The 144179-nt window shown below is 35.4% G+C and overlaps 2 protein-coding genes across 3 annotated transcripts; one reads left to right on the top strand and one right to left on the bottom strand.

The window, feature by feature from the left end:
- Positions 1-62032: 62032 nt before the first annotated feature.
- Positions 62033-108153, top strand: LOC149426952 (proteasome-associated protein ECM29 homolog). Its single transcript, XM_089634295.1, has 34 exons — positions 62033-62104; positions 62560-62678; positions 66535-66663; positions 66948-67066; positions 67262-67393; positions 67510-67627; positions 68741-68880; positions 71305-71473; positions 72351-72436; positions 73212-73324; positions 74873-75037; positions 77706-77877; positions 78346-78462; positions 79107-79395; positions 80598-80775; positions 94626-95012; positions 95658-96016; positions 96765-96986; positions 97169-97283; positions 97517-97700; positions 99587-99705; positions 99855-100024; positions 100367-100473; positions 100612-100741; positions 100869-100990; positions 101085-101307; positions 102980-103234; positions 103867-104056; positions 104360-104660; positions 105441-105630; positions 106081-106225; positions 106393-106587; positions 107372-107443; positions 107891-108153. Exons 1-34 carry the CDS (start codon positions 62056-62058, stop codon positions 108019-108021), a joined length of 5712 nt encoding a protein of 1903 aa, XP_089490421.1. The 5' UTR covers positions 62033-62055; the 3' UTR covers positions 108022-108153.
- Positions 108154-108293: 140 nt separating this feature from the next.
- LOC149426951 (LMBR1 domain-containing protein 2 homolog) lies at positions 108294-139206 on the bottom strand. Of its 2 annotated transcripts, none has more exons than XM_089634307.1 (9): positions 138889-139206; positions 136971-137164; positions 135812-136190; positions 130510-130861; positions 126261-126442; positions 117538-117777; positions 115885-116086; positions 115556-115642; positions 108294-112473 (listed from the first exon to the last, which is right to left on the bottom strand). In XM_089634307.1, the coding sequence occupies exons 1-9, from the start codon at positions 139060-139062 to the stop codon at positions 112280-112282; spliced, it is 2004 nt and encodes a 667-aa protein (XP_089490433.1). In that variant the 5' UTR covers positions 139063-139206; the 3' UTR covers positions 108294-112279. The 2 variants fall into 2 exon arrangements, with proteins under 2 accessions (XP_089490433.1, XP_089490441.1); XM_089634315.1 differs by having other exon boundaries at positions 108294-112410.
- Between the last annotated feature and the right edge of the window lie 4973 nt (positions 139207-144179).

Here is a 144179-nt window from a genome sequence, read left to right as displayed (position 1 = left end):
TTAAATCGTGTGGGAAGATGCGTGCGTGTGCAAATCAGTAGTGCCTGCCCGCTCTCTAAATGCACGCGGCCGGCCGACCCGTGAGGGAGGGTTCTGTCAGAACCCAATGACCAATCAAAAAACGTTTAAGTCTCTCATAGTTTTAATCGTTTTTAAGTGACAAGTTATTATATCTACGTATAATTATTAATAATAAAACTCATATATATAAATATATATTCAGAATCCGCGTTAGTTGATCTATACATGTGTGAATATTTTAAATTCCTAATTATATTTATAGTTACTGTGATATTTTTAAACGGCTCATAATATTTATAGCAAGGAGTGGAAGATACAATCAGTATTTCTCTGGAGGGATATTGCTTAAAAACGCTAAAGCTAGCTTTACCAAGAAGATCTGCATATTTTTGTGTTCGTGCAACACACAATAATGCTGTAAAGCTGTACAACTGTACATATGCCCAGGAAAGAATGGAAATTATTTATGAGAAATACGTGAGAGAAAAATGTTCATTTTCCACACATAAATTCGTTTTGTTCATATTTTTTTTATAGGAATTACCTATCCTACTTCTTTTCTTTGGGCATGCTTAGCTACCTAGTACCAAATGATGAAAAAGGATGCAGTCCATTATTTCATGAGATTAATTCAGATCATTGTTTTCTACATTTATTCACGCTTGTATGCAGTTCACCCGAGTTCATCCCAGTCATAATAATTATTTTTCATCAAAAAACGCAATATCTAAAAATCTATATTTTTTTTTATGAAAAACAGATTTCTCCTTGTGTGTTTTACTTCAATGTCTGTATATTAGATCTTGCGAAACGCGCAATTTTCCAAACAAGACACAATCATTGGTTTTAGTTTTATTTGTCAAATACAACGCCCACCGTCTGCGACAAGATGTTTATCCAGTCTTTTCTTGATATTCTTAAAAGTAATGCGCTCAAGACATTGTACGTAATTTGATAAATAATAACCAGCGCCATTATTTATGTTCATTAATTCTTTCTTGTCTGAATTAATTTCCTAATTTGGATTAATAACATTTTCAATGTTTGATGGTAAGTATTAAATGGTTAGAAAACATGTTTCATGTTTCTTCACTAAAGATCGTTTAAAAAGAACTAAAGTTTTAAGGAATTATGTCATAAAATGGGTCAAGACGCCGTATTGTTTGCTTCATTAAAATTGTTCAATTTATTATTATTTGTTAAAAAAAAAATTAAATAAAAAACAATCTTTGTGATTGGTTATTTTTAACTTTGGAGGAAAATATTAAAATATATATATTATTTATGAATTCACTAATGAACTATATATAAACGCACGCGTATTCAAATGCGTTGTGTCAAAATTTCAAAGCAATCGGAAGAACTTTCGGAGATTTTGAGAACAAACGAACATTTACATTTTAATTTATATAGATTACTAGCTGACCCGGCAAACGTTGTTCTGCCATGCAAATTATTTATAGTGAATATTTTAGTTGTTAAATAAAAAATAACGAATGTATTGTAAGTATGTGGGGATGGGATCTATGGCAGAAAGATGAATGGAGCACTGAAGACGATGACCGCCGACAAAAACAATTTATATTTTTTATCCTAAAGTAGGAAAATGAAATAAAGAAAATCAATAATAATTTCGAAGAGAAATTGAGTGTACAATATTTTTTGTCAGTCCTTCTTTAGCTAACACAAATAAACTCGATGGTTTGCCCACGCGAGAACATGCCAATTATAATTATACATGTGAAAAACATGGTGTGCCGAAATTTAAGCAAAAAAAATTGATTTCGTTCAGCTCGTTCCTCTTGAGATTGAGATTTACCCAATTACGACATGCTCACACGCACATTTTCGGTATCTTGTTGGATTTGTATGTCTGTTCTTTCTGCTCTACTATTTTGCATGTTTTTGTTCGACGGCCCAAAATGTCGCGACGCTTCTCGTGAATGACTTGCGCATGTGTGGATGAATGTTCGATGAGGCAAACGCAGCGCCATCTGTTATTCGACAACGTAAATAATTTCGTACTGTTTGAAATATGAACGACGGTAAAAAAATTTCATACATAAATACTAAAATCACGATTAAAAAATGGTAGGGTGGGGGGAGGAGAATGAAAATTTAAGGTTATAGATATTTATTGATACTGAATAATAAAAAAATACAAAAAATATTATTTGTCAAAAAAAGCGGAAACAAAACCTATTCTCATACTTAAAAATTATACATAAAAAAATTCATAAAAATCGGTCGAGCCGTTTCGGAGGAGTGCGACCACAAACACCAGATTTATATATATATATATAGATAGAGATAGATTTTTATTAAATAACTAACCATAACGCCGTTTTCCCGCCAATCAACTCAGTCTCGGCACACCCTCTATTCAAATTCATATATTGTCTCGTACATACTTTTCCATTATTCCGACTCTTGACGTGGCCCGACTAAAGTATATAATAATAATATATGGATGATTTGTATAGCGCCGTTTTGGTGAAAAATCACCTCAAGGGCGCTGTACAAATATATAATACATTTCTACAATGATCTTTGTTATTACTAACTATATATGGAGATAATATATGTTTGTAATTTATATATACAAATAAATTCAAAAATAAATAAAAATATGCAGTACCATACTTACCTGGTAGGTCACTTAAGATCAACACTTAATTAATATTAACTGATTGTTTATTAGCGAAATTTAGATACAGGATTTGGGACTTAATTGGAAAATTGAAAATAATTGCACTTTCTCTCAGGAATGGTATATTTAATTTAAGGGTATGACAGCTTAAAAATGTAAGTTTTTAGTTTAGTCCTGAATTCTGTTGAACTTGTTATGGATCTTAGTTCCGGAGGAAGTTTATTCCAAGCCTTCGGCCCAGATGCTCCGAAAGCGCAATCACCAAACTTAGTATTTGGCTTGCGCTTAGGTTCCAGCAGTCTGCCTGCAGCTGATGATATTGCTGATCTAAGAGTTGACTGCCTCAGACCAGTTTGTACGGGACGTGTCGCCTGCACAAGAAAAAACTGTAAAACTGTAAAAAGCACCGGCACACATTTACCTTTGTCCTTTGTAATGATTCAAATAAAGCACTTGAGGTATTTCATTTGAGCCGTTACAGAGTTTCATAAAAATGCGGTTAATATCGACTCTTGTAATATGCTTGCATCAACGAATGCGTGTTGAAAAAGAAGATATATTCGACATTTGTAATTTGCATATTGAAAAGAACGCCTTTATAAACGCGGTTGGTTTTTATTGCGGGTAAAACTCCTTGTATTCATCCAAGGTCAGTCAGTAACGGCTCTGTGACATCGGGGCCAGTGAGCAGGAGCGCACGCTGGAGGGAAGGCTCTCCGGGACTGGCTGGCAGGCGGGCTGGCTCAGTCGGCAACGTTCAATCCCCTCGATCCAGGGAATATCGACTCTTGTATGTTTGCATAAATGAATGCGTCTTGAGAAAGGCGATATATTCGACATTAGTAATTTGCATATTGAAAAGAACGCCTTTATAAAAGCGGTTGGTTTTTATTGCGGGTAAAACTCCTTGTATCCCTCCAGGCTCAGTCTGCGACATCGGGGCCTTGAGCAGCGGCGAGCTCGAGGAAGCCCGGCGGGCGCCGCGACGTTGGGGCGTCGCGACATCGGGGCCAGCTCAGTAGCGAACAGTAGATCCCCTCTCCAAGGTTGGCTAGCAGACAGGTGCAGTAGACACAGACAGTGGAACTGGAGCGGGAAGGGGGAACCGGATTGAAATCAAACACAGCGAGTTATTTCCGAGGTAGCAAAACGCGTGATGGCGGAGCGAGCAGCCGTAGATGTTGCTCGGTCCAGGGTTTGTAGCGGAATGGTGAAGGGACCGGTTTTTGCGGTGTCTTTATAAGATTCTATATGACCGCGCCACCGACCCTTGATTGTATTATGAAATTCCCGTAACGAGCTTGCTTTTTTTTGCTATGAAGCTCGCCACGTTTGTAGGATTAAATCTGTTTATTTCAGAAATATAGGAATATTTTATAATATTAGACATTGTCTACCGCTGTCGTTTTTCCAAAACCACGTCGTCGCAATATTCTTTATTTGGTTATAATAAGACATATTCTACAAGATAAGTGGTCAAATCTCTGTACCATTTTCAGAGTTTCGCTGAGTACATAATTATCTTACGTGTAACATATTTTATTTCTATTCTAGCTTATTTAATTAACATGTAAGTATCTTTGTACAAAACTATTTAATTAACATTGTTTCCTATTATTACAGGAAGGGCTTGCAAATTCTAGTATTTTTTCTAAATCTCTCATTTCCTGTTGAAGAAATGAGCATTTGCTTCGCGAGAGCGAGATAGTTGCTTGCGTTAAGGCGAGACAACTGCTCTTCCAATTGTTGTGATAAAATTTACCGCTAAACGGCAGGGCAGGTTTTTAAACATGAGTTACCTATATGTAGGGCAGGTTTATCAACATTAGTTTTATGGAAGGTTTTTACAAAGTTTTCGACAGTGGTAAATATGATGGCATTTTGTTGTGTTTTTTTATGATTGATGTACATTTTATATTGATGATGCTGATGACTTTCGATACACCAGTGTTTTCCGGGAAGCCAAACAAATCACAACACCATCTAATCTAGCACGATTTTTAATGGAGTCTTTCAGGGCACTTGAGCCAGTGAAGGTGTTCTGAAATGTACGAATATTTAGAAACCCCAGTTATGAGCAGTGCTGCTGCATTAAACACTGATTGAAGTTTGACAAATTGATATTTTGGAAGGCTGGCATAAATGCCGTTGCAGTTATCGAGACGTGAGACTACGTAAGAGTTGATAAGTAGTTTTGTTGCTTCTGTAGGAAGGTTTCTTCGGACAGACTTGAGTTTTCTTAGGTAAAAAGAATCAGGGCTTACAGTCCTATTTATTTGACTTTTAAACGAAAAGTCCGAATTTAAATTGACACCGAGAAGTTTGACAGTGGTTTTTGGAATGATATTGCTGCCGAAAGAAATAGGTGAATCGTCTATGAAATTTTGACGTTTGTTTGTGGCCGCCCAGAGAAACTTAACTGTTTCTAAATATTTAGAAGGATTTAGCTTCAGCTTTTTTGAGGACATCCAACGAGTTATTACTTCTAGACATTCAGCTACGGATCTTGAGACTATTGAGCGCAGCAGTGAGACAAGACACCAAATGACTCGATTATTTTGGCGACATCATTTGTAAAAAGGATGAAGAGAAGTGGACCCGAAACGGATTTCTGGGGTACCCCTTAATAAAGTGTTGCTAAGTTAGACAATTTATTTCCAACCCTCACGGCTTGTAAGCGATTAGATAAATAGGATACCAGCCAATTTTTGATGTCGGAATTCAAACCAAATATTTCCTCTAATCTCTTAATGAGGAACTCGTGATCAATCGTGTCAAACGCTGCACTCACGTCTAGGAGTGAGATAAGTGAAAACATACCTGACTCTAATTTTTTCAGTATTGGTGTAACTATAGCTGTAGTTCAGGAAAGTCACCCGTGTTGAGTGATTTATTAAAAACGTAAACTAGAAATGGAGCTAAAACGATAGAACATTGTTTTAATGGAAGATGCTCTGAGGAACTAGCGTCATTGATCCCTTCGGCACCAGTGCGTAGTCAGGATACACGCCAAACGCGCGCCCAACATTTGTACACAGTTGACACTTGTCACATGAGAACGGGTCGCTTCTACGATTCGTTCTTAAGTTCAACAGCTCGGCTGTGGAACGAACTGCCGGCCTCTGTGTTTCCTCCCTCCTACAACATGGGACTCTTCAAGACCCATGTTCACTCCTTCCTCTCCACAAAAAGACCCTCCACACAGCATCCCCAAAGATGACATAGGCCCTGAGGGAAATTATTTTCCTCAGGACCTCCTGTGTAGAGTTAATATAAAAAAAATAATAATAATAACCATGTCGGTATAAGATCAAGACTATACTGATTATTAGGCAAGCTTGAAATTATTTTTTGTACTACTTCCGGCATTGTGGGTTTGAAGGAAGACAAAAATCCTTTAAAATTAACAGTGAATATTGGAGGAGGGGCGTGATACGTGGAAGCATGAATGGATTCAATTTTTTCCCGAAAAAAAATAGAGAAGGTATCTGGGGTAATGTATATCTTCGTTGGAACAGTGATTTCGGAAATCACTGTCTTTATTGAGTTCCAGAGACGTCGCGGGTTGGTTCGCTCAGAGTTAATCTTTTATTTCCAATACTCTGATCCTTTGGAATTTATTTTACTCGTATACTGTTTTTGAGCAAGGATGCACTCGTCTCTTGTAGTTACAGAAGAGTTTTTCTGTAGGATCTCTCTAATTTCCGCATAAGTCTCTTCTGGTTTCGGCATTCATCGTCAAACCTGCCGTCAGCCTTTCGAACTGTTCATGTTTTTGATGTTGTGTAGACATATGTAATTACTAAAAATATCTAACTGTATCTTATTGTACTGTGTATGTCTTAACAAATAAATAAATAAAATATTTATTCAACAAGCATGAAAGTGTTTTATTATATGTCTTGACAAGTTAAGTACGGGTCTTTGTTTCCTAAACAATGGGTGTACATAATAGAGAGGTCTGTAACTCTTCCAGAAAATCACTAAAGCTAAATTTACGCCATTCCCTCGATACAATTGTTCAACAGCGATCGGCTGTCAAATCTTTGTATTGCTCCTGAATATTAATGTAATAACACAAGATAAATGATATAATTTCTCCAAACCACAGGTGTTATTAAGTTCTATTCGGTGTTATTTTAACTCGTGTTAAATTAAAGTTGTAGCTTAAAGTTAAAAATCCGTATAAAAGGAAAAAAAACAATCGCATTATTGACAACTAGGTGAATCGATGTGGTACTTTAGGCGGGTTAAAATCAATACCATGATCACTTTACCGATCATGGTGTTAATCTGTGATCAGTAGATCACTGTTCTTTGAATTTAGTACATCTAATGTACCACCAGCATCGTGAGTTGGGACGTCGACCCATTGGCGGCATCCAAAGCTGGCTATTAGATCTAAGAATTTAATGGTGTTTGGTGATTTCACGCGCTTTAGACGAATATTAATGTCGCCTGTAATAATGAGTGCGTCGGAGAGTCCGACTAAAAGTTCCAAAAAATGTGAAAACTCATTATAAAATTCGACAGAGATTGGTTTCGATCCGGGCCTATAAAGTATGCACAACATGAACGACGTTCCCGAAGAAGAAACCCTGCATCCAATATACTCAAACGTTTTAAATGTATCAAGAGCTACTTTGTTAAGCAGTAATCCTTGTCGGGCTATTATCGCGACACCCCCGTGATTCACGTGTGAGATATCGTTTGATGGTTTCTCCCCACTAGGTCGGACTTCTTCGAGCACCACATACTCTAAAGCTCGGAGTCTCTTAATTGAGTACGAATCACTGTTCTCGTGACAAGTTTCTGTGACGGTAAGGATATACAGTTTTTGGTCTCTGAAAACATCGTCCACCATCTCTAATTTGTTGTTAAGGGATCGCGCATTCCAGGATCCAATTGCAAGCTGTCTGCTCCCATAGTTGGCATGTCGTTCTAATCTAATTTTATTTAAGTTGTTGTGGAATTTATAAGAATCGCGGGGGGCTCTAGACTTTAGGTAATTCTGTTCGTCCATTAGTGTGACTACTTGAATACTTTGTACTGACGGAGACTTATTATTATCATTCTATTGTTATTATTAATAATTGTTGGAACGTATTGTTCCTTCCTGCATAAATATTTTGTTTTTTGTCCATCGCGACACCCCCTGTATCTAAATTTCACATTCAGATCACGGACTTGATTGTAGAAGGTTTCTTTTGCAGCCACTAAAGGGTTCAACACACTGTCACTTTGAAAACTTAGGAGTGTTGCCCGATCACATATAGTAGGAGTGTTAACAGTTTGTGATGCATCACAATTACTTTCAGATGCACAATTCATGCTTTTTACTATAACGTCCAGCATGGCAACCGCGAAATCTAATTTTACGGGAAGTAGTATTATTATCGCGTCCAAGGTCATACAGTGATATTTTTGCAGCTTATATAGGGTCCATAAAAACACTTTCACTACTTTTGAGACGGAGTAGTGTCGCCATGTCTGTACAGGCGGATAATATATTTATATATACTGGACTATACTTACCTGGGAGGTCACTTGAGATTATCACTGTTCATTGTTTATTAGAGAAATTTATATACAGCTCGCACGCAGAGGACATAATTGGAAATGCTATTACTAACTCTGGTATTTATTTTATTAAATAAAAGCGTGTTTAGAAGAGGAAAATCAACTCTTATAGTGGTACAAAAGTACAAAGATTTGATCAAGTGAATCAAATATTCGAGTCAGAACACTAATTTAGGTCCAGCTAATGAATATCCACGGATTTCTTAAAATTCTAACAAAACAATCGTGAAATATCAATCACATTATTTTTATAAGACTGCATGTATAAAAAATATATTCGGATTTCTTAAAATTGCAAACAATGACAATATGCCTGACAGATGGCAAAAGGTTCGAGTCTCACCTACGTTTGCTTCGAGAAAGTTCTTCACTTCTCCAAAGGATGCCACATGCCCCCATAGATCCCAAAGACCCCGCCTGTCTAAGGTATCTCAATCACACAACCAATTAGTGTGATCAGAACTGACGCGGTCTTGAGGAACGTTCCCGAGAGTTCCTGACAGAAATGGCTGGCTTTCTTCAGTCAGTCATCACTGTCAGGACATGGTTTCGGGAACGCAACTCAAGCTTTCGTGTCTATCCGGGGTCCCTTTTCGATATAAAGACCCTGGCGGAAATGCAACCAACGTGCTCCTTTTCCGGGGGAAAAGGAGAACGTTGCTTGCACTGGGCATCGCTGTCCATCTATTGCAGGCGGCAGGTATATTGAGAGACATGTACTTTGCCTGTTGGAGAAGTAAAGAAGCTCTAGGCCGCGGCTCTACACCGAGCCCGACCTCCGAGAAGCCGGATTATAAAGGACGCCACGCCTCCAGTCGAAGAGTTCGTCAAAAGAGTCGTACTTATGTAATCGGACAGGTAACGAATCCCGACCTATCCACTTTGACACTTAAAAAAACATTTTTAATATTATTTTACTTATATTCAAATTTCACCTTCTTATTCTTCGACGAAATAAAAAAATACACTGTATTTAATTTTAATGAACATTTTTTCGCATAATGCGTTTGTTTTGTTTATTGCAGAGTTGGTGGATTGTTGTCATGGTTAAGTTTTATTGAAAAATATTTTTGCAAGGCGTACATTCATAGTGGAATATATTATACTCCAAATATTTTAGTATAAAATAGAGCGCCCTCTATTTTTGCCGTCAATGGGTTTTTATTAAATATTATGTATATATTTGATCGATATCATATTGATTTATTGGAAAAACGAAAATCATTCAACGGATTGACGTAGGTTAACTTACTTTTGCATAATTATTATGTATGTATATAAAATAAGAACATTTTATAGATTTTATAGATCAGTTGTATCAATAGGATATTTGGTTGCATAGATCTCCCAAATTAAGTTCGACCGTAATTTCACAGATGGCAGTGTGGCGTTAGCAAATTATAATAATATTATTACTTGAGATGTTTACGGCCAGTGTATTTATTATATTTTTACTGATTATTATTATTATAATACGGCCAGTATGACTAATTTATTTTTGGGATATTGTGCCGTATTGCGCTACTTCCTTTTTAGCCAACGTTTCGGAGAGCATTGCAGTGTCCATTAGCAGGCAGATATGTGCATCATCACATTTATCTGCCCTGATGTTGAACATGTTGTCCGAAACGTAGGCTAGAGAAGCAATACGGCATAAATCACTAAGATAATATAATGGTTTGAATGAAGGAATGATTTGAGGTAAAAATAAAGGGTTCATTTGATCGTGCCATGTTTTCTCGGGCTTCCCCGACTTCTGCCATTTACATTTGCGTTACAATTCCCCCTTGAAATAAAATTATTTTTTTATTGTTTTTAAATATATATTTCCTCCAGATTTTAATATTTTTCAGTGAAATAATGGTAATATTTCGGATGTTCGCTGTTTGAATTTGGGTAGCTAAACTATAGCATTCATCAGTGTTAGTTATCCAAGGATCAAAACTTGCATTCCAATATTTTAATCAGTTGGTTGTATTCAATGGGTTCATTCGCCCACCAACTTTGGCCGGTACAAACAGACGGGCCAGATAATCAAGCCATTGAGCCAAACGATACCAAAGCCCTCGATCCGAATCAATTCTGTGCCTCATGTCAAATGAACTCACGACTCTGAAAGGACTCTCCACATAGCCCCACAGTGAAACGCATTCAGCTCTCCACTGCTGCATAGGTGAATTCTCTGTACAGTTCCACGTCGCACCGATAACCACGAGAAAAGGTTGCAAATGAACGGATCAATATTTACGTAGGTAATACCGAAAAAAGCTCGCATTTTATTTTTACCAAAGGCAGAATGAATTAGACTATTGTAGAATGAAAGAAATTCCAGAGTATTGACTATAAGAAGTAAAACCATAGATTTTCCTGCCAAATATTTAAAGCTCTAAAAAATTATGAGAAGATTAAAAAATAATGCATATGGAAATGTAATAAAATAGAGATGAAAATATTGATTGGAATTGAGATGAAGGGAGAAATTAATGCGAAAATTAGGAGAAAACACGTGACAATTAACATGGGTGGAAGAAAAAGACCATAAAGATTGGGCACTTTCAACAAGTCTACATATATTTTTTTAAATGAGAATACCTCACAAGAGACCCAACTGCTCCCAACCGTCTGGAGCCAGTGAGACTTTTGCATCCTCAATTAGGGTATGTTGTGAGTCTGAAGAGAGTAGGGAGGGGAATAAGATGGCGAAGAGGAAGATGTCTATTCAGATCTGGTCACCAAACACGGCTAAAGATATTTCAAGCAACGTTTCAATTCTGAATGGTGGTCTTAAACAAGGGCGATACTGAGAGTATCTTCAACTATTTTCCAAGAATACTATATATATTTTTATTTATTTATATGTATAAATTATCACATATAATGCTGTTTTTATTTATACTACACTTCCATTAAAAACATTTGCTTGTGGATGGAAGAGGAGTGTACATTTGCGAAAAAATAGTATAACTTGGTTACAGTAAAAAATAATTAAGAAATTAAAAACAATACAAATTGTTGTATTTGGAAAGAAAAAAAATATTATGGAGGATAAATAGAGTATCGTAGAATAATTTGTGAGATTTTTAAGTGAAACTAGCAGAAGCAGTTTTTTTGTTAATGATTTCCCTAAAATATTTTTTTATAAAGTTCAATTTTTTTTATCATTAATGCGTCTGATTTCTTCTGGTAATTTATTAAAGAAATGTTTTCCTTGGTGGGGATAGTGGTGCTGGGCAAAAGAAGTGTGTAGTTTAGGGTATGCACATGTATATTTAAATATATATTTAACTCTGGTTCGATTTTCAGTTATGAATGAGTATTTATCTTTTTCTTTTATAATTTTAATAATTTAATTTTTCATAGTGTTTAAATGTAGGAACTTTGAATTTTTCGAATACGCGTTCAGTGGGGAAGTCTGGAGTTTTTTTGAGTATTACTTTTATTATGAGTTTTTGACATAGACATATGAATATTAGTAGACCTGCCCTAAGTGATTAAAAGCGTATTATCCCCACTCCCCATACCGGTTCCATTGAGCCGGCTGGGCTCGCATATGGCCTCAAATGAAATTTGAAAACGTGACGTCATCATTCTTGTGCGAACTATGGTTGAGGCATCATCGGTTCATTTTACGAAATAACACGGCAAAATGTTGACTTGTACTATGAAAACTTGTAAAAATAGATGTGAAAAAGAGAATAAACCCAATTGTCGTATTACATTCCATATATAAGCATTATTTTACTTTATTTTAAGCATATTCACATCGTATAATATGAATCAGTTGTTACTATCGCATCGAGAAACGTCTGGACGCGAAACACAAAGCTGGTTGGTTGCTGGGAAGTAAATTATGAACATTTATAAAAGTGTCTTAACTAAATACTCTGAAACTAATTACGACTCTGCAAACAGAAGAAATTTACTTTGCCGAATTTGGACTTCGCAAATTAGTTCATAACGTGGCGAGTAATTTGCGCTCCCATGTAAAAATGTCTATTCATTTAAAAGCAGATTTTACTTTTAAGAACTAAATGGTGATATTATAATGCGAGATGCCTATTTACTGTCAGATTGATTTATTGACGAATCACAGTCAGCTTAACCCCCTTCGTTCTTCAACAGTTGATTTTACCCCTTGCCATTATCTTCTCGTCTATTAATTCCTATGTCTGTGGTTTTTGAACATATTATTTTAAATAAATAAATTGTGAAATGATACAGATTCGTCCCATAACATTTACTTGCGCACGACGGGATGTGAACGCGCGACCTTCCGATTGCTAGTCAAGAGCCTTACCCCTCGACGACGGAGGACGTCAGAGATTTAGCCCTATTTGGCTTTTAAATGAAATTTATGTAAGTAGTACATTGCGTTAACTATTTGTTGTACAAAGTGACAATGGTAGAGAAAGTAGGTATATGGTATTGATGTATAAAGAAAATACATTTTTTTTACTTGTGTTATTTTCACAATTAATCCATTTAAGGCGATGCCATACGTAGTAATGCAAAATCATGTGTTTTTGGTTTGAAAATTTGGTCGCCTGGAAATGTTTCAGATGCTTTAATTAAATACTGCGAGTAGAATACATCTTGGCCTTTGAAATAATCGAATATTTTTAAGATAAGTCTTTTTGTAAGCCCAGAAAAAATAATGTAAAGGCCTATGAAAACTGCTTTAAAGTTCAAAATCTCCTACTTACGATCCCATTTTCGGTTATGATTTTATTGTTTAATGTGGCAAATTAAGTTATTTATAAAATGATCGAATAAAAATTAAATATTTATGCCTGAACATCCACAAAATGCACTTTTTGGCCATGTTGTTTTCTTGCATAAATCAAAACAGGCGGATGGTGTTAAGCGGGAATTTAAACCTTATCGCCATCTACGTGAGGGTTGTTATTGATAGCGGCTCAATTTAAAATATTACACGACGTAGTGCATCGCCTTAAATAATATTTTTTTAGGAAATGTATTTCTTTTAAATTTTGAGTTTTGCCTCGTTCCACGTTGTCGATAAAGCAGTGCTTCACAGAATGCCAACATCAAAACTGACCAATGACGTGTAAGAAACAACAGAACGCAAACCAAGATGGCGATATTGCGTCACATTTTTACATGGCCAAAATAACCAAAATAATATAGATCGTTGGAATAAATCATAAAAGGAAATTGACTCAATAAACTTAAATGTCGTTTTTTGTTTTTTACAGATTGTTTGTTGGTAAAATGTGTGTTAGTTAGTTTGTTGTTGTGATGGAAAACTGATTTTGAAAACACTGTTTTTAGAGAGCAACATAAGTATTTTATTAATCAATCAATTAAAAGGAATTGAAGTATAATATTATATATACATAGTATATTTGCAGCAAGTACCAGAGTGGTAGATACTTTCAGTATCTACCCTTTCAGTGTCCCTGCTTGAAATGGCTTTAGCCGTGTTTGGTGACCAGATCTGATTAGCCAGATACTTCCCCATTTCTATTTAGTTGTTTTGGTGGCTAGATCTGAATTTCCAGGTAGTTATATGACATCAACACACCTTTAAAATATAAATTCATTCAAAGTAATGAAATAAAAACTTGGTTAAAAAGTTACATATGTAGCCTATTTAACCTAGTTTTTGTTTCATCACTTTTTATAGGTGTGTTTCAATTGTCATGTTGATGAGTTATCCGGTCACCAATTATAACTATCTATACCCCTACCTGTAATGTTATAAAAATAAATTGTACAAATTAAATTAAATAAATAAATACTTGTGAGAAGAAAGACTTGTAGGACGATCGAAAATGGACGATCTCTGCCTGGGACTATCATATTATATAAAATGGTAAGATTTCAGTACAGCCTGGAACAAAATGTTTGGGTAGGTATTTAGTGAATATCATCTTTATCTTCACCGGCTGTGAAGATCTTTTTTATGATAATTCCATTATTTCGTCAGATGAGCCATAATCATCTTCTTCATCACCATTAATTCAAAAATATCGATATTTCTACACTCAGTTTTCTGAAATCACGAATCCTTTGACTAATTCTGCTATTTTTACTCATTTACATTCTCATTTGCACAATAATTATTGATGCCAAGTACTCGATGATAATTTGGACTAATTCTCTCATTACTAAATATTTGAAATCATGGACGATTTGACTACTGCGGCTATTTCTCATCCGTATTTACATTTACACATTAACTGACAATAATTTGTCACAGTTTACTCACAATTCATCATTAAACCCAGTTTTAGTTCAGAGAAACTCAAATACGGGTAACAGGAAACCAGTAACTGGTGACTGGTAACTGGTTAATAGTTACCGGGGACCGGTAACCGGTTACTGCCCTATACAAGCCAATAATAGGATAACCAAAGCGTGTGATGATAATTGAAAGGATTAATTGCGCGGATTATATCGAAGCGGGGCTCGGCGGCCCTAATTACGCCGTACAGGTAAATAGGCAGTATCGCCAAATACTACGCCGAAGTGATAGCGGTAGGGGCTTATGCTGGCGGATCCCAGCCACGGTTACACTACGGCATCTACATAATTGGTTAATAATACCTGATTAGTATTGGCATCCCAAGTCCTCTCCTGCCTGGATAGTGTTTTGTTATTGAATAATAACGAAACTACATAGTTTTTAACTGTCGAGATAAAAGATACAAAATGCATTAAAAAACATATAACACGAACTGAAAAACAATAGAAATGACAGAAGCAAATCGCACCTGAAAACTACCTTCTACTGGATATAATAAGCATTTGAAATATACCAATTTGAACGTATACAAATTTTACCCGAGAGTATCCCACCCGTCAACTGGCAGTCCTATCGAGAATGTGCAGTGCATGGCGATCGGTTTGTCGGTACACAAAGATCGACTACCGCGCCTGATTATGCCCTGAAGAAAAAGTTGATGAACATACAGGGTGTATCGGCATTAACCCGACAAACTTTAACCAGCTATTCCTTAGCACATTTGGAGTAAAAATGTTATGGGCACTTTGCTGTCCGGTAGCATTTTTTTTCAATTAAAAACAAAAAAATTTAAAATTTCCACACTACATCACTGTCATTGGTATTGCGTTTCGTGTTCAACAGCTGTTATAAGCAAGTATGTCAAAAAGCGTCTTCGCTCTTTCGCACACACTAAATAATAATAGTTAAAAATGAGACGAATGGTGCCGTGCCATTTCGTTGTGATTGTAAGTGTGCGCCAATATAGGTACACACGTGCATTATTCAACGGAATTCGAATAAAATATTTGCCAGATGGGTTTTCAAACTCTGACAAAGGATAAAACAGTGGTGACATGTGGTGAAAATATGAATAGTAAATTTTTTATTAAAAAAAAACGTTACCGGACAGCAAAGTGCACGTAAGATTTTTTACTCCAAATATGCTAAGGAATAGCTGGTTAAAGTTTGTCGGGTACGTGCCGATACACCCTGTATAGACTTCAGTTAGACTCCGATATAAGTTATAACATTTATTAGACCGAGTACCTACTGCATTACTATTTATACTATGTCACCTATTTGTTTTAATCTGTTCTCCCAGGTCAACCTCAAGATTGATTATCCCACAATGACAAATAGCCCAAGATAATTAGATAACGTTAATATAAGTTGATAAGTTTATGATGGAATCCATGATTTCCGTAACATCTTAAGATTTTATTTAGTTGCATTGCAGATACGATGATGGTATGGCTATATGAACAAAATTAGTTCTCATGGAAAAAATATAATTATGTATGATTTCTAAGTAATGTTCCATAAATTACAATATTTTATTGGAAATCAATGATTTTGCATTATAAAGCGAAATAAAACACAATTGCTGAGTCCCGGTTGAAAATTTTACTGTGTTTATTTGAAAAGAGACAAATATGTATTGGAATTCCTAATATTATCATCATGGGAAGTAACAAATGTTGCAATGATGGAAGACTCAGCCAGAAGGACAACCGCGTAAGAATTTCGAAATTTCATTTTACATTACAAAACAAGGCTAAAGTCAATTCAATCAAATATTGGTTCCTTAATTTGTATACGTATGATAAACTTCCCATGCTAAATCTTTCGCTTGAAGGCGGCTTTACAAACTCACTTTATTATTGGATAAACTTGTCAAATTAATTCAAAAGTATCTTTTAAGTTAAAGTAGTGTACAAATCAAATGATTGCAGGTTTTTGGTAAAACGTCAATATTAGTGGGTGGAAATTGGGAATGGGTGGAGGTTGTTTGCCATTTGGGAGTCTGCCCGGTCATAAAATAAGCCGCCGTATTATTTAAGTATGTAGGTATATTATATCTGTATGTAATATAATATCACGTTCATCCGGTGGGGGAGGTTGGGGAGGCATAATTCCACGGAAGACGCTGTTGGTTTTTAATCCTGACATTTTTATTGTTCTTTAAAGTATTATCCCGTTAAACTACAACTAAGCAATTTATTAACAGTATGTACTTGTTCAATTACAATGTAAATTTGTATACATTATATTATTAATAATTATAAATACACACAATATTGTTAGTACGAGTATTTATAAGATATCCAGATTATTATTATTGGCACACATAATCTAAAATAAAACTATCTACATGCTAATGAATAACAACTCTTGTTTGATGACTAGTATTCTACTTATGAGACATGTTTTCAGCATATTAAAATATAATTTAAAAAAAATTATGTTACTTGGCAACATGTTAAACATTTTAGGCACGTTATATTTTAGGGTTTGCTGTCCGTATTTATATTTTGGAACAAGCATCCCTTCATTCTTTGTCAACCTAGTGTTGGATTCATGTTCCAATTTAGTTTTATATTCAGAGTCAGATTTATGCTAAATTAATATTTTTTTCCCATAGTAAAGCCTGCACAGTGAAGATATTTAAGTTTCGATACAACAATAAAATGTTACATAAAAATGAACGCATAAAAAATGTAAAAAAAACTAATCGATATTTCCTCTGTCTGTATGGTTGCTGGAGGTATGGAGATAAATTTCGCATTAGAAACTGATGGGAAGTAGCAGCTTCCTATAGGTGTTCAAGACTTCTAAAGAACGTTGGGTCGAAAATTAACAAAGATTATAAAGAAAACTGTCGTCAATTTGCATAAAACCTTGACCCCGAGATGCCAATGAATCTGATTGGACCTTTAAGAAAGAGATTCGAACTTTGAAAATGTTAGATTAATTACTAAGGAAAAAATTGATTTATTTCTTGGTTTCACAAATAAATCTTATTTTAAACTAGCTCTACCCTGCCACAAATTGCTTTGGCTTAGTCGCTCTGTGCAGTTAGAGAAACAATAGCGCGTGTTGCTTTTGCGTCCAACAAATGGCGCTGTTTTTTTTTTTAAAGCATATTTTCACTTTCCACAGGTGACATCTAAATAATATAAAAACACACGCGTATTCAAATGCGACGTTTTGTCAAAATTGCAAAGCAATCGGTGAAGAAATTTTTGAGATTTAAGATTTTGAACAAACGAATATTAACATTTTTGTTTATTTAGATGGATAGCTGTCAATGTCGATTCCATAAAATGAATCTATATGAAGTTTTAATCATTCATTTTCAGCACAATGTACTCGTTTTCACGAAGAAAAGTCAAAGCGGAAGTAGGGTAAAAATTATCTTACTTCATATTACTTCTTACGTCAATTGTAAGGAAACGTATGTCCAAATGTATGAAAGAGACAAACCGAATTGAATGAGACAGCATGATAGTGGATATTGAAATAAAAACGTTTGACTGTTGCGTTTTCTCGTATTGCTACTCTATTCCTGATGTGTGGCATATTCCTAAACCATAAATTATAACAGGTAAAGTTGACCTTCACCTACACTTCGTAAATTTAAGAATTTTTGACATTGGAAGGATGAAAGTAGACTGATTACCATCCCTGTAGAAATGAGGTCCCTGAGGCGTATGCACGGTAAAATCAGGTATGATCGTGTGAGAAATTTGATAGTTTATTAAAAAAAATGTAAGGCTAATGTAAGCGTAATGAGTAATAATAAGAAAGGGATGCTTAGATAGTTTGGGCATGAAGAGCAAGTGGACGAAGCAAAGAGTGTGAGGAGAATATATGATGCGAATGTGAATGGTAGATGAAGTCGGGGATGCCCGAAGAAGACATGGCACGATCAAGTGAACCAAATACTTGAGTCATGTCGAGAGTTAGAATCATAGTAGTAGTATTTTTGTGCCAAGACTGAATTGTTTGGTGATCCGTCCTCGCTGCCTGCCCCTACTGGGAAACGGTGTGATTGTTAGTTAGTTAGTTGAAAGTAAGGTTTGTCTTAGTCCTCCCCAATAGGGTAGTTTAATTAGTTAGTTAAAAAGTAAGGTTTGACTTAGTCCTCCTCAACAGAGTAGTTTAGTTAAAAAGCATTGTTTGTCTTAGTCCTCTCCAATAGGGTAGTTTAATTAGTTAGTTAAAAAGTAAGGATTGACTTAGTCCTCCTCAACAGAGTAGTTTAGTTAAAAAGTATGGTTAGTCTTAGTTCTTCCCAATAGGGTAGTTGAATTAGTTAGTAAAAAGGGAAAGGTTTGTATTAGTCCTCCTCAATATGGTAGTTTAGTTTGTTATCTCAGTCCTCTTCAATATGGTATCCTGTGCCGAGAAGAACTAGGTGTGGATAAGTGCATCCACTACCTTCTAGAATCCTTTAAGAAAGGAGGTGTGGGGAAGGGCGGCAAGCCAACATTAACATGGCGACCAAAATGGTGACGCTTTGATGAAATTATGAACATGGTGTTTTTATTTCATTTTCCTAAACGTTCCAGGCGGGCGGGGCGGGTCGAAGTGATACGATAATTCCATATTATTATTTAATTAGACGATGCGACGCGCAACGGTACAAAGAGCTCTATAATATCTCTTTTGAATAATTCAAGAAAATTATAAGGTAAATAATAAATAAGGAAGCTTTTTATTTGTGGTAATAGACCTGAAGGGAAAATGTACATTTCATTTTTTTTCTTGTTTAAAATTAAAAGCCTTCTATACGACCTTTGTAGTTTATCGGTTTTCTATAATCTATTGAACGGTACATAATTTAGGTATAATAATGATGATGGTAAATTAACAGTTAGATAAATAGATCCATAGATATAGAATAAACAGTTAGATAAATAGATCCATAGATATAGAATTAAAAGTTAGATAAATAGATCCATAGATATATAATTAACAGTCAGATAAATAGATCCATAGATATAGAATTAACAGTTAGATAAATAGATCCATAGATAACGATTATTTAATAGTTGGATAAAACAAAAAATATTAATATTGAAATTCGTTGCTTATTCTTTATATTTATTATATATTTGCAAAATAATTTTTCAGATCAGTGTCTATATAAAAAGATATGACCGGATAAATCATCACAATGATAATTCATCACATCTTTAAAAAGTTATATAAAGTCATGGAAAGTGATGAAACAACAACTTTATTAACTGGGTCAAGTAGGTTAGGTTAAAAAAAAAATTTCATCGTTTCTAATGACTTTATATCACTTTTTAAAAGTGTGTTGAATTGTCACTGTGTTGAGTTATCATGGAACCATCACTCATATTTACTCAAAAGCCTTAACACTAAAACTAAAATCCGATATGGCAGCGTAAATTATCCGATACTAGAGTGTGATTGATTTTCTCGAGAACCGTTCCTTAAAAGTTAACAAAGGGTTCTATTTGAAATGTGGTGATTTGCATTCTCCGCTCAACTTCTGTCCTCCCTCCGTTCTTGCCGACGATACATCCACACAGGGAAGGAAGGACCTCTTCCTATCAGCAATCTCCAATAGTATACTCCTTAAAGTTTCTCGGCGACCCCATTAGTTATTGCTTAAAAGAGCGAACAAATAGGCTGTCAAATTTTCCGATATATTTTACTTTTATTGACGGTTAAAATATGGTTAAAATAAAATATACTTTATAAAGGAGATTTAAATGTGTAGTTTATGCACTTATGTAAGCGATAGCTATCCGTCAGTTAGTCCCTATCTGTGCTTTAAGCTAAGTTGTAAAAATATTACCGTGACAGGCTTATCACAGCGAATTTTATGATCAGAATTGGTATTCGTGACCACTAATTTGACAAGTGTAATCATCGACATGTTCAATTTATCGATGCGTGTAACATTTTTGATAGTGATTTATTTATATGAAAATAATGACGTGCATTGTTCGTTTATTGCACAACGATGTTCACTTGGGGGATTTTTTGTTGTTGTTATTTTTTACATTAACTCGACGCAGGAGGCCCTGAGGAAAATATTTTTTCTCGGGGCTTATTTCATCTCTGAGGATGCTGTGTGGAAGGTCTTTTTGAGGAAAGAAAGGAGTGAGCATGAGTCTTGAAGAGACCCATGTTTTAGGAGGAATGAAACACAAAGGCCGGCAAATCGTTTCACAGCCGATCTCTTGAACTCAAGAACGAGTCCTAAAAACGACTCGTGCTCAAGTGACAAAATTGAGTTTTTTTTTTAAATGTTTTTTTTTAATGTTTTTTACGCCTTTTCCTTGGTGCTCGTCATTACTCTACTGTACCCTACTTCGAATACTTCCAGGTGTTGATGGAGCAAAGGAAGGGGGGTTGGAAGGTAGGTTCCTGTGCTATTCAGATCTAGTTAAGAAATATAACGAGCCTTAGCCTTTCAAGCAACTAATCGAATGTGCATTTACCCGAGTAAAATAAACCAAACTAATTTATAAAATTTTATTAGCTCTAGTTCTAACAATACACTTAACACTGTTCCTTGGATATTGAAAAAATATATATATGAAAAAAGTATACGGCGTATATAAACATCCACTCTCCAAACATGGAGGTATGAGCATATGGACAATGACGTCTCAATTTTCACCCACAAATTGAATAGCACCCTTGAAGGTTGTGTGAAGGTTTATCGAACATTTACAAGGCGACGGCAATGCATAGACGTAGGGTTTAGGTGTACAGGGCACATGTCCGGCGGTGTTTACTGCGGGTCCACCGGGTGAAGGGTTTATGGTCCGCCCGGCCTCACCTCTCTATCACAACTCCACCTCCAGTGGAGTAATGTCACCCACCCACGAACAATCTTTCCACTCTGCCGTGGACTGAACGAACAATGCGTGCGAAAGCAAATATAATTTTGAGAAAAAGTAAATAAACATTTAGTTCGAAATGCTTTTCTTTGTTAGCAAAAATCAATTTCGCTTTCCGAGGTTAGTAATTTTCTGATACCTGGAATAAATATAAACACTTTTTTATTTTATTTATAGAAGTACCCGACTAGTTTCAACAGCATTTTTTTGTCATCGGAGAGTTTTTTTTAAAGTAAATCTTTTATTGTTGTGTGGTTTGGTATGAAATGAAACCAACCAAATTGATTAATTATTGTCATTGAATTGGGTATTTTTTTTATATTTGATACAAACACCAAGAGACAAGATGTGGGGTAGTACCAAAGATATTAGAAGAACGAGATATGCTATGTTGGCCGCCGGACCGTAGCCGGAGTACTACCTAATTAGGGTACTTTGAACGGTATCGGGACGTGTACGTACAGAAATCTGTTCTATGTATTAGTGCGGATACCTTAGCGTAAGCGAAGGTTTGCAGTAGTATTGGTGAACAAAACCGGCGACACTCGGCAAAACAATTCCACACAGTATGAACTGCTCATAGCACATCTCGTTCTTCTAATATCTTTAGGTAGTACGTAGTAAGATAGGAAAATGACGAAAAAAGAAGAAAAAGTTATAGACACTAATTCCGTAATTCTGATCTGTTTCGTCTCTGGGTCATATTGATGACAAAATACATGTTTTATTTTTTGATTCATTACAAAAACATCTTTACTATCCAAAGTCAGTGGTGTGACACATCATACCGTGAAAATTAAATATAAATATGGGGAAAATAATAGAAACATAAACTAGGGCAACTGGTTATTCAAATCTCCGATTTCTAAAATATCGTAAAAGATGATTTCAGGTGGTTTTTGCATAAAACAACATTTTTAAATGTGTGTTATTTTTAAAGAATATGTATTTATTATGTATTATCTTTACACACGAGTTTTAGACTCTTGTAAAGGTAAACATGTTAATTTTTATTGAAATATGTTCTTACTATGTAAATTTAAACATTATACTGTATTTTATAAAATAAATAAAAAAAATTAAAAAAAAAAAAAAATATTCATATTGTTGTGTTGGATCCTCAATCTCAAACATTCAAAATTAAAAAAATGAAGAAATTAATATGACGCAAGTCATTAAGTAACATTTAAAATTAGAAAATACCTCTTACGTGCAGAGCCATTCTCATTAGAAATGTGTTAAATGAGATAAATTATTCTTATTAGAATGGTGTTTAGAAAAATTATTCTTATTATAAGCAGAAAATCAATATTTACATTGTATATCAAAAATTATAAAAATGGAGATAAAATATTAGGCATATACAAATATTTCTGGTAAGCCATGATATTCGTTTCTTAAATATTCCACTATCGCAAGTAATTCGGCTTTCTTTTCAATTTATAAAACATTCATTCTTGTAGATTTATCTATGTTTAAATTCATTATATAATTGTTTCCCTATCCTTCCTTCCAAACGTTAATTGTTTAAAAGGCTTCTATTTCAGAAACTGTTTCCTTCGTAATTCGAATATTACCTGGATCACGTGAATCTATTTTCAGCTATACAGTTTTTGAAATATTACGTTTTTAGTATTGATAATGGAATCAATAACTGTGCAATGTCAAAGAAATTAGTAATATTCATTCAATTAAAGAATGGTTGATTAGTGTTAGCACTAGCAAAGGTTACAATATCTATAAACAGTATAACAAGAGCAATAGCAGAGGTTCAATAGAAGCAACAGCATAAGAGAAAAGTGACAGTTAACAATGGTTAACACGATTGTAAATAAATGAAGCGTTTAATTATAATTAGCACGGTCGATATTTCTCGGCCTAAGCTGTAACTACGTTTTAAACAGAATGTATTTTGCATCGTTGTAGGAATATTGTGGCGTACACAAGACCATTTTCAGATATATATTTTTGTTTTCTACGGATATTACTCCTGACTATACCCATCTATATATGTCTTGGGCATGACAAATTACCAATCCTTAGAGACAAGTACAGGTATTTCTCTGATTAAATATTTCCATCTTTAACTAAACGGTTACATATCTAACATTTAATCTAAGATTCTTGCTCAAATAAATTTATTTTGACCTGAGTTTCACTCTCGAGGATGTCACCATAACCCCCCTTTACTGTAGAGCCAGCCGCACCAATTTGTTAATGAACTCACCAGTGGGGAGAGCCACGTACTTCCTAAAGGCAGTTTATCAAAATATCGATATATTTTCAGGTTTTATAACGCATTTACAAGGTTTTTGGCACAGCAAATACATTACTTAAACGGTCAAATTATAACGACTTAGACTTATGTTAGAAAATATTTTAAAAATTGATTAAATAAATAAATTTAACACCGTTTTACGAAAAAATATTATGATAATAAGCACCATTGTGAAATCTGTCCACGCCTCAATTAAAAGTTACTGGGTTAAGAACTTGTGACCTTCGACTAATCTTTAGCCGATATTAATTTTGGATATTGCATAGTACCTACTGATATCTAGACTGTAGAAAAAAAAATAATTAGGCAAAAATTCCATTTGGAAAACGCTGCTTTTAAAATTATTTGAGAAGGTGAAAGAATTCCCAGAAATAATTATAGCAAAGCTGCGCAAATGTTGGAGAAATCAAATTTTCTCTTTAGATTTTTAGGGGCCTAACATAAAGAATGTCAGCCGGTGAAAATTACAAGTAATTAACAACTGTGAAAAACATAGAATGGAACAACCTTAAATTTTTTATTTTGATATTTATTACATTAACAATAACAACAAAAAAATTCAGGGTCCATGATTTATGGATGTTGAAAAATTGTTTTAATCAATTATATTATTGAATTGTGATATAACTACAACATATTTACCATTAGTCCACAAATTTGTTTGGATTAAAAACATATAACTAGATTGCATATTGTTGCAGAGAAACAAACCAATGATCAATAAATTATGTGTGTGTGTTTTTAATGTATGTTTGTATATATTGTGCCAGCAAGTTTTTAATTCTTTACTATTTTTAAAACAAACCTTACAAAATAATCATACGTTTTATAACTCTTCCGGAAAAAATATTTTTCTGTTATTGCCTATTATTTTTATTTCATTATTACATATTATTTTTGTGAAAAACATAAGATTTTTCAAATAATTTTTGCTGTTTTCCAAGGATAAAAAGTTTAAGGGTTTTCCGTTCAGTTCATTTTGCCACTCAAGTAGCTAAGCCTGAAAAAATTTAATTTTATAAATTGGAACTGATAAGTATTAAATCCCATCACACACGCGATAAAGTAGGCACCAAAATAATTTTAGTAATTAATAATTCTTTATTTGCAATGTTAATTTGTTTTGTTTAAATGTTTGAAAGATGCTTGAAAGATGTCGTACTTTTCAAGTTTACTAATACTTGGAAGGTAAATTTCCCGCAGAAAAATATTAATTTCATAAATACTTCCAGCTTCATAAATCCTACACTTTTATATCAATCTTAGGCCCGGACGTTGATTTAATTTCCCTTAACATTTCATAAATGAGGGTTTTTTCCTTTTACCTTCTGAGTGCTACAAAGAATTAAATGTTCTTACTTTATAGAATTTTTACTAAAAACTTTTCATTATACTTGAAAGAGGGATTAAAATTATCGACTCTAGTTCAGCACAGAAGCCGTTTACATATTATGATATCGATCAAATTCTCATCCCGTCAACTTCGCGGCCAAGGCAATCAAATTATCAAGGTCGCATCTCAAGCATCCCTTAAATAAGTTGCGGGGTGGGAAATGAGTGAAATACCTACAAAATTGAAGGTTATACATCTAGATTCCATTTCCATTCAGATTTCATCAGATAAAATCTATTAGTGAAATTCTGTTTTTTATAATTTTACTTCTTCCACAGTTAATTAAAGGTTTTTTGTATGTTTCACAAATACAAAAGAATAGATTATTTTTTAGAAATGATTTGAACTTTAAATGTGCACAGTGGTCAAATTTCAGAGAAAATTGGACATTGATAAAAAAATATGAAAACAGTTTATTTTGTAGAAACTTTTAAATTCTTAAGTTTCTTTATTTCAATAGTTAAATATTACCTTAAATATTATTTTCAGTAAAAAGTTTTGCTGTTATGTGTGATTGTTATTTGTAATTGTCACGCCTAAAAATGATTATAAATTTGAACTTTTTTTTCATATAAAAAGTATTTCAAATATAATTATTATAAATAATGTACATATTTTCTTTATGTAAAAATATTTACATTATTTGGCTTTCAGTCATGCCAATTTTTGGGCACTGAAAAATTGGAAGTGATTGTGAAGAATTCACACATGCCATAAATACTTACCTATAGCTGATATAATGAGGTGCGCCCTTGAGGTGATTTTTCACAAAAACGGCGCTATACAAATTATCCAATTATTATTATTAATTATTATAATATTTGAATCAAAAATGCTTTACTTTAAATTGCAAGCTGATTTTTCGAGAATTCACGGGTTCTGCCCTAGTATAAGATATTACACAAAGTGATGAAGCTATAAACATTTTTTCGTACGTATACGTACGTTTCAGTTAAATATGGGAAAGCATAACACAAAAGGAGTTTTATCCCGAACAAAATTACGACACCAAGGAAAATGCTTAACGGATTGGAGAAGGTACTACTGAAATACACAAATAAAATTAGATTTTTGGTATAAGTTTTCTACAGAACATAATTGTACAGTGTCAGTTTAAATAATTTTATATATCTACATATATATGTAGGTATATGCTATACATATATGCGCAGTCGAAAAACTTGAATTTAGCAAATTTAATTTGGAGTATAAGATGTTGATTAATTTTGGTTTCCGGTGACATGTTTTTATTTTTACCGAAATGCATTTTTTACACCAAATAGGTAAGCTAAGGAATTTCTGGTGAAAGTAAAGTAAGCGTTTCATTTGTAAAAATATTATATTTTTATACTGTTCCGCATGTGGAACTTATAATTTTGATATCAAAATAACAATGTAAATTTGTACCTATTAACTTCCACCTATGTATTGTAAGTTCTTCCCTTCCCACAGTGAGTTTCCCACTTTCATTGGCTCCTATCAAAAGTGAATCCTGTCAAGATGTATTTGGTTAATAAATATACATTTATTAACCAAAAAAAGGAATTGTGATGAGAAAAAGTGACATTCAATATTAAATTGTATGTGGGCTCGCACGCAAAACCGACTCGTACAGTGATCGCGGAGACATGATATCTATGGCAACAATCTGACATGTAAAATAATAATAAGTTAGTGTTTATAATATTAGTGTTTTATTATATATTTTTTTGTAACACACAGATATAATGATATCCTCTCTGGGATCTCCCGTGCTGAGGATTTCATTTACATATTATGTATAATTTATCAAAAGTGTCTACCAAATAAATATACATTTGTTAACCAAAAAAGGATTTTTGATTTATAATTCTCTTTTAATTAATTTTCTAATTACCATCTGATGGAATATTGCTTATTCGTTTTCATAAACATCCACGAAGAAAACAAGTTTTAATTAACGTATTACGTAATTACTCAATTAGCATCAAGTGGAGTGTAACGGAGTTTTACATTTTTCCTCACTTTCAAATTTTCTTTCAGCGGCTCCGAGAGTTTTCACGTGAATCATAAAAGTTTATCCGTTAGATACCTTCTAGGTAGGTACCTACTTGTATTTTTCAGTACCGGTATGAAGTTTGATATTTCATATGTTTGATATGAATTGATTGATTCGTTTGAACTAATTATAGGTTAATGAATATTATTAAAATGAGCGCGAGTCTTCCCGTTCATCTTCATACAAAACTTAAAATCGGATTTTTAGGCCAAAATACTCGACCGAACACCCAGTACAGAAATCTGTTGCTTTATTTGTTTGTGTTTTAAATTGGACAATATAGGCCATTAAAGAATTCAACTTTCACGATTTTAGAGGCAACTTTGACAAATTTTTGTGAGTTAATGAGAATTATTAAAAAAAAATACCAACCTGCTATTTAATTACATAGATAAATTAAAAAATAAAACATCGCAAAAAATACGTTTTTTGTCGGAATTTAAAATTTGTATATGATTGTATAATTTGTAAATTTGTGTTTCGACGTAGATTTTTACTAGATTTTTGCTACACCCTTTGACTAAAAAGATAATTTTTTAATTTGGTCGGGTATTTTGGCCGCAAATCCAACTATAAGTTTTGTATGAAAAAGGCCGCGCAACTGTTCCCCTTAAGATATTTAGTTTTTTACCAGTCAAACACGATACCTGTTTGTAAGATCGATTCATATTGAAAAACGACAAGCCCAACCAGCGACACTTCCATTTGAATCTGTTAGTTTGAATCACGTCGATTATTTCGAAGAACTCTCGATAGAATCACCTAAACTCGACGAAACGGCGCATAGTTATATTATTTATTTCTCACTAACTGACATGTGCCCGGTGTTACTCGGGGTTATGAATGGTTTGGAGTAAAGTTTTGAGATTGTGAATTCTAGTGTACCTGAAAACTGGGTCTATTTTTAAGGTGGAAATAATATTATTCTAAAGAATATAAAAAGTTTTTGTTTAACTTGATCGTGCGATGTCTTCCTCGGGCGTTCCGACTTCCACTATTAAAAAATTACATTATATATCGACTTTTATTCGTCTCCATATCTCATTCCAGTGCAGAGATAATGCGAAGTCTTTACCGGGCGTCCCCAACTTTTTCTACCATCCAAACAACCTTCTAAACACTCTTGGCAATAATAAAAACAAACTTTGAAGTTTTCAGCGAAATCGGTTCAGTAGTTTTTAGTCTATAGGGGACAAACAAACAAACAAACAAACAAACATTTTTATATATACATATGTGATAATGTTATCATCGGCAAAAACAATCATAAATTATTCGAGCAAGGGTAGCTGGTAACCGCTCTGATTGTATCGACGTTAAATTGACAGGTGTAAACTTGGTATAGATAAGCATTATCATAAATTATTATCATCGAAACACAGATAAAGGCATGCCGCAGAAAGGGTCCATTGTCACCTCTCTCTCTCTTTCTTGTAAACTGTGATAGTGATTATAAAAGAGAGGAATAGTAAAAGCGAGGTTGCAACTGAACTTTCAGCGGCAGGATCGTAAGTATGGCACCATAGAAATGCCTTGTGCTCGTGTTTCGTGATACAAATATAAGCTCAATTTAAACCTATGTTTCCATACAAAATTTGTTTCACCATGATTACGAAAGTGAAATGGGATGGCAATATACAATTTCATGGCAATTTTAAGCGAGACAAAACGAGAGCAAAATTATCTTAAGCCAAAAAGTACTAAGTCAGTGACACATTTGTTTCCATTCAAATTTATACGGAAGGTAATTCTAGTTTTCTTCTTCATTTGTATGGGACGGTCTTAACACTAATCTGAAAGCTCTATGTTCAACATATTAATTTTTTTTAAATGTTCGTGTCCGTTATTATTATTTAAATATTAAAGTTTCGAATCAATTTCATTCGAAATTCAAAAGAAGTATAACTGCACTCCAATTCAATGTATCAGTTTAATTTCATAAATTAAAATTACATCGGGTTTTCCTGATTTTCCGAATTGTAGGGGAAATTTCAATGCGCACTTCAACGTAATGTAGCAGATTTCGTTTGTAAAAATGTATATCTGCAAATAAAGAGTACTAACTTCGTACGTACAGTTGATCAGTAGCAAGGGTAGGTGCAGACCGGCACCTATTTCCCTTTAAAACATGCCTATTCACTTTTCCAAAATCAGGAGACGGAAAATCTTTTCCAAAATCACGAAAAAAAAATAAAATTGAAAATAGGAAACACGGAGAAAATTTGTATTGCCGATTTATTAAAAATCTCCTCATATTATTGGTATTACGGTTAAAAACGGGACTGCAGGCCGCGTCCTGATAAACTTTTAGTGAACTGGTAATAATATCGGAACAATGGTTGATCACCTGCCTTTGTCTTAATAATGTATAGTGACGAATTGTGAAAATGAATTTTTGTGAACACGTATTCCGACATCGTTACAATACATTAGTATTTTACTAAAAGTTTATCAGAAAACCTACCGATTCATTCGTGAACGGCATGCAAATTGATTACTGTTTTATCAAGTATACATACCCAAAGATTTTTCAATAAATTTCAACACTCTAATATTCGAGTATCAAAAACATCTTCATTTTAAGCGAAGTCAGCATTCCAACTGTTATATCAGTTATTAAAAAAATCTAACTAAATTGAAAGGACGGATAAAAGGAGTCGTAAAATCAATTTTTAAAACGTGATCCAAATACTAACTGCTTACTTACGTGTCGCTAAGGTCTGGGGGAGGATTTTTCGGCTATATAGACTTGCAATATCTCGGTATACTTCCCCACCCTTCGCCCCTATATCCCGCACCTACCCTGACACGATTCTGAGTGGCAAAGTCCGTATAAAGGCGTACCGCTGATAGCTCCGTCGTAAAACCCCCCAGCTTCTCATAATAAACGCGTGTATCAGAAAGAGAGGTCACTGCGGAGCTCTCAGCAGCAGGACTATAGCCATATATTGATAAAAGCATATTTTGTGAGCATCGCGTCGCCGACGATCAACGGGTAATGCATCAATGTATTTCAAAGGGTTCCAAGAGGGACTTATACCATAAGCTGAGATTTGTAGATTTAGGGTTTTTAAAAATTGCTTTGCCTTTTTGAATTGTCGATTTATTATGGCTTTGACGAAAAAATAATCCACTAAGAATTTTTCGAGAATGTGGGTACTGAAAAATTAAAAAAAAATAGGTAAACGATATTTTTGTATGGAGGTATTATGGCTTGAGTGGAAAAGCAAAAAAAGTAACATTGCAAAATCATGTTCAAATATTGTAATATAATTCATTTAAATATTGCGATTTCTTCTAAATTTAAGAGTATTTTCTCTGCTTAAGAGTTTTTTACGGTAAACTGAGTCAAACGAGTATATTGCTGAGATAGGGTTATAAAACAGTATATATATTTGATAAACTAATAATAAACGTTGTAATACAGTAGGAATGTACAAAAATAACTGATTCTAAAACCTTAATATAATACTATTTTTAATGTTTCCAATTAGCTTTTCAAACAAATATTTTCGGCTGAACAAGTAAACTATATACGAGTATGTACATAAAATACATCAATTTCTTGAAGTACTCAGATTTTTTAATTTTCTATTCCACATGTTAATTAATGTACGAATGAATAAATACAAATTAAATTATGTGTATCTCAATTACCGATGTAGGTATTAATTGATTCTGAGTCTTTGATAAGTAACCTAAGCACCCAGTGAGGCTCACATTACCAAAAAAAAATTTATATAAAAATTATTTTAAAGTGTCAATCAAAAAATAAATAACATTTAAAAAAACGCGTAAAAACAATGTTTTTTTACCACCATAAACCCAGGAACCAACCAACCTACCAACCCAGGAACAACCCTACCAACCTCGCCAAATGCCGATTGGGTAGGACCGACAATTATTTCGTACATTCATTGCTGTAATGTAATCCGATTTTAGAGAAATGCGTACATGACCACTATGTGTAAGTACATGATTGAAATAATGCATTGTCATCAACAACAAATCTATCTGCCGAGTTTCAGCTCGATCGGATGTCGGGAAGTGGAATAATTTCTGCTTCCAAGATTTGCATTCATTCATTGCCGAAAACAAAGATGAAATTCAAATAGATTTAATTAAATATAATAATAGGATACTATTATAAATTTCCGCTAATTTTAGAAGAATGGTTACTATTACCCATCTACATTATACCTACCAAGATTCGACATACGTCCCATTGAAATGCTTTATGATGATGTACATACGAACTCTGCCTGGGACTACTATAGTAACAGTAGAGTATAAAACAGATCTATATTTGTGCTTGAAAATAGAATCCTTGGGAAGCTCAAGACGAACGCGGAGACTCCCTCACAACCAATAAGTACGTTCTTCACATTCCCACCAAATCTCCACTTGTTATCTTTATCTTTCCTACACAATCTCCTCACTTATGCACCATCTATTTACAGCAAAAAAAAACATCATCACTTAATAAACGGGAGTTATCAATTAGGGAGGTATTACTTAATGTAACTATGCCCACATAATGGTTTAGTTATTTTCTTTCTCATAATTTATTATTCATACTATCCATATTGTAATTGTTAGTATGGTTACCCTATGCTTGTGTCTGATAAGCCAGTACTTTAGTTTACAGAAGAACATTATTGTTGCCGACTTAATATGAAAGTACTGCCCAATGTTTCTTTTGTTATCATTTTTGTTTTATCTTTCGTACATTTGTTACTAAGACTTTGTTTATTTTTGCTACCGGTCTCGACACAACCGTGTCATTAACTTTTATTTTGTGGGCTTAAATTTTATTTTATTACTATATTAAGTTTACTTATATGTATTTTTTTAACTGATGTTATTGTAAAGCTGCACATTTTGACACAGGAATGCCCTAGTGAGATGAGCAGATTATTTTTTTATGTTAAAAACTATTTTTTTAAATAATTTAATAAATAACAGCTTGGAACATATATTATATACTTACCCTTATGCAGATTATTTGAAATAACATACTGTTGTACACTGTCACTGGACGCTTGTGATATCGTCACCGGTGACCGGATAAATCATCAAAATGATAATTCATCACATCTTTAAAAAGTTATATAAAGTCATGGAAAGTGATGAAACAAAAACTTTATTAACTGGGTTAAGTAGGTTAGGTTAGGTTAAAAAAAATCATCATTTTTAATGACTTTATATCACTTTTTAAAGGTGTGTTGAATAGTCACTGTGTTGAGTTAGCATGGAACCGTAGCAGCGGCTATAAATACCCTTTTAAAATCCCGTTTTAGAAGTCAAATTGCACTGATAGGTATTAACAAAGGATAAATTTCGCCGTAAAAAGGTAAGCAAGTTATTCGGTTTACAATAAATGACACATTATAATTTCAATGTTCAGTCTATAAAATATTTCTTTTCAACACACGAAACATACGAGTTCTTAAATATCCTTATAATCGTATAAGGTTATTAAGAACTCTATTATTGTGAGGCAGAAGGAGGCATTACAGAAAACTAGTTTGCCATTATTATTTGTAACTTTATCATTAACAAATCTGGCATCCAAAAATATTATCAGAACAGAAATACCACATTAACAAATTCAATACTTGATCTAACCTTGATAAATAAATTACAACCATACAAAAGATCTTAGAACGTGGTGAGATGGTTCTAATTGTCCATGCGTTGGTATAAGATTAAGCTTTCAAGGTATCCGTACATCTTTTCTACTTCGCGTCACCTGTCATCAGATACTGTCGTTTATTTCCCTAAAACTGATTTCCGGACCTTTTCTTGCATTTATGGAATGCATAGCCGAGCGTTGCCGACATCACACATAACAAAGAGTCTTTTTTGTTTATGTTAAGGGACATTGAACTTTTTAAACCGTGAGATGATTCTAGCAATCAATCATTCCTTTATTCATCCGAAACTATCTCTGATTGGTCGTCATATGTGTACGCCAAATCCCACAAAATACGCCTTCCTTCTGATTGCAGTTTTCTGTAGTTAGTCCGATAATCTTCATTAGATGTCGCTGGTATCCTGTTTTCTTCTATATTTGTTATTGTGTTAATAATTTTATTTTTTCAGGTGTGGTTTTTTTCCGGGTTTGAAAACTTGGGAAAGTTCAAATCATCACAGTGGACACATCCAGATGGAGTGCAACAGCATGCACTCGTCCATTGAACGCAGGTTGAGAATTGGGATATTTTTTCTCATGTCGCATGTCGGCGCAGACGCCTGCAAATCAGCTCGAATTACACCGAAACCTTATGAAGTGGAATATCTTCGGCATATTTTTTTAAAGACTATTCTGGAGTGCAATTATTAAGGTCTATTCATCCCGGATCGAAAGTAGATGACCCGACCGTCACTAATGTGAAAGCCTTTAAGTATGAGAGTAGTGGGGAAGTATTTTTAAACGAAATTATTTATGATGTCCATATAATCAGTTAAAACCACTTTACACGGAGCAGAGGTAAATTAAAAAGGAAAATTTCAATAATCTGCAGCAGCTGAAAAGTGTGATTCGCCATGATTATCATTTATTTTAAGTTACCTTAAAGAATTAATAGTGTGGTGAATTTCTAATGTTATTTGGATTCTAACTAATTTTATACTGTTTAATTTATTATTTAAGTGTAATCTTTTTTTTTAAATTTTAGTAAAACAACCTTGAAAAACTGTTTAAATGACAGATATGTTATTATCCCGAGTTATTAAATCTGTACAACAAAACCTGGCAAGTCCACCCAAGATTCTTAAAAAGTTATGTAAAAACTTCTTAAGACTTTTATTAAGCAAAATTAAGAATAATTTTTATATTTTCACACTTGCATAATGTCGGTAATACCACAAGCTTGCAAAACAAATGTAATTTGTATTTTTAGTTTTCAAAATTCGTTTTTGGTGTTTTTTTTGTTCTCCTGGACATTTTTCAAAAACAGACTTCCGAAATCTTAATAGTAAGGTGATAGCAGCTCTCACAATACCCAAATCTCAGACGATCTGAAAAGTCTCTACCCAGCAATAATTATGTGATAGATAATCTACCATTTGAATTTGGGAGCCACCTCTGGGCTGGAGCCCCAAAATACAGATAAACTTGATAATATGCGCAGAAGGGCGATCCGTCTGATTGGTTTTTCCTCCTTCTTAAAGTTCGGGCCTCTTTAAGACTCTTTAAAACTGGTAAATAAATTCTTCCTTCAGCCCCTACCTCAACCCGCCTCACAACGCACCCCAACCGGGTGGTGATATAGTTCTCATATCTTTACATTTTACAGGGGTGCTCTTGTGAGGAGTCTCACAAAAATAAATTTAAGTAGAAAATAAATGATGTTTAAATCATTTGAATGATAAGTGATTCGTAGCAAAGTGTAGTCAAACATAATCTAATATCTCAAATAACATAATAATGAATATTGTAGATTAGAGATACCTTAAATCCGTTATCCATCAATCTGTTTTACGAGTCGAGCGAACCGTGACGCTACTGTCACCAACACCATTCACCCCTAATCATTCGCCAATATAAACTTCTAACGGCACTAATAATCGCAATTAATCGCGATACTATTTATGGCACCAAAAGCGATTCTCACTCAACAGCAGTAGAAAACGGATGACTCATATCTGTCAAATTGTTGAAAACATAATATAATAGCTTTTCTATGTCATTTCACATCTTTGAAACTCCTTTGGTCTTCAGTTTAATTTTATCCCTTATAAAATCTGTTCTATTTAAAATAAGATTCCCAAAGTGGCTTCGAAGACCTTTAGTGAAAGGAACTCCTGGCCCATTTTTTATTTTATTTTTATCAATAATGACCTTCTTACTTAAATACCAGTATATATTTATTTTCGTAGTTAGTTTTAATAATTAAAATCATTGTCAAAGTCAACTGAATTTTGTTCCGGGGATCATTTTGCCAGTACAATAGTTTAATGCACGTGCTCTAATAAATTTTAGCTATATTTAACTTAAATTGCATTTAAAATTTGTTTTCACTATGGTGATTCAAGTGCATATTTTATTTTTAAATTACATAATAGTTTCTAGAATTTATTCCTTTGTGGTAACTTTTATGTTAGAATTATTATTATCAGTAATGATAATATCATATTTACATAATATTATGTAAACAGATTACTATTTAAATATTATTGTGTTTGGATTTTGACACTAACCTTAAAATATTATTTTAAAATAATAATACACCTATCACCACCGATTAATTGTACACCAATGCCTATCACTTTTTGTAAATAAATTTAAATGAAAAAAATAATGCCAAATTTCTAAGATATCATTTATTATAGGCGACTAAATAATGTTTCAATTCCATCAACACTGAAACAACAACAATGCAATATTTGAAATACAAACATTTTCATCGGTTCAAATGTGGGGTTTGTAGACCATATATATATTATTCACGTAGACTGGTTGTGATGTCAGACTCAGCAGATTCGGTCATACCAACCAAACGGTGTTTTTTTTATTTTTATTTTATTTTTTTTTTCTTTTTTATTGTTTTTATTTTAGTAATTTGTACATTTAAGTTTACAAATGACTAATTAATTATTACATACAAATATACTATGTTTTTTTTTTCTTGCTTGATGTGGCTCCTACACAACATCTTGAACTTTTCAATTGGGGCAGACTTAAGGTTTTCCGGCAGTGCGTTATAGTATTTCATCCCTTTATATAATATACTATTCTGGGTATTCGCTTTGTCCTTCTTTGGTAGCCTAATTTGATTGTACGTCCTAGTTTTATGTTTGTGTATGTCCTTGTTGTATACAATTTTATTCGAAAAATATTTGGGTAGCAGGTTGTTTACAATTTTGTGTAAAAATATCATCGTGTTCAAGGTCAACATCTGTTTCACCGTTAGCCAATTTAGTTCGTTTAACATTTTATTTACTTTTGAATACCTATTTCGTCTGAGTATTGTTCTCATTGCCCTATTTTGGAGAATTTGAAATTTATTTTGCTCTCGGTCGTTACACAGGAAAAGGATAGTTGAGCAGTAATTAAAATGTGGAGCAATAATGGAGTTATAAATGGTGATTGCAGTTTTTTCGGACAGTTTTTGGCGAATTCTTCCCAAAAAAGATATTTTTTTACCAATTTTCTTTTGGGTATATTCCGCATGTTTGTTAAAGTTCAGTTTGGAATCTATTATAACTCCCAAGTATTTTATATTGGTAACATTTTCAATAATTTCACCATCAATTTTGATTTTGCTTTCACTGGATGTCTTCTTATAACCAATTACCATACATTTTGTTTTTTTTGTATTTAATTTAAGCTTATTTATTTTTAGCCATCTTGATACATTATCTAGTTCATTATTTAAAATATGTATTAGCTCTTCATAGTTTTCTCCAATTATATATATAAGTGTATCATCGGCAAATAGTCGTACTTTGCATTTTGAAAATATTTTCACCATGTCATTAATATAGAGTATGAACAATAGAGGTCTAAGGACTGATCCCTGTGGTACTCCTAATTTATTTTCCATTGGTTTTGAAAATTGATTATTAATTTTTGTTACCTGTATTCGGTCTTTCAAATACTCTTTTATTAATTTAATGGCTAGAGTTGAGAAACCAATTTCTTTAAGCTTTCTTATCAATATTTCTCGATCTATGGTTTCGAACGCCCTTTGAAAATCCAAGAATATTGCTAAGATAAATTTATTACTATTCATTCCTTCTTTCCATTCTTCAACGATTACATTTAACGCTGTTTCACAAGAATTATTACATCTGAATCCCGATTGTTCTTGGTATAAAATATTGTGTTCATCTAAGTATTGCAATATTTGTTCTTTTATTATCACTTCAAGTATCTGTTCATATTTCGGTAAGGTGTTTATTGGTCGAAATTCTTCACATTTTCTGGTATTTTTAACCTTTGGGACCGGTATAATGGTAGATAGTTTCCATGACTGTGGAAATTTTCCCTCTTCAATTGTCTGATTAATGATATTTAATAGAGTAGATCCAATTACTGGAAAAGCATCTTTTATCAGACTAATAGTTAATCCACCTGAACTATTTTTTGATTTAATTTTGTTTAAAATATTAAATAAATATTCTGCAGTTATTTTTCTGAAGACCAATAATTGTTTGTTTGAGTTGTTATTATCATTTGTGGGGTTGAAAACAATGTTGGGTATTAATTTGTTAATTTGAGTGATGCTTTCTATAAAATATTTATTAAAGCTATTAGCCATGTTTTCTTCGTTTATATCTTTTGGGAAGTTTACTATTTTTATGTCGTTTTTGTTATCGCCATGTACTAATTCTTTAATGCTTTTCCAAATTTTTTTGGGATCCCCTCCTTCCGAGTTTATTTTATTTTTTATGTACTCATTATGCGGTCTTTTTATGTCTTTAGAGCATTTATTTCTCATTTTTTTGTAGTTATTCCAATCCATACTACTATTAGTAAGGAGTGCTCTCTTGTAAAATGTATCTCTATCGTGCTGCATTGTGCGTAGTTCTTTTGTGAACCATTTATTATTGTTTCCTTTACGTATCTTCTGTTCTGGAACTACTTCATCAATGGATTTTTTAATGTTTAATATCATCTGGTCAGCTTTTTTGTTATATTCCATTTGATTTATTTCATTCCAATCAATAGTCTCTAAGGTCTGAATGAAGAGTTCTTTATTGTATCTTTTGTAATTTTTAAATGTTATTACTTGTGTGTTTTAAAGTGACGGTGTTTTATCCGTTTTTAGCAGACGATTTATAAATTCTACGCATTATAATATATAATAAAACTTACACATTCAGAATCAATATTTGTTGATCAATACAAATATATTTTTAAGCCATAATATTTTTCAATGGAGTTCCTTATTACAATAATCGAATCAAATGCACAAACGAATATTTAAATATCTAACTAGGTACAATAAAATGTATCTACCTAACTAGTGCGCAGTTCTATCGGGTGCTCATTCCTACCGCACCAAGTCAAGCATCCCATATCCTATCCATGAGTCAACCGTCAGAGTGGCATATAACGTTACAAGCTGGTTCCTTTGTTCATCCCCCTTTCCTGGTTCATCGTTTGATCGCGCACTCACCCCTTAGCCTGAACCCTCACCAAACGGAAGATAGTTTTGCGATCGGGCAAAGGTTTTGATTTGACAGTAAATTATAATATGTGGCTACATAATGTACCTACCCAATGTTTCCAGCTCGCAATTCATACCATATTTTATCCAGGATTGATATTATAACATGGTATGCAAGGCCTAGGGGCTAAATGTAGAATGTCAAATGCACAAATGCACCTGCGAGCCATATTATAAAACAGTTATTATTTAATAGAGATAAAATATTATACACAATTTTGAGCATTTGAGGTTGCAAAATATGTTTGTGTTTTGTGAAACAATTCAATCGTTGAAAAGTTTCGAACATTGTGAATTATGTTTCTGTCAAAATTCTTGGTGGATGCAAATTTTTTCAGTTAACAACGTCATTTCCACCGTCAGCCACGAATCTTTGATTTTTTCATTTATTTATCAAAAAATCATTACGCCATATTATTTTTTTTCATTTCGACGTGAAGCTCTTACTGCGGACAAAGTTGTTATTATTATGCTCGCTGAGGCAGAGGATAGCTTCTACTAAGTTTTTTCCCAAAAGTTGGAGTCTAACAACAAGATTTGTAGCCACAATGTTCTCAGACATCACTGCATCATCAAGGATTTCCAACGAAGTGGTACCTGTTGTATAGATTTATAACTACTCAATCATAATTAATTAGGTCCGATGTTGGACACAGTACACAGGCTTTCCATTTGGTTCGCTACTCCTTCCTGTTAGCCTTGATTCTTGTAGTTACCAACCGCTTATACGAGATTGTGAGATCTTCATTCTCTAAGGAGTCTAAGGTCTCCATTTGATAGCTCTTCACGTCCAACTTTTGTCATTGAGTTTAAGCCTTCCTATACAAATATCTAGACACTGACAGGGGCAGATACATAAACAATAATAATTATCTAACAGCCTGTATTCTTCAATTCACTTCGCGTCACATATTCTTGACGCTGCCTCCTCAGTCCATCCGGTCTACTTGCCCTAAACCTGCGTCCCATCTTGTTCAAATACACACATTTAGAATTAGTTTTTTTAACGATTTATCCGTAATATCAGCAGATGCATTTTTTTCTGATTTTCATAAATGTGAAAATATCAAGGCGATGCACCTCGGCGCGTGACAAATATTAAAATATTTCCCTATCATGCTACGTAAACATGAACTGCCGAACTGAACCTCAACTTATGGGAAGGAAACGAAGCAACCGTAAATGGTGCGAAACGCCGCTCTCAGTTGATTCGTTCCTTTCCCGTAATTCACAAACAATTGTACAACAATTTACAAACAAAATAAAAAATTCAATAATTTTATAATAGCCCCTTTGTAAGTAATATTTAAGTATCTACCTGAATACGTCTGTCTCGACACAGGTGTACCCTAGTGAGACAGATGTCGAAAAATGTATGTAATAAAACTTTATATTGATGAATAAATAAAAAAAAATCGTGGTACGGTTCGCGTTGCGGTTTGCAAATGTATACGTACCCTCACACGGAGCAAAATGAGTACTGCTGATTTATTCATAAAATCTCTTCAAATTATTGGTCATTCTGTTGAAAACGGGATTGTAAGCCGCTTCCGGATAAAGTGTTGGTAAATTTATAATAACATCGGAATACGTGTTCATCCACCTGCGTTGGTCTTAATAATATATCAGGATGGAATTAAAATATGTTAGGACTTTTATAAACACGTGATCGGACATCGTGACAAAACATTGGTATTTTACTTAAAGTTTTTTAGGATACCTATCTGTTCATTCTTTAATGGCCTACAATCCCGTCTTTAACAGGAATACGAATAGTTTGAAGAGATTTTTAATAATTTGAAATATTTTTAATCAGGAAGTTTTCTGCGTGCATAATCTGAAGAACTTAATTTTCCACATTATGCAATAGAGTCAAATCCAAAAAGGTGTTCGAGAAAACGAGATTTTTTTCAACTCATTTATTTTAATTTTTGATCATGGCCATCTTCAGACTGGTGTTCATCAAATACTGAAAAGTTAAGAATTGTTTCAGTATATTATTATAATGAAACTCTACCACGAATAATTGTTATTATCAAAAATATAAATAGGAAATTTTGCACTTACAAGCCACAAAACATTTACAATATTTTTAAGCGATAAAATTTTCAAACCAAAAATACATGATTTTACATTACTTGTCTTATTCTACCATTTAAAACATCATATTATAATAATCGGTGGTGAGGTATTGGAAGATTTCCCAATCACGAATGAATTAGGCTGTTACTGTTTATTCAATCTAGTTATTTATTTCATGGTCCCCCAGTATTTTTTTTGCATAACTACTTATTTATATTTCTTTCCACTGCTCTTTGTGTCACTTGGTAAACAATACTCAATCACTGTCACGCCAATAAGATAACAGTTATGTTTTTAGTACAGCCATTATTACAACAGAATATACGAGTATTATATACATAAATCGAATAAGTACATGTAGAAATAAGATCCCTAACCCTACCATTGTTATTGGAATCGTTACTACGATAATACGAAAGACACGAGTACGACTGGAATACGCATCAATCATCATTAAAGGAAGATTCCACCATAGGATGTCTCACTACTGGCTACTGGCTACTGGTTACTGACTACAACTGACTGCTATCTAAATCTGATACTGTATCTACATTACATACATATCTTCAATCTAACTACTGAACCAGGGGTAAGAAAACTATTTTCAAATTTATCGAGCGACCGCCTGCACTTTCCCCTATCCGCAACAGGCATATTTATATCTTTATATACATTATACGCCCATACGGGCTTTTACAAACATGTGATATGTATGCAATAATTTAGTGGAACAGTAATCGTGAATAAAATTTTCTAATAAAATTACGTAGGACCCATGCACGAGAATAGTATTATGCTAACCTTAATTTTAATGATTATTGAGGCATGTTATTATAGCCTTCTTGTAACTATATTCCGTACAGTTGAACACATCTACAATTTCGATCGAGTAGTTCTAGTTGGTATGTTGAAGGTAATTAGGCTCAATAAATCAGGTCGGTCTATAATTCCACTAACAATCTAATATATATTATAATTTTATTTCTTTTATATTGTCGGGTGAATTCAACATAAATGATGAAATCGATCGGCTTGACGTAATTTTTAGTGTTTTAACTTTTGAAACTACACCTCAAATAAAAAATAATCAAAATCAATAGTTCTTCAATCTATTAAAATATACATTATCTTAGATTACTTATTGGCCATCAAAAAATGTTAGACGTTTATTATATAAAATATATTTTTTTTAATCTTTGTGGTTTTTAATAAATTCCGTTTATCTCCAATCTGCATATTATTTAGATATTTCATTACATTTATAAAGCGCGATCTATACTCGTGTACGTACTTGAATATATTCAGACATTATTAATTCACGTTTATAAGAGGAATATAGACAAGTGTCCCCTTTCCAACGTTTTAACTCAATTTCAACATAGCAGTCGCTCAGTTTTTCACATTAAAAAATCCTGTTAAAATGGTCACTTTTTAATAAGTACTACTAAAAAATCAACCCGTACAAAACATCTTTTAACTATAATTAATATTTTAAATTTCTTTCAGAGAAATACGAACAAGTTCGCGTGTGTGCAATATTTAATGTCATCGATAACGAGTCTATTTGAGTTTCAGCTCAATCGGATTTCGAGAATTTTCCAGTCCATCTAGACCGAAAAGCTTGGCCTGGCAAAGAAAAACAAATAAACAGGTAAGGTAATAACAATGCACAATAATTCTTACCCGAACTTGAACACACTTACAAACAGCCTACCTTTGGTCATGGGGCAATGTACGCCACTGATATACTAGACACAATTTACGTATCAGTTGTAGTTCTCTACTGTTCCGCCTCCAAGGCATTATTGAATCTGTCTTAAGTCTGCTATTCATGTACGATCTGTATCTGTTATCTACAATATATAGCTATCTAGCTGGTATAGTTCTACATTCTACCTGTGACTATTAGAGTAAGCATTTCCTAGTTAAAAAACGCGGTGATTATATTCGACTAGATAACGATGCGCAGCGTTGTTTCTGTTATTGACAATGTTTGCGTAATTACAAAGAAAACTGAAAAAATTCTGCTCATATTTGTCAGAAAAGTTTGATGGCTGTAGTAAAATTCTCTAATATTTTTTTCCCTTTATATTTGTAATTCAGTTAATGGCAAGCCATGTATTTTGAGCAATTTCGAATAATTTGACAAATCAATAATTTCCCATATTTCTTGACTGGATGTCAAAACATAATAAAATTTATAAAAAAATATGGCATTCATTGCACGATTGATCTGAACCGGTTAAAAAAATATTATTTCTTGGAAAAAAGTCGTAGAACAGACGTAAATAATTACCGAGCAATTTTGAAAGACTTCTGAACTTTATCAAACGATAATGTTTGTTTGTATTTTATTTTATTGATACATGATTTAGAGTGGTTTTTGTGATATTTCACCCTCCATGCTAGGGATGACCCTATGTTATGGCGGGTGAATTTTACAGTTTGCGGACATAGAATCTATACATTACTATAATATTAAAAAAAAAATTATGTATAGCTAGTTTGGGTTGCAAGAAGAGGATGGAGAAGTTTAAGAAGATGAAAAATTTGAGAAATTATTAGTAAATAGATCGCACTAATTAATTATTTTAAGCATTAAAAGATTTCTCAAAAGAACCATTTATGAAGAAACATACTTGTATAGATATTTTCACACCCCTATAGGAAAAATAAACTTATTTATCTAAATATTTTTCCAACAATCGTGTCGTATTTGTCCATTCGATTTACGTGTCCAAAGCAGTTTCTTTTGTTTGGTATTCTTTTTAGATTTCCTTAGATTTCCCCATATGTAAATCGGTCATACCTGGTTTTAAAATTTTTTTTTGTCGTTACTGTCCGGAGGCGTATTTACAAAGCCTAATTTTTGGTAGTGCAAAATCATTTACAAAGCCTATACCATTTTAGTCATGGTGATGACTGTAAAACCTTTTTTGTGCAAACTTAACCTTATCTATACGCTGCATAAGATCAGACTTGGCTATCATGATGTAGGTATCTTCCAATGGTCACTATATAACTCCTCAATAACTCTACGGATACGGCACGGCAACGGCACAAACAAAGTATAAAACGTACGGTATTTATTACATTAATGCTGCAGATCTTCCTTACAAACTAAACTAGAGATACAAATGATGTACGTATGACTGCTTCTCCCAAAGGAAAAATGCAATCATTATCATACCTTCACTCGTACATCAATGAAATACCGTTGCCGTCTCCGCATCCGACGCCATGCCGTTGCCGTGGGAACTTGAAAGCGCCCACTCTCAATAATGAAATAAGTCTATGAACTGAAATGGTACAGATTTTGAAAATAATTTTACACAAATAAAACCTAATCTATTACAGACATCGTCATCACCATGACTGAAATGGTACAGGCTTTGTAAGTACGCTTCCTGGCAGTAATGTTTTTTTTTTTAAACAATTTTTTAAACAAATCTCGAGAGTATTTCCTCCTGGGGTAAAAATAATCTCGTCGAATTTAATGTTCCAAAGACCCAATCCTGTCTGATTACGTCTAAAAGGGATCCAAATGATAATCTAGTCTCCTTCAACGGAAGCAATCTTCCGAACAGGCCTTCCATTGATATGCTTGGTGTAACTATAAGTGACCAGCTCAGGTACGGGGGCTCCATCGAAGCTAGAGTAAAGTTGGCCTCTCAGAAGCTGGGCGTACTGTACAGGGCCCGCAGATACTTTAATAGTACACAACTGCTCACCCTGTACAAATCGCAAGTGCGCCCTACTGTCGAATTTGGCAGCCATCTCTGGTCTGGAGCCCCAAAATACCTGAAAAAAACCCTTGACTCTGTGCAGAAACGGGCGGTCCGTTTGATAGATTCCCCAATCTTAACAAACGGACTGCAATCTTTAGAGCACAGGCGTCAGGTAGGTATGCTGTCCTTGTTCTATCGGTATTACAATGGAAGATGCTCTGAAGAACTAGCGTCATTGATCCCTTCGGCACCGGTGCGTAGTCGGGATACACGCCAAACGCGCGCCCAACATTTGTACACAGTTGACACTTGTCACATGAGAACGGGTCGCTTCTACGATTCGTTCTTAAGTTCAACAGCTCGGCTGTGGAACGAACTGCCGGCCTCTGTGTTTCCTCCCTCCTACAACATGGGACTCTTCAAGACCCATGTTCACTCCTTCCTCTCCACAAAAAGACCCTCCACACAGCATCCCCAAAGATGACATAGGCCCTGAGGGAAATTATTTTCTTCAGGGCCTCCTGTGTGGAGTAAATAAAAAAATAAAAATAAAAAAAAATTCCCCGTAAATTACGTTTAAGTGCGGGGAAATCTAAAAAAAATACAAGACGAAAGAAACTAAAAAGAGACAAGCTTAATGAGTAAGTTTTATTTTTAAGAAAACACCGTGTGGTGTTAATGATAGTTATATGGCAAAGAAAAGTAAATATTTCAGTTTCCGGAAAAGTAAAATAATACATTTTTAAAATTAAAATCGATTGTTCACTTGGCGGTCATTTTTATTGACAACAAATTTTTGAGCTTAATATTTTTTACTCTCTTATTTAAACCAAAATAAGAACCTGTGATCCTAAATAGGTCCTTAGCTTCTTTGTTCGGGTTTAATTAAAAAATTAATATTAACACAAATACATATATTAAATTATAGTGTCATGTAAAAATGCGGCGGGACGAAAAGCTACTAAAATTCTTTTCGAATTTCGGAAACTGAAATATTTACTTCTAATCATTATCTTACTGTGTATTAAATGTGCCTATTAAGCGTATCCCTATTTTCTGACATGATTGTTGTAAAAATATATTGTGTCGCTAAATTGAATGAAACAAGGAGTCGGGTAATGCATGGAATGAATGGCACGATCGAGTGAATCACGCACTTGAATTAGGTCACCTCAAGCGTCGGAATAATCAAAAAAATTATGTATGCGGGTGAAATAAGGGGTGTGCGCCAAGACAAAGCAGTCTTACAACATTTCTGATAACCCCTGCAGGGAAAATATTGGCGTGATAGATAGTTTAAAATAATGACCAAATAATTTTTATCTACCTTGGGTTTCAGAACAAATATTCGTTCAAACTTTAAGCATTAATCATTTTTGACAAAGTAATTTTACATTATCAAATATGTAGGGAGGTTAGAAGAAAACACGTCAATAACAAAGACAAAAATGACAATGTTATTCAATTAGAAAATATGGACAAACCAAAAAAGTTATCAAATTTGGAAAATCAATTTAATTTTCTTTAAATTATTGATTTTCATCTTGTTGTGAAATCTAACATCGAATAAATTCTATTAAAAGGGTTAAATTTGAAGACCATTATTAAAAGCCGAAATAAAAAAACTTATCTCGGGAACAATGAACTCGTTTGTTTATATTTGTATTTCCACAAAACACGTGATATTCTCTAATGGAACATAATATTATTGTTTTAATTAGCATATTAAATTACACTTACCCTATCATCATAAGCCAGCGCCGGCAGCGGACGCTTTTCTAAAGATAAAAACTTTCCAAGGGGATGCTATGAATTCAACAGTCAAAAAATTCATGAAAGATTTCCCGCCGCACGCTGTTGCTTGAAGGTAACAAGTGGTCGCGATCAATATGGCGGCCCACAACACCCGTATGTCAGAATCGGCGGAAAACCGTCAATAACTCCCTTAATAAATAACTCTCACATTTGCAAATTGGCCCAAAGCCTGACACTGTTTATTATAACTTGTACGTGTGGTAATTTTAAATGTCTTTAAATAAACTCATTCGGAAACAACGAAAACATCGAGGAACAACAAACCGCCGAACCGCGCGCCGCGCCGACTGTCCTGAAGTTGGGGCGGAATTGCGGAAGTATCGGAGTAAGGCTGTGTGGGTTTTCCTGTACCTAGTGTTTGGTACATACTGTGCCTCCCCGTGCAACAGTAGGTTACGTAGGTAGGCTACGAAAGTTGGTAAGTACCCACTCGAACTTTTGGATTATAAAATTCGCACAAAATGCGGCACGGGTAGGAACTACGATTTAATGAAAGTTATTTTTGTATTATCTTTCATCAACATTTTGGTAAAATTAGACCAAACATATAGTAAATCACAGTAAATTTGGCGTCCGTCAAGGCATGGTCCTTGGACATGGGAACTAGTTAATAAACTTGCAAATGAATTTATTAATACTTAAAAATCATGGTTCGATAATGTCCTACTTACGCTTAATGCACAAAAACAACAAATGTCTTATTATCATTAAAGAAAAAACCTAAAATCCACTAAAAATGTGACAATGTGAACACATAAACCGCATGATCCTATTTGTACTGTAGTGAACTTTTCTTAGGTGATCAAAACCTAAGCGGAAAATCCACGTCACTTAGCTAGTTAAGAGAATAAGGAAATGTAAAATTATATATTATTTGTTACGTTAAGAACTATTTTAAATGCGACCATAATCAAATACGAGTATGTGTACTATGTCCTTGGTCACTCTTTGTTTGCGGCATTATAGGTTGGAGAGGATCTTACAAAAACAATCTAAGCTCTGTAAAAGTTTCGCAAAGAATATTAAAAAAAACTTTGTAAAGTGTTTCAAAATGTCGATGACATATTTAATCAAGCTTTTATTATCAAAATGTACAAAGAAAAAAATATCAAGAATTCTACATACTAGTTAGAGAAAAATTAATATATTCAAAAATTTTACAACCTTTTCTCTCGAGACAGATTGAGGTCTATTTTAGTCCAAGGAGCCAGTGAAACTATATTTTGTAGTTACTTGAAAAAACGCTTCAATTAATATTTTTTTTTATGTGACACCTCACAAGAGCGTCCCTGCCTGTGCAGTGTACAGACAGGGGAATTATGTCACCACCCGGTTGGGCGGCGTTGTGAGGCGGAATAAGGTAGGGGCTGTAGGAAGGGATTTGTTAATGCGGGCCTTGGAGAGGCTCGGATTATAGGAGGGAGGAAAAACAGATGCCGGTAGCTCGTTCCACATATGAGCCGACTTACACAAAAACGAGTCGTAAAAACGGCCCGTTCTCATGAAGCGAACGTCAACCGTGAACGAGTGTTCAGTTCGTGTCCGTCGAGTTTCGCGCACGTGCACCGGTGCATCAGGAATCAATGCTGCTAGCTCCTTGGAGCAGGCTCCATTGAAATACCTGTAGAACAGACACAGCATGCCTACATTACGTCTATGCATTAGAGAAGGCAATCGGTCTGTTAACAACGGATTGTCAATCAGACGGATCGCTCTCCTTTGCACAGATTCAAGCAGGTTTAATAAGTATTTTGGGGCACCAGCCCAAAGGTGGCTCCCAAATTCAATAGTTGGGCGGACTTGAGACTTGTACAGGGTCAGCAGCTGGTCACTGTTGAAGAATCTCCTAGCCCTGTACAAGACGCCCAACTTCTTGGAGGCCTGATTTACTCGGGCTCCTATAGATCCCCGATACTTGAGCCGGTCTGATATAGTAACTCCAAGCATTTCAATGGAGTTTTTATTGGGCAGAGGCAAATTGCACCAGACAGTCATTGATCTCCCTCTTTGCCGAAATCAGACGCGCTTGGGTTTTTGAGACGTTGAAACTGACCAAGTTGGCCTTACCCCAGGCACGAACCATCTCGAGGTGGTGGTCAATTTTTTGCTTCAAAACTTCCCGAGCTGTTCGGACATCATAGGTGGAAGGGGGCCTGTCAAAGAGATAACCCTCGTGAACGGTTCCGTCATCAGCGTAGCAGTGAATTGGTGCACATTAAACGAGATCGTTGATGTGCAATAAAAACAGCGTCGGAGACAGCACAGATCCTTGTGGCACCCCCGCATTGATTTGGTGCGGTGAGGAAGAAGAGCCGTCAACCACGGTTTGAATTGTTCTTCCCCTCAGAAAGTCCGCAATCCAACTATGCAGGGTTGGGTGGATCCCATACGATGGTAACTTCCCGATAAGCGCCCGGTGCCAGACTCTGTCAAAGGCTTTGGAGATATCCAACCCAACGGTTTGAGTTTCACCAAAACGCTCCATGTACCGCCCCCAAATATGCGTCACATATCCGAGTAGATCGCCACACGATCGGTTTCGACGAAATCCATATTGCCGATCGCTTAGGATATTGTTATCCTCGAGATATGTAAGCAATTTATTGTTAACCACCCTCTCTAATACCTTCGAGAGTATGGAAGTGATGGCTATGGGGCGGTAGTTAGAAGGGTCGGAGCGGTCCCCCTTTTTTGGGATTGGGTGGACGATTGCCCTTTTCCAAAGATCTGGCACCTTTCCACCTTTGAGAGAGAGCCTAAATAATTTCGCGAGCACTGAAGTCATTTCTGCAGAACACCTCTTGAGGACCAAGGCAGGTATTCCGTCCGGCCCACTGGCTTTGTCGACTTTCAGCTCGTTCAAGACTCGGAGAACCTCTCTGTTCCGGATCTTCGGTTCCTCCATTTGAAAACCGCAGTGCGGAATGGAAGGGGGAGTCTCTCCGTTATCTTGAAGAGTTGAGTTTTCCGCGAAAATTTTGCCTAATAATTCAGCTTTCTCGCGGGCCGAGTTAGCCAGCCGACCATCAGGCTTGGTCAGAGGTGGGAAAGTGGTTCTGCAGAAATTTCTTCCGATCGAGCTAGCGAGTGACCAGAAAGCACGGCTACCAGTGGGGCAGTCAGCCAGCTTTTTCGCAATTCTCTGGTCGTGATCGCTCTTAGCTCTATTTAGAACTCTCTTGCAATCCCTTGCCCGTTTTCGGTATTCCGAAAGGTTATTCATGGAGCTAATCTTCCGGAGTGCATTAAAAGCCGTATTTTTGAGTCTGATAGCTTCAGCACAGCGATGGTCAAACCACGGTTTTGTGCCCGCTCCAGAGGATTTGACGGAGAAGGGAATGTAGCAATCCATTGCTGATGTGATTACTTCTCCTACCTCGCGTGCACAAATTGATGGGTCCTCGGAGCTAAAGCATACAGTACTCCAAGGAAAGGCGCCGAAGAAAGGCCGCATGCCGTCCCATTTTGCTGCCCTGTAGTGCCATACATTCCTCTTTACATGTTTGTCAGTTTGACGGTTCATGGAGGATGGGACAGATGTGGTAATTAGGCAGTGGTCAGAGGATCCTAAGGGCGCTGTCACCTCCACTCTGTACCCAAGAGGCTCACTAGTGAGAAACAGATCGAGTAGTATCGTTTTACAAATAGAATGGCACCTTATGATGGACTTATACCCTTTAAAGTAAGGGTTCTCAAACTTTTTGATATTGGGAGCTATATACTTTCACATTTAATTTTCATGGGATCTACTTCTAACTAGAATCTTACAGATTTTGGTTGTTGTTTTTTTTAACGGCTGAGCACGAATCTAGTAAAACCAATTTGTCCTACGACCAGGATGTCAATTTTATCATCCATCATTGTGAAAAGAATGGAAATTATGATTATTATTTTCAAAAATCGTAATTTAAATAAATATTGGGATAGACCAAGTTTTTGTTAATTGATACTATTTTCGTCAACCTCATTTTCAACAAAACACTCACCCACCTCATAATGTTTACAATAAATAATCGAATCGATACATTTAGGTATAATATACAAAATACCTGCCATAATTTACTTAAACAAGTATCTACACTACAAACTTGTCTGTTTATGGATGATTTAATGTAACTACTTTAATCAATGAGTCACGACATGGTATTTTTCATAAGTCTTATTATTATAACTCCAGTTAATGGTATAAATGTATAACACCACACTTTTGTATAGACATCGCAAACCGAACAAAGTAACCCACCCACGCACACGACGCACATATGCTTTGCATGCTAACAGCTTGTTATTCGACTTCGTAAAAGAAAATTCCAGTGGAAAAAATATTGTTCAATTTTTGTTCCCCTTATTAATTGACAATAAATTTTATCTTAGCAATAATTTTATGTTTAACCAGCTGAAGTGTACCCGGCCTAGCTCGTGGTTATGAATGGTTTGTGGTAAAGTTTCGAGGATGTGAATTCTGGTAAACTGGGTGAACATTTGTAGGTGGAAATCAATACACTGTCATTAATTTGGGAGGCGGGTGTGGGTAACCAACGCCTCTGCCATAGGTCACCCCAAGTGGTTCGCTACGTTTGGTGACTTAGCAGGGGTGTCCGGGTTCACGAGGGTGAGGTTTGTCTGGATCTGGGAGGAGGATGCGTCGGCCCATCGAGCCATAGAGGTCGAGGGAGGCCTTTTGACCTCTCCGGCCGGACTCTCGACCCATCGCTTACCCTTAAAGCTTTACGCATTGAGCTTTCAACTTTGAGCTTTCAACTTTGAACTTTCAACTTTGAGCTTTCAACTTTGAGCTTTGTACTTTGAGCTTTCAACTTTGAGCTTTCAACTTTGAGCTTTCAACTTTGAGCTTTCAACTTTGAGCTTTCAACTTTGAGCTTTCAACTTTGAGCTTTCAACTTTGAGCTTTCAACTTTGAGCTTTCAACTTTGAGCTTTCAACTTTGAGCTTTCAACTTTGAGCTTTCACCTTTGAGCTTTCAACTTTGAGCTTTCAACATTGAGCTTTCAGCTCTGTTGTGTTTTGAGCTTTGGGTCTTCAGTGTAAAACTTGAAGACGCACCCGTCGAAGAAAGTTTTATGCCTCGGTGTTCTCGGGCTTTTCGAATTCAGATAAAGATGATCCTCTTATTTTCAACGTTAAGTGTGTAAAATTTCATCAATCTGGAATAAAACTGTATATAACTGTGATTTGTATGAAAACAAAGCCACACTGCCACACCAGGGCACTTTAATGGTACGTATACATACGCGAGCCGAACTGCCGAACTGAACCTCATCTTATGGGAAAGGAACAAAGCAACCGCAAAGGGCGCGAAACTCCGCTTGCAGTTGCTTCGTTTCTTTCCCGTAATACGTGACTCGGTTCGCGTTAAGGTTCGCAAATGTATACCTACTTACCATTAGATGTACACATAGCTAAAGTCCCCAACGTTGCCGGGGCTTTGTGCAGATTTTTTTGAAATCTAATGTGTACCATAATTTTCTTCTACTTTTTAACGTCGAGCGGTTTTACAAAATCTTTGATAAACTGTAACCCTTCTCTTGGTTTAAAGGTTGAGTGTGCGAAATTTCATCGATTTCGCGATAAAACTGTAGATTTGAATAAAAAACAAAGCCCCACAAGGACACTTCTTCATACGTTTAAATAGATACCGACTATGTTTTGATAAAACCCTTCAAGCCGCATTTTTTGGGAATGTCACTGATTTTTAGTAAGTTTTGCTGATTGTTAATACTAAAAACTAATTGAAAGCGTACATTTTTTATGTGTTTTGAGAAAACTATAGATAAAATTACTCAAGCCTCAATCTGTCAAAAATGAATGATTTAAGATTTTCACGGCCAAAAGTATTTTTGTTATTTATTTTTGGGGTGTTATGCCGTGTTGCGCTAACTCCTTCTTTAGCCAACGTTTCGGAAAACATTGCAGTGTCCATCATTAGGGCAGATGTGTTATTTGAGGTTGTGGTGAAACTATTGAGCTTAGCTCCATCGTCTCTATTAATATTTACGGGATTTTTATGAATTTGATTTAATAGAGACGATGGAGCTAAGCTCAATAGTTCTTAGTATCCGGTAATTGACGGATACACCAGAGCTAAACGAAGAAAAACACTATAAAAAAAGAAATACAAAAAAATTATACGTTAATGTTAGCTCAGAGGGTTGGAGCTGGCAACACGGTATCACATCGTCATACATAAGCTCACATTTCACCACAACCTCAAATAACACATCTGCCCTGATGATGGACACTGCAATGTTGTCCATAACAATAGCTAAAGAAGGAGTTATCGCAACACGGCATAACAACCGAAAAACAAATAACAAAAAAAATAATTAATAATAATTTTGATGTCAAATGTTGAAAACATTTAATTACTTTCATATGAACTTCATTTGTAAATATTCGTTTTCATCGTCTCCTGTAAAATTTACATTTTGTGGCTTGGGGGGTTTATCAAACCACAGTCGGTACATTGCTGAAGTCCCCCGTATTGTCTGGACTCTATGCAGAAGTTTTCGAAACAAGATGTAGAACGTCAAATGTTCAAAAATACATTGAGTACCTACTATCAAAACTCTGCTAATTGGTGGCTTTTTTTAATCTTATGTACACAGTGACCTTCCTCTTGTTTTAATGGTCAAGTTATTTACTAAACATTATTTAGAAAATATAATTAATTCTCAATGAAAATAAATTAAATTTTTTTCTCAATGAAAATAAGAAACAGAAAATGAAAAGATTTGGTTGCTACCTAGACTTGAACTCGGAACGTCTAACAACTTTTTCAATCTAATATTTTTTTAGGAAATTAAGTAGTATTGTTTTCAATTTATATTTTCCAAAAATTTCTACCCAAGCACGATTACACATTAATGAATAAAACTACTGTTAGATAGATGTTAGACACGGGTTCCCAACCTGTGGTTCTCTACCCCAAATGGGATCGCAAACGGTTTTCCTTTATTTTTATATTAATTGTTTTTAGTATACAGATATTTTTCTTTAAACTTACCACAATACTCGTAATAACAATAAAATCCACACACGTTATAAGACATGGGATAAAATCTCTGAACTATATTGCATACAGATTATATTTATAACTCTCTTCCATATTGTATGCAAAAAAAAACAAGCCAGCTTATTAAAAAAATATCCCTTAATTCCGAAAATATTTTTTTAGTATATTTTTAACACGAGCGTTTGCTCAAAGAAAAGCTGTGTTATTTTACTCTTTCTGATATTTAAAAAAACAACTTTGTAATATGTATACATTATAACTGTACCTATTTAATCTAATAAAGAAATAAAAAAATAAAAATAAAAAATTTCAAATGAATTTACTAAATTGTCTCGTCTCGTTGAGTTTTATCTTGTTTTCTCACCCTTTCTTTTCCCTGTGACTGGATAAGCACCTTTCTTTAAATTCTCTTTTATGCTTATATACGTATATCCTTGTTTGTTTTCTTTTGTTGTTTGTTCAACTTAACCTCTCTTTTGTATGTTTGTACAGTTTTGTATGTTAAACTTGTAATTTAAATACACATTTAAAAATGAATCTATTACCTCCCACACGGAGAATAATGACTATTGCAAATTCATTCAGTATCTCTTCAAATTATTGGTTCCCGTTTCCAACTAAAAACTAAGGAATGAATTAACAGGTTTCTTGATAAACTTATAGTAAATTACGAATATATAAAATCCTGATATTATCCTTAATTTTTTTTTTTAATTTATTATCAAGGCAAATCTCGGATACACTTGTATAATACTCGGATGAGTTGTAATGTTTTATTAATAAGGCTTGTAAATTTATCGTGAGGGCGAAAATCTATTTCTCTCCTTGAACTTATGTATTGTAAATTCCTTTCGTCCTAAAACGAATATGGTTACTTATTGGGTTTGCTCTAGTAGGAAATAAAAATAAATAAATTAATAACGAGCATCCCTTACTAAGCACAAGCAGCAGAACATAATAATATACTGCACAAAATCAGTTGGATATTGAAAAAAGCTGTTTGTGTAAGCAAAGGTAACTGAATGTATTTTGGAATCTTTAATACCTATGAAAACCGGGTAAAAAATTTAAGCATGTTATTAAAAAAAAGTGGGTGTGTCAAGCCTACGCAAGACAGAAGTGAAACTTCTAGTTTCAGCTGATGCTTGGCGTGGCGCAGTTCGCTGGTGTCTGAGAGAGAGGAAAGAAGAGAAGAGAGAGAACGTTCGTGAGCGGCTCCCCCACCTCAACAAGGTTTCACTTCAAAAATGCCACAGCCGAGAATCGAACCTCGCTTAACTGATTGAAAGCCAACCACGCTGAGCACCAACTGTAAGCAAAGCCGCATAAATTGATTATATTATGTAGGTTCTGAAAATATGAGAGCTTGTTATGTTTTATAATGTTACCTACATCACACCCAAAATATAATATATTTTTAAAAATAATGTACAATGTACAGAAATAGAATCCCACACAAGATCGCGTAGTGCGCTCTAGCGAACGGATATTTTATCAGAGGGAGATAGTTTTAATTTTTTTTTCTGTAAATTATTACATATTATCAAAATAAATAAATTAATTAAATAAATGTAATACAATTATCATAATATACGGATTAGATAATAATTTTAATCCAACACAATAACGCAAAGCGCGCTCTAGCGGAGTAATGTTTTATCACAGTGAGATAAGTGTTTTTATTATTTTGCAATATTATTTTCTTTTAAAAAATGTTCTGACCTACTAAAAAATAAGATATTGAATGAAAAAGGCGTTAAAAACAAAAAAATAATGTGCGATGGCCGAGAATCGAACTCGGATCAACTGCTTGGAAGTCAACTATGCTGACCATTACACCACCAACGCCAGTTGTCGAGATGAGCTAAGAAGCATTTATATGTTACTTCAAAACTTTGACTAGATCAAATGAACTTTAATCGGTGGTGGGGGTACCCGCATTTTCGTTTCGGTCATGAGTCGGTTTTACTCCGGTCCTAGAAATTGCATGACGCGCGTAAAGAAGTTTCACTTCAAAAATCAGCGTATTAGATATAAAAAATGCAGTTTTTTATCATCTGAAAAGTCAGTTTCCAAACAATATCTCGTAGCAAAATAGTTTAGTTGTCGTTAAAACGGGAATCTTTAAAATACACCAAAGTCAAAGGAAGGCGAAAATTTTTCTATCCGCGGTAGAATAAATGACTGCTGTTGATTTTTGTCGTTCGGAAAGTCAATTTCCGAATATTTTTTAGCAGCGAAATCTTTTATTTGATATTTAGGCTGGCCGCATACATACGTTTTTCGTATTCGATTTCCGAATTCGTTTTCCGTATTCGGACATCCGAATGCACGGAATCAGTAGAAAATACATTAACTGCCGCACACGTTCGTTTTAGTTCCGAACGAAACAAATTCCTTACGCACGTTCCGAATGCGAGCCGGCGCGTTCGGAGAAAACGAATGGAAAAAACCTAATGACGTCATGTGGAACGCAGCTATTGCATACAGTTTGTTTGTGCCGACGCAAACGTACGGAACTTTCCGTTCGTAATACAGTGTTGCCAACGGATCTTGACCTAATATCGCCGTTTCTCATACATAAGGTAGCGTAAAATAGCCGAATTTGCTGTTAGGTGGGACATGTTTAAAATTGATGTTTTTACGTGAAAATAAAAATTTCGTGGGGGGGGGGGGGGCTGGAGAATTTCAAGAAAATAAAATTTGTCCCCAGAAAATAAAAATAAATTCATGGGGAGGGTGGCTAGAGAATTTCAAGAAAATATAAAATTTGTCCCCAGAAAAATAAATTTCATGGGGGGGGGGGGTGGCTAGAGAATTTCGGGACATGTTTAAAATTGATGTTTTTGAAGTAGCTTAATTGGCGACCAGTCGCCTTTTAGATTTTTTCGGCGCCGATTCTCGCTCTGAGTAGCCTAAATGGCGATATATCGCCCTTGTTGGCAACACTGGTACTGACGTTTATACATTCCGAATGAAGAAAAACGAACGTTTGAGCTAGTCTCACGGAATTCCGAATACGGAAAACGAATTCAAAAATCGAATACGGAAAACGTATGTATGCGGCCAGCCTTAGGCTCTCCAAGTTTACGCCCTTCGCGTTCCGGACTCGGACCGCGGTCCGCCTACAGTCGTCCGCTGTCCTAGACTTGCCTAGACTGTTCTCTCATCCAGTTTGTTTATAGTTTTTTTTTTTTTTTTTACTTTATTTATTTTCATTTCTTTACATATATTATACATATTAATAGACAGTAAATAATAACATAATATATATTACCAAATTGTATACACAAGAAATGAAAACCCACTAAGGCACTGCCTGAGTGTGGGTAATATAAAACCATTACTATATTTCAAGTACCTAAGTATTATATATATATATTTTTTTTTTTTAAAAGAAAGACAAACATTCCCAGGTTACGAATAACCCAACAATGTTTGAAAATCTCCTACTACCACCACAGAAAGCCGAAAATGTTGCTTATGTTGTAATGGAGGACTTAGCCAGCCGAGGAATCGAACACGCGACGCTCGGGTGAGACCCAAGCGCTATGCCCACTCAACCACTGACCGGTCGAAGTATAATATATATATATAAGTATAATAATATATATAAGTAGAAAAAGTTTTTTTTTGTTTGTTTATAGTTATTATAAAAGTAAACTTTAGTTAACTTTAACTTGAAAAATAATGAGGAACCCTGCCCTAAACTGACAAAAAAGTGGTTAATAAATGAACAAAACATCTATCCTAAACATTATATTTGGTATTAATATGATTTAAACTTAAGCTAATGTGTATTTAAAAAAAAATTAAAATAAAAATTAAAAAAAAAAGAAAGACAAACATTCCCGGGTTACGAATAACCTGACAATATTTGAAAATCTCCTACTACCACCACAGTAAGCTGAAAATATTGCTTGTGTTGTGATGGAGGACTTAGCCAGCCGAGGAATTGAACACATTACGCCTGGGTGGGACCCAAACGCGATGTCAACTCGGCCACCGACCGGTATTATGTTATAACATTAAATGGTAAAACCTACAGACAAGCTGATTGTCACAGCTTTGTGGGACTACCCATATCTTATATTGTATTAAATGTAATTATATTAAATTTAATAAAAAAAAAAGAGAAAACATTATGTACAATAGTTTATAAAGTTTCAGCAAGTGAGTTGTAGAAAGGATCAATAAATTTATATAAAAAGCGTTTCAATATCTGCGTCATTCAGCCATAATTTTACCTCCTTAACATATTCTATTGTTTTATTTATCATTTGAGTTTGTAGTGGTAGAAGGTTAAATGCACGAGGACCAATGAAACTGCTATGTGTCTGCATTAATTTAGTATTTGTTTGGGGGGTGTAAAATATATTATTTGTTCTTTTGCTCATTCTGTTTTCATTTATTTTGAAATTATTTTTGTTTTTAAATAAATATTTCATAGTTTGTAATATAAATAATTTACGAATGTTAAATAATTTAGATTCTTTGTATAATAGGTCGGTCGAGAATGTTTTATTTTTGTTATATATGACTTTAATTATGTGTTTTTGAATTATTTGTAGGGGCTTAATAAATGTATCAGGTTCACCACCCCATCCTATTATGCCATAAGTGATTGCAGATTGCACTAGGGAGAAGTAGATCATTTTCAAATTTTCAGCGTTTAAAATTTCCTTGAGTCTATAAAATATGTAGGTAAGATATCTTAGTTTAGAAGTGGTTTGATTAATATGTGATTTCCAATTAAGATTAATATCTATTGATACTCCTAAATATTTTATATTTTTGACATTAGCGAGTTCGTTGCACAGGAAGCACATTTCTTGATTGCAAGTTGTATTATGGATTCTAATTTTAAGGTTGTCTTTTGGTTTGTTTTTTATGTTTTTATAAAAAGGTAAGTAGAATGTTTTGCTGTAGTTTAAGACAAGTTTGTTGTATTTTAACCATTTTGAAACAAGTGAAATACATACAGTTGCATTTGAAAAAGTTTCTGTCCAATTATTACCATCCACTATTATTGCCGTGTCATCGGCGTAAGAAACAATTTTACCAGGGATTACAAAATTACATAAATCATTTATATAAATTAAGAATAAAATCGGGCCAAGCACAGTTCCCTGCGGAACTCCGTTTTTTATCTGTGTCTCTGAACTATAATTATTCCCAATTTTTGTTTTTTGTGTTCTGTCTTTAAGATCGTTTGATAGTAGTTTTAGTGTGTCTTTTTTGAAGCCCAGTCGAGTTATTTTTTTAATGAGTAAATTATGATTAACGGTGTCGAAAGCTTTTCTTAAATCTAGGAATATGGCAAGACATTTCTTTTTTTATCGATAGATGTGTAAACATTTTTTGTCAATTCATATATGGCATCCTCAGTGCTTAGATCTTTACGAAAGCCGTATTGGTTTTTCGATGGAATTTTATATTTTTCAATGACTCTAAATTTGATGCATTTTTCGAATATTTTTGATTTTTATTTTTTATTTTTTTATAGTGAATAAATACCTCACAAGAGTCCCAACTGCTCTCGTCTGGAGCCAATGAGACTATGGCATCCCCAATTGGGGGATGTTGTGAGGCTGAAGGTAAGTGGGGAAGGGAAAGAGGAAGGTGGGGAAGTGAAAGAGGAAGGTGGGGAAGTACCTGGCTATTCAGATCTAGTCACTAAACACGGCTAAAGCCATTTGGAGCAACGTTTCAATTCTGAATGGTGGTCTTACACCAGGGCGATACTGGTAGTATCTTCCACTCTGGAACGTGCCGCAAATATACTATATATTATTTTAATTAATTAATTGTGAAATAACACAAATTAATCAAATAAAATTTATTTGCGCACGCCGGGTTCGAACCCGCGACCTTCGGAATGGCAGTCCAATGCGTTACCACTGGACTATGCCGGCCGTCAATAGGTTTGATAGGTTTGAAACAATGGATATTGGTCTGTAATTGTCTAATTTATGCGTATCCCCAGATTTGTGAATAGGTATTATAGTGGAGATTTTAAATTGTTCTGGAAAATGACCATCTTTGAGGCATATATTAAAAATATGTTGTAATGGAGTTAAGACATGTTGTTTTTTTTTTAATGTATCACATGATAGTCCATCATTTCCCTTAGAGTTGGATGGTTTTAGGCTATCAATATATTTTTCAATTTCATTAAATGTAATAGGAGAAAAATATTCTATAGAGTTAATGGGATCGTTATTAGAATCTAATTGAGGAGATGTCTCTATACAGGGTGTCCGGAAACTCGTAGTACAAGCGGGAAACTGGTGAATCTACATCACATTTGGAGTCGATTTTGTAGTATATTTTTTTTTATTTGAGCTTTCGTTATCGAGTAAATCGAGTTTGAAGTTGATTTTTTTTTTTTTTTTTAATCAAATTCTTATAAATTATTACTGAAGATCAAAGTACCCAACTAATTAAAACTATTTGAAAGTAAAACAAATGAAGAAACTCGGATTTGAAGCATTATTTTGAAATCACCCTTCATTTAACCCGGTGTAATCATAAAATATTTCTGCTCTGCAGGGTTAAAACATCTGTTATTCAACCCTTAACACCAGAAAAAACTTTAACCCTAAAATAGCCGAAAAATATTTTTTTTTGTTTTTTTTTTTTTTTGAAAATGCTCAAATCAAAAAACTTTATGTTTTTTTGGGTTCCCCATGTGGTGTAGATTCTCCAGTTTCCCGCTTGTACTACGAGTTTCCGGACACCGTGTATAACCGGAAGATTCAAGTACCTCGTCTACTATATTTGTAAAGAAGTTATTAAAACATTCTGCAATGGTCGATTTGTTAGTTATTATTTCATTATTTATTTTAACCTCATTTACAATATTTGAAGACATAATTTTTTTGTTGGCAATTTCATTTATAATATTCCAAGTTTTTTTAGTATTATTTTTAGCATTTTCAATTTGTTCACAATAGTATTTCTTTTTGCAGTTTCGTATCAGTCTATTTAGTAAGTTTCAGGCATTGTTCTGAGATTATTATTTTGGCAATCCTTTTGATATTTTAACATTTCTCTATACAATTTATCCCTTTGTTTAATTGATATAATTAATCCAACTGTAATCCAAGGTTTAATTTTTTTATATTTTCTGTTAGTGACAACTATTTTACTTTCACTTTTTAGAATATAATCTCAAAGAGTATTATAGAAATTCTCTAATGCTAAATGTGGATTTTCTATTGATATTACATTTTCCCAGTTTTCTGACTGAAGTAAAGAGTTTAGTTATAATGATGATTTCGATATCAGGGCCGGCCCTGAGCCAAACAGCGCATGGCGCTAGTAAAAACCTCAAGGGCGCTGTATTAGGTGTTATCAGTGTATTGGCTCCTTCGCTCCTTGGTTCCTTGGTTCCTTGGCTCCTTGGTGTCTTGGCCAGTCGGCGCCCGGAGCGGATTGTTTCAATTGCACCTTCACATGGCGGGCTTTGTTCGTTATCTAATATTCACAATCTTTTTCAACTGATGTTTTCCGCACATAAAAGGTAATAAAGTATCCACTGTGCATCATTTCCTAAAACTTCACGGATCTCAAAAAGGTTTTCTTGGAGTAGTTCTCTGATGTTAGGTACTAATATCGCTTCACTTTCGACTTTAAAATTTTCTATTTTATTTAGATTTAACATAACAAAATTTAGATCACATGTGTTTTGATTGTCCCTCTCTAAACAAATATCCTCTCTTCTAGCAAGCCTCTTCTAAAGTTGCCTCCCCTCCATTCAACATTTCATCTCTTCTAAGCCTGAACTCGACTCCGAACTTCCATATAATTTTAAAATTTGCCCATTTAAATAAAATAAATTATGTTATTATAAATTACCCTTAACTTTCTCCATATTCGCCGGAAAAAATATATAACAAACAATTATAATAATAGGAAAGAAAATGACCATTGCCCGGAATACTAATGGAGGGAAATAATTGTACCGAGTCTGTAGACATCTTTAATTTATCACTTAAGAAAAACAAAAAAAAATGTTACTGAGGCAGTTTAGTTATCTATAATTAATATATATATATATATATATATATATATATATATATATATATATATTTTTTTTTTTTTTTTTTTTTTTTTTCATATTCATATGTAAAAGCCCCTAAAAAGGGCTTGAATAAATTAGTAAATAAAAAAGAAAAAAAGTTCCATTTCTCTTTAGAAGATTATTATTTTATTTTATTACTTTCGATGGCAAACTTTGAACATGATGTAGAAATAAAGTACCATTAATATAAGTATGATTTCAAATTAATACACAGTCCTCCTCATTAGGGTTGTCTGTTTTAAGTTCTAAGGCGGCCTGTAGTTTTTAAACTTTTGTATTTAGTTTCAAGTTATCTTTACATCGTCTTCATAATGTTTGTAAGTTGATTATCACATTGTTCTCTCAGCCATTTTTTTAACTTTTGTTTTAAATATATTTATTTTGCAGAGCATTGTATAGTTTTGTTGCGTAGAATTTGAAGTATTTATACTGGGATTAACTATTTACATAAGTGTATTTTGGCTTATTGCTTTGGTTGCAGTGGAGTATTCAGAGGTGTTTTTTTTGTAATAAAGTTTTTGTAGTGTAGACTTGAAAGTTTTTTAATATTTCTTGTCGGAATTTTAACCGGAACTTTCAGATTTGTCTCAAGTACTTCTTTTTGGGATATGTTGAGCCGCTCTGTGTGAGTGCTCAAGGCAGACCCCCCATCCAGTTATTTCGTACTCTATTAGGGATTGACAGAAAGCGAAGTATACCTTTAATATTGTTTATGTTGAGGATATTACGGATTGATGGTTTTTTTCAGTAAATTTCTAATACTTAATCATAGAATGAAAAAGAATAGAAATTCTATGCAAGATTGTGCGTGTGCGAGATGTTCGGCACATCTAAAAAATAATCCATAAGAATTTCATTCATTTAAAACCAAACAAAACGTACAATATGCCATTTCTATTTTGCCAGCGGCAAAGGTTCTTTTTTCACGCAAAGGTGTATTTTTGAACGATTCTCTTATCTGGCCACACTTATTTACATAGAAATCGTAGAAAATGCCAAATAACAAACCATAGATGAAAAATATTAATAAAAACAACATGGCCACCTCAGACAGCGGTTCTCTTTCTGAGCCGGGAAATGATTTGAGTAAGGAAAATGTAATTTTTAAGTGAAATTTTCCGCTTATTTATCAAAATATTTCCCTATTTAATTGATTCCCACATTTAGTTCATAAATTAAACTCCCATTGATGATTTGTGGTTTTAACCTAATCATCCTGACGTTTTTCAGCATGATCTGTCATTTATAATGACATTTGCATTTTTTTTTCAAAAGTTATGTTGTTTATCTTTTATGGAGTACCAAAGGAAACCAAAACATATTGAAATCTTTATTTTTAAACATATTATCAACAAATCAAGCCACGTCAACTCTTTATTATTGATCCCCAGAGATAAAACAACCGGGAACAAAACATTTGTGCAATACAAACAATGAATTATTTTGATCTTTGATTTCGGTGGTTGTTGATTGAACGATTTAATGCTATTTGAATAAGTGGTGAGCGGATTGTGTAAGTAATGCTTTACGTTGTCGTGCAGTGCTATTGGAGAGGGTGTTCCTCAGACTGGGGAGCGCTGATTCGGATGAACAACTGGAGCAATGTGTGGGCAAGTTCCTCCCTCCTGTACTGCTCAAGCTTGCCTCGCCACACGAACAGGTTATACCTTCCCCTATCTCTCCATGCCCTCCTGGTAGCTTTGACAGTTTTTGTCAATATAAAAAATAGAATTAATGGTCATCGGATAATATGGATTTTGCAGATGAGCCTCACTTTCAGCATTCTAACTGAGAGTAAATATTTCACTAACCGCCGCACATTTAATAGGCACAGATTATAGAAATTACACTTCATTTTAACTTAATTACTAAAAGAAACATCTATTTACATCGAAGAGATGGTAAAAGATGCATTGTAATCCCATTTGGTAAATATCCAGAAAATAGGGACACGGTTAATACGCACATTTTATTTTAGAAATACTTTGAAGTTGTTAGAAAATAGTGAGACGTAAGTATTTAAGTTTCCTGAAATGGAAAATAATGTATTTTAATAGTTATTTCGTTAAAATCAAAAACGATTATTAATTGGCGACTATTATTGATGTCAAAGTTTTAAGGTTATTTTTTTTTCTTCTCACACCAAAATATGAACTTATGACCCAAAATGGGCTTGGGTTTAATTAAAACATAAATAAATATTAAAAAACAATTAAAAATTATTATGTCAAAACATGGCGTGAAGAAAAGATGTCAAATTATCCGTTTTTTTTACGAAATATCTACTAAAATTCATTATTTTCCATTTTTTGAAATCGAAATACACTTCTCATTGATATCTAACTGATTCACAGTGGTTTTTCAACTAAAATCGCATATTAACCATGTCCCTATTTTCTGTATATTATTTACCTTCCATTTTTATGCAATCAAAGTTCAAAATATTCCTCATAAAATGAACCCTTTGCTGCCATTTTGGACCTTTTTTTATAGTATGTAGTGACACTTGCGAAAGTTTCGTTATCTAAATGCATATAAATTACTTAATCAACCCAAACTAAGAACCTTGTATCGTATATTGTGCATCTAAATAGTTGTTTCTTGTAGTATTTGTTGAAGAAAAGAGTAATTTCCATAAGCTGTCCTTAAAAATGTGACGGTTCGGTAAATAATTACCAAACTGAGCTATTACTGTGTTAAAATGTAGTCCAAATGCATAATACCAATGTCACCAACTGAGTGCGATTTTCGCTTGGAATTAGTTTTGTTTTGCATTTTATGCTTATCGTCGACGGCAATCCATCACCGCGTAAATCATATTTGGTTACTTTTCAGGAGAGACATAAAACCACTTTTCTTAATATATTTACATCGAAATCGCGGCAAATCATTTTATTTTCCATGTTCAATTGTCTTTACAATTATTTATTTAAACACATATACGTTTTTAACCGAAAATAAAATAATAAATGACTTAAGCGGTGATGTTCACTAAAATACGGCAAAAGTTTAGACTTACGCGGAAATTTATTCTTGTTGGGAGTTAGGTATATAATATCATTATAGTTTTAAAACACGGGAACGTGGAAACAAATGTTATTTTTAATAATAATAATATTTTACAACAAAGTAATATTATGTTACATGACATTATTTAGACAAATAAAATAGTAGATAGGTACCTTATCATAAAAATACACAAAATTATTAGTTACTCAATGACACCGACAATCATCAACGTAAAAATTTAGCTCGTCAAATTTTTTTATTTAAAAAAAATAAACTTACACTGTAGGTACCTCGTGTAATGTTAAAAATATAAAAAATAAAGTTATTGATATAGTAATGAATCATAATAGCTATGACAATCTTGCGGTATTACAAATTTCAGTTCCTGTAAATGTTTCCACTTGGATTCTTTTATTTTAATTCTATCTTTGTAAAGTTTTGGAATCTATATTATCTTTAACTTTTTCTTCATGTGCCTTATTTTTATGTACGATGTGTCTTTTCCAAACCTCATCGCTAATATTCCCAACGTCGTGACCACAACATGTGTCACACCGATCTTTTTTGGGCGTAAAAATACTCATTTTTTCTTTTTTTAAACACATTTTCGAAAGTTCTGCAACTCATGGGACTTCCTACATTTTCCTTACAATAATCTAAATAAATATCATACAGTTGAGCCAAACTTTTGATTATTGGTTCTAAGTACAGCTTTTTTGTAGATTTACGACAATAGTGCGATTCGAGTTTTGGAAGATCGTGAAAAAACTTCAGTAATAACATTTTTTTAGAATTTTCTCCTGTTGTTCGTCGCCTGTTCTGATTCGTCATGGATGACATCGGAATCATTGCAGATTCTGATTTTTCTGCCCAATACCTCACGGTCCATTCCTTAATCCCCAGGGTATTCAAAAACGACATTTTGCAAACTTGGGCTGTAATATTTTCAATGGGCAAAAAATACACCAACGTGCCTTGTCTACGAGAAGCACTTGTTTCCGATCTTCTTTGTTTGGGTTCTTTTTTCATTACATTAGATGCAACAAATTGTTTTCTCTGATCCCAATTCAGTTTTGACCAAAACATTTAGAACCTTGGTTAAGTTTGGGACAGTTTCGTAGTTTTGAACGAATGCATATTTTGGATTTGCAAGCTGGACCCATTTGACGAGCTTCTTTAGGCACGTCGTGTACTATGTTGAATTTCCCATCTTGCAGTAAACTTTTTCTGTAGCCTAAATAATCTTTCCCTTGCATCCTCAATTTTTTGTTTAATAATCTTGATGAATCTGCGTGTATGTCACCATCACTCTGCCGATTTGATGGGGATGCTATTATTTCCGAAGGAGATAATATAGTACCTGGTGTAGGAGAACTGTAATCCACCACCTGCATTTCAATTGAAGTTGAATCAACTATAATCTTTTCATTATTTATTATAACAAAAGACGTTGAATTATTATTAATGCTATGAATATCTTGGCATATGTATTCAGGAGATACCATCGAGATCAACTCCGCACTGTCTTCTGTTGTTGTCGGCTGATTTTGGGAATAATCAAGAAAATTCTAAATTATTTATATCAATGTTTTCTATATTTTCATTTGTAGAACATTCACCAACTTTTTTTCCACTGCCCTGTTTGTCAGATAATGTATTTATTCCGAGTTCTTTGCACATGGCATCAACAAATAACTTATCATCGCTAGAATCGAACATTTTGTTACTGAAATAAAAAATAAAATTAAATAATTAATAATTTGTTTCGCTATATACTATTAGTAAATAGTAAAGTATAATTATAATTATTAGTAAAGTCACAAAAAATAAAAAGGACAAATCAAAAAAGAATGAATCAGCGCGTATCTCACGTTTTCCGATACAATGAAACGAATCATTGCGAAGTGTATCAACGCGTAAGTTCATAATGATTAATAATAACGTCTACCGTGTGCACAAACCAATGTTTGTAATATATAATTACTTAGTCTCATAATACATACCTTTTGTAAGACATCCGATGAACAAAAAACACATAAATTTAAAAAAAAACTGTTGTAACCAGCGAAATAATGTTTTGCGGCAATAACGGTTGGTCAACGGCTGAGATAGGCGATGATTTTACCCAAACGGAAGGCAAATGAGATGCGCGGTGATACTATTTTCGTTGTAGGACTATTTCCTTACATTGAAAAAATCCTATAATAATCCCAACGATGTAGGTTTATGACCGCCGTCGAATGGCATTTCAGGATGACTTACGCGGTGATGTTACATACGCGGTGATGGATTGCCGTCGACGTTATGCACTTTATAGTTTGCAAATATTATCATGGTGAGATTGTATTGCATGACTTTAATAACTATATTTATATCTGAATTCCTGCATAGAAATGTATTTAATTTAGTGCTTTGCGCAATATGCTTTTACATAATAAGATTTCTTAACCTGGAATACTATTCATGTTCATTGTAACACACATAACCTCAATCTTTTGTTATTTCAGGTGAGGACGAAGGTGATGGAGCTATTGGTCCACATTAATAAAAGAGTGAGATGTCGCTCTACTGTTCAGCTACCAATGGACGCCCTTCTCAGCATGTACCAGGATGAGAAGGCCACGTCTTTTGTTATTGTGAGTCAACTATTATATTTACACATAATTATTTGCTTTGTTCAAGCATTAAAATATTAATAATAGCATGGGAAAGCATACCAATTTGAAAAGCATTCCAAATTTCAATTAAAAATAGTTGCCGCTATAAATACATAGATGTCACATTGAGTAATTATGAAGAGAAAAATGTTCTATTGAGTTTCAAATTTGTTTTGTGCAGTCTGGTTCACAATAGGGTTGATCTTTATTGCATCTTTAATTTCATTATAATTTCTAATGTATATAACATGTTTTCTTTGCAGAATTTTACAATAATTTATTTAACCATGGGTTTCCCTCGCCTTCCGGCCGATCGTCAACTCGAGCTAATCCCGAGGCTTTTGACTTCCATTGCATCGAGACCTCAAAGCCACCAGGACGAGTAAGTGCCGCAATTCATTTTAATTTAATCATATCCCACATTTAAATAGTATTTTAAGTACAAAGCTGAAAATCAGCTTGAATCAGTTGAAGCTATTTTTCACAAATAGTGCTGTTATTCTATATACATTGGGAAAGCGGTAAAAAAGTTAATGAAGTACCTATCTTGTTTGTAATTAATATTTTTTATTTTCAGTATTCTTCTGCTTGTGATGCCAGTGCTAGGAGACCTTGGCAACAAATCTCCCTCTCTGAACTTGAAGGACCGGCCGCAGCAAGCCAAGGTTCTGGTCCGCCTGGCTCTGGACCTCCTGCTCTTGCCTTATGGGTATTTCTCATAAATATATATTAAATTATCTACCTAACCGGGATGGATGCCCGTTCAATAATTACATCGATGCACACGTCATAATATAAAATAATTTGTGGACTGGTTTCTTATAGCGCCCTGCCAGGAAACAAAGAGGCGGGCTCGGAGTTCCCAGTTCCCCCGGGCCTGTCCATGGTGGCCTATAAGAGACTGACTGACAAGCATATCCTGGATGCTTCACAGCTGGAAAAGGTATACACTCATCTGAAATTGCTCCATCGATATTGTGATAAAACCGTGACAACCCTTTAGAATAACCCTTGAATAAAAAGTAGTAACCATTTAAACATCGCTCTAGTACATTGCTTGGATAAGCAAAGAGAATGGAATGCCATGCAACATTATTATAGCACTCACTCCTTGGTGCTCTCCTTATTTTAACCCTTTACATAAACTGATTTTAGTATTTGATTTGCTTGAAAGTTCCAAGTCTTCCTGAGGCATCCCCATCTTTTTCTTCCATCTCATGGGTGTCGTTAATTCGCCTGACACTCCATTCTCCTATAACCGCCCTTCGTTTGTACATGTTTTGTAGGTTTGTACCAACTAAGTGCACATCTCTATCTTACTTGACCTTGTCTACATCTTGAACATCATAGTTGAAAATCCTCAAAATACCCCCTACTATCGGCTGAGAATTCGCAGAACTGCACGAAAATTAACATGATTAGTTTTTTTCAAATATTGGAATAAAAACCACTATTTTTTTTGCGGTTTTCTGTTTCCCAGATAATACATATAACTTATTATATATTTAATTTTTTATATCAAAAAACATTTCCCCAGATTGATGATTGAATTTTGTGATGCACGGGTAAAATGTTTTCTAGATTAGCGCAAGCGATTCTGATTTTGATCTCTATACAGTTTTTCAAAGCACTAACCTCCTGTGCGCCAATATATCCTTAAGGATATTTAGAAGGTATGACGGTACTATTTACGAAAACATAATTTTGCAAAAAAACTCGTAAATTATTACGAAAATAGAATCAGCTGGCGCACAATGAAAATTTTGAAGAAGTTTAGGGTAAAATCGCATCGCAAAAATTTCGGCGCGGATGATTTTCCAGCGGTCTCTGGAGACCTACTGGCAATTTCATCCCCAAAAAGAAAATGTCTCCTGTGTACAATCCGCATTCGACTCGTTAATCGGCCTTGCATTCCTTTTGGATATCCCCACTCGGTAACTTGGCTGTGAATAGTTTTATCATAAACATGCGTCTGGGACATCATACTACTGCATTCAGTCTACTTTCATCCTTCCTATGTCAGTAGGTTTTATGTTTTTTAATCTTATATTTTCAGACCAAACAATCCATAGTCAAGTTCCTGAACAGTGACGCCCTTGAGGACAGTGATACCCTCCTGCCGCTCATTGTTGCCGCAGCTGATTCTAGGTTCAGTGTTGCCAACATTGCCAGCGTCGGACTGGGAAGGATTGTCAGGTTGGTCCAGCGAATAAAGTACAATCCAAGTTCACACTTTTTTTATGTCATCTGCCGGCCAAGCTAATAGATGGTACTTGAATAATTTATCCGTTATTAACTTATTCCCAACATCCCTTTGTTTGTGTGGTTTATGACAGTAACTTCGGCTACTTTTGTCTTGCTTCTAATGCACTTATTAGAAGTTCGGTCTCGTAAGAAGATTATTTTACAAGGTATAAGGTAATCTGAAATACAATCTTTTTATTTTCTAAAATAGCGGAACTCTGAAACAAGTATTTTCTTGCAAGTGCGGTATTTCAATAGAAGATGCTTCGAGAAACTGGCTTCATTAATCCCCCCGGCACCTAGTGCACCGGTGCATAGTCGGGAAGCACGTCAAATGTGGGCCCATCATTTGTACACGATTGACATTTGTCACATGATAATGGGTCATTTCTATGACTCATTCTTTAGCCCCCATATTCCGAGTTTCTACCGATTTATAATATATTTCTCTTGAACACTAAGGACGGGTTGTTTAAGAGAATTTGAACAATTCTTCAAATTTCAAAGTTAATTTTTAAGTTCTGTCAAAGATTTTTTAAAGTTCTGTTATTATTTCAGTTCTGTCAAGCAACTAGCCTATAATGATACACTAACAGAACTTGAATAGGACTTTCACAGAACCCGAAAATGAACATTGAAATTTGATGAATTGTTCAAATTCTATGAAAAACCCATCGTTAGTTTTTAAGTTCCTAACATTTGTAGAGCCGCTCCCTCCAACATTCGTATTTACATATTTCCATTTCAAACTATCTTTTTCTTCTCTTCGAGGGCTTACTACGGAACTTTAAGTTGAACAGTTGTGGAACGATTTGCCGGCTTCTGTGTTTCCTCCATCCTGCAACATGGGTATCTTCAAGACCCAAGGTCACTCCATCCTATCCTCAAAAAGACACCCAAAGATGACATAGGCCCTGAGGGAAATTATTTTCCTTAGTGCCTGATGTGGAGTTAAATTATTCTACAGTTTTTATGTAAAAAAAAGTATTCTCAACGTTATTACGTTGCATCAACGTCTACATCATTGCCATTGTGAACTATCGAGTAAGATATCTACATATTTATTTATTTATTCATTTTCGGGAAATCGACAGTTTGCATTTAATCAGTTTGTACATAAGTATTAAATAGTAAAATAAAACCAATAGAGACAGCATAATATGGAAATTATTTAAACAAAAAATATTATTTATTTATTTATTTATTATTTATTAACGCCCTATCGGGCTTTTACATAGTAAGTTGACAGTATATGTATGTAAGTGTAACATGTACATGGATAAAATAGCTAAATATAATTTACTCATAAGGTAATCAGAAAATAATATGGTAAAGTAAATCAAAGTATGAAGACAAGACCTTTTTTAAAGCTAATAAATAATACAAGTTAACACATTGTAGTCGGGAGCTTCAAACAATAGACTCTAGCCTATAGCGGGTGTTTTTCGCGATTAGCGCAAAAATATATCCTCATCCCTTTTGTTAGTATCTGAAGACATTTTTGAAGGGTAAAAGAAAATATCAATTAAATAAATTCCACTAAAAAACATGTCTGTTTTGTAACTCTGTATATCATAACTAAAGTAAGTGTATATTATTATATTGCGCCACTCTATCTTCACAAGTAACGAGTGCCGGGAATACATCCAATTGCTAAACAATTTTTGTGTTATCTCTCATTCAGGAAATGATTATTGTAATAACATCCTTGGGATTATCTCATAAAAGTAAAGGTCCAATGAATTTATAACACATCATAAAAATATAATAGGTACTCATATTCCCAATACAACTAACAAACAATCTTTGAAATTTAACACAATAAAATTGCCTAATTATTGCAAGAGTATGTGTGTACATAGAAGAAACAACGGCTTATCTTTTTTTGTTATATGTGTGTGTAGTTTGTAATGTCTTCAAGCATTTAGATTAAATACTCACGGGAAACAATAATAATAATTTTCCTTCCTCCCCTTTGAAGTGGAGCCGGCGTAAAGGGTATTTTTACCCGTCCCGCCGATAAGCACCAGTCGGCCGCGCGGGGAAAAATACCATTCCCGCTCATAGTGTGTTAATAACTAGCATATAGGTCTGAAATTAGTTGCCTTTTGAAACTCACAAAGTTATTAACACCAAATATATCAATAAGATTTTTCCAAATTTTTCAATAAGATTATTGAGAGCTCATATAAAACTGCACAGTGAAGCTAGTTTTATACAATAATAACTGGATAAAACAGAACAGTGAGAAAACAGAAGTTTATAGTAAGTTAGGTTGGGTTAGTTTCGGTTTGTTGTTTGTTTTTTTTTCTTCACGATTCTTCAATTTTCTGTTTTATCAAGGAACCTAATGTATTTATAAGAATGTTTTTGTAGTTCTGTAGACTGGAACAGCGGACGCGTGGTGCTGCCCCTGTACACTCTGTTTCTGGGAGGTGGGGGCCCTGCCCCCCGCGCCCCTTCCTGCACCCGCATCCGCCTCAAACTGCTGCATTACCTCAACAGGGCCACGGGAGCTGCTATCCTGTACCCCCACTGCATACAGGTATCTAGATAGTTACCGGAGAAATGCATGCCTCGATTTTAAATTACACTCTGTTTAATAGAGATATGTGGGCCTACTCTGTAACTTTTGACACTTTCCTGCAGCCGGTTCAGCCACATCACAATCCCTTATTATTCCTTCCCTTACGGTGTTCAATAATTCCTCGTCCTCCGCTGCTATACACTCGGTAAATATTTATATATTGTAATTACTTAATGCAGTACATAATTGTAATGCGGAGGAATATCTAAAATTTGAACTGTGTGTTTAGTATATTTACAGAGATATATTATTAATAGAGACGATGTTCACTCAGTTGACAGCACCAGCAAGGAAAGGTTAAACCACGAACTTACTGGTTTGTTAACCCGAAAGATACAGAGTAACCCCCATGTATATCAATGTCCTATTCATTTATCTTCACATAACCCATATTTTGCGTTTTATAAGTGCGTTTGAGTTCTCTACACCTATGGCCGTGTTATGACACTACTATTTATTATAACCATAACTATTCGAGAGGGACCCCTTTGTAGTAATAATCGTCTTTGATTTTCTATTTTACCATCTTTCGTGTCGTAGTAGCTCTGTTCTCTTAGTGCTTCTCGCAGCCATAGATGGCAGTTCACACACCCGCACATAATAAAACTGGAACTCAGTAGAAGTTCTTCTTGAAAAGCATTGATTTTTACACTGTCTCCTACAACAGTTGTAAACTATCGATTGAATTTGTTGTCTCGTTTTTAACTCATTGACTAAAAATAAATAATTGTTTTTGGCGTAACTCATTAATATTTTATCAATAACCTTGGTCGACTAAGTCCCGAGTCATAATATGACTAGTCATAACATATTTGTGAACATTTTTGAATTTCAGGTTATTTTCGCATCATTGTTTGCTCAAAACACTAATCCCCGATTGAAGACCCTCGCTCTGAATTTCACAATGAATGCTATCCAAAGGTTTGTCTAATTCACAACATTCTCAAAATACCTAACCCCTGTGTTCCCACTACATATTGAAGTTATCACGAATCCTTTTGTCTAATTTACATACTTATAGCATTTCAACTTACCTTTTTAACTATCTGTGTGTAAGCATAAATAATAAAAAAAAATTGTTTACCGTCAAAGAATTTTGAGAATTTTGATTGTATAATTATCACAACCTGCTATACTGTCCCAATTTACCTATGTTTCTTTTTATACTTCTCTCTGTTGTTTATGATATTGTTAACTGCACAGAAGCTAGGTACAAAAAGGCTTTAATATCATATCTTTTAAATCATGACCAATAAAATGTAAGTCTACTCATACTTACGTAAAAAGTCAAATAAATATGTATATAAAATGAACTGCCTGGGGCAACTGAGGAAACTTGGGTCAATAATAATAGTCAATACGGTGAACCAACAGCTTGATTGCCACTTACCTACTTTCAACCAAAACCTGAAAATAAATGCATACATTTTAGCTATTGTAATATATTATATCATGTATCTATACTATCATATATTACAATCAATACTAATCTAACCTAGTCTACCTATAAGTTTTGCATGTATGTACTTGTATCTCTAACTTTTTATATCCATCTAGAGTTTCTGTTAATTGAATATTTTCTGATGTCACTGTTTATAATTTATTGTATATGGTATATTTTATACCGTTGATATTAAAATAAATAAATATTGCCTGCACTGAGATTTGTTTGTTAATGGAGCCAATATGTTTGCAGCGGGGATGTTACACAGCTGAAACAGATCTCTCCAGTGTTACTTGGAGGACTTCTGAAGTTGACTAAGATGGAAGACGAGTGGGCACACCACGCCCAGGCCTATACGTGCATTGGTGGGTTTTTTCAACCCTTAATAATTTCTTTATTTCATTCACTGACCTGCTGACTGAACTGTATAATAGCTGCAACCATGTTTCTCTTTTAATATAATGGAAATCGTTTTAAATAAATCCATACTGATAGAAATAATAAATTGATACACACAAGGATTGTACGGGAAGTACCAGACCTAACTAAGAAAACCAAAAAAATATTGGGAAAAACTATCTTTATTTCTCAACAGTCTCCATTTATTTTGATACACTTTCCCCAGCGATGTTCAATAGTTTCGATACACCAACAGCAAACTACACCTCTTCATTGTTGGCAAATAGTTTCACAGAGCCATTTGCTCAAGTTTGGAAAGAGAAAATAATCCGAAGGGGCTATATCTGGCGAATAGGGTGCGTGAGGAAAGAATTCAAACTTTAACTTATAGATATTGGTTATCGCGATAACAGGTGTGAACTGGTGCGGTGTCTTGATGAAACAAATGGGCCATTTGTTCTTGATTTCATTACTTAAACGCTGCAATAAGTTTGTATAATACTCGCCGTTGATTGTTTTTCCATTTGAAGATAATCAATGAATATTATCCCATTGGCACCAAATAACTGACATCATGACCTTGCCAGCAGGTGGAACTGTCTTCGCCTTCTTTAGAGCCGATTTTCCCCTTTTAGTCAATTGTTTTGACTGTTCTTTCGTCTCTTGTTTGAAGTGATGGACCCATGTTTCTTCCGTGGTTATGAATCGACGCAAATCGGTTTATTGCAGCGATACATCGCCAATCACTGGATTGAAATATCCTCACAATGCTGTTTTTGCTCCATTGTGAGCAAACGCGGCACCCATTTTCGCACGCCTTTCTCATGTCCAAATTTTCAGTCAATATGCGATGTACAGCACTTTTTGATATGCCTACAATGTCTGCCAACTCGCGCACTTTCAGTCGACCGTCATCCAATACCGTTTTGTGGATTTTCTTCACTAGTTCTGGCATGGTCACCTCATTTGGTCGACCACTGAGATGTTCGTCTTGGCAGTTAGTACGGCCTTGTTTAAACTCTGTAGCTCAATATTTTATTTTTGCAAATGAAGGAGTAGACTCTTCTAGAGTAGAATCTAGCTCGGCCTTGATATTGGTTGGACTGAGACCTTTCAAATGAAAGTATTGTATCACATAACAATGACCAATTTTTTCCATGTTCAAATTCACTGAGAGCGTTCACTATTTATGGCTGTCAAACAAAAACAACGTAGCTGCTTCAAACTTAAGCTATATGTATAAGGTTAGTACTTACGATCACAGGATTTTTTTCTAAAAACGACCGGCATCTATAAGTCAGGTCGGGTACTTCTGGGACTACCCTCGTAATGTTTAAAGGAAATGTCAAAAAAGTACTACATTGTTTTTATGTCGTAATCATTAAAATATTTGAGATAAAAAGCTTGACTAGGAACGATTTACAAAGCATCAGCAACAGCCAAACATAAGCACCCAAACTAGACTCATTCATTTTAAAGGAATATTACAGTATGCATTTATGTGTTTGTTTTAGGTCGCCTCGTGGCTAAGGCTCCGTGCGCAATGACCAAGCAGTTTGAGACCCTAGAGGAGCTGTTCAACAAGATGCCCACCTCATCTCCCGACTTGCGGCTCGCCTTGCGTGAGGCGCTCCTGGCCATGGCGGGTTCTTTCACCATCCGCCAGCCTGCTACTTCAGGTACCTACAATGAGTCCTTTGTGTTATCTCAACATATATTCAAGCTTCCAAACTTGGCAAAAAGTGGTTTTAAGTATGGAGCAAAGCGAAATAAACAGTCTCTAAAACATTGCTTGGTACAAAAACTATTTGGTACTTGGAACATGTGAAGAGATCATAGACAGGATTTATTTTCAGAAGGTTTTTTTAACTAACCTTATTATTACTCTACAGTCTCCTGGCAATTTAATACGGCCGCCCTCACCTTTCCTCTAATCTTAGCCTATATTTCTAAATAGCATATATCATCGCCGTAGAGCGAAAAGTCTCTAACATTTTTGGTAAAAAAGAGTTAGATTCGATCAAGTACTTAATTTTGAACCCCGCTTCTAAGGGTAAAGTCGATAATTGCGTGAAAAATCTCTACATCAATTTATGTCATGGGTATAATATCACTAACAGTATTAGATTTTATTTTCCGAAAGTCATCAAACCTCTTGGATATTTATCGCATATATAAACATTGTATTCAAATATATTATTTGACCTGTTTACTATATTAACAACCATCTTAATTAAACATATTGAGTACATAAACTTGCTAATAATTACCTTTAGTTATTATACACCCTTGTTTATTTCGCAAAAATCATCTCCTTTCTAAAAACAATAACACTAAAATCACTTAGTGACTTGACGCTCAAAAATCACTAAAATTTAAACTGAAAGAAAACCGGTACTGTAAAAATCAGAAACATTTTCTTTTTATGTACTTGTAGCAGTCTTGCTTTTGAGTTCCTACCGTAGCGGCTGACAGCATTCTCAAGTTGCTGTCTTGATTTGCGAACTACTAGTCTGAAGAGCGCTGTGCATCGTAGGAATTTGTTCCGTCAGTTAGGGCGAGATACTCGGGGGACACGGGACGTTTGTGAAGGCTTGCCGACCTTACGTAAGATGCCTTCCAAATTGAGATTGATTTTTTATACTTTAGTATCTTAGGGATTACTCTGTTAATTATATAAATTTTGTTCAGAATTAAGTGATTCCGAGCTGGCGCCCATTAGATTCATTATAGCATCATTTTATCCATTCGTAAATTCAACTGTCATGACTTGCATTTTGTCAACTATCGAGAATATCTAACTCGACACGCCTTGAGAATTAAACCTTTCATAATGAGTCTCTTGCTTAATATTAACTTCCTAGAGCAATATGTGTAGTAACAGAATTTTATATAATAAATGTTAAAGTTGTTAATAGAGTTTTTATTACTGGTGCACACAGTTATTCTACCCACATGTAACATCGAGTTCCCTTTTAGGGAAGTAATAATATTGGTAAAGATATTGCTACATACTTAGGCAATTTAAATATCTGATTGTAGTATTATTATCATCTAAGACTTAGAAAACTATTAAATGAAACCATAATTATAAAAAAAACTTTTATTATCATCCTTAAATAGACATTTAAAATTGTAACCACAAAACACCCATTATCTCAAAACTATCAATTTGTTAGTTAGTGATTTTTTACTCTATGGCGATTGGTGTGTAAAAGGTGTTATGTTATGTTTTTTAGGAGTGCAAAAAATGTTTGTCGAAGGACCTTGAATGCTAGCCTAATTACCACTGCAGATAAGACAATAATATGTTGTATGAAAAGAAGGACTACCATTAGGAAAAAGGGCACTCGTTTTCTTCCTGTTTATCCTCCTCAGGGATCACGGCGGTGGCACTGAACACGTAGCGGTTTTGCACGAGATCGGCGCGGATGTAAAATGTAATAAAATAAGTGAGATAAGATCTCGCGCGGATGCGGTTTATATTGAGCTATGCGGGTTATTGTAACAGACTGACTACAATGTGCACAGAAAGGTGCAGGAATGGAATGAAGGTAGGACACAGGACAACAATATTATCTCAGTACAGTGGTCACATGCATGTACATATGTCTGTGGGATGTATGTGTAAATTAATGTATAATGCGTATTGGCGCAACCAGCGACAATATGAAAAAACATGTTTCCCTCAATAGTTTATTCTCACTGACTGTTTTTCATGGAGTTAGGTCTTTATCCTTTCCCATTGCTAAAAATAACGAAAAATAATCACTAAAAATAACTGATTTATTAGCAGTTGTGAGCATTTATTATAATTTCTTAAAAAATTTGGTGAATGAATTAATAAGTAAATAAATAAAGAAAAAATAAAATTTGTTGGAAAATAATAATATTTCAGAGTGGACATAATAAATTATCAACTGTATATGTAATGTAATAAAATGTTAAAGTCCAAATGGGGCGTGAATAAATAAACATTGATTCATAGTAACTTCATACCCCATCGAAATTCTGTGTATTTTGTTTTCCACAAAATTGTGGAGATATGTGTAAGTACCTTTATAAAAAATTAGTCGACCCCACACTGCTTCCCTATTGCTAATGTCTTTCTCGGGTGTCTCCGACTTCTACCACCATTCACTACTGTATACCACAATGTTACAGTTAAAAAAAAACACATTACTTCGACTTTAATTCGACTTCTGGCACTAATAAAAACAAAATTTGAAATTTCCTGTGATATCGGTTGACTACTTTTCTAGTGTTGCGAGCGCAAACACATGCTGAATTTTTATGTACATATTAAGATATTGTTATTCTATGTGCCAATAATTATGAATGTTTTAGTGGACAAGTCTGAGCCTATGGAAGTAGACTTGGCCAGCAACAGATCTGCAGCTGGCACCAGCAGCACCTCGTTGGCTGGCACCAGTGCCGCTACTCCCATGGAGGTAGACAAGGATTCCACTCCTGGGCTGGACAGTGCTAATGCCCATCTTATCGTCGCTCTGTTGGAAAAGTAACTACTTTTCAATAATACATTCCTGGTGAATCTGTTTATTTATGTATAGCCATTTTATAGTGAAGGATGGGGATAATTTTATTTTTTATGTGAATACCGCACAGAAGACTCAATTGCTTCCAACCATCTGGAAAGGGAAAGGAGATGAGGAGGAAGTGGAAGGTGGTTAATTACCTTGTTATTCAGATCTGGATACCAAACATGGCTAAAGTAATTTCAAGGAACGTTTCAATTCTGAATGTTGGTCTTACACTAAGACAATATACTGAGAGTATCTTCCACACTTATTTAAAATTAATAAATTGTGAAATAACCCAAATTATTAAAATAATATTATGTATTTGCGCATGCTGGGATTTGAATTATGTACATAGATAAGATTGTTATTATTTTTTCACCATTTGCGATTGCATTTCTAGCTCCTTTTTACACAAACGTCTTGTTAATAGTGTTTCCACCTTCCAGACACATGGACAGTGACGACGCGATGGTGAGGTTTGTTGCAGCGCGCTATGCATCCGTGCTATTCCCTCGAGACAGTCCCGCCTCCAAATACCTGCTCCTCCTAGCCAGCGGAGACTCGTAAGTAGACCTTGTCAAATTAAGACCACCAAAGTGCATATTTATATTAAATCACAAGATATTATAATTGCAGGATTTGTGAAGCTGAAAGTATTTATAAAAAAATATCAGGATCAGCCTTTCAAAAGAAGAAATTTACCCTTTGAATAAATTTGAAAAATTTCTGCATTTATCCAGTGAGATTTAAAAATATAAGACACGTTATATTCATACTCATTGAACAAAAAATGTAGCACAGCTTGCGAAAAGGATAGCCATTCAAAGAATATGTATATGAACGGGCCGCTAACGTATGTCCACTGGACCTAGTTCAGTTAAACCATGCGTGTTGTCTCAGTAACGTGTCTTCACTCTTTTAATTCGTCTAAACATATCTGTCAAATATGTAAACAATACAAATGCGCATTTCGAATAAAGAATTATTAATTCATAAAATAATTTTGGTACCTACTTAATCTGTATTGCTTTTATGATATGATAAGTAGTTCCGATTTTAAAAATTAAAAGTTCATTCAACTTGAATAATGTTACCATTACGCAGAAATATTTCACATTACTTACTGACTTACCCGTGCACCAACAACCGAAATTAGTATGTTTAGTTAAATAGTACAGCTAACTTCTAATAACATAACATTTTTCAGGAAAGACGAAGTGAAAATGGAAGCCCTCAAGTCCCTATACGGCGTGACCCGGCCAAGTGAGATAGAAGACGTTGTCCAGAACGTAACGCCCACGGCCAGCGAGCAGAAGGTGATCAAGAACGACGAAAAGGAGGAGGAGGCTGCACTCGAGCTGGGCGTGCCAGACTTCCATGCCATGGTGGATTACATCTGGGCCAACATCTCCAAGAGGAAGGAGAGCTCCAACTCAAGACACAGATTCGTGATAGGCAATCATGTGCTTCCCTATCCACCCAACACTTATTACGAGGTATTTCACCATCACTAGTGATGTGCACCTGGGAATGAGACCTAATGTAAATTCCCCTAAGACTGTAATATATTTTTATTACTAAGAAAGTTTTTCTGAATGAAATCTTTTTTTGATGAAAATGTGTTCATATTATATTGGATTAGACAAGTTAATAACGACATTAAAATTAGTTTTTCGTTATCTCCAAAAATGACGATGTTATGACCTTTCATAGTGAACTTGGGTAAAATGTATTGTGACGTCAGAATTCATAATTCAAATGGCAATGCCACAGTACTGCTGCGCTATTCATTGTATGTATCTCAACATCACACACTAAACTTATCGGCGGGCCACAATTATATACATTTTGATAGCTTATTTATATCTTCAGTGCTATTCTGTATTTAAAAAAATCCTAAAAGTTCTATACTCAGCATGCTCTAATTAATGTGATACATTGTAAATAACACGAAATTTCACTGTAGGATACAACCTCGTGGTTATTTCACCATTTAGATTTAAATAAATTCCTAATTTAGAATTCCCAATTATAACTCCTAACTTTCACTGACGAAAAACAGAACCATTACTGGTGCAGACCCGTGAAAAATCATGGGACATCTTAAAGGCGCTATTGCGTACTAACATCTTGTGTTGCAGTGTTATCATGCTCGGGGACCGAATTTGGTAGTTTTTTTGAGCGTTGAAGGTCAAGTTGGACAGTTGTCAGTTAATTGGAGGTAAAAAAGTGGAACCAATTTTTTCACTTCATGTCTCATCTAAACATAATATGTCGATGGGAATAGTCGGAATTCTCAACAAAACAGTTCCATTTAATGGCAATTAAAATAATTTCTGTCTGAACTCTCCAAACAAACACCTCTCATTTTGGAAATGATAAAAAAATTATAAATCACTAGCAAATGTTGTAGAGTTCATTGAACCGGAGTTATAGACAGAGACACAACCGAAATTAATATTCGTAATAATCTAAATGAAAAGTAAAAGTATGCTGAGGTATTTTATAGCTCCCTACCAGGGGCTTTAGGAACTCTCAAGGGGCCCATGCTCCTAGTTTTAGAAGCACTGATCATATAGTTTGATGGATTTTATAAAATGACTACAGCTGTTGTTACAAACACAATTTACGCAAAACAATCCTAAAATATGTGACTATCTCATTGTAATTATTTTGAATGAAATGACCTCCCTTTCAGGTGATGAGGTACCTGCGCATGTGTCTGAACCGCAGTGCAGGCATCAAGGACGGCGCGCCCCACCCCGGGGTTACCTCCCCCGTGCTGGCCCTCTACCTGTCCAGCCAGCTGCAGTCATCCCCAGAGTCCCTCCAGCACTACCTCAGCATGATAAAGCTACTCCTCACAGCCTGCCCTGGTAAGGTTCTAACGATTCCCTCCAGGTGATTTGCCTGATTATGTGCCTGAACCGCAGTGTGGGCATCAAGGACGGCGCTCCCCATCCCGGGGTCACCTCCCCCGTGCTGGCCCTCTACCTGACCAGCCAGCTGCAGTCATCCTCAGAGTTCCTCCAGCACTACCTCAGCTCCCTCCAGGTGATTTGCCTGATTATGTGCTTGAACCACAATGCGGGCATCAAGGAAGGCGCTCCCCATCCAGAGGTCACCTCCCTCGTGCTGGCCCTGACATGTCTCAATCATCAAATTAATTGAAAAAATGTTTGGCTGGAATGGTTTCCTAAACTTTCAATTACCTGTAAAATGATATTCATGCTGTATTTTTTATTCAGAACACTTTTATACTCGTTGGCTGAACATGCGGTATCTTATCTTGAATGTTTATTTAATAAAATTTATATTGTTTTTAAGCTAATATTTTACAATTAGCCGACTGACAGTTCATAAGAAAAGGACTATCGACAATGGCGTCACACATAATACTGGACAGACGATTGAAATTTGACAGTGTAGTTGTAAAAAATTAATGTAGACGACAAAACTATTGTAGTCTCTGTCTAGCAATGGCAAGAGAAGAGTGTAACTATTCAATGCTAATAAGTAATTTATCTGTTTTCTCTCTCTCTATAAGTATAATTAGGGCACTTAATCTCCCTTCAGGTGATTTGCCTAAATATACGTCTAAATTGCAGAATTTCCCTTTTTAACAAATTCAATGTGAGCAACAAAATATTTAAAAAAATCTATAAAAAATCTATAAAAATCTAATCTATAAAATGTATTTATAAGAATATGTATATTGTAAGTGGTTTTATTGTTTCTACATATACCTGAATAATACCCTATACAAAAAACAGCAATCAAAAGATGTTTTCAAAGAAATAATTACCTTTATACAACCTTATTTATTAACACAATGTTTTCATTAATGCGACACCATTTTACATAAACAAATTTTGACATTCATAGACAAATTATCTCGCAAGTTGCCACAGAGGCTACATTCATGAAATAAACAGTAGAATCTACAGTGACATTAGTGCAAGCGATTCTAATGTTTCCTTTATACATTTTTCGAAGCATATTGGTTAAAAATCCTTCGAAAAAGGCTCCAGTCACTAGAGTCACACACATGTGCGCCAGCGCCAAATACGGTTGTAAAAAGTCGAGCGCACATTTGCTCGAAAAACAGTCCACTGGTTTTAAGTAGGTAGGTATGTAAGTACTGATTTAGAGTAAATTTTGGTTTTGATTTATTAAAGCCCAGCTACACTACTCGCGAAGTTGATCGAAGTTGACCTAATACGATAGTGTGGGCACGAACTTCGCTTCGCTTCGGGCATCTTCGCTTCGCTTGGCCCGACTTCCGATTGTTGTCGGTAAATGCGCCCGAGTCAAAGGACTCGAAGTTCGAACACGAAGTGTCTGTCCACACTACTCGGTTCACTTCAGTTCGCTTCGAGACGTCGTGTTTGGTGGTTGTGCGTGCGCAGAGTCATAGTGACTATACGTAATAAAATATGGCTTCTACACTGTGGTCACAGGACCTAATTTTTTTGTTTCTAGAAACACTCCAATCCGAGGCGGTTATTTGGGACCCAATTGAAAGGGACTATAAAGATAACTAACTAACCATCACGCCGTTTCCCCGCAGGGGTAGGCAGAGAGGACGGACCGCCAAACAACTCGGTCTTGGCACACACTCCTTGCCTCATTCACATTCATACATCGTCTCATACATACTCTTCTATTATTCTGACTCTTGACATGGCCCGACTCGAGTATCTGATTCACTTGATCGTGCCATGTCTTCCTCGGGCGTCCCCGACTTCTGCTACCATTCACATTTGCATCATATATCCTCCTTTTTTTATAGTGAATACCTCACAAGAGTCCCAACTGCTCCCGTCTGGAGCCAGTGAGACTATGGCATCCCCAATTGGGGGATGTTGTGAGGCTGAAGGTAAGTGGGGAAGGGAAAGAGGAAGGTGGGGAAGTACCTGGCTATTCAGATCTAGTCACTAAACACGGCTAAAGCCATTTGGAGCAACGTTTCAATTCTGAATGGTGGTCTTACACCAGGGCGATACTGGTAGTATCTTCCACTCTGGAACGTGCCGCAAATATACTATATATTATTTTAATTAATTAATTGTGAAATAACACAAATTAATCAAATAAAATTTATTTGCGCACGCCGGGTTCGAACCCGCGACCTTCGGAATGGCAGTCCAATGCGTTACCACTGGACTATGCCGGCCGTCACACTCCTATCTTCGCTCATTCGCTCTACATGCCCAAACCATCTAAGCGTCCCTTACTTAATCTTACTCATTACGCTTACATCAGCCTTGCACTCTTTGCGGATCTCCACATTCCTCACACGATCAAACATGGTTTTACCACACATACGCCCTTGAGGTGATTTTTCACAAAAACGGCGCTTTACAAATTATCCAATTATTATTATTATTATTATTATACGCCTCAGGGATCTCATTTCAACAGCATTTAATCTACTTTCATCCTTTATTTGCCACTTGAACGTCCATGTTGCCTAGTGCACGGACTCCGAGAGACTGAGCTACTCGCGAAGTTGCACGAGTGTGTGGGCACGCACTTCGGACTTCGGCTAACTTCGTCGAGGACTTCGTCGAAGCGCCGAAGCGAGTAGTGTAGCGGCCGCTTTAAATAAGATAAAATTACAAACATACATTTTTCACAGAACTACTAGTAAATTAGTTAACACATTTAATTGAATAAATAATTATAATATTTTATTCCAGAATGTGGGGAGGTTAGTGCAATCCCACACGTCCCATATAGATGTACATATTTTTTTTTTGTATAATAGATATAATGCTCACTCAGGAGTGGCGCTTGGTGCTGGTAGGCTGCGGTCACCAACGTGTTGGCGGAGGCCATTAGCCGCATCCTGGCTCCAGTGACCCGGTGTCTCATCAGGCCGGCAAATCCATTCAGTCTAGTTCCGTGAACATTGTCGACGCGCTGCTGTATCTTCGGTATCCAAATATGATTCTACAGGCGTCATTGTATTGAATTCGGAGTCGTTCCATCAAGCAAGTTCGGTAGTGACACCATGTCTCACACGTATACAGGCTAGTACAGAATGCGTTGAACAGTATTTTTTTAACGGTATTGCTGCATTTGCAAAATCTGCGGGCAATCATATTAGACACTATGCTTAGACTTCTCATTTGTCGTTCGATATTGCCATCAGCCGATAGGTCTTCATTAATAATGTGCCCCAAGTATTTCACGTTCGAACATGTATTTATTTTTGCCTCGTTAAGGTATACGGGGAGCATCTTACGTGTATCTTGACTTTTTCCGTGGTGGAACGCAATCAATTCCGTCTTCTTCGGGTTGTACATCATATTATGCTGTTTTCCATATTCTTCACAAGTGTTTAGGAGTAATCTTAATCCGTTTATCGACAGAGCTAGGAGGATCATGTCGTCCGCGTAGCTTGTATGATTCATACATATAAAAAATTATTATTATGGTTTTGACAAACTCTACAACACAATTAACTTATTATCCTATGTTTTTCACCAACCCAAATGACACAAAGAAATCAGAATTCGTTTTTAATCCTATCATTTTATTTCACAATCCTCCTTAACCCATTGGCTTCGTTATGTCTTAAAAGTCTTAAAAACGGGACTGAATGTCGACTTCAAATCAAAAAAAGACATACAAGCGACACCTTTTGTTTCAAATTTTAAATGCCAATCGCTCAATAGATAATGAAGCATTAATTTCATATTACATATTGGCAATAATACATTGGTATAGCTTTTCCCTGATGTTTACGAATTAAGTTTTGTTAGCGATCAGCGTCATAGTGATCTTTCAAAAGGGTGAAAAACTTTTTTTTCTTCTTTATATACATATAGTCAGAGATGTACTTTATTTCAAATAAATCCATTTCAAATGGAAATGCAAAATGGGTATTTTCCATTTTGCATTTTAAATGACCATTTTGCATTTTGCATTTGAAATGCTTTTCTCAATGCATTTCCATTTTAAATGCTTTTTTGCAACATTCTTCCTACTATCTCCACTCATCTTTTTTTCATAAGCCCCAAATATCAGTCGGTCGTCAACCTCGCTATGAGAGATAATTTACATTTGTCAAGTTGCTCCCTGGTAGAAGCCCTGGCAATTGAGTGATACAATTACAAAAAATACTGATTCAAAAACTGAACATGGGGCCATGACGCTGTAATATTATATGTAAGATAGCAGTTTCTATGTTTTTACGTTGGCAACATTTGTCCCGCGCAAATTTTTTGTGGTTCATAATCCGTAGTCGTGGCATTTTTTGATTTACCATCATGTAATATGTTTGTTCTACATTGATGTCCATTATTAAATGACAAAACTGTTTGATTGACCTGAGAAACCATTTTGCATTTTCAATGCATTTTGAAAATAGGTATTTTGCATTTTGCATTTGAAATGCTTTTCTAAAAACCATTTTGCATTTTCAAATGGAAAAGTTTTGACCCATTTCCATTTTGCATTTCAAATGGTTTTGGGTACCCATTTTGCACATCTCTGCATATAGTATATAGCTGACATGTACCCTGCGTTTCTCGACTTTTCTCTACTTTGTAAAAATATAATATGCATGTATTATATATATATAAACCTCCCAGAAGAAATTCTCTAAATGAAAATCCGTTGTGTAGCTTAGAAGAACTAAGCGCACAAACAGACAGACATATTATTTTAGTTAAATAGATATGTATTTAGTATAATAGATACAAATTTATGCCAATAATATTGACCAATGTCCATCTTCATTGTATAAAAAAATAGAGGATTTTTTATTTTTTATTTTATAATTATTTATACCCCTAATATTTACTAATATTATATATTTTTATACTTTGTGTTTAAAGAATGTATTTGGCTGTGACTCTATGTTATAGCATCTCGCTTGTGGTCTTCTGTTCATGTTTCGGCCTCACAGTTGATGGCTGATGCATTCTTTGCAGCATCAGTATCTTACGACATGCCCAATTACTCAGTCTTAGCCACGCGCTCCCAGACATACTTCTGACAAAAGGGTCAGAATAGAACATATGTACAAGACTCCAATACAAATATATAAAGAGAAAAATATTCTATTGTTTACATCTGCAGCCTCTTGTAAAAATATCTTTTTATCTTCTCCGTAGTACTCCTTCAGCAACATATCAAATTCTCCTGCCTCCACAAGCGCCGTGGTTATCTTCCTTATCTTTGCTGTGAAGTTATCGCTCACGAGAGCATAGAAGTTGACTGGGTATGTCGCAATCGCTTTTGGCAGGAAGTAGTATTGGACTCTAGGAAACTTATTCAATGTTGTTCTGGCTGTACTGTAGTCCAACAAGATTGCACTCTGTTTTCCACTCTCAATTACATTTTCTATGTATTGGAAGAATGTTTCATTTTTAAAGTTTTTTTTTCCTTGTTGCTCAAAATATGTGTATATCTGTGGTTTCCATTTTGTTCTATAATTCAGAAATGTAATATCGGCATAGCCTCGAGAGATAAAGTGCATTGGTATATTGGAATCTATTAACTCATTCTGATCTTGAATTGTATACATTTCTGGTATCGTCAAATCATTGAGAACATCGCAGTAGTAGTATGTTGTCATCCAAGAAGAGGCAATAATCCAGCCCATGAATAGTATTCTAAGCAAAGGATTCTGCGGTTGTCTCGGCACCGACACTCCCAGAAATATAGAACAAATTAACAAAAATACATTTGTATCAAACTCTCGAATATCCTTTATGGATTTGATGCAATATATAGTCAATGATGATAGTATAAAAAATAACAAAGCAAACCCTAACACGGCCACAACACATTTGATGATTTCGCCCCAAACAGTTGATGATTCGGTATAGTTGACTATAACCCAAACAATCTTCTCACTTGTCAAGAAAGTAAATGCATCAGAGCTGAGTGGTTTGCTCTGGTATGGTTTTCCACTTGGCAGATGATTGTCATTAAACACAAATTGAAGTGATGTTGAATCATATGTAGTTTTTGTAACCTCTCCATCTTTGAAAACAAAAGAATAATACCCTATTTTAGTGGACAAAGCAGATATCGTAAACTTCAATTTTAAATTCTTGTTTATCATTAAAAATAACTTGAATATATAGTGATTTTTAATGAATTCCATCTGCTCCTCCCAGCCTGAGCTCGCAACGCTATACAGAATAAACAGAACATTAATTTCACAATTTCTTGGATCATCTTTTGCTTTTGTAATGATAGCCGACTGTCTCGTCTTGGGCAAGAAAAATTGATTGACCGTCTGTTTCTTTCCACAATAATGGTAATGCTTGCTCACTGCGGAAACTGAAAATCCCAACAGTTCACTACCGAATTTGAATCTCACAACTGGGACGTCAATGACTAAAATGGTGTGGTCAACATTAGTCAAGCTTTGAGTAATTAAGTTTATATTCTTACTCTTGTCCAGGCTTTTATCTAGAAGAAACAAGATGTCCGAATTCTTAAACATCAAGTTCATCATGTAATCTTTCTTGTACGTTTGGACATAATGTGTATATTTTATAATGTAAGTGGGTTTTTCCATTTTGGGCTTGAAGTCAATTGCGAATTTGATCTCACTTCTATTATTTGGTTCATTTCCGATGAAATCCGTTTCAGAACATAAAATGATAATTAATGTTGGTTTCTTGAAGTTTTCTTCTATATATTTATTGAGGAAGGATTGCTCAGTATTTTGGTTGTAACGTATAAGCGATGATTCATTTGCTGCCTCTGCAATAATGTTTCCAAATATATCCTGTCCACAAAATATAATGATTATTCCGCTAATAATTTCAAGACTAAACATGTTGAAACACTTTGTGTTACATTTGTTTATAGACAGTATTCTCTTGTTTCAAAATTACAATTCAATTTGTATCAGGACGTATTTCCACTGAAAAAAGTATTCCTCAACTGCTAAGCAATCATTTTAAACTTGGCTTCCTTAGCAAAGTTTTTGTTAACCCGTGGTTTGCATGAGTAGTCATTTGAAAAATATCCATTTTGTGTTCAAGCTAATCACTTTGCCCATCGCTTATGTCGCAGTCTGGATAAAAGTAAGATTTATAAATATTCTTATACTAAACATATACAAAAATACAATAGATATTAATATCCTACCCGTTAGGCCAGAGTGAATGACGTCAAAAAAAAAATTATAATTTCACAACCCTATATTACTAAATGTTGCTATAGATAAATAGCTAATGAAATTTTTTTTTTCACATACGATCTGCGGGTGGCGCAGAAACCTTAATTTAGAAAAAAAAGTTGATTTTAGATAAACTTAAAAAATTAAAACTATTATTATTAACTTTATTATCTGCATTAAAATATAAAAAATAATAAGAACATTTTTGTAAACATTTTAGCCTTCAGCCAATCATCTGAATGCGGGTTAGGTCCCTGGATTTTATAAAACTGTGATTCTCTTTCAAATTTTGGCATTTCTTTTGTAGATTTTATTCTTACTCAAATGTATCCATCACGTGCTGTACTTCTTGATGAATTTTTTCCTGCTGTAGGCATATCAAAAAACCGATTACAATTGAGTTTGCGCGGTTATTTAACGAATGTGCGCTCCGCGCTGATGTCTATTTGTGACTGATTGACTACATCTGTTGGATCACGAGATAGTATAAAAGAGCAGGTGGAAAAAGCAGAAGTTAGTTGGCTGAAAATAAAATGTATTTTGCCACGCCTAAACTGGACTAACCGAGGTGCTTGTCTACTTGCAATTTCTAAAAAAAAACACACTTTTAAGTAAAACTTTAAGGTTAGTGCGCCACCTCAAGATGAAGTAAGAATTTGAAGATATTTTGTGTTCTTTACAATGTACTACCAAGGCACCCATAGGAAATATGAAATTCGAACAAAAGTTTTTTTCACTCCACACTACTACATGTATTGATAATAATATTTGGCTAGTTTATATAGCGCCGTTTTCGTGAGAAATCACCTTATGTGCGTAAAATCCATCAATTTAGTACATGTAGAAATAACTAGATGAAAACGGAGATTTAAAAATGTTCTGATGTTACGGAATACAATTTGAAAGAAGTATAAAATTAATAATAATAAATAAATTTTATTCCTTGACGGTTAAGAGACATTATAAGGATTGCATAGATACTAAATAATCTAATATTTTGTAGGCATCTACTTTCAAAATCCTGGTTCTTATTGGCCAAACATATTGGCCAATAAGAATGCTCCATCTAACAGGTCATATCTCTGAACCAATCATAATTTAGAATGAAATTCCTGTTCTAACCAATCAATGAAATCCAAAAGTAGGTACTTACGTAGGTAGGACTCGAATTTGAGTTCGCACTCACAACGGAAGAAATTTTAAAGACTCATATTCGAGTTACGTGCAAACCACGGGTTAAGTAAATGAAATGGTCAGTTAAGATACATTTGACAATATTGGGCAATCATTTTGATGTAAAAATGATTGCAAGAGAGAAGTGCAATTTATGTGCGATTGGAAAACATTATCATTGATTAATGTCTATTGTCTTAGTAGTTGGTCCTCAAAATAAATGATTGCCATTTATCTTTATTGCTTATAGTTACATCAGGTCTATTTGAACTTTAATCAAGTTATGGAGTAGCAATAATATAACAATGTAATTTTGTTTTTCCTCCCTTGGTTTTTTTAAAATCAATCTGTGGTAATTGCTTACACAAACATACATTTTAGATTCACACTATCCAAAATTACAGTAAGAAATGTCTGCAAAGCTCATGGCCTGTCATCCACGCCACTGATTTCTGTTACCATTGTTAAGCATCGTCCAACTCTATACTCGTCCCAGGCAGAGATTGTATGCACTTGAACGAGCATAAAAGCCATTTAAAAAAATCTTCCTTTTTAAACATTTTGTACGATAACGAAAAAGACAGAAGATACTAGAATATCGTTAATCGTATTTCCATGGATATTTTGCCAATGTATGTTTCTTTTGTATCGTAAAAACAAACAGAGTGCTTAATTAATAAATAAAAATTAAAACACATAATGGTAATAAATTAGTACAGAAAGAAGTAGAAATTCAACATTAATCAAACACTTATTTGTTAATAATTTTACCATTAAAATGATATGGTATTATGGTTATTAACATTACTACATACCAAGTTCTTGTCTGCCTGATCGCGTCCCCGATCGACAGTCCACTCCTCACGGGGACGCGGGCACTTGCTTTGGAGTATTGGCACGAAACCGGTCTGTGAGACCGGCATCACTAATGTCTAAATACTACCCAAGGCTGATTTGTATAGAATTTATTAAGTTTGTTTTTATTTTTAAATTTTTAATAAGGCCTATGAAAATAAATAAACTTCCTCGAATTTCTGAAATGTCTCTTTTTTATGATAAAACAAACATGTACTTTTCTAAATAATATTGAAAAAAATCATCGAGAAAATCACAGTCCCAGAGACCCACTGGCGGGTTAATTGTGAAAATGAGATTGTTATTCATATTATGGTAACTACATGATTCAATTTTATTTGGATACAACTTAGGACGGGTTGTTTCGCAGGATTTGAACAATTCTTCAAGTTCTTTGAAGATTCTATTCAAGTTCTTTCATCATTTCAGTTTTGTGAAGCAACTGGATAGAACCTTCACAGAACTTGATAATCAACTTCGAAATTTGAGGAATTGTTCAAATTCTCTGAAACAACCTATCTTTAATGTTTTTGTACATTTATAGATATTTGTCCTTCAGACAAATATTTTCAACTCAACAAGTAAATGATTAAACAAAATTCTTGCACTAACTGTTTTTTTTATTTAATTAATGTATGAGTACAGATAAAATATTGTGTGTCTTTCGTCAATGTAGGTACTTATGAATACTGTGTCTCTAATACATATACTATTTTAAATGTCCCGTTAATATCCCGCTTTGAATTTAATATATTATACTAATATCGGTTGTCCGTGCGTCCCCATAAAATCAGGATCAATGTACTCAAATTTGCTTTGAATTTAATATATTATACTAATATCGGTTGTCCGTGCGTCCCCATAAAATCAGGATCAATGTACTCAAATTTGCTTTGAATTTAATATATTATACTAATATCGGTTGTCCGTGCGTCCCCATAAAATCAGGATCAATGTACTCAAATTTGCTTTGAATTTAATATATTATACTAATATCGGTTGTCCGTGCGTCCCCATAAAATCAAGATCAATGTACTCAAATTTGCTTTGAATTTAAGTGTCATTTTCAAATTGAAACTTATTCTGTGAAGTTTTCAGAGGAGAGATAATATTTACAAGTATGGGGGTTATACTAATCTTGATTTAACACTACTAGTCACATTCAATAGCATTCATTATTGTTGGCACATTTATTTTTTTATTTTTTTATTTAATATTTGTATGTTTTTTACAATAGATATACAATTATACATATTATACAGTGTTATCAAGGTAAATAATAATAGCTTTTCCTCACCATAAAGAGACGAGGCTCTTGTGTTTGGTGAGTGAAATCTAGCTCAATTATATGGAATCATGTAAGTAAGTAAATAATATATTTGCAAAACCAAAGGGATAAGTAAGAAATAGGCAAGATTTATCAATAATACAGTTTCAAGATTTGAAGGAAATAATAATAAGAGTAAGATATGGACTTTTATAGTAGTTTTAGGTAATTTTTTAATTTTATTTTAAATTCCTGAATATCTTCAATATTTTTTAGATATAATGGAAGGATGTTAAAATATGTTATACCTAGATAGAGATAGGTATTTTGTGTGTGCTTTGTATTAAGTTTTGGGATTTTGATAGTTTTTTGATATCTTGCTGATGAATTGAATTGTAAGTTATTTAACTGTATTTCTTTATAAATTTGTAGAATTGAATATTTTTTATATATATTGTCTATTGTGGGTACATTGAATATTGAAAAGAGAATCTCAGTAGAAAATTTGGATGGTTTTTTCAATATTACTTTAATTATCAATCTTTGAACTATTTTAAGTGGATTTAATATATTGTTATAAGTTCCTCCCCAGCCAATAATACCATATTGTAATATAGATTGTACAATTGCATAGTACACTCTTTTTAGGTTTTCTAGTCTAAGAATATTTCTAAGTCTTATAAATATATAAATACATTTTCTAATTCTTTTTACAAGTTCACAAATTTGTTTTTTCCATTTAAAATGTTGATCTATATTAGTGATGCAACAGAGCTCTGCTTCCGCTTCCGCTTCTGCAGAAGTTCCGCAAGTTTTTCACTTCCGTTTCCGTTTCTGGTTCCGCAAACTTTATAACAGAACTCTAAACGGAGAATACAGCGTGGAGCGCGGAGGCGGGGGGCGCGGGGACGACTGGACAGGGGGCGGGACACAAACGATACAAACGTGTCGCAACGAGTTAGTTTGTTTATAGTTTATGTATTTTGGCAACACTGGGTTTATTTATGATTCTGCATTCTGCGTATCACCGCACCATACACTATCGCGACTTATTTGGATCCGGGATATAAATCTAATTTTTTTACCAGCATCATTACAGAGCAGGTTAAATCTAAATTACTTAATGCAACGATTATGATTAACAATATTACATTTAGAACCAGACAACCCAATTCCATGCAAGATGATGACCGTGTACCTTCCCCCAAAAGAAGCCGAACTCAATTTGCGAATGAAGATGAAGATATCGAAGTGCAGCCTTCTACTTCAAAATCATCATCATCATTACAAATATTGGAATCGATGTTAAGTGTCACATGTTCGTGAGTACAAGGAAGAGAAGAGACTACCTCTCAATGAGGATCCCCTTATGTGGTGGAAAGTAAATGCGCACAAATACCCCCATCTGTTACCAATAGTTCGCCAATACTTATCAGCTCCCCCAGCAGTGTAGCCAGTGAGCAATTATTTAGTGCAGCTGGTTTAATATATGAAGAACACCGAAACAGGCTCAAAGGTGAAAAAGCAGCCAAATTAATTTTTATAAAATATAATTTACCACTGTTTAATTTCGAGTACTAAAAGTACAAAATATAAATTTAATTAAACAAATCTTAAAAACAAAATTGTGCTTTTTCTTCATAGTATTAACACTTCCGTTTCCGCTTCCGTTTCCGCTTCCGCTTCCGCTAAGATTTACTTTTGACATCTGTTTCCGTTTCTGCTTCCGTTAAGACACTTCCGTTGCATCACTAATCTATATATATACCAAGATATTTAATTTCAGAAGTTAGACTAAGTATAGAACATTCTTGATTGCAATTAGTTCTGTTACATTTAAGTTGATGTATTATAATTTTTAATTCTGGTATTGATTTAAATTTGTTGATAGAGAATGGGATACATTTTGTTTTTTCAGTATTTAATGAGAGGAGGTTTTTATCGAACCAATTTTTCAGTATATTAATATCAGTATTTGCTAAGTTATTAACATTATTCCAATCGGTACCTTCAATTATTATGACAGTGTCATCAGCATAAGATATTATTTTTCCATTTAATCTTTGATTGAATATGTCATTTACATAAATGATAAACAGTAACGGTCCCAGAACTGTACCTTGAGGTATGCCGAAGTGACTTGTTTTTTGTTGACTAAGTACATCGTTGATTTTTACGACTTGAGGGCGTTTGAAAAGGTAGCTTTTTATCCATTCTATAGCTGTACCACTTAATCCAATGTTTCTTAATTTACTTATAAGTTTGTCGTGTGATATGCTATCAAAAGCTTTTTTAAGATCTATGAAGATTCCAATGCATTTTAATGATTTATCTAATGAATTATGAACAAGACTAGTTAATTTTGCAATTGCATCCTGAGTGCTTCTACCTTCCATAAAACCGAACTGATTTTCATTAATTAATTTATTACATTTTACAAATTGGTTTATCCTTTTTTTAACTATCTTTTCAAAAATTTTCGCTATGTTCGAGATTACTGATATGGGTCGGTAATTGCTAACTTCTTCTGGGTTACCAGATTTAAATATTGGAGTAATGGTAGTTTGTTTGTAGATTGATGGAAACACTCCGCTTTGGAAACTTACATTTATTATGTGTTTTAACGGTTTAGAAATTTGATTTTTAATATTTTTTAAAATATTAACTGTTATTCCATCAAACCCGGGGCAGAACCTCCTTGCATACCGTTTATAATTGATATTATTTCGTTCTCTGTGGTGACTTGGAATGTTGCTATATTATTGTCAGTATCAATACTACAGTCTGGAAATGTTATATTTGGGTCAGTATGAATGAGATTGGCAAGATGTTTCTCAATTTTTCAAAATTTATGGTTGGAAGAGAGAAGGAGGGCTCTTCTGAGGCCAAGTTTGGGTTAATTGAATTTTATGAACGCCCGGTAGGTATTTCACAGCATTCCAAATTAAAACCGCTAATGTAAAACCGTCATGTACGATATACCAAAAAATCATAACTACCCCATTTGATGATGCAAGGTAAGATGTTTACATTTACTCTATTAAGGTACCTACCTACTTATAATATGTTATTTTAACAGAAAATTATTTTATTTATCATTTTCAAAATTGGAATTCTTATATCCCGTTATTTTTCACAGGTCTGTGCTAGTTCATATTATGCCTATCCAAGCGATCAATGGAGAAAATTGTATTTATGTTTAATGTAAAAATATTTTGATTGTGCCCATCACCAATTAAACATTTAAACATACAATATTTAAAATTATCTGTCTACAGATATCGTTCCATTCACGTGCCTGCTGGAAATAGTGGGCTGCATCCCGCAGACCATGTCCAAAGACTTTGTGGAGCTGCTGGCGTTCTTCCGGACGCACTTCACAGGTAGCATGCGCGAGGAGGTGCGCGACACGTCAGCCACGCTGTACGGCATTGTGCAGGCGCACTCGGCCTCTCGGAGTGACCTGATCGCGGATGCCCTGGAGTTGCTGGGGCAGGCACGTGCCAACAAGAGCCTGGAGGCGCAGTGCGGGCTCATGGCTGCCGTCTGCAGCTTGCTGGAGCGCTCCATCACACTGTGGAAAATCAAGGCATTGCAGACTCTCGGCGGACCCGACTTCAATGTCAAGGAGTGGAAACCTTACGTCGATTGTGTTACGTATTTAGGTATGTTGTTACTTTTAAATAACCAAATTCTGGAGTCCTGTTCTGATAAGAGCTTGGTATATCTTTAATTTAATTTAACTGCGTGGCAGGCCGAATTGGGAGAGGCCAGATGAGTGAGACTCTTTCACTTATTCAGCCGGACCCTCGACACACGCCTTGCATCGCAGTGGGAAGGATGAATTCTGTCACTCCTGGACATACTAACCCCCAGATTCCTACCCACCCTTATACCTTTTTCCTTCCCAGAATCTCCTCTCCTTCATCGCCTCAAAAGAACCTTCACACAGAGTCCCCAAAGATGATGTAGGCCCTGAGGGAAATTGTTTTCCTCAGGGCTTGTAATAAAAAACCAAATTTCTGTAAGAATTTTTTCAGTCCCTTACATCGTAAGTTTTTATTTTTTCCTGATAAATATACCATATTGTAAAATTATGTTTGTGATAATATTGAAGCAAGTCGTTCAGATACTGCTGAGAATCTGAGGTGGCGGATGCATTTCGTTGTTCACATAGGTACAAGAAGATTTTAATGGCATATCTATGAAATCAGTACTAATCCTAATACATACAACCAAATCGCTTCTAATACATATAACATACGTATCTGCATTTTTTGGTGAACCTAATAGAAATGTTGAATTTCCAGCTGAATGCCTATCAAGCAATCACAACCTCATTGTGAGCTACGCCTGCAGCAACATCTCCCTCCTAGGGAAGTGTTACGCCCTGCCCCTGACCGACCGGACTGAGAAGGACAAGTCCAATCTCATCGCAGACATCACAGACACCAAGGAGACGCCTGTGAAGGCTCCAGAGAACACCGACGGAGCTGCAGTCATCTCCAAACTCACTGTTGTCAACCGACTGTTTGCCGTTTTGAAAAGTGCCAAGTTCACATCCAAGATAAAGGAAAAGGCCACCACTGCCCTTGGGCTGATTTGCATCGGTGAACACTTCCCCCATTCCAAAGAAATTGTCAAGGGATTCTTAGAAATGGCTAAAGAGGTAAAGAAATTTTATTTGATGTAAATAACATGTCTAAGAATATTCAGTTTTAGCAAAACTCGATTACAAAATTAAATTAAACCTTAGCCCTTCAGGCAATCTGGTAAATTGTCTTTTATATTTCTTAAAGATGCTGTCAGAAAGTCGGAGAAATTGTGTTTATACATTTCCGCTTCGCAATAAAATCCAAATAAATGGGAAATTTCTGAACATATCCGAAAACAAAAACTGTTTTTGAAAGGTGATGAATACACTTTTAAATTTTATTATTAAAAATATGTGTATAATTTTTTAATTTGAAATTTTGAAATCAAACGTAAAACAGTTTTTAAAATGGCTCACTTTACGTTCTTTCCCCTAAACATTGGACTAAAATGACTGATAATTAATAAAGCACATTTTGTTAGTAATATATCATAAACATTACTGCCACCTCACTTTGTTGTCGTTTCTTATAAAAATAATTAATAAATATACACTCTTATGCTTGCTCTAGATTTTTAAACAAATGGAACTTTTATATTCTAAGCAGCCAAAATGTGGAAGACCTTTAAAATCTCTTTGCTTTACATTTAATTGTGCATTAATTTAGTTTGCCCTATCTCCTCTACCACTTGACCTCCAAGTTTCCAATGTAGAAAGAAGAATTTAGTTTACTAGAAATATTTTATGCTTGTGAAGTGATTTACTGACTTTAAAACTAAACACTGAGTCAATTCCTTCTGTAATGAATTTTGTTTGTTGCCAGACCAAAGACTTTGAGATTCATCTCCAAATCGGCGAGTCGCTAGTGCACTGCGTGGACGGAGTCAACTCTGTTTACAACCGCGACCTGTGGTCACAGCCTTCCCCTGAAGGCAGCAACATGGTATTTGAGAACAAGGCCCTCACCGAGAATGATCAGCTCCTGGAGTGGCTCTTGATAGAGTTGCTGCAGTTTGTGACTGTGCCTCATCCTAACTCTCGTCAGGTAATGTAACGTGAAGATATTTTTCCAAAAAATGGGTTGCTGTACTATGAAATTTGATTCCTTCACAAACCTAAGAGTATTCACCAATGATGTGTGTTTTTCATGAAAAAAGTATTTGTTTTTAACTATGTATATAAAAGCACCCTGAAATATAAGTAATTAAAACAATATTTATTATACAGGCATGCTGCATCTGGTTACTGGCTCTCTTGAAGAATTGTTCCAAAAGAACACCCATCAAGTCCAGGTTAGCAGACATACAGGATGCCTTTATGGAGTTCCTGTCAGAGAACAACGGTTAGTAAATAGATTATACCTATGCAATGTTCCGTATAATATCTGATATCAACTCTTAATTTGAAAACATCTCCCTCTCTCTCTACTGTATCTCTGTCTCCCCGTCTCTATTGTACCCCTGTTCCTCTCTTGTAATAATATGTCCATCTCTCTGGTGATGTGATGGAAATTGATGGTTGAAATTGGATTGATTAATGCGATTTATCATCTTATTTCCTTTATTTTGTTCCCAGACATAGTCCAAGACGTGGCCAGCAAGGGTCTAGGGCTGGTGTACACATGCTGTGGTGAGGAAGAGCAGAGGACACTCGTGGAGCGGCTTCTGGAGCAGCTGACTGGCGGCCGCAGGACCGTGGCTCAAGTCACACAGGACACCAGGGTCTTCGAGGACGGACAACTGGGCAAGACTCCCACTGGGTTAGTCAAGTATCAATCCCTAGAGATTTTCATGTAGAGTGGGCCTAGAGACAGAACATATTATTCACAACGTAAAGACATCCTCAAAGGAGCAAATAAGTGTATTTTTGGAGTGATTGTTTTATGGTCGATAATTAGTTTAATTGCAAATCAAATGATTGGACTCTTTTCGTAATGGTAAAAGATGTCTCATATCGCCTCACCACCCCAGGGCAACCAACTGCCGCAAGAAGAAGTGTGGCCACACCCACAACCTGCGTCGCAAGAAGAAGTTGAAGTAGACTATTATAATATTGCACTTCAAATACATTCATTCCAGTATATCTGGGTGTGAAATTTGTAACTATATTATGCTGGAAGCTCTAAATTAATAAAGTCTCTTTTACTTGCGAAGTTTTGAACATATTTCAGTAATGTCCACCAAAATTCCAAAGTAAATTTGTAGAAGCCCTCAATTATTTCAAATATAATTTTCAGTGTTATATTTGGCTTTGAGATATGTATATACAAAATATTACCAGTCCTCTAGGGTTAATATGTTTTCTTTTGTTTGTCTTGTATCTGCATGCTTTTTATAATAATCTCTAAATAGTATAAAATAAAGTCGCCTTCCTCATCTGTCTGTTTGTGTGCTTAGTTCTTTTAAACAACGCAACTGATTTTGATAGAATTTTCATAATCATCTAGAGAATTTCTTCCGGAAGGTTTGTGTATATAATCAGAGATGTGCAAAATGGGTACCCAAAACCATTTGAAATGCAAAATGGAAATGGGTCAAAACTTTTCCATTTGAAAATGCAAAATGCAAAATGGTTTTTAGAAAAGCATTTCAAATGCAAAATGCAAAATACCTATTTTCAAAATGCATTGAAAATGCAAAATGGTTCTCAGGTCAAACAATTAAAATAATTATAGAGTTTCAAAACAATTTTGTCATTTAATAATGGAAATCAATGTAGAACAAACATATTACATGATGGTAAATCCAAAAACACCACGACTATAGATTATGAAACCACAAAAAATTTGCGCGGGACTAATGTTGCCAACGTAAAAACATAGAAACTGCTATCTAACATTTAATATTACAGCGTCATGGCCCCATGTTCAGTATTTGAATCAGTATTTTTTGTAATGGTATCACTCAATTGCCAAGGCTCCTACCAGGGAGCAACTTGACAAATGTAAATTATCTCTCATAGCGAGGTTGAGGACCGACTGATATTTGGGGCTTATGAAAAAAAAGATGAGTGGAGATAGTAGGAGGAATGTTGCAAAAAAGCATTTAAAATGGAAAATGCACTGAAAAAAGCATTTAAAATGCAAAATGGAAAATACCCATTTTGCATTTCCATTTGAAATGGATTTATTTGAAATAAAGCACATCTCTGTATATAATACATGCATATTATACTTATGGTATAGAAAAGTCGATGTTTTGTAATCAAGTCATAAAAAATTATTTTCAGTTGCTTTCATTGCTAACGCTGGCTAAACCTTATGAGATGTATTAAAATAATATTCTACCGAATTATAATATCTTGAAAAGGCCTATAGAAAAGTGCGTGATGGTATATGTCTATCTCCTAAGGATAACCCCCAGCAATGCCGTGTACACGTCAGCTAGTATTTAATATAATATAATATTTGGCTGATTTATGTAGCAGCGTTTTTGTGGAAAATCACCTCAAGGGCATAACGGTCAAATTAATAAAATAAATAAATTAATTAAAAATATCCAAAGTCTGAATAGCAGAATACAATGTATAAGGCAAGGTTTGAATGTGAACGAAGCATAGGGAATGTGTCAAGACAGTTGTGTTGTTTCTCTTCTTTTCCCTGCCGCACCGAATCAGTGATTAAAATGCGTTTTTTTAACCTTTTAGAGGCAACCTGTCAACATACAAGGAGCTGTGTTCCTTTGCCTCTGACCTCAACCAGCCGGACCTTATCTACAAGTTCATGCACCTGGCTAACCACAACGCTATGTGGAACTCTAAAAAAGGTTCATTCATTTCCCATTAAATGATTATTATTTAATAATTATAAGTTGTATAATTGACACCCTTTTACTAAACCATTCAATTTTAAAAAACAATCATGGATACATTAAGAATGTACAACTTCAACTAATATTTACATTATTTCGCGAAGGTGCTGCCTTTGGTTTTCAATCCATCATCCAGCAGGCGGGGGCGCAGCTCTCTGAGCACCTGCCCAAGATCGTGCCGCGTCTATACCGTTACCGCTTCGACCCCACACCCAAGATACAGAACTCCATGTCCAGCATCTGGCACGCCCTCGTACCTGAGACTAATAAGACGGTAATAAACCAACTTACTACTTCCTAAAATATACTTTTTTATTTATTGACTAAAAAGCCCCGCGTTCATCATTCTAAGAGGCAAAGTAGACATCCTTGCAAAAATAGATCTCAAAATGTATTAGGGAAATTTGTGAATGTCATTGTTTCGACTCGTTCTTATGTTTTACCACATGCAACTTTGGCCTTTCGTCTTTCCTCCCCTTAAAAAGACACAACCTTTTGGAGTTGACATAGGTTGCAGGGTTTCCGCCAGGACTAAAGCCTGCTTCGAGCAAGTACTGCACTCTAAGAAACAAGAACATTTTGACCATGACTAATAAATGATGAAATGTCATTACAGGTAGAGAAGTACCACGCAGAGATCCTGAATGATCTTGTGACCAACATTACTGCTAACCAGTGGAGGGTGAGGATGTCTTGCTGCCTGGCACTCTCTGATTTGTTGAGGTATTTAAAAGACTTTCTCCTTAATTACTTCATTATTTTTTTCTATTATTTTAGACATACCTTGTTTTAACTGCTCTGTTTTTCAACTTTTGGATGTCGTATGTCGTAATAAGTAGTTAACACTATGATAATTTGTAGGGTCACTAGAAGCATGACAGAGTTCCTCCCCCGACTAGCAGAGATCTGGTCCCAGCTCTACCGAGTTATGGATGATGTCCACGAGGGAACCAGAGTGGCGGCCGCCAACACCACGGCTGTACTCTCCAAGGTTAATACTAAATATAAAAGACATATTGTGATGTCTATAAAGGTGTTAAGATTATGCGCATCACCAATCAAAATAAGAAGCACCAACATGTTATTTTTGTTTCTTTGATCCTCAATTATTTTTCCAGCTATGTATCCAAGCCACAGATGTTGACAAAGGCAAATCTGGAAAGGATATAATGGCAGCTATTTTGCCTGTGATTTTGAATACTGGAATCACACACACCGTAGCGGAAGTTCGACAAATCAGGTGACTTAATCTCTCCTTACTTGCATTACATTATCTAACCTGATGTTGGGAGTCTGACTGTAATCCATTTTCTTTGTCTGTTTCCATTTGGCAGTTTGCAGACAGTGTCCAAGATGGTGGTCAGTGCCGGCCCCTCCCTGACACCCTTCCTGCCGCAGCTTATCCCCGGCCTGCTGCAGGCGGCTGGGGAGTTGGAGTCCTCGCGCCTGAGCTACCTGTCGGCCGCCCTGGGTGCGCAGCATCAGACCCAGGAGGCAGTGGACAGCCTGAGGGCGCACGCTGCCAAAGCACATTACACTACCGATACAGTTACCAAGGTATGACGGGTCTACCAAGTCCTCGCGGTCTTCCCGCTTTAAATATCAATGCATTGAAAGCAATGTTCAATAGGGAAAACTTAGAAAGATGGGAAAAAAGCTGTGGTACCCTAGTAGAGTAACTATACTGCCTCATTCATAATATATAAAGGTTGTTTCCAAAGTCAACGTTATTCATTGCACGGCTGATAGGCTAACTCACGATAGACCATAATATCAAAAACTAAAGTCAGGCACCTTAAAAATCAGACTATGGAATTTTGTAGCTGTGGCACTCGAAAAACTGATCTAAGGGCCCGTTCCCACTTCCGTTTTCAAATCGGAGGCGGGTCCCGTTTTAAAAACGGATGCCCTAGTGGCTGTAGTGGATGTATGGAGCTGTTCACACTTGTCCGACACGATTTGAAAACGGATCCGACATTTTTTGTCGGATGGCTCGCCTACGCAGCGCGTCCGTTTTCAAATCGTGTCGGAACACGCTCGCTCATAGTGTTGTATGGAGCTGTTCACACTTGTCGTCCAGTCGTTCCGGCAGAGTCCCCGCCAAACCCCGACCCCTCCCCGCCCGCTCCCTGTCGCAAGGAAGCAGGCACGCTGCGTGCTTGTATTTGGTTATTTTGTTAAGTAAATAAATCAAAACTACAATAATGGATAAGGAAATAAATCCCGAAAATTTAATACCACTGGTCGAAGAAAGAGTATGGTAATATTTTATCTTTAACCAAATAAAAACAAAACACTTGGTGTACACAACTTTTGTACATCAAAATTTTTATTTTTATTTTTTTAAGTTTACTTTTTTTAAATTTTAAAGCTTTAATGAGATGCACGGAAGAGCTTATTATTTTAATAAACACATAATAAAAAAATATTTGAGTTGTTATTGTTTTCTTACTTTAAAATATCGATAGCCTTTCTTCAGGACAAATGCACTTTCTCAATTTTGTATTTTGATATGTTAAGTTCTCTGAAACTCATTCCAGTAGATGGTTAAAGGAAGTGATAGACATTCTCTTAAGCCATTAAGCGCCCTTGAGGTGATTTTTCATGGTGAAAACGGCGCTATATAAATAATCCAATCATTATTATTCTAAAATAATTAAAGAACTTTAGTTCTTCACTTCTCAACTCACCAATTAACACTTGGAAAATTCCTACAGAAAATCATTCGGCTATGATTGGGTGTACCCAAAATTTTCTTTTCACTTTTTTCCTTCTTTTTAATAAGTACAACATGACAACAAGAGCTTCATCGTCGTTCATTGCGCACCATTACTGAAGAATGAGCAAATAACATGTTTTTGTTGAATCGACAATTATTTTTTTTCGTAGAGTATGGTCCGTTTTTAAAACGGTAGTGTGAACAGGGCCATTGGCCATCCGTTTTTAAAACGGGACACACCTCCGATTTGAAAACGGAAGTGGGAACGGGCCCTAAGGTTAATTTTAGACTGATTAAGGGTAATTTTTACAATTTATTTATAAAAGTGCCAATATCTTGAAAACTAATGATATTTTGATATTCTGGTTCATCATGATAGTTGTCCTATCAGCTCTCCAATGGATAACATTGACTTTTGGGACACCTGTATAACAACCTACTAGTGGTTCTGCGCAGAAGTTGTCCTATATCTATGTTATTAATCATGTACTAAAATTCATCTTTTTGCAGTGCATCCAGTACGTGGACGTGGCGTGCGTGGAGGCCATGCTGCCCGCCATGCTGGACCTGCTGAAGGGCCCGGCGCTGGGCAGCAAGGTGGCCGTGGCACACGCCCTGGGCCTGCTGGCACACCAGCTCAACAAGGAACTGCAGGAAGTGGCCGGCAAGGTGCTGTCTGCGCTGCTGCATGCCCTGCTCGACCGCAACAGCACTGTCAGAAAGCATGCGGCCGACACCATCGGCACTTTTGTTGGATGCGCAAAGGTGGGATTTCTTTCGACTTCTAACTGCAGAATGCATAATTACTAGACATTTGTGTATTAAAAAAGGTCAAAATTTACACTGCTTGTATACTTTTTCAAGTTTTCCAAGGAATGTGAACATTTCACTTCTTGACAAGCGTTACTAATTCTGCTGAACTGCCAGACTTCTACAAAAGCTAAGTAGAAGTGGTATTAGCTGTGTGCACAGTCAACCACCGTTTTGTTGAGTCTTGTCAGATTATTAGCATTAGAGGCTATTTCACCAACTTATGTATTTTTTCAATTTACAATTTATTTATAAAGTCCGAGTTTACTATTCTGTACATGAAGCTGAGAATAGCGGCTTTATATCAGATAAGTTAGCCGAGTTCTCTATCTATTGTGAGTATTTATATGTTTATTTATTAATATAAGCTATCAAGAGGATGGTGAAATACCCCCTAAATTCGTTATTACTAAGTCAAAAAGCTATTTCATCTCGCTGTCTTAAATCGAAATTTGTATTAATGACAGAAAAGAGCCAACGTTTGTTAAATCTGATGTATATATCAGATTTAACAAACGTTGGCTATGACTACTTTGGTTGGAGATAAAAAAGTGACATTGTTTTCATTTTACTATGAACTCTTCTAGGATTCATCGGTAGACAAACTGATGACGAAGCTGTGCACGTGGTACAAGGAGAGAGATGATGAGGCTGTGCGATCTGCCATCGCGCTGACATTCCAGGCCATTTCCAATCGGCACTCTGAAATGCTCAAAGACAGATCCAAAATCGTAATGCCAACTTTGTTCTTTGCGATGCACGCAGAGAAAACACCCGGTAAGCTACATTTGTATATAAAAACTTAGCATAATCTTTTCTTTAATCATTTCCTCACCCTGATGAATCAGGATCCTTCACTTCTCTCGGTCTATCCACATACATGTAGACTCGAAGACTCAAAGTTTAGCTTATCTACAAAAACACATAAAAATAATTCTAGGCATAAAGTCAAATAACATTGTCTATAATGTCATTATACATAGTTTGTTCCTGTACTGTTCAAATAGAATAAATAAGAGTGGAAATCTCAAATACTGCTTGTTCCAACATATGTCCTTATTCCACTAACTTGTTTATCAGAAACAACCTCAACCGTGGAGATCTACGAGGAAGTCTGGGGCGACATCAGTCCCAGCAAGGAGCTGGGCATCCGCAACCACCTGGAGCCCATCTGTGCATGCCTCAAAGAGGCGGTCAGCTCGCCCAGCTGGGGCAGCAAGGCTCAGGGGGCCCGGGGGTTGGGCACCGTGGGGCGCGAGGCTGGGCAGGCACTGGGGGCCACCGCAGCCAAAGACCTGCTGCTGCCGCTGCTCGAGGCACTCAAGGGGCGCTCCTGGCCCGGGAAGGAAGCCCTGTTGAGGGCTATTGCCACCCTCTGCAGGTAACCTAACACAAGCAATCACCATCTATCTCAACCGGCAACTCGGTGAAGGGTGCTCCATGATTTATATTAGCTGTGCGTAATGCGAGTATGTAATTCTAGATATAACATGCTTCCGAAACAGCTGTTGTGAATTCTTCAGTCTTCTTGGACTTACTGTTCATATACACGGTGTCCAGAGAAACTCGTAGTACAAGCGGGAAACTGGAGAATCTACACCACATGGGGAACCCAAATAAATATAAAGTTTTTTGATTTGAGCCTTTTCATCAAAAAAAAAAAAAAAACAAAAAAAAATATTTTTCGGCTATTTCAGGGTTAAATTTTTTTATTTTGCGAATATGTCAGAGATAGGTATGCAATTCAAAACAACAGATGTTTTAACCCTGCAGAGCAGAAATATTTTATGATTACACCGGATTAAATGAAGGGTGATTTCAAAATAATGCTTTAAATACGGGTTTCTTTATTTGTTTTACTTTTAAATAGTTTTAATTAGTTGGGTACTTTGATCTTTAGTAATAATTTGATCAAAAAAAAAATCAACTTCTGACTCGATTTACTCGAAAACGAAAGCTCAAATCAAAAAAAATTATACTACAAAATCGACTCCAAATGTGATGTAGATTCACCAGTTTCCCGCTTGTACGACGAGTTTCCGGACACCATGTATAAACATTATGAGCTCAGTGTTTGATCAAAAGGAATCGATTTTAGTCCAGTCATACAGGATGTAGAATTTTCTGTGCTCTGATCTTACTACATTTATTTGATGTTCAGATGTGCCAGTGAGGACGACGGCGCCTCAGAGCTGTGGGAGAGTGTGGTGGAGAGCGTGATGCGCGAATGCGGCAAGAAGGAGCCGGTCTACCGCCGCCACTGCCTGTCCGCTCTGGGTGACGTGCTCTTGCAGCTCAAAATGGACCGCTTCCAGGAAGTCTACGATATACTGAAGGATACACTGGATAAGGTTTGTAACTTCTAAAGACACACTTAACAGATTTTTTTTCAATTGTTAAACTCTTTCTAAACCTCACTCAAGTGTTTCCAAGTCTGCTGATTCTTAGCAGCTCTCGCCCATCCAAAGACTGAAGTTTTTTTTTAGATCTTCAGCCCATCACATTGATTTCTTCATTTCCAAGGGTTCATTCCAATGATATATAATTCAAACAGTCATTTGCTAGTCTTGCCACGTGGTCCTGCTTATTGTGATGGTAATATAGGCAAACTTTGACTTGCTCCTAATTATTAGTCTATCTATAGCACGAGGAGTGAACTAGCATTGTTCTTAGTGTGGTGACCATTTTTGTCACAATGCTCTTGATGAGTCCTAAATTACTTGCTTTGCATCAGCAAATTTCTTAAACTGAATTACAAATTACACTACGTACACACTTACCTTTGTATTGAATTGTTGCAGGATGTCAGCAGTATCTGCAAAGACTCCGATGATGATGAATTCTCAAATGAAGAGTCGCTGAAGAAGAAAGAACAGCTCATTCTGCTCAAAGAGGTTTCCTATGAAACTTTAGGAAAGGCTTGGCCAGAAAATAAGGAAACTCAAGGTATGGAATCCCGCTTTTTTTTATTAATTTAAACCTTTTCAATGCTGTCTATCAACTTTTTTTTTAAAATACCAACAGTCAAGAGTGCACATTTGAATTTATTTGTGCACCGTATCTGTTGTTATGTTTAGAACTTGTGCTAAAAAGTCTTTTATCTCTTATTGCAGAGAAATACCAGCTGGTGTTTGCTTCGCACTGTGCGGAGTGCATTGCCTCGAACACCAGGTCAGTGCAGGTGGCCATCCTCACGGCGCTGGGGCTGTACGTGGAGAGACTGGTGCTCTTCAAGGAGTGCCCCGTTGGTTCTTCAGACCTGCAGGCCATCATCTCACACATCGTAAAACTTCTGGATTATTCCTTCAGTAAGTATTTTTCTGTTTATTGTTGGTTTTGTTAAAATTTCAAATTGTTTTATTTATGCACACACCTATCTATAGTAACACAGAGACACTTTTTAAAAAGAAAATTAGTAAATTTTATTTTAAGAAATAAAAGATAATGTGATTTAAGTGCCTACTTAGTACATATCGACGGTCCTGAAAAGTTTAAAGTTTCTTTCCTGCTTTTTTACTGTTTTTGAGATCAAGAAATATAGGATTGTTTGATATTTTGCATTAACCCCCATTTATTTAATTGGAAAAATATATTATCAAAAACAGTAAAACTGCAGAAATGAAACTTTAAACAGCTCTACTGCAAAACTATAAATTTGCACATCCGACATTGTTCTTTGGGACCGTCGATATTGTGTTTTTACCTTTCATTTAATTCAAGTAGGATGTCAGAGTGAAGTGACTAAATATAAATACAAAATAATATTGAATGCTTGCAAAGGCGTGTATTCTGTAAAATTACACGCATGTGTAAAAAAAAAAACAAAACACATACACACCATGAAAACAAACTTCATATTTATTATGTGCATAGTTAGGATGGGTTGTTTCACAGAATTTGAACAATTCATAAAATTTCAAAGCTAATTTTCGAATTCTTTTTTTTTTTTTATTGCGGTGAAGCAATTCATCCATAATAAAATAATAACAGAACTTTCATTATCCATCATCACTTTGAATGAAACATTATCCATTGCTACCCTTTGCTTCAATAACCCAACCCTTTCTTCATGCTTCTGTTCTCCTTTTCCAGGCATAGGTAAGAACACCCGACTCAGGAAGGAAGCGCTGAATGTTATGAATACCTTAGGGAAGAAAATAAAGGGTAAGAATTGCTTTCATTTTATCTTTATTTGTGTCTTAGCGAGGATACATTTTGTCAAAACAGATATAGATCAACAAAACATTTAACATGAAACTAAAGGGACAGATTTCTCTAATTACCTACAATGTTAAAAAGTAAAGAAAAAAAATTCCAACATATTTGATGTTGTAAATTTAACTTCAACAATTCAAGAAAGATAGATAGGGTTTATTGAAGTTATTACCACAATTTTGTTGGTCGCCGAAATTAATAGCTGCATTACATTGATATGAAATTGGGATGTGCAGTAAATTTTGGATACCATTATACTTAAATTCTCACAAAATTTAGTTAGGATCAAAATAATTAATAAATTAAAGTAACGCTAAACGTTCCTCACTGCAACAAAATGAACATTTCCTTAACAAAGTGTCCCACATTATCACATCTGACGTTTTCGCTTTCCAGAATCCAAGAATACTCAGAGCCTGGAGGAACTGAAGAAGCTGTACACCAAATACGAGGGTGAACTGGTGGGAGACAGCGCCCCTGAGGTTCGGTCCCGCCTCGTCCAGACCAAGCTGCTCTTCCAGCCCTAGACCCTGGTGCGACTCCACTCCACCCTCAAGGGTCTGCACGGATAAGGCGACTTACTAACTACATAATACGTGTATTAACTAAGCTTTATATTTGTTTTTCCATCTGTCCTCAATAAATATTTATACTAGAAACATGGTTTTACTGTTGGATGTAATAAATATTACATAATTTTGATGCATTCACTTTTTAGGCAACCAACAAAGCATTGTTATTTATGGTTTAAGTCTAGTTTCACGTTGATTACTTAGCAGCACGATTCAGTCGCGTACATCATTTTGTATGTAAATCGCAGGGGTATACATACACATTACAGACTTTCTGCACGATCGATTTACATACAAAACGATGTATGCGGCTGAATCGCACTGTTAAATTGCGCTGCTAATTCACCAATGTGATATTATCAATTTTATTTAGTTTGTAGAACTCCATATGATTTATTTTTATAATTTAAAATCAATCATTCAGCAAGTTGCATATTCTTTTGCGTGACCGCCGTTCAAAGACATTTGTAATCAGCTTTGAAAGCTGAAACAGCTGTCATACAAACTAACAGAAACTAATACTATATATGTAATAACATTTTATTGATTTTACATTAATAAAAAACCAAGCGTTATTTAGGTTGACAGGGCATATCTGCTGCCTGTTGTTAAATAATGTGGGACGTTAAGAGGTGGCTAACACAACTAACTCGCAAAAATCACTCAATGCTGCAGTTATTAGCAGCCGTGGCAATATTAAATCAACAAGTAGTTTTTTTTTTTTATAAATTGCTTTAACAATTTTAGCAACAACGGTAGACACATGGACCTAAAAAGCCCTGGACAGAGCAATAGTGCGATTTTGTATGACAAACATTTGAAATAATATTTTTATTTTTGTGTTGTTAATGCAGTTATAATGGCTTATGAGACGAGGAATGGGATGTCATTTAAAAAAATTAAGTTAAGGTATTTTTCATGCATCTTCCCGCTCACCCCGCGGTTTCAAATTGTTCTCCAATAGCTCCATCCACAACTTTTTAGGTTCATGTAAAGACAGAAGGGAATGATTCTTGCTTTTTTTAAAAATTAAAAACAATACCAATTTAAAAAAAAAAAAACATTACCCAATTAATTAAATCCTAGAATCAGAATGTTGTTTTTTTCAAATGTTTTAAAATATGATTATTCCCTTCTGCAATTTCAGCCATTGTTTTGTAGTTTGGAAACAGTCCAAAACAAAATTAAGTGAATTTCCAAAAAAATATAATTGGTTAACATTGGTGATACAAAAACAGACGACTCGTTCGTCAAAGCTGGCAGACGATAAATTAAAATACAAACTAACACAAAATACGGTTCCATGATATTTCATAAAAAAGACAATTAAACACACCTTTAAAAAGTGATGAAACAAAAACTAGGTTAAATAGTTGACTATGTAACCTAGTTTTTGTTTCATCACTTTTCATGACTTTTTTATCACTTTTTGTAGGTGGGTTGAACTGGGATTTTGATGAGATACCCGGTCACCACAAAATACATGGTATATTTGTCTCTACTATATTGTACATAGAAAAAACGAAGCTTTAAGAATATAGTACTTAACCCGCAGATGACAGCTTCAAAACTCTACAAACACATCACACAGTATAAAACTAAATAATAATCATTAGATAAAATTAACAATCTCACATAAAATATATATTCTATTAAAAAAAACGTCAACTTTATATTTTTGACCTGCTGCAAAAAATCATTACATAACTGCAAAATTATATACGTCATTTGAAAAATTTTATAAATACCCTTTTATGCATGTCTTGAAAAAAAATTATGTTTCATATTGTTACTACATATTGATGACCAAATTGGTGGATCTGTATTTAAGACAATGAAGTTATTTAAAAAAAAACAACTGGGTTAAAAAGACACATTGGTTGCTTTCTCCAGATAAAGATGGGGAAACCGAGTCCACTTCTGAACTAGCCCAAGACAATGGGCGCTGGGGGCGCCTTGTTGAAGCGATGGGTTCCCGACCCGAATAAGACATGGGGAAGAAGATGATGATGGTCAAGAATCTACAAAAATGTTTGTGACTTTTCACAGCAAGCCGACGATTCGCGGTATTAAAAGTATCAGTCCTTAACAGAACAATTTCTGCCTTCCAACATCAGACACAATTCTGACACGCCCTATTCACATTGGATATTGGATGATATCTCCCTTTTCTGAACAAATTGTTTTTACTGAAAAGGTCTGTACTATAAATCCGAAGATTCATATACAGTGAAACTCTCAAGAAGTTTTTCTGATTTTGATCATCGTATTAAAATGTGTAATTTTGATATTTACACTCATAATTATTATTTTTAAAATTGATCAATGTTTGCATAGGCTACAAAGCCATGTAGAAAATGCTACTAGCTGGCTGTCACCGACGTTGCCTGGCGTGACGTGACGTTGCCTGGCAAATCAATAATGTCGCATTTTAAATTTTAGATTTTTTTTTCTTAATTTGTTACACAGTAAAAAAAAAAAAATAGAAAATACTCTATTTTCCAGAATCGCGATAAAAATATTTAATATTTATGACGAAGCACGTCAGAAAATCACAATTAGTGATGCAAGGATTATGCAGATTATAACTCTCTTTGATGGTGGTCTAATTATCAACACTGGCGGCTCGTGACTTTTGGGTGTACTAGAGTGCTAATATTGCAAAATATGGCATTATTAATGTTATTGTAGCTGAAAAAGAATTTTCTGTGTGAAAATTTTCAGGACACTTCAGTTTGGCACGGATTTCCTGAAAATCTTCATAAAAAAATCGAATTTTCGAAAAAAAATACAAAATCGTTTTCAGCTACAACAACATAAATAGTGCCATTTTTAGTAATATTATCACTCTAGTACACCCAAAAGTCACGAGCCGCCACTGATTATCAATAATATTTTGACTATTAAAAAATTAAATCTGATTTTAATGTCACCAATGATGACTAACGATGTTTGAAAGCATACCAGTAATGAAAATTATGTAAATAAAGCATTTCACAAACATAACATATTTCCAAAAATTAATTCAAGTAATATTTTATTCAATCAATAAACAAAATGCTTTTATTTTGTCTAAAATTCAACTTCAAGGTATGAATGTTTACATTACTGGGTATTTTTAAATTTCCATTTATTGGTTAAATATGCTATTAATCTTATTCATAAAATAATAATACCTAAAGTGTTGTAAATACATAAGTATCTACAAATTTCAATTGACATCAACTATATTCAAGTATTCATAAATTTAACTACCTGCATCACGGTTCAAAATAATGTGAAAATTCGATACACACCATCAATTGATACAAATGCATGAAAAATTGTCACATCAGTATGCATCGAAATGTGCATACAAATCTTATTGTATGTGTTAATACATAATATAATATTTAAGCTAAATAAAATTATTAACAATAAGCAAAAATAAGATCTTTAAATAAATGGACAAAACTTTAGAGATGAATATACACAACAAATATTACTTTAATGTTGTATTAGCTAAATTAAATAATTACTTCATAATAAGCTATAATTAATTCAATAAAAACAATTGCGGTATGTTAAGTTTTAAAAATTATAATTATTTGGAATGCATTTAGGATACATATATTTTTTAATAACATTTTATATTTTTATCACGGTTATCGACTAAGTATTTGGGCATACAGTTAGAAACAATTTGGTCAAACCCAAAAAAAAAACATTATTTGAAAAGCCTTTGACATGAAGTAAACCATAGTGTAGAAATTCAATAAATAATAATCATCCCTGTTCTGGCAGGGAAATTTTCACATAAAATTCATAATTTATTATAATTTTACTAAGGAAGGATTTCACCATGTTTGTTTCCAAGTACAAATCGGCTCATTTACACAATTTGATAGTTAGTAGTCAACCTTACTACATACTGCAGAATCTGGTGTAGATTACTGAGTGTATGCAGAATCTATACAGACTCTTGCAGAATCTATACAGACTCTTGCAGAATTTATATAGACTTCTGCTGAACCCAGGTGTGTAAATTCTTTCAAAAAGTATGTAGACTTCTGCTGTATCTAGTACACTCTTGCAGAATGTATGTAGTCTTCTGCAGAATACACATAGATCTTTGTAGAATCTGATGTATACTTCTGCAAAATCTACGCAGACCTTTGCCAAATCTGCTGTAGACTGCTGCGCACTGGAGCGGAATGGAGACTTGCAGAGTAGTCTAGACATCGTCGAAGATCCCCCTCGGCGGCAGCGCAGACTGGTAGAGCGTGGAGGCCCCGAAGCGGCGGCCGATCTCCTCGTCCAGCGTGAGGTCCACGGGGCTCGGGGGCCCGGGGGGCTGCGGGGACCCTGGGGGGCGGTCAGTGTAAGGCGCGGGCAGATCGCTCCCTGAGCTCAGCAGACCCGCACGAGCTTCACATCACAGCATGAGGGTTAGTGGCGCACTCGTGACAGTTTGATCGACATTTACCAAGGATTTGGGGACAGATTTTGTATTCACACAAATTAACGCTTCCATAAGCCATTAGGTATACTATGTTTGAGTCCGCAAGGACATCCTCAGAGCTCATTTAAATAGTCAACATTTAAGTCAGCCCAGTTTTACATCAACCTTTGAGCTACGTTTAGCTATGAAATTGATCACTCTTAACCTCAGGTTATGTTTTGATGCATTTTTCAATTGATATTAATGTTATAAATAGGAACTGCATGATCAATTTTTTTTTTAAAGAGGGTGACAGTTTACGTTATATGTTTAATGCGTTTTATAACCATAATTCATAACAGTAGTTTTTATAATATTAATTCAGGAACAATTTACGGAGCGCCGTAATTACGCGGCTGCCATCTGTCAAATTGACAGATCCCATACACAGAAATGATATTCCGCGGCAGTTCCCCAATTAATATGACCTCTTCTCCTGAGGAAGATTATAGGGTAGTGTGTCACCCCAACATATACAACGTATATGCCACACCCAAATTATGAGCGCATAATTTACCGTAATGTGTCTAAGGATTTATGCAGTAAGATTGAGTTCATTAAGTTCCAATCTAGAATTAAAGTGGTGTTGAAAAACTCGAATTATAATATTGTGAGTCAATACTTGAATGACAGACATAACCGAAAGATTATGGTTAGCACATTTGCTAAAACAAATTGTGTCCTTTTTGGATTATGGAAATCTATCAAAATGCTTAATCATTTATTTCATTCAAACTGACACGAGATTGATGAGACGACAGTGAACCGTGAACCAAAGCATCGATTCTGCCACCAACAAGTAAACTGTGCTAATTAATAATTACTAAACAGTTGAAACCTTATTCAATGAAACTTCATTATTATTGAAAATTGACTTAAAAGGAAGAAGGAGATAACTCAACTTTTTTTTTCAGAGTGGTCACAGAAAATAAATTTTAGAAGTCTATGATATTAAAAATGTCAATAATTATTATGACATTTTATTTGAAATTATGTATTTATAAAGGCATTTTAATAATATGCTAATGCATACTAAAATGAAATGAGTAATAAAGCAATACACTATAAACACAAAGGTCCATAAAATGAAGGTTTAACTGTTTGGTGCTTGCTCGAAAAAGAAATTAATGTGCAATTCATACAATTTGGCAACGAGTTATTGTTCTAAACCAGAGATGCACAGACCATAACTCTTTACCTTCGTCCCAAGCCATATTATGTATAGACAAACAATAAACATACATAGTTAAGCATTACAAACATGAAATAACAAACCAAATACATAACCAACACATAGAACCTTTTAGGAGCCTAATTTTATTTGTTTTTCACAGGAAATTGACTTTAGCCTCCTATGAACGCATTATTTTCCCTAAAATTTATTAATACTGAAAACAGCCTCCATTTCCTTTTTTAATTTGACAAAGAAAGTTCTTGCCACTACATTATGTAATAACATTGCATGCCAAAACCAAATAAGTCCATTGCAACCCTCCTCATTAAATGTGAAGAATTGAATATTTACTGGCTCCAGTAGAATAGTCTGTGTACCCCCGTTAAAGCAAATAATCTCTAAAGAACAATCCGCCATAACATGATAAGAATGTACAAAAATTGGTTCTGCTAGTTATAGAATTTATCTAATTTACTTGTGCAGTGATCAAATAATTATTGTTATGATTTGAAAATTACAAAATACATAGTTATTTACATTAACCCTTAGAAGGCTGAGAAATGCATAGTGAAAATGGGTACTTTTAAAATTCCCACGAAAACGGCACGGGGCATTTGATTTCAATAATATGTGTGAGGGAGATGTATGATAAAATTTCTCTTTTGGGGGAAGCAGATATTATGTACATCGTTTATCTCATTTACAACAGCTCTTTCTTACACACTATTATTTAGTGTGTAAGAAAGAGCTGCAGCATTATTTTGATGAATAACATACATTTTATGCTTTTTGTGCCTTTAATGTAAGAATTTTAAAAATGGCCATTGACTAAAATTGACCCCAACAACAATACAATCCAAAAACTAAGGTCCTTTTATACAGGGTGTATCGGCAAGTACCCGACAAACTTTAACCAGCTATTCCTCAGCACATTTGGAGTAAAAAATGTTATGGTCGCTTTGCTGTCCGGTAAAATTTTTTTTCCATAAACAAAAAATAAATTAAAAAATCCACACTCCGTCACTGTCATTTGCATTGTTTCTCGCGTTCAACAGCTGTTATTAGCAAGTGTGTCAAAAAGTGTCCTCGCTCTTTCGTACACACTAAATAATAATAGTTAAAAATGAGACGAATGGTGCCGTGCCATTTCGTTGTGATTGTAAAAGCGCGCCAACGTAGGTACGTGCGTACATTATTCAACGAAACTTGAACAAAATATTGCCAGATGGGTTTTACAAACTTTGACAAGGATAAAACATTGGTGACATGTGGTGAAAATATGAATAATAATTTTTTTATTAAAAAAAAATGTTACGGGACAGCAAAGTGCCTATAACATTTTTTACTCCAAATGTGCTAAGGAATAGCTGGTTAAAGTTTGTCGGGTACGTGCCGATACACCCTGTATAGGAGTGGATAGGAGTTTATGCTGAGATCACCATACATAGGTCACCGTAAAAACCTCAGCATTCTAAGGGTTAAAATTAAAAATAAGTTTTATTACAAAGAAAAAGAAATATATATTAACATTGCAGTGGTTATTGACAATAATAAAAATATGTTATCACACAATTCCACATTGAACTGAAGATAATAGTTTGTTTTTAATCAAGTTGAAATGTTTAATTTGAAAATTATTTAATGAAATCTTTGTACTGCGATTATGTTTTGCAAGGATCGAACTTGCATTGCTTGGTGGACTCAATGATTATAATAAATTTGACACAAACCTGTTTAAAATTCGTAGTAAAAGAAATAAAAAAAAAATAAAGTTTGTAGTGATACTCTTTTCAGATTGACCTCATCAGGCTTACGAAATATTTTTTTTAAATTACCTGCATCGGGTCTGTAGCCGCCAAGTTTTCCTTGAAAGTCCCTCCTCCTCATAGCGGATTCTTCGGTGCGCTGTCGCTTCCTCTTTTCTGTAAAAGTAAAACTTATTTAAAATAGTCTCCCAAGGAACAATACCAAAAATCAATCAAAGGAAGCTTTTAAAAGTGTGCCTGTCATTTACAATAATATATTATCAGAAGCAATGTTTCTGCCGTAGAGAGCTCCATTGTAATCACTCTTTCTGTATCAAGCGTCGTACATGAGAAAGAAATAAGTTACAATGGAGCTGTCAACATCTAACTAATTGAACAATAGATTGATTATGATGAACCTCGCTTGATGATCTCTTTGCCCTCCTCCACCAGGTCTGTGGTGAGCTCTGCGTCACCCACAAATTGCTGGAAGCCACACGCAGACAGCAAGCGGCTCCCCACGGAGAAGTAGGTGGACACACACAGCACCAGCACCAGCATGGGGAAGTAGATGTTGAAGCCGTCCGATATAATGCTCAGCACGTCCATATGGCCCATGATCTACAAAAACAAAGAACATGAAGCATAATTAAGGGTATAATTCCCCTATACTACCCCTTCAGTAACTAAAATGGAAAAAGAACACCTTTTCCACATGTCTCGCTTCCACATAAAATAAATCTTTTTTTATTTTCACCCAAGTATATTCAGCAGTGGTCTTTGGTAAGTTGGCAGGTAAAGTTTGCCCGAGTTGTCTCGGGTGTGAGAATTTCCGCACATAATAGCCACCCGAGTATACTCGGGGGGGTAGTCAGTTAAAAGCATTCTGCGATTTCGTAGAGTTTGTATGTGGACAAAACTATTTATTCATATTGAGTACACACGGGCGCAAACAGATAATTCATCTTAATATTTTAAAGCATATCTTGCAGAAAGTGTTTTTTCCTTAAATATAGAAATTAGCAGAATAAGTATTCTTTTAGATAAACCCAACATAACATTATAAAATATAAATAATTACAATTTTTTTTTTAAGGTTTTTATGCATGGCACAAAGGATAACAAATTATTATAAGCATTAATTACTCGCCTGAAATATCTATACAAATTGAAAATATTTCCGAGTAAAAATTCGGGAATTCCCGTCGGCGGCATTTATTTTTACTCAGGAGATATTTTCAATTTGCGTGGATGTTTCAGGCGAGTAATTAATGCTTATAATAATTTGTTTACAAATAATTACGTTTACCCTAGAACAGGATGTTGATAAAATAACAAAATCACATGAATAACAAAGCTTATTCAAATAATGTATAAAATCATAATATGTATAATATTAAACGTATCATTACATTAAAATAAATAGAAGAAACCAAATTTAAAAAAAAAAAAAAAATTTAGCAGTCTAAACAGCCTAAGCTAGAAACTTAAGTCCATAGAATTATGTACATAGAATGAATATGAAATCAATTGTAAGATTCTGTATTTCCTAAAGACTACGACAGGCTAGCTGTTGGGAAGTAAGAGCTTCATAGATGCACGCACAGATGGCAGTGCATAGAGCTTGCGTGGAAGTCCGCAAGATGGAGCCAGTGGCCAGTAGTCGCCAGGGCCAGTGGGAAGGCTCTCAGAGAAACTTACTGTTTCAGATTCCAATTAGCCAGCTACTAGTTAGATCAAATATCGAGTCACCATTATAATACGTGGAGTATTAATAAATCCCTGATTTATCTAAAAGAACCATTTAATTATAAACTCCTTCCAAGAGGAGTTGGAGACCTGTTTGTGTATGGAAAGAACATCCCACTGTATGGAGAGCTGGACAGGTATTCAGACTATCAGTAGAACTAGGCAACGGTGCGAAATTTATAAAGGTGATCAGTCTAGCATGTTCGGGATATTCATTTGCTTTTCCTACCTTTCACTTTACCAGCTTATGTTAAATCTGCTAAAATTGTATTTTTAGGAATTGACTGTTCTATTGGCACTGACAAATAAATGAATACACACACCTGCGTATAATAGGTCTCCATGACCTGCTCTTTGATGACGTGTGAGTCCATGTGAATAAGGCCGAGGAAGTTGAGACAGAGCGGCGGAGTGAGGCGGCAGACCATCATGCCACTGAAGATGAGACTGTACTCGTTAGTCTGATGGTGCGGAGCCAGGTAGTACAGGTTCAGCACGCGGATCTTCAGCACCGTGGAGAAAGCGCAGAAGCACACATAAGCTATCATTATGGTGGAGAAGGCCTGAAAATATAAATTGATTCCGTTAGAATTCAGCTAAAGGCTAGTGCATTGCTATGATTGTTATAACTTTGATAATTGTCTGCAAATGTTAGACTTAAGATAGATTTTAATTTAAAATTCTCTCAGACTCCATTCATAAAGCTTGGTTACTTGAATTGGATCGAAAGAAAGTTATTTACTTAGAAATGTTTAATTTTAAGATAAAATTTTGACAGAAGGGTTGTTCCGTAACGCCAATTGCTTTTGACAGGCCGTGTACTAACCAACCGTATCGTCAGAATTTGAACTGTATAGTTTAAATTTCGCACATGTCAGCTGGATCCACGGAGGCCGTGGGCCGAGCAGTTGCACAAAAACGGTTCGTCCTGTCAACTCTCGATCGCCGATTGTCTAATCGGAATAATCATAAGACGTATTTTTATCGCAATTTAATCTAAAATAACGAGTGCTAACAACCACGCTAAACGTCCCAGTGCTGACAGATGATGCTCACTATGCAGATTTCACCATCTCCTCCCGGTAAGTTGATTGTGGATTAACGTTATGTATTGTGTTTTTGCATCGCCTGTCACAAGCCATATAATTCATTTATACTTTATCTGTGTGGAATAGCCCTTTAAAGTGCGGCTATTCCAACCCCTGTTCGTTTTTCGAACATTTTTGGTGCCGAAACTAGGGAACTTTAAGATTATAATCTATCTATGCCAAAACGGATAGTGCTGTGGAATGTTTCTTAAATATTGAATAATAATCAATTCGAACAGTAATTAGGTAGGTACCTAGCGCTTGAGTATTTACGACCTACCGCGCATATAATTATAATAGATTAAATTATTATCATTTTTATTTTGTTTCGTTTTTGGGTACGTTTCCAATCGTGTTTATTCAACATGGCCCCAGCCATTCAAACATTGCGCCGAAAACGGACATTAGCGAATAATAGGTTAGTTAAGACACATGAAATAGCAAAAAGCGCTTTGCACGATGCAACTAAGTGCAACTTACTGTTAGCGCATTATACTACTCTGGAAAAGATAGTTCTTGAATTTGAAACATCTCACGCGGAAATATTAGCTTTAGATGACACAAACGAAATTGATGAAGATAAAATTCGCGAAACCTTTGACGAGATGTATTATCAAATTGTGGAAATTTACCAGGAGTTAACCAGTCAGTCTCTCGATTGTAAAACCGCGAATGCGTGCACAAACGTTAAATTACCAAAAATAAACATTCCAATATTTTCTGGAAATGTCAAGCAATGGCCCGAATTTTACGACATGTTTAACGCTCTCATTCATGAAAACAAATCTTTATCCAACATCGAACGCATGCAGTATTTGTTCTCATGTTTATCTGGAGAAGCTTTAGGGTTAATTCGGACATTTCCAGTACAAGGAGCTCACTACGTTGAAGCATATCAAAGATTAATCGCGCGCTATCGTAACGCGCGTGAACTCGCATTTACGTGTTGGCGGGAAATGCTAAATTTAAATTTTCCGTCTACCGATCCTTTTGAATTTCGTCGCGTGTTCGATGTATTTAATGAGGATTTAACAATTTTAAAAGAATTGGATCTCCCAATAGATAATTGGGACTTCGTGCTTTGTTATTTAATTCTGTCGAAATTAGATTCACCTACAAGATGCGCATTCGAACAACTGCAGTCTCCTACCGACCTGCCTTCATATTTGAAACTCAAAGAGTTTCTTTATAACAAATGCGAAGCTCTTGTACGAGACTTACATTTTTCGACTCGCGATAGCAGTACTATTGACAAACCTCTTGCACGGAACTTTAATCAGGCTGCCAAAAAACGCACTTCAGCGCTTCTTTGCGATCTTAAGAAAGGACAGCCTAAAACAAATAGGTCCTCGAACTCCACCACTTACCTGAAATGCTCCTGTTGCGGGGAAGACCACTCCATTTCCAAGTGCAAGGTATTTGCCCTCAAGTCAGTTCAGGATCGCCTACAGTTTGTTCAATCACACCGTTGGTGTTCCAATTGTCTTCATTCTTCTCATTATCTTAAAGATTGTAAATCTTTGTTTACATGTCAAAAATGTCAGCAAAAACATCATACTTTGCTCCATCGAGACGAAAACGCTTCTTTGGAAGATCAGTATCAACACTCCACGACGTCTACGGACCAGGAGCCTTCTTCCGACTCTAAAATTCAGGTCCTGACCAACTTAGGAGACAAGTCCATAGTACTATTGTCAACCGCCAATGTTGGCATTCGCGATTCGTCCGGCCGTTTCCAAACCTTTCGCGCATTGATCGATTCGGGCAGCAAGCTCACTTCATCACCGATCGTGCTGCGGAGCTTGTAGGCATCCCTCGTCAAGCCAGTTCTCAGAGAGTTAGCGGCTTAGGCCAATCTTCCGCAACCACGTCAGGAATCATTCAATTAGAGATCGGTGTTAAGGGACGGGTTCTCTTCAACATCAAGGCACTTACGCTGCCTAGTATCTGTGGCAACATGCCAACTGTTCGTCTAGATAAGTCATCGTGGCATCAGTTGAGAGACTTGCCTCTTGCCGATCCTGACTGTCACAAACCGGGACCGATTGATCTTCTTTTGGGTGCTGAGGTTTTCTCTTCTCTTCTGAGACCTGGTAATTTGAATGGTGGTCCACGTCAGCCATCAGCTTTCAATTCTGCATTTGGTTGGCTTCTTCTAGGTTCAGTTGGTTCGAACACTGCTCATGAAACGAATTCTTTCATCGTTACTAACGAAGACCGGCTCCACGAAGAGGTCCAGCCACTGTGGGAGTTAGACACCATTCCCCAGTCTTCACACCTCACTCCTGAGGAACAACTTTGTGAACAAATGTACTACACTGACCACTCACGGGACACTTCGGGAAGATACATCGTATCCTTGCCTTTCCGAGAAAGGGGAAGGGATATCTCTTTTCCAGGGTCGCGTGAGATCGCTTTACGTAGATTCCATTCCCTCGAGCGCGAACTCATAGCAAATCCAACCTTACGTGAACAATATTCTGCTTTCATGACTGATTATTTACACAGTGGTCCCATGACTCGTGTTCCTGGAAAAGATTTGCACAAGGGAAAGTATCACATACCTCATCATTGCAATCTTCGTTCAAGCAGCGCAAGCACTAAGTTAAGAGTGGTTTTCGACGCCTCAGCGACGGATGTGAACGGATCCTCGTTAAATGATACCTTGCTTATCGGTCCAAAGCTTCAAAAGAACCTGCTGGAGCTTTTGCTAAAATTCCGTATACCATCGGTGGTGTTTACTGTTGATGTACGACAAATGTATCGCCAAATATTGGTTCAAGAACCAGATCGTGCTTTCGAAAGAATATTTTGGCGTTTTCATTCGTCGGAACCCATCCAAGAGTACCAACTAAACACTGTAACCTATGGTGTCTCCTCCGCCCCATTTTTAGCCTGTCGTACTGTCAAACAGTTGACCAAATATGAAGGTTATGATTTACTGCTAGCGCGTCGTGTGCTAACTTCGGATATTTACATAGATGACATCGTCACCGGTTGTAACAGCTTGGAACAAGCTCAACAAACGAAAACCGAAGTTATCGAGCTGTTCAAACGAGGTCAATTCGAATTGCTGAAGTGGGCTAGTAACAAACCAGAATTACTCGCCGATCTGCCTCCAGAATACTGCCTCAATGACTTGGTGTCCATGGATGTTGATAACTCTCACATTCTCAAGGTATTGGGATTAAAGTGGGAGCCACGACATGATACATTTTCATTCGAAGTCTTATGCCTCGATCGCGAGTTTACTAAACGCACTATCCTCAGTGAAGTCGCTCGGGTTTTTGACCCTCTCGTTTTTCTATGCCCTTTGACGTTTTTCGCCAAATCTCTAGTACCAAAGTTGTGGGTTTTAAAGGTTGGGTGGGTCATCCCACCCAACCCCCTTTGTTGACATTGTTCGTCAATGGGATCGTTATACTAAACAATTACCGCTCTTGAAGTCGTTCAAAATCCCTCGATGGGTGTCATTCCCTCACATGGAGTCATGTCAACTTCATGGCTTCTCAGATAGTTCGGAACTTGGATATGGCGCGGTAGTTTACTTGCGAATCATGGATGTTGACGATAAAGTCCAAATATATTTGGTTTGCGCCAAGTCTCGAGTCGCCCCCACAAAAAAGATTTCATTGCCTCGCCTTGAACTGTGTGCGGCAGTTCTTCTAGCAGATCTATTAAAATTCGTCAAAGATTTATACGTACCATTGCTTCCGATCTCCAATACCTTTGCGTGGTCGGATTCAACCATCGTGCTCGCCTGGTTACGTTCTCTTTCGTGTCGCTGGAAGACTTTCGTGGCTAACCGTGTCAGTCACATTCAAGATGCTCTCGACGGGACTTCCTGGCATCACGTGTCATCTGGAGATAATCCAGCGGATGTCGCTTCTTGTGGTCAATCCCCAGCCGATCTGATCGATCACACGTTATGGTGGGCGGGGCCTTCGTGGCGGATCCAGTCATTCGATTCTTGGCCGTCTTTCGATGGCAATGTCGACGAAATTGAACTTCACTCTGAGGAACGAGTTCGATCGTTATTTGTCCAACAGGACGAAAATCTGGTGGACCTATTACTAATTAAATTTTCTTCGATTCAGAAGATCCAACGCATTCTCGGTTACTGTCTTAGATTCATCTACAACCTACAGAATAAAGAATCTCGTCGTTTGTATCTTCCATTAAACCGTGCCGAAATTCACACTTCACTTTTGACAGTAGTTAAACGCACTCAACATGTACATTTTAATGATGATATCACGCGCTTGAAAGAGGGCAACCTTATGTCGAAACAAATGCGGAAGCTTAATCCCTTCATTGACGACCACGGTGTGCTCAGGGTGGGTGGCAGGTTATCTCGATCTGGGCTCGAATTCGAGTATAAACATCCTGCCCTACTTCCTCGCGAATCTAAGCTTACTTCTCTTGTGATAGACGCTCTACATCGCTCTACATTAACCAAATTATGTCCATTGCCTAGTCAATGTGACTAATCATCTTCGCTTCCGCGGCGCATTCTTTCTTATCATTTTCATTATTATTATTAATATATATATTTTTTCTTTTTCTTCTCTCTTTTCACTATTTCTTCGTTCACGCAACGTTCCACAGCATTGCCCGTTTTGTTTCTAAATTTTCTTTAAAATACACGTTGTTGTATTTTGGTGGGCGGAATGTTCCGTAACGCCAATTGCTTTTGACAGGCCGTGTACTAACCAATCGTATCGTCAGAATTTGAACTGTATAGTTTAAATTTCGCACATGTCAGCTGGATCCACGGAGGCCGTGGGCCGAGCAGTTGCACAAAAACGGTTCGTCCTGTCAACTCTCGATCGCCGATTGTCTAATCGGAATAATCATAAGACGTATTTTTATCGCAATTTAATCTAAAATAACGAGTGCTAACAACCACGCTAAACGTCCCAGTGCTGACAGATGATGCTCACTATGCAGATTTCACCATCTCCTCCCGGTAAGTTGATTGTGGATTAACGTTATGTATTGTGTTTTTGCATCGCCTGTCACAAGCCATATAATTCATTTATACTTTATCTGTGTGGAATAGCCCTTTAAAGTGCGGCTATTCCAACCCCTGTTCGTTTTTCGAACAAGGGTATAAAAATAATTAACGAATTTAGGAAGATCAATAATTTTCATGTCCTCCGTGGTGGAGGAGTAAGGCTCTCCTGAGGTTGCGGGTTCAAATCCCGGTGTGAGCAAGTACATTTGTGTTATTTCACAATTTACTCATTAAATAATATATACTATATTTGCAGCACACTCCAAAGTGGAAGATACTCTCAGTATCGCCCTGATATAAGACTACCATTCAGAATTGAAACATTGATTGAAAAGGCTTTGGGCATATTTGGTAACCAATTCTGAATAACTTCCGGGTACTTCCCCCATCTTCCTCTTTCCAATCACCTTTCCCTCCCCACTGCCTCCTGTCTCATATCATACCCAATTGATGATGCCATAGACTCACTGGCTCCAGATGTTTGGGAGCAGTTGGGAATCTTGTGCGGTTTCGCATGCATACAACACAGACCTACCGTGTACAAGACAACATGTACCTACCATCACAGGAAGTAGATTAACCCATGGAATGCCATCCTCCCGCATTAGTAGTAGTACTCCTTATGGTGCTAGGGGTAAAATACCAGTCACCCAAAGCCGACTGACATTATTTTTGTACAACAATTTACTTGTTTTTTGCAAAATTATATTTTTGTAATTTGTACTGTCTTACCAGATAATGTGTTTATGTATTTATACAAATTGTATACATCTATCCTATATAGTTTCCCTAGAATAGCTACTTATATGTATTCAGAAAAAATGTGTTTTTTCTTTCTAAATATTATATAATTAAGACACATTGAGGTGATTTTTCACGGAAATGGCGCTATATAAATTAGCAAATGTTATTATTATATAATACGAGTTTTATTGAATTTTCCAGCTAAACAAGCGTTCTTCACAATAAAAATAAGTCGAATGAAGCTTTCCTGTAAATAAATAAATTACTATGACTTTTGAAAATCGGAATGTTGGAATTTGACATGGAATTCTGTAATGTGCTTTTTTTACATAAAAAATAAATATATTTGCAGAAGTGACGAAATGACAAGCAAGAGATCAAGCTATTAAGATCATTATTTCCCTGCCAAGCGAATAAAATATATTTTGAGAGTACTAGGAGCATATTTTAAGGTTCAAAATACCATAAAATCGAGGCAAGTGCGGTGAGCTACTAGCAGTGGCGGTTTATGTTCTAAATCAGAGGTTCCCAAACTTTTTTGCCCCGTAGACCACTTGCCAAATTTTTTTTTTTTCCGTAGACCCCCTGCCTGCCGAATATTGAATTTTCCTAAAATATTAACGTCCCATATGATAATCATTTATTTTTTTAGTATAAATATTCCCTTTCCTTACCTGCCCAACAACCGGGTGGCGGTATAGTTGCTCAGTCTTTACATTGTGCAGACAGGGGCACTCTTGTGAGGTATTACACCAAATGAAAATGAAGCAGGAAAAGCAATGGGAATTTCTTTCTGTGGTTAGCCCTACAGAACTGCCCCTTAAGTTTTTTGTCAGTGCTTATTCCGGTCAGTTCTTCTTGTCACATGATATCCGGTCTTCAACGTTGCATTTCCATAGTCAAAATGTCTTCAAACTTAGTTTTGAAGTCTGTGTGAAGTGCATTTAAATGTTGAACGTCATTATTACCCCAGACGTTTTTCAAAAACAAGTTGGGGAACTGGGAAAATTCGCGGCTTCCAATGTGCTTGAATATATTATAATGTTTTGCTTGAATATATTAATTCTGACGAGAAAAGGAACGTAGACTCTATTTATATACCTCAATTAACAACTTTACGAAATATAAAAATACAAATATCAAATAAGTAATTTCTCAGTCTATTATATTTGTGTTAGGTCTATTGTGTCATTTACGGAATTCCCAAATGTTGACTTGATGTAAATGGGGGTCCGCTCGTATGTACCCCCATTTGAATCTCGTAGACCCCCAAATTTTTTTCTCGCTGACATAGACCCCCAGCATGCCCATATCGACACCTGGGGGTCCATATAGATCACTTTGGGAACCTCTGTTCTAAATCATTGGAAGTTCAACATTAAAGCGATTTAAAAAAGGTAAGAAAATCAACTTTTTTTCTTTTTAAATATATGAAGTCTTTTATATACTGCAGATCTAGAAGACCGTTTCAAAAAGAATTAGCATGAATAACTGTCTACAAAGTTTAAAAATAATCGTAAAAAAATACCAGTATTTGCCTACTACATTAGCGACATGAAATAATACGTCCATTGACCAATACATTTTTTGCTGGGGAATATGTGGCATTAAAGTAATTTAAAAAACAAAATAACAGTTTACTTGAAATTGGTGCACCAAATAATTGTTGAAATGCAGGAACAAGTAAATAAAATGCTTAATAATTTACTTGACAACAATACAACAAATATTATGATGCGTGTAAACGTGAATATGTATATGTATCTGCATAAGTGCCTATGTTGGAAGCCCACTGATGCAGAGTAGATATGTTACTCGAATGCATTCGGTAATGTTCTCTTTCGAGTACAACAAAGCTATCGCGGCGCACAAGAATACCAAATGTTGGCCCATAGATATCTACTAGCACCGTTCGGAACAGAATTTATATTGTTTGCAATATACCATAGGTTTTTAGCTTCCTTTTGCGTTCTGGAATTCGCGCTAGGCCGGGCTTCCCATTGGTGGATTTTTTACTATGGAGTTGTGGCAGGATGTCAGGATTAGTATTATAATCCATATAAGTTATTTTTTTGGGGTTCACTGTACATCCGCACATTAGAGAAAACCGCCACGGACCACTAGCAAATCCATGGTGGATTTCTTGGCAAACTAGAGGTTAATGGATGGGTCCACATAATGGAATAGTAATTATTACCTCAATAGTCATATAGTCATAATCCGCCTTGGCCACATTGACGATGACGGCGTAGATGGACAGCACGGGAGACCTGTTGAAGAAGGTGACCTCGGACCAGACCACGCTGACGGACAGCAGGATGGCTACCATGGACATCAGCTTCAGGATATAGCGCTTCACTATGCACTCCCAGTACCACTCTGAAAAGGTAAAATCAAAGGATATAACTTTTTAATCTTCGAGCAGCCAATCGCCAATCCTGAAGTTGCATTTATGTACTTTCAGTTCTAGAAGCGCCCTATTTCTTGAAATTATTTCAGACTTGGGTTTAATGCAGTAATTGTTTTCCACTTTACCCCACCAGTTAATAATTTGCAATGAATTTGCAAAAAATGTCTCTAATTGTAGAAACACTTAAACAAAAAAATACAAATAAAATGGTAAAATATGGCCAAAATATATGCAATTATGAAATATCCTCCGTTCCCTATTTATAGCTTATCGTCACTCACATTCACGATTAAAGTATGTATATATGTATTTATGACTGCAATATGGTATGTATGTGTTTGTATCGAACACAATGCTACCCAAAATCCACGAAGCAGCTTTCTGACTATAGAAGGATGAGAAAGCTAGTATGTATGTAGTATGTAAGCTAGTTTGATGGGAGCACTCTCCCCAATAAAGACTCCATTGAAATGCTTGGAGTTACTATATCAGACCGGCTCAAGTATCGGGAATCCATAGAAGCCCGAGTAAATCAGGCCTCCAAGAAGTTGGGCGTCTTGTACAGGGCTAGGAGATTCTTCAACAGTGACCAGCTGCTGACCCTGTACAAGTCTCAAGTCCGCCCAACTATTGAATTTGGGAGCCACCTTTGGGCTGGTGCCCCAAAATACTTAATAAACCTGCTTGAATCTGTGCAAAGGAGAGCGATCCGTCTGATTGACAATCCGTTGTTAACAGACCGATTGCCTTCTCTAATGCATAGACGCAATGTAGGCATGCTGTGTCTGTTCTACAGGTATTTCAATGGAGCCTGCTCCAAGGAGCTAGCAGCATTGATTCCTGATGCACCGGTGCACATGCGCGAAACTCGACGGACACGAGCTGAACACCTGTTCACGGTTGACGTTGGCTTCATGAGAACGGGCCGTTTTTACAACTCATTTTTGTGTAAGTCGGCTCGTATGTGGAACGAGCTACCGGCATCTGTTTTTCCTCCCTCCTATAATCCGAGCCTCTTCAAGGCCCGCATTAACAAATCCCTTCCTACAGCCCCTACCTTATTCCGCCTCACAACGCCGCCCAACCGGGTGGTGACATAGTTCCCCTGTCTGTACACTGCATAGGCAGGGACGCTCTTGTGAGGTGTCACATAAAAAATAAAAAAATTAAAAAAATGTATTTACATTGTATCCCCTCCCCGACCGGGGAGTACTGAGTTCAGTGCGCACTGCGGACACAGTACTTATATCGCATCCCCTCTCTTTTGCCCAGGCGGAGCCAGGCCAAACACTGACCGGCGACAGTCAGCAAATCACCGCAAAGCACGAAATAGCTAGTAAAACATTTCTCAGTTCACATATAATTGCGCAAATTAATGTTAGATTGAGTTGGGCAATTTTTTGTTAAAAATTTCTAATTTTTTCGCAATCAGCCTCGAAATATCTACATTTGTAAATTATTGTAATGTGTTTATATATTCAATAAAAAAAATAAAAAATTGTGTAAATCTCGCCGCAGTAATGCAAAATAAAAATTTACAGGTTGAAAGGGTGGAATCGCATCTATGATGTAAAGTAAGATTGAAATATATAAACATTAATATTATTATTTAATCAGGAAGGGTATTTCTACCCGTTCGGTCGATTGATGCTTAACGTCGGGAAGGGTATTTCTACCTTCTGCGCCCGCCTCATTTCAATGGCAGAAAAGAAGAAATTATCCAATGTTTTTATATGAATATTATATACCAATCTCTTTGTAAAGGTCCCAACTATATGTACATAATTATCAAATTGCAATGAAAGACTTTTTTTAGTATTTATCTTGGAGTCTTTTGTGTACATCGATATTTCAACTAAAATGACCTATGTTATTGAACACCTGGCACTTGATAGGTACTGTGTTTGAAGATCAACGAAATAAGTAATTTAGATAACATATTCTGTTATTGTAATAATTAAATTCCTAGAATGAGGGTTTTTATGACCCTGAAACCTGAAACAAATATCTCTATTTCTGTTCCGCACCCACTCAACTCCTAGGTGCAAGCGAGCGGAGAGTGTCGGGCGCATTTAACAAAAGCAGTTAGGCGGACCATAATAAATATTTACAAAGGCATGCCAGTTTTTAAAAAGCAAATTGTCCTACGGTTGTGTTCCGAGGATATAATATTTATATTTGCTTTTTCAAACCTTTGAAAATGGATTCTGAAAATTACGAAAGTGATGATGAAATCGTCGCAGATAATTTATCTGCCTGTTCTAGTAATTATTTGCGTGAATTCGATAGCGAAAGTGAAGAAATTCCTTGTAGGAGAAGAATGTCAGTGATGCCATTACAAATCAGTGATTCTGAAGAAAGTGATATGGAGGAAGAACAATGAAATATTAGATGAACAATTTTTAGATGTGAACTATAACTGATTATATAAAGGTGGTTAGAAACTTAAACCTAATAGTGTATGGTGAAAAACAATAAACGAACGTGAGCAATACGAGAAGCATTCTACGGTAAGTGATTATTTTAAATTTCATTTGAAAAAATAACCAATATTATTACCACGCGAGGGGCAATTGCACACATGGTATTTGAATGGGTAATAATGTGTCACTCTGACGATACTAGAGATGTGGCAATTATTTTGTTTTTGTCATGATTTGGGCTTGGTGAAAATATAATATGTAATTTTATAAAATTGAAACCTAGTTTATACTTAAAAAATTGAACCCTAATGACCCAACAATGACTTTGTTTTCGATTTATTAAGTTGCATTAGAAATAATACTTGGTTTTCGGCTAGAAATTTTATAGCTTGGGTAAATTTTATTCTGAGTTAGTATGTAGAAAATTTTATTAAAATATTTCCATTATTTTCCAAGATATAGCGATTTAAAACAAATTAAAGAAATTCGCGCGGGACCTTTATTTTCGCCCGTTTTCAGCGGTCTGCCGGCGAAAAAAATAACCCGATCAAAGTGTGTTAAGTAGTTATAAGAATTTCCTAACAAAAATGTCGGGCTGAGAACCCACTGATTCATACTGTACAATTTATTATAAAACATTAAAAATGTTAGGGAAAAGCAGTTTTCATGAGATGAAGCAGCGCAAAGAGTACTACTGAATAAATAATTTTAATATTGACTATTAAAATCAAGTGAAAACACACAAGGCTGCACAAAAATGCACCTCGTTAACATGGGGCGGTTCTGACACACGCACACCAATCTGTGCACGGTCCCGCTATTCCCTTTATATACTGCGCGAAAAGCGATCTCAAGTATCTCTCTTCCGACATCTACTCTAACCACTTCACTCTGGTCTGCTTCTCCCGCTGGAACCACTACAACCGCCTTTGACTTCTGACCTTGCGCTTCCTTGGACTACTGACTGCTCTCTCCCTGGATATACAACATCACAGCAACCGGATCAGGCCCTGAACATATAGCAGCTCACCGACTAGAAAACCCAGCCCCCTGTTTACAGTCGATGTAAAGGACTCCGGTCTGATACATTGTTAGTTAATTTTTGCCCAACGTCACTGCTAATGTTTAAGGATCAATTGCAAAAGATAATTATTACACCTGTGGCCTTAACAAGTTCACTGCCAACTCCACCATTTGTCAAATTGCAAATGTTTTGAGAAACTCCGCACCTGCCAATTAGCGTTGTGCCTCGAAATAAAATTGCTCCGTGTTCATGCGGCAATTGTCGAGATGTGTTGTTGTAATGCCAGTCTTGTGCTTGAATGTTTGACTTATTTATAATTAAAACAGAAGAAAGAAAAAAATATTATTAGATTGATATAATAAAAAAAATCATTGGAGTTTTCCAAGCTTCATTGTCTAAGGCTGGCAGTGAATCTGTTAACAAAGATTAAGGCATTTGTGCCTTCCTTCCTCAAAGATTGGTTGCTTTATCGGACATTTCAAGGAATAGCACCATTACAGGAATTGCTACAAATTATTACATATTTAGTCATAAAATTAAGTATAAGAATTTCATAATATTGGTTTCAATTTTAGCATTTGCGTTGTACCTATAGCGGGTGTGTAGAGCAAGCGCGCCACTGCGGACCGTGTGCGCGAGAATGATGGCTTGAAGCGATGCTCCCGCGAGCGCTGGTTGGCGGCCACGTCCTCCAGGTGCAGCACCTCTTCCAGCAGCAGCCCCCACTGCGTCTGCGTTCTCTGGAGTGTCTGCAAGGACTTGATGACCTGCTTGTGCAGCCGCACCAGCGCCTTTAGCGAGGGGGGCGCTGCGGGGGCCGTGGGCAGTGCGCGCCGCTCCATGCGCCCCCGCAGCTCCGTCGGCACGCGCTGCAGGATGCTGTCCACGGGTCGGCGCAGGGGGCTGCCTGGGCCCAGTGACAAATGAATACTCTGCAGAGACTGAGGAAAACAATTTATAAATATTTAACTACACGAATATAACATAATCTTCACCCTGTAGGCCGTAACTTAAAACAACTCTACAGAACTTACTCATAAGTGTCACAAGGTTTCATTAGGTGGTTTGCGTTTTTTTCAAAGTCAAGAGGTGCAGCGCATTCCTCAACTATGATATTCCGTATGTTACTATTGTATTAAAAAAAAAAAATAACAAAATTTAGATAACTTAGAAGCACTGAAAATCAGAAAATCCATAAATAGTAACTGTAGTTCATTGAATAATCAAATTTATCATTTAGTCCTATTCTCGGGTGAAATGCAGATTACGCCAAACTCTGGGAATTGAATAAAAATGCACTTTCTAGATGAGAAAAGTGTGTAGAAACTCATTAAAAAAAGAATTAAGGCGCGGAAGAATAAATTGAGGGAGATACAGCCGATCAAAGTTTAATAAAATTGCACTTCGCGATCTGAGGGTAAAATTCGGTTTATGGGAGTATAACCGAAATTGAACTTGATTTAGACTAATTTAGGGCTGGGGAATCCGAATCTGAAAGAATTAGGTGGGGGTCGGCACTATTAACTGAGTTATAGGGTTTTGAAACTTCGTACGCGATACATAGAAACCATGTTTTATTTATCAATTATGACTTAAGAAAATCAAATTAACAACTATTTACTTTTGAAATTTCAGTAGTGCCAACCAGAAAAAGAAAAGTGTTGCCATATAATAATAATATTTTTTTACAAAATAGGTTAGGTTTTTAGTTTGGGTTAGAGTAGGCAGAAGAACATGGGAAAAAGGTATTAGAATTAAATCACAAACCAGTCTATACAAACCTAGCGTAGCCCACAAACTACTTGAAAACTGGGATATAACTCTAAAGGGGACGCGAGCAGGCGTTATTAAAGGGGCAATTTTGTGTAACAGGAAATAACATGGAAAAAAGGTATTAGTATTAAATCACAAACCGTCTATACAAACCTAGCGTAGCCCACAAACTACTTGAAAACTGGGATAAAACTCTAAAGGGGACGCGAGTGGGCGTTATTAAAGGGTCATTTTTTTGTTATAGAAAATCACAGTTAGGTTAGGTTATATATATATACATAAATTAAGTATTTACAAGATTTTAAATAATAAACTACATACCAATCTGGCAAATGATATTTAATTTTCAGAATTTTCCATGCATTGATATTATTATATGGCAACACTTTTTATTTTTTGGATGGCACTACTGAAATTTCAAAAGTATTAAAAGTTTTTAATTTGATTTTCGTGACAAAATATGGCGGCGGACTGTCCGAATATGGTGATAATATCAGATCGCGAAGTGCAATTTTATTAAACTTTGATCGGCTGTATCTCCCTCAATTTATTCTTCCGCGCCTTAATTCTTTTTTTAATGAGTTTCTACACACTTTTCTCATCTAGAAAGTGCATTTTTATTCAATTCCCAGAGTTTGGCGTAATCTGCATTCCTCCCCTATTCTTTTCACCCTAATATAATAGAACTTCCTCCTTCTTCTGGCGCTTGTAAAATTAGATTGTTAATGTTAATTTTAGTTATAAGTTTCTACAAATGTAAATATATATTTTATTATGATAGTAGTTATAGGCCTTAGTCGTAAGTCTCTAGATCAGTGGTTCTTAACCTTTTTGGCTGGCGACCCAAGGTACGAATATATTTGAAGTACGCGACCCTAATCTAATTTTTTATTTTTTTTCCATTGACAGGTTATGTAATTTTATACTATAAAATTTATACGATGTATTGGTAAAATTAGAAATAAACAAATTTATTTAAATGTTCTGTATTAAAATCAGACCAGCATTAAAACAGTTAAAAAATTTACAGCAAAATAATCAGTGACTACCCTGGTGTTGTATTTTTGAACAAAGATCATGTATACGTGGAGTTATGTTTATAGAAAGTGCACACAGCATGTCATGCTGAGGATCCAACCTATTCCTGTACTTATTCTTCATAACAGCAAGGCATGAAAATCCTGCTTCACATAAATAAGTAGTTGGGAAAGGTAGCAGGGCTTTTTCAGCTTCATTGCTCAGAACAGGCTTCCCAGATAATTGTGCCCAAAATTTTGTGAGACTCGTTCTGGCAAATCTCTCTTTTAAAAGTGCATCACCTTGCATTTCGAGCAATTCTTCTTGTAATCCAGCTGAATCGTTTTCAACGCCCATTACATCTACTTCAAATGGATTTCTTACCCAACTGTATTTCACGATATGGACATTTTGTGGAATATATCTTTCCATTTCATTTTCAAGTCTTCTCAAATGTTCTAAAAAAATAGGCATGGTCTCCACGAAAATACGGTTGCCATTAAGATTAAGATCTTCCAAAAACAAGTTTAATGTTGGAAACGCTGCCAATTGACATTGAGCAATTTTATTTTGCCAAAGTTTTGTTTTGTTTTTAAAAACAGTAATTTTTTCATAAATGTCTACTACAGTGCGATTTTGACCTTGCATTTCTGTGTTCAACTGATTCAAGTGGTGGAAAATATCACCCAAATATGCCAATTTAGCCATCCATTTGTTGTCACTGAAGCGATCAGCACATTCGTGTCTTTTATCTGTCAAAAATATTTCTATTTCTGTTTTAAGAGAAAGAACTCTAGCTAGAATCTTTCCGCGGGATAGCCAGCGAATATCCGAATGGTATAATAAATTCTGGTGTTCTGAACCCATTTCTTCGCACATCAGTCGAAATATCCGAGAGTTCATAGCGCGTGCCTTTATGAAATTTATAATTTGTATTACGTCCTGTAACACCTGATGTAGATCTGGCTGCATATCACGTGTAGCCAAGTTTTCTCGATGTAAAAAGCAGTGTATTAAAACAACCTCTGGATTTCGTTCCTTGACTTTGGCACAAAACCCGATGCGACTCCCTATCATTGCCGGTGCTCCATCTGTACAGACTGCGAGACAATTGTCCCACAGTAATTGGTGTTCCACAAAGAACTTGTCTATTAAAAGAAATATATCAGCCCCAGTTGTAGTTTCAGAGAGCTTTTCACAAAGCAGGAACTCTTCATTGAAATTTTGTGGAGTTCTGTATCTTACGTACACCAACAGCTGTGGGAAATCTTCAATATCAACTGATTCGTCGATTTGAATTGAAAATTTGATGGCTTTTTTGAGATCCGTTATTAATTGTTCTAAAATATCTGATGACATTAAATCTATTCTCTTTTTCACAGTATCGTTTGAAATTGGCACCATTTCCAGCTTCTTCGCAATTTCATCTCCACAGACAGTTCTTGCCATGGCTATTGCAGCTGGTTTAATCAACTGCTCAGCAATACTATGGGGTTTTTTACATTGAGCTACTTTTAAAGCTACTTCGAAAGAAGCGTAGGTAGTTTTTTCTAACGAAACTGTTGCTGAACTTGATGGTGCATCAAGTCTCATGCGCTTTGTTTGTGTTTCTTTTTCTTTCCAAAAAGCAAGCGGTTTATTTGCGTACGTTGGATGGACTTTTTCGAGATGTCTCTTCAATTTGTTTATTTTTAGCGATTCATTTGAAAGAAGTTGCGTACAAACCACGCATTGTGGACGTGGCACACCAGAGCGATCTTTTATTTCAATAAATCCTAAGGCTAAAAATTCTTGCTTGTATGTTAACATCCGTTTCGCCATGACTGTCCACAATTCGAAAGACTTACTGAAACAAAACGACAAATTATAGAAATATACTATTCTATTCGTTCATCGGCGAATTGTAGGCTAACAATGTCATTTATTGGAAAAAAATATTTTACCTTCTTTCGATAACAGTAATCGCGAGTTGCACTTTTAATCTTCCACAATTGATTATCACAATTTTGTAGCACTTTGTAGTTGTCAACAAAGAGTGTATTGTAGTCAAGTATAAACGTTATTCACGTAAAACAGTATGAGAACGAGCGTGCAATCGTAAACAAACTCGCTAGCAAACTGACCGAGATGAGACGAGACCGACCGACCAGCGCGGTGCGGCGGGCGGCGCGGGTGGTGACCGAGCCGAACCGAGCGATGCCGACTGCGTGAGCCGAGCGGTGGCGATGGCGCGCACTCCTCGCTTTGCGCCCCGCGCCCTTCCGCCCATTAAAACAGAACTAACATGTCGCGATTGTGAACAATAGATGTCCTTGTTCTGAGAGTAGTAATAATTGTGACTATACTAGTTTAGTGACATCGATCGGGATATCAATACGCGATTTCCGCGACCCAACCCAAAACCTCTCGCGACCCAAATTTGGGTCGCGACCCGAGGTTAAGAATCGCTGCTCTAGATATAAGTCTCAGACGTAAGTCACTAGTTTTAAGTCAGTAGTTCTAGTGTTAAATATTTAAGGAATATATTTGTACAGCGCCCTTGAGGTGATTTCTCACGAAAACGGCGCTATATAAATTAGCCAAATATTATTATTATTATTAGACATATGTATTTCCTTGAGACCGCCCTGTTCTTCCCTGATATCCCTAAATTACCCCTTTCCCTTTGCTCACCTCCCACTCCAACACATAAAAATATGTATCCATATATATATAAGTGTTGTGTATCTTACAAGTTTAATATTCTCCTGATGGAAGGAAGGGTACTTCTGAAACCGGTTGAGTGTAATTAAAATAAAGTGGTCAAAAACAAATTTATGTGTTTATATTGTATGATATTCCCAATCAATTTTCTCCTGAAATATTATTGGTTGGTTGATCCCTTTTTTGTTGCGATAGGATATCAGTGTTTTTATGGACATCTAATTTTACTTCTCAATAACTTTTAATTATCGTATCAGATATCTAAACTTGACCTACAAATGCTTCAGTCGAAACATCATTCCTTTTTTGATACTTATGTAAAACATTCAAAATGAGGGTTGCAAACTTAATTACACAAAAACAATTGATCAAATCAAGACATTCCAAAATCAACTCACCTCGAGAATATCGTCTACCGATTCTTCGGCTTCACACTTGTCAGAACTGAGCTTAGCCGCTTTGAAGTAACTATGCGTCAGGGTGTATGGCAGGAGTGACCTGTACCACAGGGCCCTAGGAACCTCCACCAGCGCATGCCCTAACAGCAGGATCAACAGGAACAGCCCCCAGGTGTTACTGGCGGAGGAGGCTATTGCCTTTAGCTTGGCTCCGTCTAGCTGGACTCCTGGCTTTAGAGCGATGTAAATCAGCAATATGCCGCAGATGAATAGGTAGGAGCCATAGTAGATGGCATTGTCAATGAGGGCGGATTTCAGTTTGCCTTTGATTGTGAAGTCGCCCGCCTTACTGTAGGACTGCATCATCGGCATGATCAACCTGGAAATAAGAGTAATCTTTATTATCTATCGTTTTCAGAGCGTTGGAGCAGGGCGCAAAACAGTGGAGAAATTTGTAAATAAGAAACAGTCTGGTTTGGTGGTAAAGCAATTGCCTGGTCAGAGAAAAGATTGAAATTATCAAACTGAAATTTTAAAATAAAATTAACAATATAACCTAAAATAATTTAGCTAATTATTAGCATCCCTTTATAACACATTACATTTCTTATACTATTATTAGTTTTAAATTATATTAACTTTATATTATTGCATTCATTTTTGTTCTATTTCACTTCACTTTTTGTAAAACTAATAACAGTTTTTTTTTGTACCCCTTTAGTTATAAGTTATTTATAATTTTATTTTCCCTTTAGACATGAGTAGTTACACTCTCGTAATGATAAATATATTTTTTTATTTATAATCTGAAACACTGTATTATTATGTTACTGTATAAATTTACCTTATAAATATTTTTAAAAAATTCATACCATTGGGGAGAATGAATACACTTCAAAACACCTGTCTTCAAGATAGAAAATTTTCATTTAAACTTCAGTGACTTCAAGATGCAACAAATATTTTGTTTAACTCAAGGCTGTGGTCTCTAACCGATCGATCTTATTAATGTTATGTTTTTGTTATTATTGTTTGTGAAATGTTATTGGATTCGCTGCATTTCAAAATAAGTAAAAAAAATCTCAATTGCGGCAATAACCTTTTTTTCTAATGCTTATTACCTGATGATTATTAATACAATTTATTTTAATGTACTGACCAAGTAAGACATTGCGATGTCCAATAAACCACGCGCCACAAGTTGGGGAAAACACTGCTGTCCACCAGACTGCCCGGGGGCTGGCAGGGGGAGGGGCCAGTGGAGCTGCCGTTGCCCCCCGCTGCCAGGGGCAGGCTGGACGTGGCGCCTCCACTTGTCACATTGTGCTCCTGGAGGCACTGGCGATACACAGTCTGAAACAGAATAAGAAACTATAAACATAAGGGGAAAAAATAAGGAGTCACATGTATTATAATAATATGTATCTAAGTAACCAAGTATTGTTTCATAGTGCTTTCACAAAAACAAATTATTGAATTCTGTAAGTCGAAACATTAAATTTAGGCTGTAAAAGTACATAATTTTTTCATTCAATTGCAGGGGATCCAAGCACAATGCGATACCTTTCATAAATAGGAAAGATTGAAATAATCAGTAAGTTATTTAAGGGAAGTCATTATTTGATAGTCTCCAAAGGGCCATCAGTAAAGCATATTATTTATTTTTGGAATAACTTAATGAGTAAAACCTCAAATTGTAATATTTAATTATTGAAGACAATATTAGCGATTCTTAAACGAAAATCTGAAGCAGATAAAGATACGGTTACATCTAGGACATGAACCCAGGACCCTCGCCTTGCCGGGGCGCCTAGGAATATGACCGAAGGAGATAGAGTGCCATTAACTCAGTTGGTAGAGCGGCGACCCAGTAAGTTTAGGGTCCTGGGTTCTCAAGTCTTAGATGCGAACGTATCTTTTACTATTTCAGATTTTCGTTTAAGAATTGCTAATATTGTCTTCAATAACCATATTATTTATTTATTTCTTCATGTTCTCCGTAAAACGGTTACACACAAATATATTACGGACAATAATACAAATTTGAGGTAAATGTAAGTGGAAAACGGTCGGTTTCATGTTAACTCAACACAATGACAATTCAACACACTTTTAAAAAGTAATTAAAAGCGATGAAAAAAAACTAACCTATAAACCTAATATAATTAACCTTGTTTTTGTTTCATCACTTTTCATGACTTTATTTCACTTTTAAAGGAGTGTTGAATTAGCATTGTGTTGAGTTGTCTGTTTACCACAAACTCACGGGGACAGTTTTACTATTTTGTGACATGCGTCAAAAGTAAATATAAAGATAAATATTTACCTAACCGCCGCACTTTTAATAGGGGCAGATTATGGAAATGACACTTCTTTTCAACTTAATTATTACAAGAAACAACTAAATACGTTTGAAGAGATGGTAAAACGCGCATTCAAGTTCCATCATTAACCAATCAAAATTCAAAATTATCTCATAAAACGATCCCTTTGCCGCTATTTAGAATTTTTTTAGTAAGCAGTGACATTTGCGAAAGTTTTTATAGAAGCGTTCTGATAGGCAAAAGTCCTCACTTTGAAAGAAAGCAGAATATCCAGGAGTTCAAATCTCGGCTGGGACAATAACCTTTTACCTTGTGACATTTTCTAATACATATGCAAAATCTGATAAAATATGATTATATTGATTCAATAAATAAATAAGTATTAAAATAAAATAACAATATGTACCCAGGCATACTGCACGCAATGAAGATTAATTGCAAAATTACGGTACAATGAAGTTTTTACCCTATTTCCAAACCCTAATACCTGGAGAAAATTATGGAACAATGAAGTTTATACCCTATTTACAGACCCTGATACCTGGAGAAAATTATGGTACAATGAAGTTTTTACCCTATTTCCAGAACACGATACGTGGAGAAAATCATCCATAACTGGAGATAATACATTCTTTCATGTGTCTCGAATGACAATATTTGAAACTGGGAAAGAAGAACTTCAAAACTTAAATTAAAATTCATAGTTATTGTGATATTGGCAAACTGTGCAAAATATCAAACAAAAAAACTTACAGAGCTGACATCCAAGGGAAGAATGAACATGATGAGAAAAGAGAAGTACCAGGCTGTCAATACGGCCAGGGTGACTATAATATGGTTCCGGTAGCAGTCTCCATAGCGATACAGCAAGCAAGCTGCCAGGATAAACGCCGAGATGATCTCAGTGATAAATAAGGTGTAAGCCATCTTTAGCAATTGGTTAACTGTCCACTATGAATTATTTCTCTTTGTCTTCAGACTTTTTCTTGAAGTCCATCCAAGCTTTGTTAGCTTCTTCTTGTAATTTGTCGAGTTTCTTGAGATTCAGTGATTTGAGGGGCATCAAGTGCGGTTGACAAAGAGCCAGGTGCGTTGAAGGCTCATAATACAGTTCACCTGATGTTGGAAGTATATTATTGCCCTTCGACTTATCCCTATCACTCAGCATATTTATAAACTTATGATAAACATTTTAGTAAATACAAGAAATCACTGATACATATAGAAATTCAAATCTATCGAATAATGAAAGTATAATAATTAATAGTACAACGTCAAATATGTGAGTAAAAGTATTTTCATTCGGTCAAACGTCATTCGTAGTCGTCAAAGATAATATTGATCATTTCCATAGATAGCCTTTGTCGTAGACACGTAGACAGAAAGTTTGACAGATTTGTAAAAAAAATAAAAAAAACTCACGGTGCTTGTCTATTGAGTGTTTTTGTGATTTTGAACAGTTTACTGCTAATAATGATGCTTGGAAATTTATTAACTACTAGTAATAATAATTATATTATTATTATTACAATTATATAAAGTTGTATGTATTTAGCCAATGTCACCAATGTATTTAGTCTTTTTTATTGGCCCTGGGTCCCATCTAGTTTGGACACCCCTGTCAGGGCTGTCCAAACCACGGCCCGCGGGCCGCATGCGGCCCGCGGTTTAGATTATTGCGGCCCATTGAACCTTTTTTTAACCGACTTCAAAAAAAAGTCCGGTTCGGTTACACCGACTACAAAGAGGTCTGTAGGTGTACCCACTGCATATAATAATACTTTATTAACACGCTTTTATATTAACTTCACTTGTATGTTTGTTTGTTTGCTTGCTTGCTTGCTTGTTTGCTTGCTTGTATGTAACTCTCCTGCTGCCTTCCTCGGCCCTAGTGGTAGCCGTTTCTCAGGCTCCCTCTCCGGAATAAAAGTTACCTGTTAGAACCATAGTCGGTAAAAAAGAAACTACCATTAAATAAATATAGTTTAAAGAAACTAAAAAAACACGCTTTTGTAGCATACGAAACTAAAAAGTGAAAAATAAATATAGTTTAAAAAAACTAAAAAACACGCTTTTAAATAATATCGAACTAAAAACTTCAAAATAATTTTTAAAATAAGCTTAAAGCAATAATGAATGAAAAATGATAGTATTATTGTGAAAAAGCGTCGGGCGCACGATATACAAAAAATATGGCACAAAGCGCCCACGTATTGAGGTTGATGTTGACAGAATTGTAAAAGACAAATTAATGAAAAAGTAGATAATAAAATAACGATATTACGTATTATTACCAGTATTTTATTTTTATAAATATTTTGCGGCCCACCAATGTATTTAGTCTTTTTTATTGGCCCTGGGTCCCATCTAGTTTGGACACCCCTGGTTTAACTGATATGTAATTTTAGTTTGGAATGATCTCAAAAGATGGCGGTAATCCATAATTCGGGACATTATAATTTATTATCTTTTATCTTTGAACGACCATGGACTTTTTTTTAGGAGATATGTATATCTCAGCCTGACACGGTCTCATAAAAATTTGCAAGCCTTGACAAATATTTTTCAAATTCGAAAGCATATTTTTGGTTTAGAATTATTTCAATGTAAATTGTTGAAAGCTTCTGATAAAATTGAAATAATCTACCAAAAACTTCAAACATTTGAAAAATATTTGTCAAGGCTTGCAATTTTTTAAATACTTATTGTATTCAATTATAAATCTTTTAATACCTTTGTCTAAACAAATATTTTTTATTTAGTTTCCGTGAATTAATGCAATTCATGTAAGTGAAAATTAATCCACTTCCCGACATTTGATCGAGCTGAAACTCGGCAGATAGACTCGTTGTGGGATTAAAATACATTCTATCAACTGCGGGTGGTAATCACACACATGCGCATTTCTCTAAAATACATTCTATCAACTGCGGGTGGTAATCACACACATGCGCATTTCTCTGATATTGGACATTGTGACAATTTACAGCAGTAAATACGAAATAAATCTCGGTACCATAGTTCTTCTAATATCTTTGGTACCATACAATCGGGATTTGGCTCGGTTAGAAGAGTTGTCGATTCCAGTTCGTGGATAGGAAGATTCAATCCTATGTTAAAACAATTAATTTTTTTCGTGGAAAGTAGTAACTACAGTTTACACCACAGGTTCTCAAACTATTTCGAACACCGCACATTTAGAGATTAAAAAAATCTAATGCCCCCATATTTTTTAACTTACCTTTTTACATTACCATCTGTTGCGTATCTTAAAAGCATTTATTGCAAATATAAAAATATTATTTATAAAACATGCATTATCATATAGACAGGGTGTGACTCAAATACTATTTCTGAGATCAATATTTTTTTCTATTTAATAAAATTCGTTTAAAAGATAATACGAAATAATAAATCAAAATAAAAGACAACTTAGACGAAATTAAATAAAATACATTAATTAAGGCGGTAATGAAAAAAAATCGGAAAAAACTATAAGTTACGGTTGTATATAATGAAGTGTGTATTATAATTGTATTGTGTAATATGTATAAATATATGTGCTATTATTTTAAGTTGTAAAATTTTTGTAATCTTGCTTTTTTCGTTCGTTCATCCATATTTTAATTTTGCATCTGAAATGTCTTTTGTTTCTCTCATTTTTCTCTATTATTTTAAATCATTAGAAAAAAACATATCCATTATAAATATGCTTATTTTCCCACGCTGGGATTTGAACCTGCGGCCTCTGCGTCAAGGACCACCAATAAAACGTAATATCAATGAAATATGTTAAAGTACTAAATAAGTTGTATTTTAAGACTTATGTGTTCGGAAAAATTAATTTTCGAATTTCTAAACGTAGATTTGAGGCAAACAGTTTTCACTACCACGATATGACTACTATAAACAAAGAACCCATTTACGTGAACAAACTTAACACAGTAATCATTATTACCTCACTGAGGTATTTAGATAGGTCATTAAACAATCTACCTTAACCCAGTTAAAATGATTAAAAAAGACACTTAAATCATTTAAAAAACGCGTGGAACGTAATAACACTAATTTATTTAACTAGTTTAAACCTTTTTATGGGGTGTCTCTGAACTTAAGCACGACCTAGAACTTTGATATTACAACAGTGAGGCCATCGGTAGTTACTCCGTCGAGAAATAAGAAAGTTGAGATGACACCGTTTTGTAATAATACACAATTGTTATGTAAGAATTATTTTGTTATTCGTTATTTAAACATGTGAGCGAATGCGTAACATTTACGAGCTTTGATGCGAAATTTTTCAAGAAAGGCGCGTTGTAATTCAAGTTTTTTTATTGTGCATAACTTTAAAAGGAGTATTTTTTTTAATGGATTTTACCAATCCTCGTTTTTCATTTTTCCGATGACAAAAAAAGGACCTGGCAGAATTCTCTTGGACATTGCAAAACCTAGTGGCATCCCTCTGGATCCTGAAAACCGATGGCTACCTTACCAATCCTGCGCTATTGAGAGACATCACCTTCAAGATGCCGAGTTCACTGCGTCTGGCCTGGCTGATAGAACTGCGCGGACAACGCGCCCGGTCACCATGACCCAGCTCGCTATATTTATGAAATAGGTGATAAACACAATCCCAAACATCGGGATTGACCACGCCGGCCGTGAACAATTTCATGCCGGTTATCAGGAGGAAAGTGATTCGAAGGAAGAGTCCGGTATGCTTAACCGAAAGGCAAACGGACCACCCAATTACCCGGGCCGAGCAACTAACGAAAAATAACCACTGGGAGTTGCGCCCAGTGCGGCAGCAACCACAAAACTCGAGATTTTTTTCTCTCTTAATTTTGTAGCAATTTAAAAAAAAATACAAAAGAATAAATTAATGTAGTTCTTACAAACCTGAGTAATAAGAAGTGGAATTTTTACGTACATTATTACATAAAGTCACGGACCCATCGACTAATAAATGTATCTGTATGTATAAAGAAAGAAAAGTGTCTGGCGGCGTAGTTTTATTTTTCATACAAATCTACAACTTTATTCCGAGATTGATGAAATTTTACACAAACGACTTTCAAAACAAGAGGAAGGTGACCTAGCACATAAGATTAACGTAGCATTTTGATAATTCTTGACGAAATTTTGTAATAAAAAAATAAGAGGAAAATTACTGTCTACATCTGATTTCTACAAACTTCACCTAGTAGGTAATAATAGCAGTTGCTGTGCATGTTTATTTATATGCATAATAGGTATAATGTTATGTATCTACGGTTTTGAGATGGTGACGGTGCCAATCGCAAAATGAAAAACACGTGCGTCGGTCGCGTACTTTGGTCGCTAGCGGTAATATTTAGGTGAATGAATGAAGAGCTGTAGTGCCACGCGATTCGCTACGCGCTGCGTACGTGGACCATCAGTCCAGCTCGACCGACGGTAAGCGTGGCACTATTTCCAGCCTAAGTTAATAGTCTTTGAGCATCAAATTCTACAAAAAATCTTTGGATCTAAGCTAGAAAATGGAACAAGATAAAGATGAATCATGAACTGATAATAGATCACGAGACCATTGTAAGGTTCTGTATTCCCCAAGAACTGCGATGGGTTGGTCACATGGGAACAATTCCGGATGATAGAAAGCCAAAAGCTATAGCCAAATGGTTGCCCCAGTAGAGGTGACCCAGAGGCAGACCGAGGAAGAGGTGGCTAGACAGCATGGAGGAGGATCGGGGCAGGACGGGAAGGACGAATATGCGAGGGACAGCAGCCACCGGAGAATATTTGTGGAGGAGAACAAATCCCACACTGGAATGTAGCGCCGTGATGATGATGATTTTTACTATAGATTGCAATTGAGAGATTTTATATATTATTTGTTAATTCTGGTATTTGGAGCTGCCCACCATGCAAAAATATCACTACTTAAAAATGTACACTACATAAGGGCAAGGCTACTACGAAATAAATAAATACGATTTCTTAATCTTCGCACCCTACCACAAGTTATGTTGCGATATAAAATGTACACACATACACACTATTCT

This window comes from Hesperophylax consimilis, chromosome 1, assembly GCF_061612785.1.
Source record: "Hesperophylax consimilis isolate HC1 chromosome 1, BYU_Hcon_1.0, whole genome shotgun sequence".
NCBI lineage: Eukaryota > Metazoa > Arthropoda > Insecta > Trichoptera > Limnephilidae > Hesperophylax > Hesperophylax consimilis.
This window is presented reverse-complemented; position numbering and strand designations above follow the sequence as displayed.

What these genes read in the sequence shown, in the direction of transcription:
- LOC149426952 (XM_089634295.1), top strand. Translation starts at nt 62,056, where the DNA reads ATGGCCACCTCAGACAGCGGTTCTCTTTCTGAGCCGGGAAATGATTTG. An exon ending in ACAATGAATGCTATCCAAAG is followed by an intron (nt 72,437 to 73,211) that starts GTTTGTCTAATT and finishes ATATGTTTGCAG; the next exon opens with CGGGGATGTTACACAGCTGA. An exon ending in CTCATCCTAACTCTCGTCAG is followed by an intron (nt 96,987 to 97,168) that starts GTAATGTAACGT and finishes TTTATTATACAG; the next exon opens with GCATGCTGCATCTGGTTACT.
- LOC149426951 (XM_089634307.1), bottom strand. Translation starts at nt 139,062, where the DNA reads ATGGCTTACACCTTATTTATCACTGAGATCATCTCGGCGTTTATCCTG. An exon ending in GCTCTACACACCCGCTATAG is followed by an intron (nt 126,443 to 130,509) that starts GTACAACGCAAA and finishes TTACCTTTTCAG; the next exon opens with AGTGGTACTGGGAGTGCATA. An exon ending in ATGACTATATGACTATTGAG is followed by an intron (nt 117,778 to 126,260) that starts GTAATAATTACT and finishes TTATATTTTCAG; the next exon opens with GCCTTCTCCACCATAATGAT.